General features: G+C 43.6%; 1 protein-coding gene across 1 annotated transcript; it reads right to left on the bottom strand.

The window, feature by feature from the left end:
* Positions 1–2,041: 2,041 nt before the first annotated feature.
* On the bottom strand, positions 2,042–98,365 carry LOC126278824 (odorant receptor Or2-like). The gene is made up of 7 exons (XM_049979099.1): positions 98,010–98,365; positions 86,144–86,471; positions 66,222–66,718; positions 47,265–47,364; positions 36,722–36,826; positions 15,563–15,724; positions 2,042–2,098 (listed from the first exon to the last, which is right to left on the bottom strand). The coding sequence occupies exons 1-7, from the start codon at positions 98,363–98,365 to the stop codon at positions 2,042–2,044; spliced, it is 1,605 nt and encodes a 534-aa protein (XP_049835056.1).
* Positions 98,366–121,896: the final 23,531 nt, after the last annotated feature.

Below are 121,896 nucleotides of genomic sequence, written 5' to 3'. Positions count from 1 at the left end.
AATATTGTGAGAAAACAAGGATTACGTGTGGCATACAGAACAAGCATAAATGTTACAGAAAAAACTGAAATCATCCTACTTCACCACAGATAAATGCAGCAAGCCAGGTATATAGCAGATAAACTGGAAAGGTTGTGATTCAATATATGTTGGACAGACATGTAGAAATTTCAGAATAAGATGTTCGAAACATTTAAGAGCACTGAAAAGTGAAATCACACACTCAACATTTGCAGACACTCTCAGACCTCCAGATGTTAAAACACAATAATCATCTATGGTACACATTAACAACAGGAGAAAACGCTATCACAGAAGACGAAAGAGTATAACATTATTCTGCAAAAAGCATTATACAACACTCTAAGCCAACTATCAAGCAACACACAATAAAGCGCTTCTCTCTCCCCCCCTCCTTACTGTCTCTCTCTCTCTCTCTCTTACACGCACACACACACACACACACACACACACACACAATGTAAACACACCGGAATAGGTTCGTACTGTGTGATAGATAATCGAAATCAAGACAGTTAAGAGCGCATCTGAAAACATTAATTGAGAAAGGGAACGTGTATAAGCCACAGAAACATGACAATATATCAGTATATTATATTATGTATGTTCACCAATGATCTGAAAAAAATCTTAAGCAAACGTTATTAAAATAAGCGATTACACCAAATAGTTATCCGTACCAAAGTCTCACAAAATATTTACCGATGTCCGTAAGTCATTTTGAGTACAAACGCAACAACAAAAAGACACCTAGCAGGCATATAAAAATCAAGTATAGCTCATGATAAATGAAATAGAGCTACGGTAATTGTAAAAAAGAGGTATATGCCACCATTTTAGCAAAAAAACATAGTATAAAGGGTGTGTTCTAAACAAAAATTCAATACAGACGTTGCCTTAATGTCCCTGTGTAGTAGACGATTTACGCTTGTGGCTGACTTTTGTTGGTATCCACAGGCCACGCATAGTGTACAAAAGGTAATTTAAACAACGACAAAATTTTATGTAGTATATTCCTAACCTACATAAAATATTTATGTATAGTTTGCAGCAACGATAACAGCAAAAACCTATAGAGGATGCCAAAACTGTGGTGAAGCATTTTTTGAGCATTTAAAAAATAAAAAAAATGTGTTCTGCAAAAATTCGGTTGTCTTTCATTCGTAACGTACTTTTTAGTATAGTGTTCCTCAACTGCCGTGTCGCGATTCTCTGGAGTGCCCCGAGATTTTTTAATGTCTTCTAATCTACTACAGATAAAATATCCACAACGTAAAAACTTTATCTTCATATCGTTCTTGGAGAAGCCCAGTTTGCAAGAAATCGCTCATCATTATGCGTGATTACATGCACAGTAATATTTAAAAAAATCTTTGTACTTCATGTGTTTACTTTTTTGCGTCTAGTCTGAAACGTACTTTGATGTACTGTAAAAGAAAAGTTTGTAGAAACATGGGTTTAGCGTAACAGTTCATCGTAATCACTGTCATCGCCGAGAAATGCATTACTACGTTCCATGGAGACATTTCTTGCTGGGCGCGTCACTTGCAAACCTTGCGTTTATCACAAACATGTTGTATAAGCAGAGTGAGACCGATTTATCAACGATGCTAGGATATTCTTTCTTCACACAAACTAATCTTCATTTTTACGTATTTCATCTTCTAGATCAGAATGATTCGTTTACTTCCCAGCCCGGTAGCCTTCCAGTTTCTATTCTGCAAACAGCCTATATTTTTAACAGAGTACGTACCTCCTATGTCCATCTTACTGTCCAGTCTGAATAATTTTTATTACAAAAATGTAGACGTGCAGTGAAAACCTGTATCTTTCTCCATTTTTTATTGTGTCGTTCTGTTATGGACAAGCGACACGGCAAAGTGTACGACTCATACATGCATAGTACATAGTATTGAAGCTGGCACATAATTATTCTTAGCACAATACGTTTAAACGGAACTGAGCGAAGGCTATAAAGTCCGGTGTTGTCCTGATTAAAGAAGAGCGTTGTCTGTCGTTTCTAGTCGTCCTTAAAGTTTCGAAGAATGGCGAAGTAAGAGTAAGACATATTCACAATCTGTAAAGAAAGAGAAAAAACAAGTATTTTTATTAGATATGTATTCCTCAATTGTTCTAGGCTTCACATGTTGCAATAAATGAAAATAACATCACGTAGGTCACCTATAACGGTAGAGCATATTTTATTCTCACTCTACTCATAGGGTACCGAATACTGGATTGTCTTCAACTCAATATACTTCATTACTTTACACTTCCATAGGATTATCGAACATAGACACACTAGTGATTATTTTTTATTATAATTACTATGTTTATAGAATAAGCTTGTCTTTTTTATAATTTATAGTTTGATCATTCCACACCCCTGTAAATTCTCCTTCTATAAGACAGGATGGTAGGATATATCATAAGACATCCACAGAGGGCCAAAGTTACAGGAGAAGACAGGGCTGAAATATACGAATCGAATAACTGAGGGCGTTGGATGTAATTGCTACTCCGAGGTGAAGAGAGGCATCGGAGAAGAAATCGTGGCCGACTACATCAGACAAGCCAGAAGACGCAAAGGTGAACAAACTGTATTGGACAGACGGGCGGTGAGTTGCAGACAAAATACAGGCTAAGATTTTACATTAGTTGTTATAAGTTCTGTTTATTCCTTTACATAACTGCAGTATAGTTTAGCCACTGAATGAAAATATGTTCTGCATTTCCGTTGCTGCTTAGGAGTAGCGGAAGAGTGCCAGAAAGGAGCTTCCGCTGGTCTGATTGTCACTAGCAGTAGAGGAATGTCAGGTTGGAGCTGAGCGAAGGCGCCTGCAGTAACCTTGTACACTGCTGAGTGCAGGATCACCTTCAGCCGGCTAACACAGCACGTGTACGTGATCCCATGATCAGCCTGCCGAGGTGCTGGTGTGCACCTACGGGTGACTGCTCTGTCTGTCTTCTGAATACCAACGTGAGAGCCTCTCTTTCACCGAGGATACCCTTGGACAACCAATCTCTTTTCTTCCCTACACAGTCTGTCTGTTGACGAGTGCTTTTCCCCACAGATGCCTATCATTACATCCTAAGTGATTCTAGGAACCGATATGTGGTTTTCATTGAGGCTAGCGCAAGCGATTTCCTTTGAGTTTTCCTTATTTATATGTTATGTACTTGCTGTAGGGATTTTTAATTTACCACATCAGCCATTTTACAACTTGTTAAAGGCTTTCCGGGCCACTTGTTGACAAATGGCGCTTTGGCTTCTGTCTCAGTTCTTCGTCCGACGTTTGTCTGATGATTTTTCTTTGACGTTTCGCCAGCGCAAATGGCTGGAATTATCAAAGCTTCACCCTCCATTGGTGGTAGTTGACTGGAGTCGAGCTCGCCGTAGCAGATGATATGTAGCTGACGCTCCAACGCCCAAGGGCTTTTCCGTGGTCATTACCACTGCAATTCTCCCCTTGATATCTGCACCGGTAGTTCGCTACAGTGTAGGAATCCAGGAACCATTCGCCTTAAGGCTTTCTTCTTTTCTGTTGAAGCTATTGTCATATCGGTGTATTTCTATAGCTTTTCTCAACAAGAAGGGGCGACAGCTATTCTCTGCGTCAAAACTTCCGTGTCGGTGAAATTTACTATGTGCTCCGCCACGGGCGATTTCTCCTCCCGCCCCAACGTATAATGTCGCTTATGTTCGGTTGTCCTGGTGTTCACTGATCGTCTTTCCAACACAGTCTTTTCCATATGTACATGGTATGCGGCATATTGCTGACATTGCAAGTCGGTTGCTTTTCTCCTTTGCCGATCTGAGAGACTCTGATCTTCTTTGTCGGTTTATAAATAGTCTTTACCTCGTGTTTGTGCAATATACTACCTATTCTGTCCGTTACTCTGGGAATCTATGGCAGCAATACTTGATTCTGTGATACTTCTTCTGTAACTTACGGAGCACCTATTTCTCCTCAGAACGCTCTACAGGTGTTGCATCACGCCTTCTTTCTGCATCGGGTAGTGATTTGACAGTTTATGGAGGTATCGGTCCATGTGTGCCGGTTTACGATACACGGTGTGTCCCAAGTTCTCACCATCTCAAGTGACCAGCACATCCAGAAAGGGTAGTTGTTGGTCCTTCTCTAGCCCCATGGTAAATTTTATGTAGGCATGGAGACTGTTCAGGTGTTTCGGGAAGTCGCCGAACTGTTCATTGCACCTTAGGTTTACAAGGTGTCAAAACTAGCGTCTGTGCTTCGAAGTGTTCCATGAAGAGGGTGGCAACCACTTGTCTAAGTTGACTACCCGTAACGACGCCTTCCAGCTATCCATAGAAGTTACCATTCCACATGAAACAGCTCATGGTGAGACATGCGTGAAAGCGCTTAGTGATGTCTCACGGGAAAAATGGAACCGATGTACGCCACAAAATGACTGACTGGCGCTTTCGTAAACAAAGAAACAGTATCAAACCTGACCTGAATGTCGTTGGTCCAAGTTCTACTTTCCTCAGCTTCTTAACGAAATATTCTGAGTCCTTTACGCATGAGTCAGTCTTTTCCATTTACTGCCGGAGCAGAGACGCTAAGTGTTTCAACAGTTTATACGTCACTGAGCCAAGTGCGCAGACAATCGGTCTTAAAGGGCAATATTCTTATGGACTTTTAGAAATCCATACGATCGTGGTGGAAGGGCTGCTGTATGTCCGCCGAAAGAGGAGACGTCTTAATTAACCGATTCGTGTTCCATGTGGTCCGCTGCGTCGGATCTGCGATTAGTTTTCGTTACGTCGTCGGATCTAACAGGTCCAAGATCCCTTGCTCATACTCGTTGGTCTTCATTATGACTGTTGCATTCCTGTTATTCGCAGGCAGTACCAATATACTCTTGTTGGCGTTAAGACTGTTGATACCTTGTAGCTGTTTCTTCTTAAGAATGCTAGCTGGTGGTTTTCTCGGGTGCAGTAACATGACGTTTTTACTGCATATATCCTGGAGTCTTTCACAAGGAAGGGTCCAAATGGCCGCTTCGGTATTAATATACGTATAGTTCTCGGGATGATAGCGAAATTCCCTCCTTTTTAAAGAACAAACTGTTCCTCTTTCGTCAATTTTTGTTCACTGAGGTTGACTCTACGTGACATGCAGATAATCGCTTTGTCAATTTGCTTCCCGAATCTTTTATCAGCGATGTCTAAATACTGCGCGTACAGCAATAACGGTGAAATCCTACCTACTAAACTTAAACTAAATTATTAAGAAGTAACGTAGCCTGTAAATAGTTCTCGGAGGCTCATGACATTTCCGGGTAGCTTGATGAATCGTTTATCCAGCGTCTCTTACCGATAATAATATGGTAACACAGGTATCTGTTCAAACTGACATTCGCAATTAAACATATAATGTTGAAAAATGAAAACCACTGTAACTGCGGCTGTTCTGTTACTATTTCTGTTTTGCAAACAAAGTTTCTAGCAGTCTGAAGAACTCACACTTTAGTTTATTTGGACGGACAACATGTTTCCGCTTTATAGCCAACAAGCACACAGGGGACGCTTAGTCTACGTTTGCTCTATATCGCTGAATTTTTAGGGTGTGGTGTTGGCTAAAAAACCAAATTAAAATGTGACGAAGACTGTGAGCTCTACAGTTTATTTAAATATCAAGATCACTTGCCCTAAGGAAAGGTCAAAGCTACCTCGCTTCACGACTTTCAGTTTATTTCGTTTGGTAACAACTGACTAGGATAGGCACTCAAAGGGAACACTGATGACTTTGGAGTGCTGTGACTGGCATCGAACTGGTACTCGTCTGTTGACGCTCGTGGCAGTGAAGTGATTTGTATCTGCCAGTCCGTTTTATGTAATCGGGTCAGTAAGATGCGTCGACATTAAGGCAGGGCAGTACGGCAGAATGGAGCAATCGTGCATTCACATGCTCGTGACCACACCGTAGATGAAGTTGCCTGATGTTTGCGTTATCAGCACAGACTGCCTGACGTTCCACTATGAATGATGTGCCATCAGTATTGACAGGAAACAAGTGTCAGGTGTTGGCTACGATATCGATTTCAGACAGGATTTTAGACAGTAAATGCATGTCCGCCTCATCCAGTCTGCAAGCAAATATTGAGAAGGAAGCGGCATCCAATGAGCATTTAGGGTAGGGTACCTCGCCAAAAGCCATTTCTCTTAGAGGCACGTAAATCTGCACCTCTTCAACAGGCCAGACACCAAACAACATAGAAATTGCATAGTAGCTGATTGGAGGGTGTGGTGGGGTCCGATGAAAAGCGATTTAAAGTGTTTTAGAATGACACAATCTGTGGAGGGGATCGACGGTACAACGAGGCTTTTAACCTGTAGTGTGTGGTTCCGTGAAGTATTGGGGATATTTTTCGTATTGTTATTTGTTTATTTCAACATCCCCGTCCTTGCTTCTGCATTTTCGTGGTGTGTACGCTATGGAACTTCGCGTCTTCCAAGATGACCACAGCCGTGTTTTCAGGACTGCAATATGTTTCTGCCTTGACGAACACTCAACGCCCCTTTCACACCACGACTCTCTTGCTAAATCAAACGACGTTGATCCTACACCATATGTCAGTGGCTACTTTTTCTCCTCGTTCAGTTTCGGTTGAAAAAAATGTGGAATTTGTTGTATTCCGCTTTCAGCCTATACAGTTTCGTGAAGTTACGATAGGTGTCTGAGCTGTACGAAGCCTTCAACATGGCATCTGTAACAGCGGTGTGGTGCAAGCAGAGAGCTGAAAGCTGTCACTGAATTCTTTTTGGCGGAAAACCAGAGCATCGAATATATCCATGGACGCTCGCAGAACGTATACGGAGACCTGGCAGTAAACGAAAGCACAGTCAGCCGTTGGGCGGGGCTCTGTCATCATCGCAACAAGGTCACGCAAACCCGTCCCTCTCAACTGGACGTCTCTGTTGGTAGTTTTAGTGTTCTCCCTCACGAGGCAAAGATCAGCTGTGTAGTGTATTGTGCTACCACCAGTAAATTGAACAAACAAACGTGTTCGTCGCCACAAAAATGCAAACGAACTACGCCTTGTCGATGTTAACGCAAGGCCTCACACGAGTCTTTGGACCCAAGCGAGGCTCACTGGACTGTTCTTCTTCGTCCTCGATAAAGCCTAGATCTCGCACCTTACGACTTCCTTCTCTTTGGCCCAATGAAGGATGCACTCAGCGGGAAGCAGTCCGTGGATGATGGTGACGTTACTGGTGCAGCAAGACATTGGCTACAACGTAGACCAGTAAAGTGGTATCATGCGGGCATATGCCCAGTAATGTGGCGTAAGGCAGTCGCATTGAATGGAGATTATGTTGAAAAACATGGTTTGTAACGTCTATTCAGATCCTGAATAAAAACCAAACTGCTTTCAGAAAAAAAAATGGTTTCATTACTTGTTGAATGCCCTTTGGGACGGTGGTGCAATGTAGCAGTCAACATCCCCAGCATGGTTTAACTCTACGGGATATAGTTGTCAATAAACGGCCTCAGCTGAATATGCAACTTCTGCAGAACCTTATGGGTTCTCTTCCTCGTCGAATGAAACTGTTATAAAGACAAAGGTGATATTACACGGTATTCGCATTATGCTTTTGTGTGTGTGTGTGTGTGTGTGTGTGTGTGTGTGTGTGTGTGTGTGTGTGTGTGTGTACAGGACTTGACAACGGCAAAGCGACTGCAGGGCTTGAGTACCCGGGAGTGCATAACATTAAGGAAATTGATGAAACAGAACAATGAAACAACTTTCCAAAACCTGGCTGGTGTTTAGTCCAGAGGTGTATCTCCAAAGGACACAAGCGGTGCCTATTTCCAGAGAGTGGAATGGGAAGGCACGTCTGAACGGGTCGAAAGCTGGCTACCAGGAGAGCGCCAGGTCGGTCCGGCCCTCTCTTGCCAGTCCGATCAGCGGCTCACACGTGACCATTCACAGCTCTCTGATTGGTTGTTGGAGGGTACGTTGGAAGGCTACCCCCGTTAGTGACATCTCACTTAAGCGTAACCCCGTTAGTGGTACTGGCTGTGAGACTGGTAAGCACGTAAGTGAGGGGTGTGTTGGTGGCGATATGCATTGGTAACCGGTAACGGACCAACCGAACTTAGCCAAAACTCTGCAGTGAAACGTAGTCCCTCTACACACAGGAAGAAACATGGAAAAATTTAAAAAAAGTAAATAACATTGATGGAAAATAAAGTTTTTCCCACTCAGGCTGTTGGTCCACCATGCGTACCAGAAAGTGTGCTGCACTCAAAACGTATGTCCTAAGGCAAAAAATAAGAAACGACATAGTAAGAAGGAATTATCCGGATTTGACGTGATACACATGTACAGATAAACAAATAATTTCAACTTCAGAAAACTTGGATGATTTATTCAAGAAAAAGACCTTTACAAATTGAGTAAGTCAACAACGCGTTGGTGTACCTCTGGCCCTTATGCAGGAAATTGTTCGGCTTGGCATTGGAGGGCACTGTCCACAGTGCTCCTAACGTTCTCAGCTGGAGAGAGATCCAAGGACCTTGCTGGAAAAGATAGGGTTTGGAAGCATGAAAAAAAAAGTAGTGGTAACTCTCACTGCTCCGTGTACGAGCGGGCATTATCTCGCTGAAATGTAAGCCCAGGATGGCTTGCAGTAAAGGGCAATAAAAAGGAGTAGAATATCGCAGACGTACCGCTGTGATCTAAGTGTACCGTTGATGACAACCGAAGGGGTCCTGTTGTGAAAAGAAATGGCGCCCCAGACCATCACTCCTGGTTGTCTGGTTGTCTGGCTGTATGAATCAGTTTGCTATCCCACCGCTGCCCGTGGCGTCTCCAGAAAGGTCTTCGGTCGAGAATCTCACTGAATGGAGTATAATTGACTTGAGTGGTGGGAGCTGCTTTGAACTGAGTTCCGATGAGCAGCGAAGACATGTCTGGAGACGCCCCAAACGGTGGTGGGATACCAACCTGACTGTCGCTGCCATAAGGCCCGACAGCCAGCAGTGATGGCTAGTGTGCATTTAATTTCATGACTGAACATCTCTGTTATCATCCGTGGCATTTTTACAGCACAGTGATACGTCGACGATATTCTACGCCTTGTTTTATTGCTCTTCATGGCACATCATTTGGCACTAAAATTTTAGAAAGATAATACCCATTTGCATACTCCGAGAGCTTCTGTTGTTTTTCTTCGTACTTTCCAAACATTAACTTGGCCAGAAGGATCGCCGAATCTCTCCCCAGTTGAGAGGGTTTGGAGCATTACCAGCAGGGCCGCCAACCAGCCGGATTGGACAGAATCTGACACGATAGTCTTCAGGAGGATATCGAACAACTGTGTCAACCAATGCCAGACCGAAGAACTGCTTGCATAAGGGCGAGAGGTGGACCATCACGTTATTGCCTTATTGGGAAGCTCTTTCTTATGAATAAATAATCCAGGTTTTATATCGCATTTACCAATTTCCGTCCCATTCGAGTAATTCCTTTGTGGCAGTTTTTTGAATGCGTAAAGGACAAATTGACATCAAATTTATAATAGTGTTAGCTTCCACAAGAGATTGCATTGTAAATTATGTGTAAACGTTGTGTTATGGTACTGAGACTGCATACCGAATTTGCGACAGGAAACTGGAGTTTATGTACACCATGTGCAAACACCAGCTTATTCTACACGGGAGGAATTAAAAGCTAGTTAAAACACATAGAATGCGGGTACACCTAATTACAGTAAAATGACGTAGCAGTAGCAATTCATTGGATGGGTATCACATGCACAACTGCAATACTATCACTGCTAACTTTAATTTCCAGCAAAAAATATTCAACAAGACATCACAAAGGATACATGGATATACTAATTACGAAGAATATATTCACCTATTCTCAGTTCAACGATAATAACTGGTCAGGCCTGTATTACGAGTTAAGTATCAGTTTTGCTCCGTTTTCAAGTTTGTAATGGCGTATACTTTCTTGGTTAAATACACTCCTGAAAATTGAAATAAGAACACCGTGAATTCATTGTCCAAGGAAGAGGAAACTTTATTTACACATTCCTGGGGTCAGATACATCACATGGTCACACTGACAGAACCACAGGCACATAGACACAGGCAACAGAGCATGCACAATGTCGGCACTAGTACAGTGTATATCCACCTTTCGCAGCAATGCAGGCTGCTATTCTCCCATGGAGACGATCGTAGAGATGCTGTATGTAGTCCTGTGGAACGGCTTGCCATGCCATTTCCACCTGGCGCCTCAGTTGGACCAGTGTTCGTGCTGGACGTGCAGACCGCGTGAGACGACGCTTCATCCAGTCCCAAACATGATCAATGGGGGACAGATCCGCACATATTGCTGGCCAGGGTAGTTGACTTACACCTTCTAGAGCACGTTGGGTGGCACGGGATACATGCGGACGTGCATTGTCCTGTTGGAACAGCAAGTTCCCTTGCCGGTCTAGGAATGGTAGAACGATGGGTTTGATGACGGTTTGGATGTACCGTGCACTATTCAGTGTCCCCTCGACGATCATCAGAGGTGTACGCCCAGTGTAGGAGATCGCTCCCGACACCATGATGCCGGGTGTTGGCCCTGTGTGCCTCGGTCGTATGCAGTTCTGATTGTGGCGCTCACCTGCACGGCGCCAAACACGCATACGACCATCATTGGCACCAAGGCAGAAGCGACTCTCATCGCTGAAGACGACACGTCTCCATTCGTCCCTCCATTCACGCCTGTCGCGACACCACTGGAGGCAGGCTGCACGATGTTGGGGCGTGCGCGGAAGACGGCCTAACGATGTGCGGGACCGTAGCCCAGCTTCATGGAGACGGTTGTGAATGGTCCTCGCCGATACCCCAGGAGCAACAGTGTCCCTAATTTGCTGGAAAGTGGCGGTGCGGTCCCCTACGGCATTGCGTAGGATCCTACGGTGTAGGCGTCCATCCGTGCGTCGCTGCGGTCCGGTCCCAGGTCGACGGGCACGTGCACCTTCCGCCGACCACTGGCGACAACATCGATGTACTGTGGAGACCTCACGCCCCATGTGTTGAGCAATTCGGCGGTACGTCCACCCGGCCTCCCGCATGCCCACTATACGCCCTCGCTCAAAGTCCGTCAACTGCACATACGGTTCACGTCCACGCTGTCGCGGCATGCTACCAGTGTTAAAGACTGCGATGGAGCTCCGTATGCCACGGCAAACTGGCTGACACTGACGGCGGCGGTGCACAAATGCTGCGCAGCTAGCGCCATTCGACGGCCAACACCGCGGTTCCTGGTGTGTCCGCTGTGCCGTGCGTGTGATCATTGCTTGTACAGCCCTCTCACAGTGTCCGGAGCAAGGATGGTGGGTCTGACACACCGGTGTCAATGTGTTCTTTTTTCCATTTCCAGGAGTGTAGATTCGAAACCCGTTTTCTTTTTATCCTCCTCCAGTGGTCCCCTGGATTAGTACCAACAATTATTCTTGCATCGTTCAGTTCCATTAAATCTCGTTAGGATCTTACGTTACCAGTATTACTAGCAAACTTGCTTTGTGAATAATGTCCAAATTCTGTTACTATTTGTGCGTGTTATCACCATGGTCCCACTAATTGTGCCTTTCAACACTGAGTCTGGTAACAGGATGCTGTTTAGCACATATCTCAATGCATTATTACTATTACTATTATTACACATGTTGCAAACCTTTTTTCAGACCTCGCGAAACATTCATGACTACTTGTTCTTCCTGTTCTTCCAGTACTCCGTCATCCGTTCACTAAGGACTCTCTTCCTTTCTTCATTCCACTTTGGCCTTTGGGCTTTAGGTGCTGTTTTCTCCGACATCACTTCGCGCTGGCACACCTTGAATCTATAGACGCCTTTGTCCATGACTTCCGCTGAATCTGAACTCTTTTCAGACTTTTGACTTGTGTCAACCAGATTATAGTGGTCTTGAGTCCTCTGAGGATTCTGTTGGTGGGTCTGGTCTGTGGAGTCAGCTGATGTGTCCACAAAATTTTAGTCACCTCTTTCTAATGTCCGCTGCAATGTTGGACAACTTCTCTGTGCTGTCCCTGGAATGAAATCTATATCCTTCGTCTGTGACATTTGGCCCAATAATTTTCCTAATGATTTTTCTCTCTTGTGTGAGAATTATAATTATTATTATTATTATTCTGTGAATGGGTCTGTGGAAAAATGTCTATTACCGTTAGGAAAGCAGTGTAATTCGAAACCGAACATTTAACAATTAGCGGTGTCGGGATGAATCATGCAGAGCAATATCTGTCAGAGGTAATGCACGTTAGGTGGAACAGCGCGCAGGACTGACAGCGTGTTTGTACCGTATACGCTGTCCTCCAGACAGTGACTAATAGCGAGCGGAGTAACGCGCTCGTGACGGACTCCAATGTGAATGCGTGCACGTATCGAATTTTCTCGTTGTAAACCTCTAAACCAGTGTGGCAGACATATGGCATACACAAACGATGAATATGTGGATATGCTTCTGGTTCTTGGTGCGTCTGATAACCGGGCTGGTGTTGCGGCTCGTGAATATGCTGCTAGATATCCTCGTCGACTCATCCAGATAGAAAGGTGTTTAGTCATCTGGAGCTGCGCCATCGGTTCGGGAGTCAGTTTCTCTCTTTCCACCATCATGTGGCAGAGATCGTCCACGGACTCCCCGTACTCCAGCTACTGAGGAAGCTATTCTGGAGGTCATACACGAAGAACCTCAGCGAAGTACACGTAGCATAGCAAGGCAGCTGCGTGACTCGCAGCGCACGGTCGTTAACGTGCTGCACGAGCAAGGGCTGCACCCCTGTCGTTACGCTTTCACGCAACACCTGCATCCTAAATACCGCCATTAGCGGATGCAATTCTGTGAATATTTCCAACAACAACAGGAAGCCAACAACGACTTCGTGAACACCGTAATATGGTCAGAGCGGTAGCGGAGTACGTGTGGAGTGCACATGGGAGTTTTTTAGGTTAGAGAATTCCCTCCCTAGGCTCGACAAGATGCCTCCTGAGACGCGCCAAGGTAGGAGTAGGCAAAATGCAACAGGGAATAACAATATTAATGTGCTAATAGTAAACTGCAGGAGCGTCTATAGAAAGGTCCCAGAACTGCTCTCATTAATAAACGGTCACAACGCCCATATAGTACTAGGGACAGAAAGTTGGCTGAAACCAGACGTAAACAGTAATGAAATCCTAAACTCAGAGTGGAATGTATACCGCAGAGACAGGCTGGACAGTGAAGGGTGAGGCGTGTTTATAACGATAAGAAGTGCAATAGTATCGAAGGAAATTCACGGAGATCCGAATTGTGAAATGATTTGGGTGCAGGTCACGGTTAAAGCTGGCTCAGACACAGTAATTGGATGTCTCTATAGGCCACCGGGCTCAGCAGCTGTTGTGGCTGAGCACCTGAAGAATAATTTGGAAAATATTTCTAGTAGATTTCCCCACTATGTTATAGTTCTGCGTGGAGATTTTAATTTGCCGGATATAGACTGGGAGACTCAAACGTTCATAACGGGTGGCAGGGACAAAGAATCCAGTGAAATTTTTTAAGTGCTTTATCTGAAAACTACTTTGAGCAGTTACACAGAGAACCGACTCGTGGCGACAATATATTAGACTTTCTGGTGACAAACAGACCCGAACTATTTGAAACAGTTAATGCAGAACAGGTAATCAGCGATCATAAAGCGGTTACTCCAACGATGATTTCAACCGTAAATAGAAATATTAAAAGAGGGAGGAAGATTTTTCTGTTTAGCAAACGTGATAATAAGCGGATTACATGGTACCTGACGGCTGAACACAAAAGTTTTGTCTCAAGGACAGATAGTGTTGAGGATCAGTGGACAAAGTTCAAAACCATCGTACAATATGCGTTAGAAGAGTAAGTGCCAAGCAAGACCGTAAGAGATGGAAAAGAGCCACCGTGGTACAACCAAAGAGTTAGAAAACTGCTGCGGATGCAAAGGGAACTCCACAGCAAACATAAACATAGCCAAAGCCCTGCAGACAAAAAAAATTACGCGAAGCGAAATGTAGTGTGAGCAGGGCTATGCGAGAGGCGTTCAATGAATTCGAAAGTAAAGTTCTATGTACTGACTTGGCGGAAAATCATAAGAAATTTTGGTCCTATGTCAAAGCGGTAGGTGGATCAAAACAAAATGTCCAAACACTCTGTGACCAAAATGGTACTGAAACAGAGGATGACAGACTAAAGGCCGAAATACTAAATGTCTTCTTCCAAAGCTGTTTCACAGAGGAAGACTGCACTGTAGTAACTTCTCTAGATTGTCGCACAGATGACAAAATAGTAGATATCGAAATAGGCGACAGAGGGATAGAGAAACAATTAAAATCGCTCAAACGAGGAAAGGCCGCTGGACCTGATGGGATACCAGTTCGATTTTACACAGAGTACGCGAAGGAACTTGCCCCCCTTCTTGCAGCGGTGTACCGTAGGTTTCTAGAAGAGCAAAGCGTTCCAAAGGATTGGAAACGGGCACAGGTCATCCCTGTTTCCAAGAAGGGACGTCGAACAGATGTGCAGAACTATAGACCTATATCTCTAACGTTGATCAGTTGTAGAATTTTGGAACACGTAGTATGTTCGAGTATAATTTTTCTGGAGACTAGAAATCTACTCTGTAGGAATCAGCATGGGTTTAGAAAAAGTCGGTCGTGTGAAACCCAGCTCGCGCTATTCGTCCGCGAGACTCAGAGGGCATAGACACGGGTTCACAGGTAGATGCAGTGTTTCTTGACTTCCGCAAGGCGTTTGACACATTTCCCCACAGTCGTTTAATGAACAAAGTAATAGCATACGGACTATCAGACCAATTGTGTGATTGGATTGAGGAGTTCCTAGATAACAGAACCCAGCATGTCATTCTCAATGGAGAGAAGTCTTCCGAAGTAAGAGTGATTTCAGGTTGCCGCAGGGGAGTGTCATAGGACCGTTGCTATTCATAATATACATAAAGGACCTGGTGGATGACATCGGAAGTTCACTGAGGCTTTTTGCAGATGCTGTGGTGTATCGAGAGGTTTCAACAATGAAAAATTGTACTGAAATGCAGGAGGATCTGCATCGAATTGACGCATGGTGCAGGGAATGGGAATTGAATCTCAATGTAGACAAGTGTAATGCGCTGCGAATACATAGAAAGATAGATCCCTTATCATTTAGCTACAAAATAGCAGGTCAACAACTGGAATCGCGCTGCGAAGCCCATGTGCGCGAATTTCGCGTATATATATGCTGCGAGTCTGATTTATTTTATGGTCCATTGCCTGTAACAACCAGCAAACTGTTAAAAATGTTTTGAAAACAAGCCCAGCTAAAGTTTCATATGTGCACCAAGGGAAGGCAGTTTTCACACGAGTGGTCCCTGTACTGAACCTATAACATAAAACGAACACTTTAATGTGACAGTAAAGCGACGTGCAGGGAAACGATTATGAATACACGAACTGCCGTGTGTACGTCAAGGAGAATCCTCACCGAGACGAAGGATTCCCTGCAGAAGGGAAACAGCCCACCGGCGGTGATGCGCAGGGGGAGCTGAGCGCGGGTCATGACAATCAGCAGCGACTTCCGGACAGATGCGGGGAATCCCTGTAGCGACGTCACCGCTGAGTAGGCTGCCAGAGTGACGTTCTCGCTCTGCAAGAACGTACAATCACATAAGAGCTACCGCTACCCAACAACAAGCGAAAAAAGCGATTGAGTATAAATTCTATTATACAAGATATCCGTTGTCAATTAATCGGTCGGAGGTATTGGGTGTTTATAATTAAACCGACAGCGTTCCAGGTGCTGCAGTTTGGGCTGTACACATCTCAAGATGCTGAGACATCGTACGTATGTTCATTAACGGTGAACTGTGGAGTATGCTGAAAAAATAATAGTTCAGATTTCTACAGTAGGTGAAAATATGGTATTGTAAGAAGTCATAATCTGGTGCGCGGGCAGGAAAACGGGAGTAACGATCAAACATATGATATCGAGGTTCTGGCACGTTTATTAGGATATGGTCACAAGTTATAACATGAGTTCAATAAAGTCCCCCAACACAGCAACATGCTGGATCTGTTACACAGAATGGTCGAGCATACCCGGTGTAATCAGAGCGATATGCCGTCGTTTGCTATCACGAAGAGTCTGGCCCCGACACGATCTTTCAGATATCCACGCAACTAGAAGTCAAATAGACTTGGGATCTGGAAGGCCGCACATTTGGAAATTGCCTGGAGATGATGCAGTCGTTACCAAAGATTTCTCTAAGCAAACCTTTCACCTGGCAAGGGACATGTGGTGTCGCCTCGTCTTGCCTGAAAATAGTAGTGTGGGTACATTTACGTTCTTGCATAGCTGGTTCAAATGGTTCAAATGGCTCTGAGCACTATGGGACTTAAATTCTGAGGTCATCAGTCCCATAGATCTTAGAACTACTTGAACCTAAGTAACCTAAGGACATCACACACATATATTTATTTATTTATTTATTTATTTATTTATTTGTTTAACCTGGCAAGATTAGGGCCATCAGGCCCTCTCTTACATCTAACCAGGCATTCTACTTATTTTACAGTCATATGTTTCAGTAGGCATGTTAAACTACATCTAATACAAAAAGTGAGATAAACAATTAGAAAGGTACACCTCGAAAAATACATTATTGAAGTGAAAGATTTAAGATAGGAGTGCTGGCAGCAGGGAGTATGAGGGAGACTCATGGTGAAGCGAGGAGAAGAATAGAGAGACATGATGAAACATAATTAAGGAAAATATAAAGGAAAAGGAGACTGCGTGTCTAATAGAGATAGATGAAGAGGAAGGCATCTCAGGAGCAAGATAGGAGACACTAGCTTTGCTATTTGACAGATGAGAGGATTTGCCTTGCACATTAATTTTGTGGAGAATTTTATGCGGATGATAGTAGGAAATGCTTCAACTTCTTCTTAAAAGCAACAGGAGATTGAATTTTCCTCAAGGTAAGGGGCAGTTTGTTCCAGAGGCGGACAGCGGCAACTGAGAAGGAGTTTGCAAAAGTTTTTGTTTTGTGAGTGGGCACAGTTAGGATACCAGATAAGAGTGACCTCGTGTTTCGATTATGATGGCATGACAGGATTTTAATCTCTGAAGCTAGGTACTGGGGTGCTTGCGCGATGAGGAGTCGGTGAAGTAGACATAGAGTGTGGTAGTCACGCAGTTTGTCCGGCCGCAGCCACCCTAGCTCGGAGTATGAAGCACTAACATGATCATATCGGCGAATGTTGCAGGTGTAACGCACACAGGCATTCATGGTTAGCTCTAGCCGTCTTTTGTTTTCACTACTCATGCCTTGTTGAATCACATCACAATAGTGGAGGTTCGGTAGAACGAGTGCTTGCACGAGCTGGCGTTTCAAGTCCTGTGGGAATATGTTCCGAAACTTTTTGAGAGCATAGAGACAAGCAGACGTTTTTCGGCACACTGCGACTGTATTCTCCGCCCAGTTGAGATGCTCGTCCAAAGTTACACCCAAGTTCTTCACTGTTTTCTGATATGGTATTGGAGTACCTTCGAGCAGAATAGGAGGTAGCCGTTCGCGGAAATCTGAACTTATTAATTTCTGATGGGCTATTAAGATTACTTGCGTCTTTTTTGCATTTAATTTAAGCCCCAGGTTTTTCGCCCATGTCACTACTGAAGACAGATCATCATTCATCAGAGCGATTGCAGTGTTTACGTCTTCAGGTCTGACGCTGAGGTAGAGCTGGAGGTCGTCGGCATAGAAATGATGTTTACAGGAGGACAAAACCGACGAAATATCGTTGACATATAAAGAAAACAAAAGTGGTCCTAAGACTGATCCTTGTGGCACTCCCGAAGAAACATGTTTCCAGGAAGATTTTTCATTTGCGCAGACAACACATTGCTGTCTGTCTTTTAAGTAGCTTTCAAACCATCTCATTGCACTATCAGGGAAATTAAGCTGTTGCATTTTTCTGAGTAATATGTCAAAGTTAACAGTGTCAAAAGCTTTGCTGAAGTCCAGTAGCGTCAATATTGTTGCCTTTCGATTGTCGATGGCATATTTCAGGTCATCAGTTACTTTAATTAGAGCAGTGTTTGTGCTGTGATGTTTACGGAAACCGGATTGAAATTTGTCATATAGACTGAATTCATGCAAGTGTTCAGTGATTTGGTCATGAACAATATATTCCAGTGCTTTGGAAACAGCAGGCAGTATGCTAATTGGTCGGTAATCACTAGGCAGTTGCGGGTTTTCGATCTTAGGGATGGGTCGAATTATGCTTCTTTTCCATGCAGTGGGGTATATTCCGTTCACGAGGGAAAAATTAAATATGTCAGTTAAGACAGGTACTAAGATATCGGCAACATTCTTAATCATGGTTATACCGATACTGTCGTTGCCTATTGCATCAGAAGAGATTCTCATTATTGCTTTTCTTGCCGTATTTGTTGTTACATGTTTTAGATGAAATGTATCGTTGTTAGTTATCCTGTTTGGGGATTCTTGTGGACGGAAATCATCAGCCGTGCTGGTATTCAGAGGTGCAGAGAAGAATTCATTTAATTCGTTAGCTGACACATGAAAAGTAGTTTCCGATTTTGCCTTTCCGACCCCCAGGCTACGGAGATTATTCCATAGAGTCGTGGGTGTCAGATCGCTGCATACGAGGGAGCGAGCGTGCCTGATTTTGGCATTGCGAATGCATTGTTTCACTCTGTTCCGTAGCTTTCTATATTCTTCAAAACGTTCGGGTTTCGGATCTGCCTTGAAACGCCTGTGGGCAGCATCCCTATTAGTCATCATTTGACGTAATTCAGCTGTCAGCCATGGAGCAGGAGATTTTCTTACACGGACTGTGCGCACAGGTGCATGTTTGTCATAGAGGGCAGTGAGTTTATCACCAAGTTCATTAATTTTGCCGTCGATTGTAGGTTCTCTGATTATTTGATGCCATGAGATTTCTGAGCAATCGGCTGTTAGAGCGTCAAGGTCAATACGTTTCATGTTCCTACAAGTTATGTAACGCGATTTGATCCTTGGGGGCTGCACAGAGTAGGCCAGGAATATTACATCATGTGCTGAGAGGCCAGGGGCCGATGATTGACCAACATCTCTTACTTTGTCAGTCTGTTTCGCTGCGATCACGTCTATAAGAGTATGACTGTGCGCCGTATGGTGTGTAGGTTGTAATGGAAGAATGTTCATGCTATTGCAACTAAACAATCTTCTTAGGTTTATTGCGGAGGGAGTGTCTCTTAGCAGGTCTATGTTCAAGTCACCCATTACGATGACATGTTCGTATTGACACTGAAGTGAATGTAATTCCGACTGGAAGGAACTCATTGAGCTTATTTTTGGCGGCTTGTACACGACGCCAGTCAAGAATTTCCGACTTTGTATATTTATTTCAATGAACATGAATTCAGCCTCTTTTTCTTCAGCAGGATTTGACGTACATAAGACTTTCGCTTTGAGATCTGTTCGTATATATGCGCCGACCCCGCCACCTCGCTTTTTTGATCTGTCTGCCCTAAGAAATGTGTACCCTGGGAGATGAATAGATGCAGAGGATATGTGTGGTTTCAACCACGTTTCGGATAAGAGGATTACGTGGTAGTTTAGTTGGTGGAAGAGGAGGCTAAGTTCTTCGTAATGCGCAGGTAAAGACTGAATGTTGCAGTGAGCTGCTAAAAGCTCGGACGCGTTCCGCTGAGCAGCCTGGAGTAGGGTGGCAGACTGGTTTGTCCCTTTGTTAGGCACTACCTGCCGCGAGGGGCACTGACCGGTGTTTCCGCTAAGTGACATATTCCAGGGGTGTCCGAGATTTTGCGCGCCCTGTTTGTGACTCCGCGAGAGCCGAAAGAAAAGCGACTGCAAGAGATTTCCTGAGGTTGCGGGAGTATAGAAAATGGATTAGTGGTATTCGGTGCAGGGAGAATATGACCAAAATAGTGACAGCTGTGTGTCACTGAGTATCCTATGTCGTAAGAGGAAAAGTGTAATTAGAGTATTTGAAACAGCTTAGGGTGGAAATAAGGGAAAGAGGAGTGATTTAAGAGGCCGATGCTGCCAGCAGAGAGAAGAAAGCTTAATATTTAATAGAGTATCGTAGGAAGCTAGAATTAAATTGAAATTTGCTAAAGTGATACTGATAGTAATTTTTGTTATGAACAATTTAAACCGAAGAGATGGTTGACTAATGAACTAAAGGAGAGACAAATAATTGCAATAGAACTATTACAGAATGGAAGAGAATAAACTGAGAAAATGAAAAAAGTATTAGCAGTAACTAAAACTAAGCAATGGCTACAGCTAAAGACACAAAAATAGTAAAAAGTTAATACAGTTACAAAAACAATTAGTTGAAGGTACAAATAATTGAAAAGTTAATAAGTTACAAAAACAATTAGTTGAAGGTACACATAATTAAAAAGTTAATACAATTACAAGACTATATCTGAGTACAGGACTGTTAAAATTTGAAAATGGTGTTAAGTTTGACTTTTGGCTCGAGTAGGTTCACTTAATACTATTTAGTTCTGTCATGTTTGTGACTGTCTTCTTTCCAGCTGCAGTCTTAATGATTACTCTGCCATCCTGAGTCCACACATTCTGAAGACCGAAATGGGATATGGCACTGTTTAAAATCTTTAGCCGCTCGTGTGTCAGATCTTCCCTTATTGTAATCCCTGTCCTTGCTAACTTCTTCTTCTGGGTAAAGATCTCAGCCCTTTTTCGGTACGACACAAATTTAATAATTATTGGACGAGGTTTGGTAGCACCTGGTAGTTTTCGTCCCACCCGGTGGCTCCTGTCAATGTCTGCCTTGGTCACTTCGACGCCTAATTTTTCACGCGCAACCTGTATAAGCAGGTTGTCCGTGTCTTCTTCTTTATTTTCTGCTACTCCAAACAGTCGTAGACTATTTCGCCTTTGGTACTGTTCTAGCTCGTCTGTGGCGGCAGATAGTTTCACTTCCAACTCTCGTGCCTTTTTCTCGTATTCAGACACAGACTTTTTTAGTGCTGTAATTTCGGCAGTATTGGCCTCAACAGTTTCACGCATTTTGGCCAATACTGCTGCCGTTACAGTATCTGATATGGTGCCTGCTATCAGATCGAGATTGTTTTTATCGCGAAGCGCAGCGTTTACCTCAGAGCGAACCAACTCCGCTATACCGGGAGCCGCGGCCGCACCTTGCGCCAGGAGCAGGCCCGCCGCACCTGCTGCTTCCCCGCTGCTGGACGCGCTGCTGTTGATTCTTCTGTTTACCATTTTCTCGCAGATATTGGCGGAGCACAGAAAAAAATAGCACTACTGCACAGAACACTGTTGTTTACACGATTTCCACTTGTACTAGACAACACCACCTGCGAGAACACCTTCGAATTCGACTAAATTTCGCGAGCCGAACTTAACACGTGTTACACTGCAGCCGCCATATATGCCCCAGGCAGGATTCGAACCTGCGACCGTAGCGGTCGCGCGGTTCCAGACTGTAGCGCCCAGAACCACTTGGCCATCCCCGCCGGCTGCATAGTGGAACCACGTATTGTACAAGGAGGTTCTTATAACGTGCAGATGTCACTAACATCTAACAGACACATGGTGTGTCGTCTCGCCGAAACAAAAAAATAAATAAATAAATACAAAATAAAAAAATCAAGAATGAATGAGCTTATGAAAGCACACCACAATCACATAAGCTGAGTGCAGTGTGTGTTCCTGCACAGCACGTGGTGAAGTAGAACCTCCTATGGGACAGTTCTGCGCACTCACAGCACCGCGTAAAGTAAAATGTGCCTATTTCGTCCAAACAATGTTCTCCGATCGATGTCATCCATTCTCATTTCTGCTAAAAAAAAAAAAAAAAAAAAAAAAAAAACGAAGCGCAAAATCACGGCGTTGTAGCCTATCTTGAGTCTTTATATTGCGCACATTCCGAATTTTATAGGGATACCAGTGCAAAATATGGAGCAAAATCTATCGAACTGTTGACCACGTGAGAGACAATTCCTATGACATAGCTCGAGCACTGGTTGCAGAATTAGACGCAATTGACTCAAGTGCAGCACGGTCGGCTGTAGCTACAGCAACTTCATCAACAACTGCTATGCAAATGGGCCACCTCCATCTCCCTTCTGCACTACCTAATTCACGTTTCTTCGAATTTTTTAACCTCATTCTTTAGCCCATTTCTTGACATGGGACCTCTTCTCAGCTGTTTCCGTCGCCGATATTTCTGCAATGCAGCGCCCCTATTGCTGCCGTTGTGATAAAAGCAACTTTACCAGCAGTGCACGGTCTTCCTTCTCAGTAGCCATTGCGTTTCGTATGGAAAAACTTCAACCTTCTTAACCCTTTACACCAACAGTCAACTCACAAATGAAATTAACACACGTCGCCATACTGACGTTGAAACAGGAAACATTTCACATTCTGACCGCTTACAGTACCACAATTTCACCTGGCTGCAGAAAGTGGAATTATTTCTTTTCAGCGTACTCCACGAGCGCATCAATCAATGGATGTACATAAGATGTTTCAGCATCCTGTGACGCATACAGCCTGCACTGCAACACCCGCAACACCGCCACTTTAATTGTAGCCACCAGCTACTTAAAACATGGCCAGACATCCAAAATATAATGACTTTTTCCAAGTTGAAATTACAAAAACCAACTTTCATATAACATCAGCTCAGCAAAAGTATACGAGGGTTGGAACTTAAATAATGGCAACTATTTATTCACAACCGATACCATAAGCAGAACAGACTCGGTTAACTGTATACTACGCCTTCCACATCGCTGGCAACGGGTTCTACACAACGATGGTGACTACTTTGAAGGACAGTAACAGGTGCAAACATGTAACTCTTTTGTATCGGTTGTGAATAAATAGTTACCACTATTTAAGTTCCAACCCTCGCATTTAACCTTGAGGCAAGAACCCATGGCTCATTATGCTTTTATAATCTATGAACACAGAAAACATAGTCTTCACATTTGACCACACGGTGTCCAGTCATACTTTGCGCTGATGGAGGGGCGCCCTCGTTGTTTCATGTCTGTAAGGGCAAGACATTTTCCCCATACTTGTGATTTAGAAATTCTGAGGACACTGTTCTCTGCTCATTATTTCCTCATCAGATTCGTAGAATTAGAAGAATTTTTAATAGAGATATTGAGTTTGACTCACCCTGTTGTTGTGCTATTTCATTGTATGTAGTATATTTTTCGATTGCCTCTCTTTCATTTTCGCTTTTCATTCATTTATTCAACACGAAAAAAAACGTAAGAATGTCGGTCATTTTTTCATTCTGGTGATTATGCTTTTATATCTCACAGAGCACAATATTCTAAGTAAACCATAGTTGTGCACCACTGCTCACTTACGGCTCATTGTTGTCTACGTAAAAATTGAGAGATAACATCATTCACTGCCCACAACATTATCGCGCCGTTTTGATCAGATGGTTTTCGTAAAAGAACGTTATAGGGAAGTCGTAGCAGGGCTGTGGTGAACATAGGAGATGATCGTTGAGTATCAGATTACAGCTAAGGCAACTGTGCTTGTTATCTTCAAGTTCACCCCATCTCCTCCCCTGCTCTCTACAACTCAATCAAAATTTTTTCTTAATCAATTGCACTACAAAAAAAATGACAATTTTATCATGTGTTGTCGCTCTCAGCCAACCTCATCATGCGCTGTTGTTCACGGTCAACCTCCCACCTCCACCACGCTAGTTTGCTCTCGGCCAAACAAAAGTCACCACGCGTTGTTGTTCTAGAGCAATAAAGGCCGCACCCCACTGCTCTCGGGCAATCTGTCCTCGACCAATATGCCATTTAGTGACAGGACCGTAAATAGCTTGGCCAGTTTCATGGCACTAAATAAGTTGGTAGCATAGGCCTAAAAATTCACTAATTGGCAGGAAAGACTGTAAAAGTGGTTGGAAATTGTAGGATAGTCCATAATGTTGGTAAACTGAGAGGATAGGCCATGAAATTGGCAGTAAATTGTAAGGTTACAGCGTAAAATTGGAGAATAGGTTGGATAAGCTGTAATATTTGCTGGAAATCGGTATGGCATGAAGTAAAATATGCAAATTAGCAGGATAGTCCATAACATTGGCAGGAAGGTGGTAGAATAGGCAGTACGATACGCAAACCACATATAAGTAAATTGCACACCATCTCGCTAACCGCAACACATCTCATCTACTGGACAAATGTTCATAATTCTTAAGGTATACATTTTTGTCCCCATGTTTACTAGAAAATTTTTGTTGTTTTGGTCCATGCTACCTCCTCCCAAAATATAGAAACCAAACAGCTTGCTCTAAAAGAGATTTGTTTCATAGTATTGAAGAAGAAGCGCTCATAGCTCTTTACGCGCGAATTTTAAAGCCCATGTTCACTACGCTTCCTTGCTTCGAATGACAGTTCCTGTCACATCCCTGAAAATCGAGTGTTTCTCCTGGGACAGGCTGTATATGACCGAAAGTATCCGGACATTAATATGAGATCTGCCTACTCGTCAGCGTGTGTATAAATTAATGCTGTCATTGTATATTCTGCAAAATGGCGGTATATATAAATATAAGGTACTTTCACATTACAGTGTGTATAAATTAGTAGCAGTTTCCAGTATGGCGCTAAATATCAATAGAAGATACTTTGACATTACATAGTGTGGTTGAATTACATATTCTGTGAAATGGTGGAAAATTTTGAAAAATTTGTCCACTAACGTATAAGATTCCAAAATATTCATCACAAAGTGTAACATCGTTTTTAAGTTTGGTTGTTTCGAGTTGTTACATGTTCTGCATTTCAGATTGTACAAAATGGCAGATAATGTTAATTCATCCACTCGTCTAGGGGAATTGTGGGTGGCTGGGTGCTATCGTACTTAAAATAGTAGCTAACGTTACAAAAATTAATGGTGACAAACTGCCACATGCAATTTCCACATCTTAACAGGATTAGCAGTAAAGTACTACGCATTTTTCTGCAATCATTCTATAAAAACCCGCTCTACATGCGAAACCATACAACAAATAAACTAACATGTGGAATAATCGGGTCTACTGCCGGATGTTTGTGTCGCTCTGGCACAATATTTCGGCCACGTAACTCGTTGCCTTCTTCAGGTGCTACTTGAGACTGCCGTATTTCTGCTGCTGCTGCTGCCTGACAGGGACAGATGAGCCCATGTGGGTCGGTGGAGTCTAAGCCGGAAGGCTATTCGTCCAAACTGATGGAGCGTGTGGTGTGGCCTGACTTCGTGTCTGATGTCCTGTCAGTCTGCTGGGACAGTGTTCTGGACGTCCGGCAACTCAGTGGTCGAGAAGCAGGTGGGCCATCTGGTTACGTTAAGACGCTGCACCCGGTAGCCCAGTGCTCGAAGGAGCCGATTTTCGGACCGCGTGTTCTTCTCGTAAAAGAGCCGAGCAGCCTGACGGAATCTGTCTCGAACAGTAGGGATGTTGGAGACTTGGTTAAGATCGCGCGACGGGAAGTCCCGAGGGAGGTGCAATGCCAGACGTAGAATCCGGTTCTGAAGTCGCTGGAGTCGATGAGCGGGCGTAGGAGTGTAAGATAAAGCACAACACCCAGTTCTGGCGGGAGCGCAGGTGTCGGATTGAGGAAGGGGTAGAGTTGAGTCATTCGACCCCTGACCTTTTTGACGAGGTCGTCGATATGGTGTCTCCATGTGAGCCCTCTATCCAACGTCACACCCAGGTACTTGGCGGTATTGCCCCAAGGTACAGCGGTTCCCCTGATGGTGATCTGCGGTAGGTCGGCGGGGATTTCTTGGTGATGAGGAGGGCTTGCGTCTTAGCCTCATTGAAGCTGAGGCGCCACCTGGCCCACTGACTAAGTGTGTCAGCTGCTGCCTGTATGCGTCGTTGGAGCAGAGCTGTATTCATGCTTCGCGTGTACATCGCTGTATAATCCGCGTAGAGGGCGAGGTTGACCCTGTCCACTCACGGCATGTCTGCGGTATACAGGATGGACAGTATGGAGCCAAGCACGGGACATTGGGGAACTCCAGCCCTGACCCAGAGTTGCGCCGACAGGTCCTCCATGCGTACATGAAAGCTTCTGTTGGTGAGGTAACATTTTAAGATATGGACATGCGGCAGGGGCACACCGAGATCCAGGAGCTTGAAGAGAAGCCCCCCATGCCATACAGAATTGAATGCCCATGAAACATCCAGTGCAGCCATTCAGGCAATGTCCACCGGACCACTGGCCTCCCAGCATGGCCCGTAGTCAATGAGGCGTCACAGTCTGCGTATGGAATGCCCAGGGCATCCACACCCAAGATGGCTAATTTCTACAGCTGCTGCGGAATGAGGCCATCGACGTTTGCCTGGTTTCCAGGACTTTTCTCAAGCCTGATGTACATGTCCAAGCTGCCAACTATGTGTGTTACCAGACCGACAGACCAACTCATGGCGGTGGCACAGCGGTCTACGTCCGGACTTCACTGGTGAACCATCAAGATCGATTTCATCAAGGGCATTTTCAGCCGAAGCAGTTGGTGCGTTGTTGCGTGCCCAGGGCGAAAACCACATTGCTCGTCCGGCAGGAGACGTTCTTCCCTGATGTGATACAGGAGGCGGCAGAGATACAGCCTTTCAAAGACTTTTCTGACTGCTGGTAGCAAACTGATGGGCCTGTAGCTGCTTGGGAGACGAGGGTCCTTCCCAGGCTTCCGGATGGGGACGACCTCGACGTGTTTCCACTCCTGAGGATAGCAGCCAGTGTGGAGGATGCTGTTCAAAAGGCGAGCCAGGTGTTCAGTGGCTGTCGGTGGCATCTGTTGCAGCATTTCATTCGTAAGCTGGTCAGGGCCTCCCGCCTTGCGATTGTTGAGTCGCCGAAGTTGATCGGAGACTTCAGCAGCATCCACCTCTTCGATGCTTCCCTCACCCGTAGAGGCATCAAGGAACACCGGGAGACATTGACCAACGAGTCTAACGTGATCCGGATCCATGGGGTCCATGATGGGTTGGAAATTTTGTTCAAAAACATCAGCAATGGCGTTTGCTTTATCCGCTGGGCTGCTGACGATGTTTCGACCAACTTGTAATGGCGGAATCTACTGACGCCGGCGGAGGAAGAGCTGTGTGGCTAGCCAGGCGGTACCATCGTCAACCCGAAGCGTGGCCAGGTGGTTGGACCATTCCTGATGGGGGAGGTTTGCAATGGCAACTTTTATGTCCCTCCTCATCCTGCTGAGAGCCCTCTTCGTCGCTGCGTTTTGCGTCAGCTGCCATTCACGAAAGAGGCGGTTTTTGTCAGTTATCGCCTCCAGGAGATGTGGTGGTAGTTGGCGGGATCGGTCAGGTGGGTCAGATCGCGGCCACAGTGTGGCCCGGAGCACCACTTGTAGAGCACAGTCTTGGAGGAATTGGGCACAGCCATCAACCCCTACACCCTCTGTGTCAGGTTCATCATGGAGACCCTCTTCCAACAGCTCCTGATACCAGTTCCAGTTAGTGTTCCTGGTCTGCATTCCTCTCCGCTTCACTGGCTGGGCATCGACATCGATGTCAAATATAACTGAGACGTGATCCAAAGATTAGGCATTGCAGGTGCTGGGATATATAACATAGGGCATCCCATTGGCCACCGCAATGTCGAGCATGTCCGGAGGTCCATCGTTGTTGGGAAAGTGGGTGGGTTCGTGAGGTCCGAGGATGATGGCGTTCCACCGCTGGGCTGCTCAGAGAAGTTTGTGTCCGTGGTTATTGGTGACACGGGAATGCCATTCGGTGTGCTTTGTGTTAAAGTCACCACCAGCAAAGACCTTTCCAGGTAATGCCAGCAATGCTTCAATGTCCTGGAGGGGTAACTGTTGGCCAGGCGGACGATAGACAGCAACAAACGTGAAGCGCCCATGCGAAGTGTCGACAGCTACAGCAGTGGCCTCCACTGCTTGTAGCGGTGGAAGTGGAACTTGATGGTGCGCCAGTGAAGTCTGGACGTAGACCGCTGTGCCAGCGCCATGAGTTGGTCTGTCGGTCTGACAACAAATGTAGTTGGCAGCTCGGACATGCTTGAGAAAAGTCTTGGAAACCAGGCAAACGTCGATGGCCTTATTCCACAGCAGCTGTCGAAATTCGCCATCTTGGGTGTGGATGCCCTGGGCATTCCATACGCAGACTGTGACGCGTCGTTGACTACGGGCAATGCTGGGAGGCCAGTGGTCCAGCGGAGATTGCCGGAATGGCTGCACTGACAGCGGCAATGCGATGCCGCAGAATATCTTTGAGAAGCTCCCGAAGTTCTTGCAGGAAGAGCTTCATTTCCTCCATGCTTGAATCGGCCGCCTGGGATGGTAAAGTTGCAGCTCCTGAGTGTTGAGCCAGGCTTGCCACGACGTCAGCCTGTCGTCCCTGTAGGGAGTGGTCGTGTTGGCCCTGGTCTTGACCCCGGTGCTGTTCAGAGCGCCGCTCTGGTAGTCGCGCTGGAGCTCGTGGATGGCGGTCCATCTCGGTGTTGGGAGCTGTAGCAACAGTGGCCGGCTTTGTCGCAGGTATGGAGGCCTGTGGTGAGGAGCCAGAGGTAGTAGCAGCAGCAAAACTGACGCCAGGTCTGACTGTTGAAGGTCGCTTTACGGAGCCAAGGCTGTGACCGAGGCTCCGTGCTGCAGCCCGGTGGAAGCTGGAAGAGCCGCAGTAGGAGGCCACATGTTCCCCACCACATCCAGCGCATTTGGATGGTCCATCTGTCTGCTACCGTGTGCAGTGTCGACTGGCACACTTAACACAGCGTGGGGGAGGCGTGCAGAATCGCGCTACATGCCAAACCATTTGACAGTTGTAGCATTGTGGTTCACCCCTTATCGAGCGCAGTTTTTTGGTAGTGACAGGTGTCGCCGCCATATTCGTGATCTGTCATAGCCCACGGTTGTGTGGGATATCACAGGTGACCAGGAGGACCAGCGCAGTCTCGTTTCGGGTTCGTCGCCCGCATCTCATGGTCGTGCGGTAGCGTTCTCGCTTCCCACGCCTGGGTTCCCGGGTTCGATTCCCAGCGGGGTCAGGGATTTTCTCTGCCTCGGGATGGCTCGGTGTTGTGTGCTGTCCTTAGGTTAGTTAGGTTTAAGTAGTTCTAAGTTCTAGGGGACTGATGACCGTATATGTTAAGTCCCATAGTGATCAGAGCCATTTGAACCTTTCTTTGGGTGGGTCGAGAGGGTAGGCGGGTCATCGACTTGACACCAAATCCATAGCCCAATTCCTCCAGTTGCAGTCAGACGTGATCCAGGCTGTAGTTTCGAGGGAGCCCTCGAAAGACGATCTTGAGTGTCTTGTCTGTTGCAGAGGGGTAAATGTAGAACAGCTTCTTTTGTTCCCTAAACATAGCTGTAACGTTTCTGTAATTTTCTGACGTTTTTAAGGTGACCTTATATAGGTTGGCGCCAGCTGGCTTGATACTGACGTTATCTTGGCCGACAAGGCGAAGTAGCAACCTGTAGCTACCGTAGTAGTCCACCTTGTGTTGGACCACAATGGGCGGCAGTTTTGGTTCACTCTTCTGAGCAGACATCTCCACACCTTCAGCGAGCTCCTCATAGGCTCTTGTCGTCTGAACTGGCGGCGCTGAGGAGAGTTGAGCCTTCCTGGCTGGCCATTTGACGAGTTGAAAGGCTTCGTCATCGACGACGACATCTGCCTGTTTCGCCTTTTTGCCCTTAGTAGGGGCGCGGGTGGTTCCTGTGGCAGTGGTCGCTCGCCTCCTAGCGGCGGTGGGTACGTCATTTCTTACCGTCGGGCAGCGGAACTTGCAGTGCGTCCGTAACGTATTCCATTGCCATATCCATATTCCTTGCCATGGTCATCGTAGGTGGGGGGCCAGATGGGGCCGCCGACAAAGCAGGCTTTGCCGGACAGCGATCCGCCACACCCCTCGCTGTACGGACATCCTCTCGCTCCGACATCTCAACGCTGCGTGCGTATTCCCGTATTGGAGGATCTCGTCCATTATTTACGCCCAGAGGGCACTGGGTGCTCTCATTGCCATCCGCGCCCGCCTGGCGCTGCTTGTAATGTGTTGTCTCTTCCCTGGTGCTCCCTCGGACATAAGGTGCAAAGAACACCAGAGGCACACCAGACTCGGACAGGCAAGCAAATCTGCCATAGCAGAGCACTGTCTGGAGCTGGGTCACTTAACGGACTACAACAACACCAAAATTGTGACACAGACGCCAAGATTTTGGGACAGTGTCATAAACGAGGCCATCGAGATCAAGGTCACAGACAACCTACTAAACCGAGACAGTGGTTACCAGCTCGGCTCGGCGTGGAGTCCGGATCTGGAGCTTATCAGGGCCCAACGAAAGGAACCAAGAAACTCCTCAAGAAGGAGTAAAACCGCAGGAGCAGCGTCAAGCGGGCGCGGACCAGGAACGGAATGCCAAACGCGGGTCCGGCCCCAGACAGCTGCCACGACCACAGATGGTGGACGAACCGGCCGCGGACGTCCGTGGGAGCACCAGGGAAGGGCCAATACCTCAGGAGCAGCACCAAGCGATCGCGGAACGCGAAGGAAACGCTCGACACAGGACGGCCTCAGAGAGCTGCCACAGATGGCGACCAAGTCGGGCGCGGACGTCTGAGGGAGCACCGAGGAAGAGACAACACATTACAAGCAGCGCCAGGAGGGGGCGCACGGCAAAGAGAGCACCCAGCGCCCTCTGGGCATAAATACTGGGCGAGATCCTCCAATACGGCAGTCTCAGGTAGCACCTGAAGAAGGCAACGAGTTACGTGGCTGAAATATTGTGCCAGAGCGACACAAACAACCGGCAGTAGACCCGATTATTCCACACGTCAAGATCTCGCCGGGAAAGCCTGAAGAGTTACAAGAAATAAACTCTTGCTGCGAGGCCCCTGAATTCATCTTCACGGTTGTTACACAGTGCCTCCACCAATCCTTGTATCACACTGGTGTAGTTAGCCTGTTGTACACACGCAGCCGTTCCCTTCAAATGTGGGTAGAAATGGCACAGTGCGAATCTATAAACTAAACTGCCATATTCGTCTGCTCATGAAGTATACTGCGTCAGCAGTAAGTAGACCGGAAAAAAATGGAACTGTAGATACGCCCCTGATTATACCTTCGGCAAGAACTGTGACGAATCACATTCAACCTTCAGTGTTCAGTGGTAGTTTGGATGCCTGCGAGAGGCTACTGCGATGTTACACTACATTATTAGTGGGTTTGCGTGTGTGTGTGTGTGTGTGTGTGTGTGTGTGTGTGTGTGTGTGTGTGTGTGTGTGTGTGTGAGAGAAAGTGTGTGTGGGCGGGAGGGGGGGGGGGAGAGGGGCAAGGTGAGGGTGGAGTGACTGACGCTATAGTGTGTTAAAATGGGTGTGTATTTTCCTGTCGACAGAGTTACTACAATTTAATGATGAAGAGCGTGTCTGTATGACTACCAAGCGTGATCACGGCCCAGTATTCGAAAACACACACGCAAATAAGAGACGCTTGAATGTTTAAAAAAAGCACCGCAATGAATTATTTAACAACAATTACATATCAATCCGACATTATCCACGCACTGTTAGTATTACGTCACTATAAGACTGCCCTACTATACTCGTAAACAATAAACGATGGAAAATACGAATATGTTCCCCACAACACTTCGTATTGACGTTATTTTGACGTATTAATTTCACTATATTCTTCCAAAGAAGCTTGCAAAAAACCGAGGCTAGACAAACAACACAGTGCAGTATTTATAACTATTCCTATGAATAACTTACTGTTTATTACCAATGAGTGACATCAAAGTGTTTGAAACCAAACCAATTTAGGAACTCCTTTCACCGCTTTTCACATTATTTTGCCGTACTTTCTACACAGTAATCGAAAACTACCATTCCGTAAGAAATACGTGCCGACTGAACGCCGCATGGCCGCAGCTGGGGCAATGCCATCAGTGCGTCACGGCTATATCAGTAGTCGACGCCCTACGCACACACATGACGTCAACAAGGCCTGCCTGTTAGAACTTGCAACCGCGTCATAAATGATATATGTAGGGTGAGTCACCTAACATTACCACTGGATGTATTTCGTAAACCACATCAAATACTGACGAATCGATTCCACAGACCGAACGTGAGGAGAGGGGCTAGTGTAATTGGTTAATACAAACCATAAAAAAATGCACGGAAGTATGAAAGAAGCGTCAAACGAAAAAACTACAAAGAATGAAACTTGTCTAGCTTGAAGGGGGAAACCAGACGGCGCTATGGTTGGCCCGCTATGATGTTCCACTTGTCGCAGCCATCGAGAATTATCCGTTACCCAGTAGTGCATATTACGCCGGTTTACGTTACCGTTCTTGGTGAAAGACACTTCCTCGCTAAATAGAACGCATGCTAAAAATCTGTCATCGTCCCGTAATTTATCTTGTGCACAGTGGCAGAACTGTACACGACGTTCAGAGTCGTCGCCATACAATTCCTGGTGCACATAAATATGGTACGAGTGCAATCGATGTTGATGTAGCATTCTCAACACCGACGTTTTTGAGATTCCCGATTCTCGCGCAATTTGTCTGCTACTGATGTGCGGATTAGCCGCGACAGCAGCTAAAACACTTACTTGGGAATCATCATTTGTTGCAGGTCGTGGTTGACGTTTCACATGTGGCTGGACACTTCCTGTTTCCTAAAATAACGTAACTATCCGGAGAACGGTCCGAACATTTGAATGATACCGAGCAACATACATAGCACACGCCCTTGGGCATTTTGGTCACAATAGCCATACATCAACACGATATCGACCTTTTCCGCAATTGGTAAACGGTAAAAAAAAAAAATGGTTCAAATGGCTTTGAACACTATGGGACTTAACATCTGAGGTCATCAGTCATCTAGAACTTAGAACTACTTAAACCTAACTAACATAAGAACATCACACACATCCATGCGCGAGGCAGGATTCGAACCTGCGACCGTAGCGGTCGTGCAGTTCCAAACTAAAGCGCCTAGAACCTCTCGGCCACACCGTCCGGCTAAACGGTCCAGTTTAACACGGGTAATGTATCACGAAGCAAATACCGTCCGCACTGGCGGAATGTTACGTGATACCACGTACTTATACGTTCGTGACTATTACAGCGCTGTCTATCACAAAGGGAAAAAAGTGGTCCAACTAAAACATTCATATTTCTCTACTTACTACACGAATATGCAATAAAAATTGGGGTTCCTATTTAAAAAACGCAGTTAATTTCCTTTTGAGCTATGGTAGCGAAATCTAGCGGGCCAACCATAGCGCCATCTGGTTACCCCTTCAAGCCAGACAAATTTCGAAATTTCGTTCTTTGTAGTTTCTTCGTTTGACGCTTATTTCGTGAGTTTTTTGGCCCGGTAACTATCAATGGACCACCCTATATATATATATATATGTGTGTGTGTGTGTGTGTGTGTGTGTGTGTGTGTGTGTGTGTGCCGCATCTCAGAGCAACCACCCTCCAGGAAGCACCACAGATGACGCCAGCGGGTTTCGTTTTGTCAGAGCAGTCCGCAGAGGACACAATACACAGAACATCTCAAAAATTAACTTGTCTCTAGATACCGAGAACGTTTCCAGTAATGACGTATAGCAACGATCTCCTCTGTTTCTGACGCAAGTTGCTCCAGCTATGCAGTAATCTGAAGATAACGTAGTTTCTGTACAAATTATAAATAGCCTTTCGCTCCCTGTATTTTACCCCTCCCACCTTTAGAATTTGAAAGAGACTATTCCAGTCAACATTGTCTAAAGCTTTCTCTAAGTCTACAAATGCTAGAAACGAAGGTTTGCCTTTCCTTAATCTTTCTTCTGAGATACGTCGTATGGTCACTATTGCCTCACGTGTTCCAACATTTCTACGGAATCCAAACTGATCTTCCCCGAGGTCAGCTTCTACCAGTTTTTTCCATTCGTCTGTAAAGAATTCGCGTTAGTATTTTTCAGCTGTGACTTATTAAACCGATAGTTCGGTAATTTTCATATCTGTCAACACCTACTTTCTTTGGGATTAGAATTATTATATTCTTCGCCGGCCTCGGTGGTCTAGCGGTTAAGGCGCTCAGTCCGGAGCCGCGCGACTGCTACGGTCGCAGGTTCGAATCCTGCCTCGGGCATGGATGTGTGTGATGTCTTTAGGTTAGTTAGGTTTAAGTAGTTCTAAGTTCTAGGGGACTGATGACCACAGCATTTAAGTCCCATAGTGCTCAGAGCCATTTGAACCATTTTATTATATTCTTCTTGAAGTCTGAGGGTATTTCACTTGTTTCATACATCTGGCTCACCAGATGGTAGTGTTTCGTCAGGACTGGCTCTCCCAAGGCCGTCAGTAGTTCCAATGGAATGTTGTCTACTCCGGGGGCCTTGTTTCGACTCAGGTCTGTCAGTGCTCTGTCAAACACGCAGTATCGTGTCTCCCATGTCATCTTCATCTACATGCTCTTCAATTTCCATAATATTGTCCTCAAGTACATCAAGTACATCGCCCTTGTGTAGACCCTTTATATACTCCTTCCACCTTTCTGCTTTCCCTTCTTTGCTTAGAACTGCGTTTCCATCTGAGCTCTTGATATTCAATCAAGATTTTCTCTTTCTCCAAAGGTCTCTTTAATTCTCCTGTAGGCATTATCTATCTTACCCCTCATGGGATAAGCCTCTACATCCTTACATTTGCCTTCTAGCCATCCCTGCTTAGCCATTTTGCCCTTCCTGTCGATCTCATTTTTGAGACGTTTGTATTCCTTTTTGCCTGCTTCATTTACTGCATTTTTATATTTTCTCCTTTCATCAATTAAATTCAGTAACTCTTCTGTTATCCAAGGATTTCTACTAGCCCTCGTCTTTTTACCTACTTGATCCTCTGCTGCCTTCACTATTTCATTCCTCAAAGCTACCAATTCTTCTTCTACTGTATTTCTTTCCACCATTCCTGTCAATTGTTCCCTTATGCTCTCCCTGAAACTCTATACAACCTCTGGTTCTTTCAGTTTATCCAGGTCCCATCTCCTTAAAATCCCACCTTTTTGCGGTTTCTTCAGTTTTAATCTACAGTTCATAACCAATAGATTGTGGTCAGACTCCACATCTGCCCCTGGAAATGTCTTACAATTTAAAATCTGGTTCCTAAATCTCTGCCTTACCATTATATAATCAGTGTGAAGACTTCTAGTAACTCCAGGGTTCTTCCATGTATACAACCTTCTTGAACCCATTGTTAGCTATGATTAAGTTATGCTCTGTGCAAAATCCTACCAGGCGGCTTCCTCTTTCATTTCTTTGCCTCAATCCATATTCCCTCTCTTCCTTTTCCTACTGTCGAATTCCAGTCACCCATGACTATTAAATTTTCGTCTCCCTTCTTTTATCTCATCCCCAATTTCATCAATTTCTTCATCGTCTGCAGAGCTAGTTGGCATATAAACTTATACTACTGTAGTAGGTGTCGGCTTCGACTCTATGTTGCCCACAATAATGCGTTCACTATGCTGTTTGTAGTAGCTTACCCGCACTCCTATTTTTTTATTCATTATTAAACCTACTCCTGCATTACCCCTATTTCATTTTGTATTTATAACCCTGTATTCACCTAACCAAAAGTCTTGTTCCTCCTGCCACCGAACTTCACAAATGCCCACTATATCTAACTTTAACCTATCCATTTCCCTTTTTAAATTTTCTAACCTACCTGCCCGATTAAGGGATCTGACATTCCACGCTCCGATCCGTAGAACGCCAGTTTTCTTTCTCTTGAACGTTAATTACTTAAATATGTTGTCTAGACAAACGTAATCTCGTAATTTCATTACTCTACATTAATAATCTTTTGGTATAGCGAGTTTTTGCTGAAAGTGAATATGCCAATTACATCGTAGGTGTCTACACAGTTGTAGAGCGTGCTGCTTTTCCCACGAGCGGCATATGTAGGTACATGTTAGCGAATATTCCGTGGGAAGAACTGCCCGTGCGCTGTTGACCTCTATGTTCAACAATGTTGCTGAGCAATGTGCTTCGAATCACTCTTGCCTGCACCAGCACTGTGCTCTGTTGCCTAATCTGCCACAGATCGCCGCCTATGCTGATTTACATCGTGAGCAAGTCTCCAACTTCCACGTTCTGTGGTAAGGCTAGGAATTCCAACACCTTGTCGCCTAACGTGGTTTCACTGTCCTTCCAAAGAAGCTCACGACAAAATAACGCGAAAAGCCGATCAGCTTTGCCGTTTCTGAGATGCTCGTTCCCAGGCGCCTCGTTGTAGCAATATTTTTCAAAGTTGCTTATGTTATTGTCACCACTTGCGGCTCCTGGCGTCGTAAGAATGATTACCCACACCTGTGATCGACTTACACGCTCACCTTAGCGCCTCACGTCCCCACAGCGATAGGAGGCAGCTCCATGTGGAGGCTCATCAGCGTATTTTCCATTGCTCTATTTATCTTTTATTCTGTAATTTTTCTAGTATTAGGTCACACGATCTTCTTATTGGTATTATATGACTAAAACTCTTTCCCAAAATGACATCGGTTTTTGGCACTTACAATGCTGTTTCTGACAACAGTGAGTTGTCGGATGTTTTATGGCTCTCACCTCTGTGATGAGGTCGTCCCCAAACCAGCAGTACATAAACAGCTCCACAAGAACCACGGTAAGGTAGCAGCTGAACTTCCCCGCCTGCACTAGACTCTGCGTGCTCTGAAAGAGAAAGAACGATAATATCACAAACCCAATACTGTTAAGTCGTTATCAAGAACCAAGTTCGTCATTATAGAGGAACATCTCCACACTGTTGTGAGCAAAAAGGAAAACACAAACAATGCAGCTCTCCATCTGACACCAATTGTTGACAGTACATTGAAATCTAAATTTTTCATTTATCTAATGGCGTGTTCGATCAGGAGACCTGCTGTTCGTCGTTCCATAGTTCCGAAAATTTAAGTGTGTACTTAGAGGCAGACACACCAAATGTTCACACACAGGTCGTACAATTTCACGTACAGCAAATGAATGTTGGTGAAAATGAGGGAAGCTGGCATTACCTTCGTACGCATCAACTTATTTTGCTTTCCATCCTCCAAAATGTAATAAATTGTTAGGTAGAGCTCTGTGTAGCATGAATGATTGTGATGAGTGCTTCTGCAGGTGTAGTAATGTGTCTGTGTAGTTATGGGTAACGAGCATAAGAGGATTAAGCCCAGTGGTGGAACTTATCGTAATTCTTTCTCATTACACCAAGGGAGCCCTACAGCTTATCGTCTCCATAGAACAGATCGATCACCATCAACAATATCATGCTAGTCACACGCTATGAGATGGCGTTTTTAATTTATTCGATGATGTTGGTGTAGCGTACCACTCGTTTCCCCTTACCGGACGACATATGCTGGTCGTGAGAATTTCTTACATCACCAGACTTTCAAACCGCCTTACCTCCAAGTCGAGCATCACTGCGCAAGGGTACATTATGGATGTCAGCTACAGACATGGGATGGATGAGTTCCATTCACTACAAAGAGATGTTTTACGAGCTCCAACCAGCGTTTGGTAACGTGAGATACATGATTCAAACTAAATCGTAGACGATTGCAAAGGCAGGAACACGCCACCAATAGATGTCGGGCACCCTGCTGTTTGCACTGTAGGGAAATATGTCAGACACCATCAGCTCCTGAGGAGAGGGGGGTCTAGTAAGGGGGACGCCAGAGAGGTGTAGTTGCCCATCAACTCCCAGTAATAGCTGTTCATCCTATTAATTTCGTAGGCTTCAAACAGAGGACCAGCGTGATCATTTCTGCCAAAAGTAAGAAATTTAACTGATATAGGCGGCCACAGAAGCAATGTGCGTCTAGCCCCAAGCGATAAGTGAGTATTATCCCCATCCTGCTGCCATACGAGTTGTTTTCGAACTGAGATGATTAATCCAATGAGAATCTGTCCTGTCGAACTGATATTTGATGGAAGGACATACAATTTTGAAACGGAAACGTCGACGAAGCATGGACAGCGTTTTGATGTCATTCTGGCAAATGATTTTGTGTATCAGCTCCACGGTGTAGCGGATTATCGTCCCCAAAATTGATCAGTTTCTCGTTTTGGCGGCAGATATATTTAAAAGTCACGAGGAACGTTGGGGAAGTTGTCCATTCCCCGTGATTCCAATCAAGCGCATATCCTGATATTAAAAGCCAAGACCCCTCGAAATGTAAGTGGCAATACTGGAAAAATTCTCAGGGTGGCAACCAAAACACATGATCCTCATAGAACCACATTTCTGGTTGACCTGCTCATGTAGATTGAGTGTCTCAACCAGTTGTCCACAAAAAATGAGATCTATGCAAGGTTTAGGTGGTAGATAGAAAAATACACAGTTCGGTTGAAAAATTTTTCTACAGGAGATACGATTCCCCGTGGGACTCAAAAAATGGTTCAAATGGCTCTGAGCACTATGGGACTTAACATCTTAGGTCATCAGTCTCCTAGAACTTAGAACTACTTAAACCTAATTAAGCTAAGGACATCACACACAACCATGCCCGAGGCAGGATTCGAACCTGCGTCCGTAGCAGTCCCGCGGTTCCGGACTGAGCGCCTAGAACCGCGAGACCACCGCGGCCGGCCCAGTGGTACTGTCCTTGCCAGTATGCACAAAATAATTAATGACAAATTGACTGTGATAGGAGTAAAGTATCGCCAGGAGACTAGGAAATGCAAGCCATTGCCTGTGAGAGACGTTTATACACATCGTGCCAAACATTATAAGTCGCTTAGAGGAGAAGCGGTAACAAATGTCAGGAACAAGACTAGGCCTGTTACACTCAAACGACAAAGAAACAGGTTATGCATGCGTATCCATCTACAGAGATACGTAAACAGGCAGAATACGGCGCTACGGTCGGCAGCGCCTGTATAAGACAACAAGTGTCTGGTGCAGTGGTTAGATCGGTTAATGCTGCTACAAAGGCAGGTTATCAAGATTTAAGTGAGTTTGGACATGGTGTCATAGTCGGCGCACGAGAGATGGGACACAGTGTCTCCGAGGTAGCGATGAAGTGGGGATTTTCCAGTACGACCATTTCACGAGTGTTCCGTGAATATCAGGAATCCGGTAAAACATCAAATCTCCGACATGGCTGCGGTTGGAAAAAGATACTTTAAGAACGGGACCAACAATGACTGAAGAGAATCATTTAACGTGACAAAATTGCAACCCTTCCGTAAATTGCTGCAGATTTCAATGTTGGGCCATCAACAGGTGTCAGCGTGCGAACCGTTCAACGAAACGTCAATCGATATGGGCTTTCGGAGCCGACAGTCCACTCGTGTATCCTTGATGACTGCTGTACACACAGCTTTACGCCTCACCTGGGCTCGTCAACACCGACATTGGACTGTTGATGACTGGAAATATGTTGCCCGATCGGACGAGTCTCGTTTCAAATTGCATCGAGCGAATGAACGTGTGCGTATGGAGACATCCTGATGAATTCGTGAACCGTGCATGTCAGCAGGAGAATGTTCGAGCTGGTGGAGTCTGTAATGGTGTGAGGCGTGTGCAGTTGGAATGACATGGGACCCTTGATACGTCTAGATACGACTGTGACGTGATACGTACGTAAGTATCTTGTCCGATCACCTGCATCAATTCATGTCCATAGTCCATTTCGACGTACTTCGGCAATTCCAGCAGGACACTGTGACACCTCACACGTCCAAAATTGCTATGGAGTGGCTCCAGGAACACTCTTCTGAGTTTAAACACTTCCTCTGGCCACCAAACTCCCCAGAGATGAACATTATTGAGCATATCAAGGATGCCTTGCAATATGCTGTTCAAAAGAGATCTCAACGCCCTCGTACTCTTACGGATTTATGGACAGCCCTGCAAGATTCTTGGTGTCAGTTCCCTCCAGTACTACCTCAAACGTTAGCCGAGACCACACCACATCGTGTTGCGGCACTTCTGCGTGGTCGCGGGGGCCCTACACGATATTAGACAGATATGTACCAGTTTCTTTGGCTCTTCAGTGTATATGCTGTATCAGAAGACACTGCGCAGTTGTTTGATGGAATGTACCACAAAAGTCCATCCACGAATACCAGATCTGTAGCAAGAAGAAACTGCAAGCATTTTCGTACGTTTGATATAAAATATGCAACCCTTAGATTAACATTGCAGCCGAAGATACCTTATGGGCGAGGTGAGTCTTTGAGAATATCTTTTGGTTTAAGAAAAGCGCTCTACAGATTCAGCGGTTTAAAGACTTGTTGTTAAGGTATTTGAAACCAACTATGTCCTGGTCCATTTAGATTATATTACTGTATTCTCCAGAGCAGTTTAAAACATGACGAGCAGCTATGTAGTCTATTGACAAAATTACAATGGGCACATTTGAGTTTAAAGTCGGAGAAATGCTCGTTTGCACAGTCACAGCTTCTGAACCTACATAGAAAGTTCTCCTGCGTACATAGAAATATGAAAGAATTACAGAGCCTCTTGGGGCTCATGTATTATTAGTGTTGTTTTGTCAAGGATTATACAACAGTAACTAAACCATTAAGAAAGTTGTTTAAAAAAGCTGTAACTTTTGAATGGACTACAAACCCTGAAATTCAAATACACTCCTGGAAATTGAAATAAGAACACCGTGAATTCATTGTCCCAGGAAGGGGAAACTTTATAGACACATTCCTGGGGTCAGATACATCACATGATCACACTGACAGAACCACAGGCACATAGACACAGGCAACAGAGCATGCACAATGTCGGCACTAGTACAGTGTATATCCACCTTTCGCAGCAATGCAGGCTGCTAGTTTACCATGGTGACGACCGTAGAGATGCTGGATGTAGTCCTGTGGAACGGCTTGCCATGCCATTTCCACCTGGCGCCTCAGTTGGACCAGCGTTCGTGCTGGACGTGCAGACCGCGTGAGACGACGCTTCATCCAGTCCCAAACGTGCTCAATCGGGGACAGATCCGGAGATCTTGCTGGCCAGGGTAGTTGACTTACACCTTCTAGAGCACGTTGGGTGGCACGGGATACATGCGGACGTGCATTGTCCTGTTGGAACAGCAAGTTCCCTTGCCGGTCTAGGAATGGTAGAACGATGGGTTCGATGACGGTTTGGATGTACCGTGCACTATTCAGTGTCCCCTCGACGATCACCAGAGGTGTACCGCCAGTGTAGGAGATCGCTCCCCACACCATGATGCCGGGTGTTGGCCCTGTGTGCCTCGGTCGTATGCAGTCCTGATTGTGGCGCTCACCTGCACGGCGCCAAACACGCATACGACCGTCATTGGCACCAAGGCAGAAGCGACTCTCATCGCTGAAGACGACACGTCTCCATTCGCCCCTCCATTCACGCCTGTCGCGACACCACTGGAGGCGGGCTGCACGATGTTGGGGCGTGAGCGGAAGACGGCCTAACGGTATGCGGGACCGTAGCCCAGCTTCATGGAGACGGTTGCGAATGGTCCTCGCCGATACCCCAGGAGCAACAGTGTCCCTAATTTGCTGGGAAGTGGCGGTTGCGGTCCCCTACGGCACTGCGTAGGATCCTACGGTCTTGGCGTGCATCCGTGCGTCGCTGCGGTCCGGTCCCAGGTCGACGGGCACGTGCACCTTCCGCCGACCACTGGCGACAACATCGATGTACTGTGGAAACCTCACGCCCCACGTGTTGAGCAATTCGGCGGTACGTCCACCCGGCCTCCCGCATGCCCACTATACGCCCTCGCTCAAAGTCCGTCAACTGCACATACGGTTCACGTCCACGCTGTCGCGGCATGCTACCAGTGTTAAAGACTGCGATGGAGCTCCGTATGCCACGGCAAACTGGCTGACACTGACGGCGGCGGTACACAAATGCTGCGCAGCTAGCGCCATTCGACGGCCAACACCGCGGTTCCTGGTGTGTCCGCTGTGCCGTGCGTGTGATCATTGCTTGTACAGCCCTCTCGTAGTCTCCGGAGCAAGTATGGTGGGTCTGACACACCGGTGTCAATGTGTTCTTTTTTCCATTTCCAGGAGTGTACAATAGGTCAAAGTTATTTTTGTGGATTCTCCAAATACATACGGGCCTTGAAGTTTTATAATCACACTCTTAAAAGGCGTTTGGCATCATGTTTCAGCTCTCCAATTAAGATTTTTCAACGATTCTACTACACTCTCTCACCAGCCAAACATATCTGTGGCCGTTTGCGCCACCCTTCCCCTGTAGACAGTACTGCAAACTAAATAATCGTGCCTGACTCATTGCAGAATGTAATTATTTTTTAAAAATAGTTTTTCTTCGAACAAAAACACTCAACTTTTTCAACAGGCATTGCTTTTGTTGTATACCTCAGGACAGCTGGGCATACATCAAGGTGACATTAGCTCAGTAGTGTCCTGTACACATCGGTTTTATTTCATTTGTACCTTCGACAACGTCACCATTACTATTACACGCAATAGAAATATAAGCTAAATATCATGAAAAAATCTCATTTAAAAACATGACTGCTCCATTTTCAAGGTTTTTGTTACAGACAGTAGTAATGAAAACTTGTAAGTCTATAACATACATACTCCTTAAAAAAAAGGCATTTAGTTGCCAATCACTTTTGATAGAAAAATGTTACTTCAACTCCCATCACCTACCCTTTCCCTAATATGCCAATCGTAACAGACATTATGGTGTTACCTTGGCAGAAAAACTTCATCACATCTAGTCACTTTCGTTCTACATATCCAGTTAACCGAAAATGTAAAAATTCTCATATCTTTACGTCATAATCATTTCCAAGACAATCTTTCATTATTTTAACATAGCAAAAGGCTTCTCTTACTTGATTGATTTTACTTTTTTTCCACTCGCGTTCGTCCTAGCCTAGTTACGCCACTGCTATTATCTTTGGACAGTTTTTAAAATATGTGCACTTACTTTTACCGCATAGACTCTTAGAAGTTTGAACGTGGTAAAATCTAAAAAGGGAATTGCTAAGCCTAGGTGTAGTGGCGGTTAGTGAATTGAAATGGAAAGAAGACAATTATTTCTTGTCTGATGAGTATAGGGTAATATCAACACCAGCAGGAAATGCTATAACAGGAGTAGGATCCGCTGTGTATAGGGGTAGGAAAGAGAGTGAGTTATTGTGAACAGTTCAGTGATAGGGTTGTTTTCATCAGAATCGACAGCAACCAATGCCGAAGTCTGGAGATAAGAGAAGATTTCAGTTACATTACCTCACGGTAAGACAGAGATTCCGAAATTAGTTACGGGGTTGTAAGGCATACACAGGAGCAGATATAGACCCATATCATAACTTAATACTGATGAAGAGTAGGCTGAGGTTTAAGAAATTAATCAGAAAGAATCAATGCACCAAAAAGTATGATACAAAAGTACTAAGGAATGAAGAGATATGCTTGAATTTCTGTGAGACTATACAGGATGGTCCATTGATCGTGACCGGGCCAAATACCTCACGAAATAAGCATGAAACGAAAAAACTACTTGTCGCAGCTATCGTGGATTTTCGGTTGCTCAGTAGTGCATATTATGCCGGTTTACATTAGCACTGTTGGTGAATGACGCTTCGTCGCTAAATAGAACGCGTGGAAAACATCTGTCATCGTCTCGTAATTTCTCTTGTGCCCAGTGGCAGAATTGTACATGACGTTCAAAGTCGTCGCCATGCAATTCCTGGTGCATAGAAATATGGTACGGGTGCAATCGACGTTGATGTAGCATTCTCAATACCGACGTTTTTGAGATTCCCTATTCTCACGCAATTTGTCTGCTACTGATGTGCGGATTAGCCTCGAGAGCAGCTAAAACACCTACTTGGAAATCATCATTTGTTGCATATCGTGGTTGACGTTTCGCATGTGGCTGAACACTTCCTGTTTCCTCAAATAATGTAAGGATGCCGATCAGCATACATAGCACACGATCGTTGGGCATTTTGATCACAATAGCCACACATCAACACTATATCGACCTTTTCCACAATTGGTAAACGGTCCATTTTAACACGGGTAATGTATCACGAAGCAAATACCGTCCACACTGGCGGAATGTTACGTGATACCACGTACTTATACGTTTGTGACTATTACAGCGCCATCTATCACAAAGCGAAAAAAGTGGTCCAACAAAAACATTTATATTTCTTTACGTACTACACGAATATGTAATAAAAATGGGGATTCGTATTTCTGTAAGAAACGTAGTTGATATCCGGTGACGTATGGCAGCACCATCTAACGGGCCAATCATAGTGCTATCTGTTTTCCCCCTTCAAGCTAGACAAGTTTCGTTCTCTGTAGTTTTTTCGTTTGACGCTTATTTCGTGAGATATTTGGCCCGGTCACTATCAATGGACCACCCTGTATATGCTGCTGTAAGGAATAGCTCAGTAAGCACTTCCGTTGAAGAGGAATTGACATCTCTAAAAAGAACAATCACAGAAGTTGGAAAGAAAACACAGGTACAAAGATGGTAACTGTGAAGAAACCATGGGTAACAGAAGAAATACTTCAGCTGATCTATGAAAGAAGGAAGCACGCAAATATTCAAATAAGCTCAGGAATACAGAAAAGCGAGTCACTTAGGAATACGATGAATGTCAAATGGAGGAAGCTCAAACGAAATGGCTCATGAAAACTGTAAAGGGATCGAAGAAGATATGATATTGGAAGAATTGAGTCAGTATGCACAAAAATCAAAATAACCTTCCGTTAAATTAAAAACAAGCAAGGTAACATTAAGCGTGCATTGGGAATTCCACTGTTAAATCCAGAGGAGATAGTAGATAGGTGGTACGAGTACACTGAAGGCCTCTATGAGGGGGAAGACTTGTTTGATAACGTGATAGAAGAAGACAAAGGAGTCGATGTAGAAGAGATTGGGGAGCCATTTTAGAATCAGAATTTAATACAGCTTTGGTAGACTAAAGACCGAATAAGACAGAAAGGATACATTACATTCCAACAGAATTTATAATATCATTGGGGCAAGTGGCAATAAAACGATTATTCAGGTTGGTGTGTAGAATGCATCAGTCTGGTCATATACCATACGACATTCGGAAAAATATTATCTGCACTGTTCTGAAGAGCATAAGAGCTGACAAGTGTGAGAATTAACGCGTAATAAGCTTAATAGTTCGTGCATCTAAGTTTCTGACGAGAATAATATACAGCGAAATGGAAAAGAAAACTTAGGATGTGTAAAATGCCAATCAATTTCGCTTTAGGAAAGGTAAAGGCACCAAAGAGAAAATTCTGATGTTGCGGTTGACAATGAAAGGAAGATTAAAGAAAAAGCAGGACATGTTCATAAGATTTGTCGACCTGTAAAAAGCTTGTTAGAGTAAACAACATATCGCGTAAACAACATACCGCGACGTGACGCAGTTCTCAACAATACAATGGTTTCTGCAGCAAGCCACACCCTTCCTTAGCATCATTTTGAGACGAGTCGATCAGCGAGCAACATGAATGATCCGTTTCTAGACAGCAAAATTCTAAGGAAACCGTGAAATGCAGCAAAGACAAGGCGTAAAGGTAACAGTCAGAATTTAAAACATCCGGGTTACAACAAAACGTTATCACCCAAAACACAGGAGCCAACTCGATTCCATCTGTTTGCGGATGCATAATTTGAGTTCTCACAAGTATATATCTAATGAACGTGGAAATATTCGACCAGCAGTTGTACTGAGAGTAAACTGATTTTGTAAACCAGTCCTCCATACTGTTGATGAAGGTTTGTCTGAAGTCCTTTGTGTTGGAAAAGTATGAATTTTATGAATATTGTAATTACAGGAAATTCGTAATACCACAATTTACACATGTTGCCATGAAGCTTTGCGCCAAGTCATCTGTGTATTCGCTTGTATAGGCATTGTTCAAAGACTAGAGTGTGTCGCCGTGGAGTCTTGAGATATGTTTCTTGCACGTATCGAAGTAAAAGGCTTTTATAACGATTAGAGTCGAATTTGATACATTAAGCTGTATTTTGGTCAGAAAATTTTATGTGTTTTAAATCAATTATAAACCGACTGTATTGCGATTAGAAACCGTTATTTCTGCTTACGTATAATTAAATAAAATGGTCCCTCTTTCCTTGGTGTCAGTGCAGTTTGTTTCCATAGTAGCAGTACATTGCATCCACATTTTCATATCTTATCGTCTGCCTAGAACTGAATTGGTAGACGTGACTGGAATTCGAACTGCCAGATGATTTTCCTAGCTGTCAACTTGGGCGGTCAGGTGATATTGTGTGAATGGGCCTAATACTATAGTCGTCATTGTTTAATGCTGTTTTTCATTTCGGTGATAAGTAATTTGTAGCAGTATCATTCATACAGGACCTCTTACGCCACTGCGTAACCCCTGACCTGGCACAAGTATTGATCGTTCACTCTGAGAAGACTCTCGGAGCAGTGGCTGACGGGAACAGCTGTTTCGATAAAAGCTCAAATACTGTGTATGGCTTGGGACTAATATCCGCTAGTTTTCTGTCGCTACCAATCTTAGCTTTAAGTACTGTGTGCAAAGAGAATCTTCACAGAATGTATCAATAAATTTAAGCGGTTTCTAATTCAGTGAGCTATAACATCGCCGTGATGCTTAACTCCGAGTGTTACCTGTGCTTTCGTCTATGAGTATGTAGACGTCAGCTTGCTAAAGTTGTCTAAATGATTGATATTCTTTATATCACGAAGATTTCGATAACCTTATTTCGTATTTTTTTCACTGATTGGTGTTACAATTTTTTAAAGTTCATGTTTCCTTGTTTTCTTTAACATTCCTTTCTTTCGGATGCCAGGAGCTACTAATTCTCCGGGGAATCGCCTAGTTTTCCCCAGCCTAGTTACGTCACTTGTTGGCACACACAAATTCCCAGTCGCCGATATGCTTCCATAATGCCATTCATCTGAACAGATTTTACTTATTCATACAAGAAACACGCTTCAGTAAAGGTTTAGCTAATCCATTTAATATACGGTGTACAGTACATGCAGCACAACATAAATTTTAATAGAAGGTGTTTACCTGTTGTACAAACAATCATATTGTTTATTGTTATCAGAACTCACTTAAAATTTTTTGTCACTGGATAATGGGCACTTACCACTGCGACCTGGAACAGCTGAAAGGATACTGCAGCGCCAATTGATAAGCACTGTGCCAGTAATATGCCTCCTGTGCAGTTTTCCAACAGTTCAGTGTTCCTAGGACAAAACATTGGTTTCAGTGTTACAGAAAAGATATTCTCTACCATTAGTATATGAAATTATTGATCACTAATGCTTTAAATAAATCACAATTTGAATGCATTTACCAAGTAAAATCTATGTACTGGAACCTATTCGAGTTTGTAGGCCAGGCCTTGCTATCTTAACAATAATAGCACATCCGGGCGACCTAACCAAATTTGAGTACATCAAAACGTCAGCTCCACTGAAGGGAAAAAAATACAATTTTTTAAAGTTACCTGGCCTTTTGAAAGAAGACGAGATGTAATTTCAAAAGGCACAATGTATTGTCTTCTCGACATTGTATGTCGTCTTAGTCTGTACGTAAAGGTTGTTTCAAAAAGAATTACCTGATTTCAAAATTCCATATTTATTATTAAAAACATACTACAAATATGGGATTAATTTCAAAATTCTCACTAATTCTTATAGTTTTAGTTATGCTATTAAAAAAGCTCTACGTGTCCACCAGCGGCAGCACGAAAAACTCCTAAACGTTAGATAACTTCATCATAAACTTTACAGAATGCATCTGCTTTTACTGAAGTTATTCCGGATATTACTCTGTTCTTCACTTCTTCTATGTTACGAGGTAAAGGGGAGATGAACACACTTTGCGTCACAATACCCACAAGAAAAAATCGCATGGGGTCATGTCCGGCTGTCTTGGAAGTGTCTCGGGATCCCGTCCGCCCTCTCCAGCGATGAGCCAGAGTGTCATTGGGAAACTGACGTACATTGCCAGAGTGGTGGAGCTCCCTCCTGTTGGAAAATGAAATTATCGGAGTCCTCCAGAAGTTGTAGAGAAAGCCAATTCTGCAGAATTTGAAGATAGCTTAACGCTGAATATGGCGCTCGGGACCGCGAGACACTGCCCTACATCGTTCTCCGTCAAAAGCCACACACAAGGCCCACTGCGACTTTTTCTTGTGGGAACATATGAAGGAAAGAGTCTCTATCTTCTCTTTACCTCGCGACACAGAAGAAGTAAAGAACAGAAAAACAGCCGCCATAAATTCTGTAAAGCAGACACATTCTGCAAAGTTAATGACGAATTTAAGTATCGTCTAGATGTTGTTCCTGCTGTTGCTGATGGACATATAAAGCATTTGTAATATCTCAGCCAATATTTTAAGATTTTGTGAGGATTTTTCAACCCATACCATGTTTGTAGAATGATTTTATCAATAAATATGGAGTTTAGAAATCAGATTATTCTTTTTCAAACACCACGTATTACTCAGTCAAATGAATATTTATGTTTTGAAATCTTAGGACAGAGCTTTACGTGTTCTTGCCATTCTCAACATTGTGAAAAATTTACCATACACCATTAACAAACAACATCTATTAAGAAATTTTGCTTTGTCCATCAATAATCTCTACCACTATCACTGCTACTTCTTTTTTTATTAACGTAGTCTGAATTTCAAGATCTTTTTTTTCCCACATTTAGTACTGAGATAAGTGGACTGACTTGTTGATGTATGAGCAACCCTTCATTTGAGGTTGAGATTACCTTCCATCCCAATGACGTCCAGTGCTGTCGACTGACATGAATCCACCTTTTGTGACTTCTACGTCATTAAAAATGCAAAGTAGTGTGGTTGAGCCAGTCAAACGCAGCCTAAAATATAAGCCCACCAGTTGTCCTGCTTATAATAACGTCATCAATAATCTCGTAGGGTGAGGTGGAGAAGGGAGGAGGTAGGCTAATTGGCTTATGTATAAACTGATGGGAAATTTAAAATAACCCCCTGGGAATATAGACACAACCAAAAATGTCGTATAAGTCAGCAAATTCAAGATATGGAGATGGGTGCATAGTCATCATTATGTCACAATCAAAGGTGGTGATCCAAGAAGGTCTATCTGAGAATAAAAGCGCAGTTTGTGAGCGACTACGTCAATGTTACTTAAATTCAAGGTGGCGCACCGTATTAAAGGCTGCAAATTTGCCAGATTACTTTTGGTCTAACGTTACAACCCAAGATGGGTATTGGATTTTCCCTTGACGTCACATGCCACTTTTTCTAAGTTTAAGTCCAGTTGTTAAATTTATACAATTCCACCACTCCTCTGACATCACCGTTTAAGCAATTTTCCCAATCCCCCTCACCCCAAATTTAAGCCTACTTCAGCTATGCTCATATTTAACGTTTAAACAATTACATTTACATATGTAATATGAATGGCATTGATATGTCACAGAGAGCACACAAATAGCTTGGAGATCACGAATAATCACAGTTATTAACCATGATATCGCACAAAAGTTTTATTAACCATAATTAGCTTGGCATTCTCCACAAATACACTCCTGGAAATGGAAAAAAGAACACATTGACACCGGTGTGTCAGACCCACCATACTTGCTCCGGACACTGCGAGAGGGCTGTACAAGCAATGATCACACGCACGGCACAGCGGACACACCAGGAACCGCGGTGTTGGCCGTCGAATGGCACTAGCTGCGCAGCATTTGTGCAGCGCCGCCGTCAGTGTCAGCCAGTTTGCCGTGGCATACGGAGCTCCATCGCAGTCTTTAACACTGGTAGCATGCCGCGACAGCGTGGACGTGAACCGTATGTGCAGTTGACGGACCTAGAGCGAGGGTGTATAGTGGGCATGCGGGAGGCCGGGTGGACGTACCGCCGAATTGCTCAACACGTGGGGCGTGATGTCTCCACAGTACATCGATGTTGTCGCCAGTGGTCGGCGGAAGGTGCACGTGCCCGTCGACCTGGGACCGGACCGCAGCGACGCACGGATGCACGCCAAGACCGTAGGATCCTACGCAGTGCCGTAGGGGACCACACCGCCACTTCCCAGCAAATTAGGGACACTGTTGCTCCTGGGGTATCGGCGAGGACCATTCGCAACCGTCTCTATGAAGCTGGGCTACGGTCCCGCACACCGTTAGGCCGTCTTCCGCTCACGCAACAACATCGTGCAGCCCGCCTCCAGTGGTGTCGCGACAGGCGTGAATGGAGGGACGAATGGAGACGTGTCGTCTTCAGCGATGAGAGTCGCTTCTGCCTTGGTGCCAATGATGGTTGTATGCGTGTTTGGCGCCGTGCAGGTGAGCGCCACAATCAGGACTGCATACGACCGAGGCACACAGGGCCAACATCCGGCATCATGGTGTGGGGAGCGATCTCCTACACTGGCCGTACACCTCTGGTGATCGTCGAGGGGACACTGAATAGCATCCAAACCGTCATCGAACCCATCGTTCTACCATTCCTAGACCGGCAAGGGAACTTGCTGTCCAACAGGACAATGCACGTCCGCATGTATCCCGTGCCACCCAACGTGCTCTAGAAGGTGTAAGTCAACTACCCTGGCCAGCAAGATCTCCGGATCTGTCCCCCATTGAGCATGTTTGGGACTGGATGAAGCGTCGTCTCACGCGGTCTGCACGTCCAGCACGAACGCTGGTCCAACTGAAGCGCCAGGTGGAAATGGCATGGCAAGCCGTTCCACAGGACTACATCCAGCATCTCTACGATCGTCTCCATGGGAGAATAGCAGCCTGCATTGCTGCGAAAGGTGGATATACACTGTACTAGTGCCGACATTGTGCTTGCTCTGTTGCCTGTGTCTATGTGCCTGTGGTTCTGTCAGTGTGATCATGTGATGTATCTGACCCCAGGAATGTGTCAATAAAGTTTCCCCTTCCTGGGACAATGAATTTACGGTGTTCTTATTTCAATTTCCAGGAGTGTAACAAAATTTTTCAACATGAAATTAGATAAAACAATGCCTTCTTTAAAAAAAATATCTCAAAATTTACTAAATGAATAGAACAACGTTTACTATTTCATTCGTTAGACGACATTTGTGGAATTAATAACCAATGGAGACCTTGGAATCACTCGTTCAATTAGTTACATAAGTATGATTTTAGCACAGTGAAAGAAATACGACCTCATTAACACTTGAGTAAAATAGATGGCCCTCTAAAATAATTAGATCCAAAGGTATCGACATTAGCATTAAACCAGGCAATATGAATTTGCATTGCCTCTTAACAACCCAACTGGTGCCTTCTTGAGAGGCTTCACATTAGTCTGTATAACAAAGAATACATATCCGTAACAGAGAAGAAACACAAGTAATATGAGCATTTAAATTTTTAAGAGACTAGTATAGAGAACTAGTAAGATTCGGATACAAAAAAAATCATGTGATATGCCAGTTATATTTGGTTAGACAATGCAAGGCGCAATATGCCAGATATACTCTGAGAACGCTTAGAAACTTACAGTACTTGTGGTTATACGCTGCCACAACTGTATTCAACTTTGGCACTCTGTGAATAATCACAATAACTTAAGGAGAGAAAGCAATGGTAATTAAAAGGCACCAGGTAAGGTAATCAATTAAAAAAGCTAAACACGCTGTGGCAAACAGAAAAGCAGACTTTCAGCGGTTGTTTTCGGGTTTGATCCCAAGCAACGACAGCAACAAGTTCAACATAAAGTCCTCACCAAATAGTTTTCCTCTGTGATCATCCTGGAGTAAAGGATTCATAGCCTTCGATGTCATGTGCCACACTGAATCTAGTTTGGCCAGTTTTCCTCTTGAGAGGCTTCGCCAAGCTAGCAGCCAGACCTGGACTACAGGAAACGCACCGGAAGTAGAAAGCCATCATGAAGAAATTTCTCAGCAGTAATATACTGCAAATTATTACGCAAATGTGTCACGCATATCCCATCAGTGGTGATAATTTTTCCGAACTTAGAGCATGCTGAAGTAGCTTGGGACCGCAAGTTATCTAAATCAATAGAACGAGAAACCAGTGAATTTTTTATTTTTCATTCGATGACTAGGCTCACCCCAAAACTAGTCATCGAATAAAAAATAAAATATTTGCAACTTGGACTGGGTTTTCGTTCTACTGGTCATAATGACAAAAAATCACTCTAGCACATGACTCACTCAGCGAGCTCAGCGGTTCTTCTTATGTCAATGTTTTTCCTGCTACTCCCCAAAGGGGAGGAATGTAAACATTTTCTCGCCAGTTAAGAAAAGATACCCTGATACACACTGTCAGTCCCCCACCAAGTCCCCTTTGGTGATGAATCGTAAGGGCGAGTACCATCCTACCACCACCATCCCAGGGTGGGCTTCTCCATTTGAGCAGCCAGGACCGCCACTCTATCAGCTCCATCGCTGCTCCAAATTATCTTACCAGGTGTCATGAGACGTCTGCAGAGAAGGCTACACTTTGCGCAAGGCCAAACTGACAACCACCACGGGTCACTGCCACTCATGCCACCCTCACCCCCCCCCCCCCCACCCCCTCACTGCACCACTGACTGGATGCTGTATGCTCTACAGACCAGTGACCGACTGAGCACTATGACACGGTGTTGTCTCCTTTCCAGCCATGTCTGAATGCTTTCACCTGCACGTTTAAGAGCTCGCAGAACACCTATGACGAACCGCTGGTCGGGATGCTACGTCATCTAGTATGGAATGTAGCGGGCTGCTGGCTGCAGTGCCAGTAAAACCCCATCAATACGCACTGTGCCAGACCTCCTCAGCTGCTTCTTGCCTCTAACATCGTACGTGTGATAGCAATCTGGGCCCCTTATGATATCACGTGGTGTCCATGTACCTCACATCTGCTTCTACCAACACATGTCAGAGGTATGTTTGTATCACTGTAGTATGTCATCAGTTACGAATCTAGGCAATTGTCAGCCACCTATTGTCCAATACAGGCAGTGAGCCCTCACCGCAACATCTGTAGGATTTCACAGTCAACTCTGCCCTAATTTTTAAGATGGCAATACTGTTTTTCCATACATACACACTGCTATTTGTATTCAAAGTGCACCTCCCGTTTCATCATGTACTGTGTGTCAAAACCCTGTTTTATGTTAATTGAAGTTGGAGTAAAGAGAAAGTAAAGGAAAGGGAAGGAATTATTGATGTCTGCTGGATTGGAACTTTGTGCAGAATCAGCGGCGATGAGCGAAAATGTGTGACAGACTAGGACTCTAACCCAGGATCCCCTGCTTACTAGGTAGTTGAATTAACCACTGTGCCATCTGGGCACAGTCTTTGTGCAAACTATCTCGACATGCCTCCGTGCCAACCCACAATCCCACTGAACACCACCTACTCACAGTCCCCAACCAGGTCCTCCATGCTCGCCACTTTGAGGTTCCTGTACGAGGTCAAACGTAATTGTGGCATCCGCCCTGAAGGTGAAGGATTCATGGTCTGTCGAGGCGAATCAGTTATATGAATGCATAATGTCTGTTCTTTTGGACATGTGTGAAAAAACAGACGCCATCCACTCGTATAATCTTATTTTAACTACAGCTAGAGCATTTTGTCGCAATAAATGCAATATTAACAGCTTTCACGCAGAAAATACTTAACTGCACGATTTTCATTCATCACTTTGCCCATTCTGATAATGAACTGTTAATTCCTATTACAATTGGAAGATGTATGGTTGCCGTATCTCACTCTCTGGCATTGCTGTATCTGAACTGAAGAATCATCTCGTATAAAAATGTGCCAACATCGCAATGACAGGACTATATTGTGTGTCTGTAAATGCACGAACTACTAAGACTCTCCCAAACAGATGAACTGTTAAATCTCATGGAGCATATGTGTGGTGGAATAAAACATATTGCAACTGGTACTTTTTTTAATTTTTTTTACTTATATCTTCATACAACTTTTATATGTTGTTAATACACATTTCTTGCACTACCTTAAAGAAGCTGTCACTTTTTTGTACATCAACCCTTTTCTTCACCCTACAATATCTTCCAAAATACAGTTTTATATGATTTAAATTCAGTGTGGATTGCACACAAACCAATTGGTGTGCTAACACACTTACGTACACCATCTATTAACTCCTCTTGTACAGAATTTCAGTTTATGGGAGTAGTACTTATACATTTGTCTCATTCCTTCCCCCCGTCGGGAACTTTTTCTTCCATCACGTACCTGCCAACATCACTGAAGCGTTAACCATACATTTAATAGTTTCATATTGATCCATATTGCAGCGCACAAGATGCACAGGTTCATAACATATTGACACTTTAAATATATATGCAGTGTTGGGTGTCGATATGTTAATTTCATCATATCACCTCCAAACCTGTCGACGATGCATGCACTGTTACAGCTAAGGATACAGATGTTTCGAGGAAATCGACTGCAACAGATGGTCATGAAATCCTCGACGTATTTCATCTTACTGCACAGTTGATCCCACTACATGTCACAGAACTGCGCTGAACATTCTCTGTTTCTACTATAACTACGAGGGCCTATACGGGACTCTGTGCGATGATCAAACGACGGTTCCATGACTCGCGTAATATCTCAGAGCTTTCTACTTCGGGCTTCAAACTCCTCTCAGTCCGAAGAATAATCTGAGCATGAGAACGTTCCTGGAGGATAGCAAATTCAGGAACTTTGTTACGATTACTTTCGACAATTTACTCGTGAAATTTTCATAGTTGAGCTGTCTTTATCCAGAATGTGGTCTGATTTTGCAATCTGCATATCGACTGGTGAGAGTTCATCAGAGGACCTCACACTACTGCCTTGCTTAGAAACCCCCAAGTGCACTCCACAAGCATTCTGCAACCAGAGTAGCTGTTTCCCTTCCGGAGTGCATCCGTGACCTATCAGGGAGAGTGCTACAATTCTCCACCCGAAAAAGCAGGTCCAGAAATCTCCCCCCCCCCCCCCTCCAAGACTATAACAGAGTCGATGAAGCCTTTGATTGAGACCCTCCACTCGGCTCCAAACCGAACGTCCCTGATCGACTCTGCGGTCTGTGCTGCAAATTGCAAACGCTATTAACAGCGTTCATATAGCACGACTGGTGCGCAAGTGATGCAGAGATTCTACTGCCATGTCGTGCTGAGTGTGCGGCCCATCCTCAAGATCTCATGAAACTGTATTGCTTGCAAGTATTCAGTGAATTTTGCTGCAACAATAGACTATACTGGGTAATTTGTTACAGTTTTCGCTGTATCATGGGATGTTTTGTTACAATTTCACTATACATAAGTATTTTGTTAAAATTTTGGTGTAATATGAGGAAATTTGATACAATTTTACTGTAACACGGAACAAATTCATATAATTTCTGGTAGAACATGGGCAATTGTTACAGTTTCACACTAATATGGGGCATTTTCTTACAAATTTATTGTAACATGGTACATTTTGTTGGAGTTCTGCTGTAAAAAGCTGCAATTATACAATTTCGCTGTAGCTTGGGTCACTTTGTTCCAGTTTTTGCTGTAATAGAGTTACGTTACAATTTCACTGAACATGTGGATGAATGAGGTGAGGTGTTACATAGTTTCGACTGATGAGCACATACACTGCTCAATTTCCACCAATATTTCAACTTCATGTAAAATATTTGAAGTATGAACGTCATGAAAAATATTTCAGAGGTCCCTTTATACAATTAAATCTCTCCCAGACATGAAAATAGCTCTACGTTCGGTGACTGTTGGAGATATTTCACTATAGTTAAACATATTTCAGTTTCCCATAAACTAGCAAAGTTTCTCCAAGTCTGCACATCCAGTCATTCCACCACTCCTCTCCTGATACTTGCATCCTTGACAGGTAGAAAATTTCTCACACAGGAACCCACACCAGCATTTGATTAAAAAAATTATTTAGAAATCCTGCAGAAACGTGTAAACTAGTAAACGGAAGTAGCACTATGCAACTAATCGATTACAATCATGAAAATGTTCCCCCTACTGCTCACACCTTCAGGTTCCTCAATTGTCAGCATATAAAAATACATTGAAAATGTTTGATGTTTTATTTATAATGTAAAATACTTACAGTTTATGAGAAAAATCGCTTAAAAACCACTTACAAATTAAAATTTTCCCTCAACATTACATCACTTTCTGTTTGTAGGACGGATGTTTGAAGTTTAAAGTATCATCTGCATCGATATCAAATTGCCACCATACCAACACTAGCTGCAATGAAAATTGTTAAAGAATAACACTGTCGTCTATCAAAAAGTGTGTGTCATTGAGTTACAATTAGTTCAAATCTATGATATGGATTTACTTTAACTATTACTACTGCTGCCACAGCTAGTTGGGAACATATTTGAATCTATAGTATGAATCTACCTCTATAAATTTACCACAATCGCCATGGGACCCATTGTTTGAATCTGTGGAATGCCTGTACTATTACAACAACTAGTAGTACTCTACCAACTGCACTACACAAATCTCACATCTTTATGAACTATTATAGTACATTTTCCTGCCCAAGAAATCTTTGTAACTGAATGTAACATAAGGTTCTTGAACGTGGTATAAGGTTCGAAGTGTACTATTGTAGTTTGAGGAACACTCGTGTTGATATCTTAGCAATGAAATCCGTCTGACCTGAATGTATTTGGGGTGAAATTGGATGCCAATTCTGAACCCACAGTTTATAGGTGTTGTGTAAACATGTAATGTCAGATACCTCTGGAAATCTAGATGAATCCACTGTACCATGTTTGATCCGCCAGCAATCTTAAGGCGTTACGTGGAGTGCAGTGTAAGTTGTAACATCAGACTACTGCTATCCAGATCATCAGCAACCTTGATCAGAAAAAACTTATCGCACGACACTCTTGTTGTAAAACGCACACCTGCATTCCTCAGACATGATTATCAAATCCTGTGGGAAGATTCAGTGTTTATATCATGCTTGAACATACGCTGCAGACCACTGCAACTGTCCTTTGCAGACCGAGCACTTGTCTCTCAAAGTCGGCTGGGGTGGCCAAGCTGTTAAAGGCGCTACAGACTGGAACCGCGTGACCGCTAAGGTCGCAGGTTCGAATCCTGCCTCGGGCATGGATGTGTGTGATGTCCTTAGGTTAGTTAGGCTTGAGTAGTTCTAAGTTCTAGGGGACTGATGACCTTAGAAGTTAAGTCCCATAGTGCTCAGAGCCATTTGAACCATTTTTTTTTTTTTTGTCTCTCACAGATTTTTATAAGAGCTGATTCTTACATTAAATTCGCTGATTTCGACGCAGAATTGACTGTTTTGCTCTGTGTATGCACTATACTGTCCCCCTTTCTTACTCCACTCGCAAGTTGAGCCATGAGAGAACGATTGCTCTGATTTCTCCTGCCTTCGTGACCATTACATGAGATGTACTTACATCGTGTGGAATCTCACATGTTTTCAGATTTCAATTTGAATGAATCGATTTCACTGATAATATTTCGACGATGGCACTTTACGTTATTACCTAGAAATAATTATGCCTTTGTAGTACTAAGCAAGCTTAACATTGCTGCCAAAGCATTGTGGTACCCACAAAGCCCTGAACTTCTATACTGTAGAGTCTAGTCGAATTATGCTACTTGCTCACTGTCAAACATCTCCGTCTACATTGTGAGGAACAGGTCAGATGTCTATACACTGCTTAAAGGTGTGTGTCTGCCAGACTTGTGCAGTACTGCTTGGGTGATTTTTATTTTAAAATGTGTACCTAAAGACTGTAGAATGGTCTAAAGTCACTGTCAAGTTCACACTGTGAGATCTGACATGTGTCCAGTGTGGCTATCAACAACGAAGAAACACATTCTACAGATGAGCTGTTCTGCAATTTTTTGACATCATCATGCATTCTATCCAAATGATAGAGAATCGCATCTGCTAAGCTGTAGTATGACGGAAAAACATGTGATGCCACAAACCACAGCTCTTGTCTCACACAGAATCGGATGTGAAAGGTGTGCCAACAAGAAGTTAGGTGGGTCTTTGCTTGTACTACCCATACTATCCAACTAGCACTTTCCCCAAATGCGAGCACTGAGAAATTTCTTTCGCACGAAAACACTACATGCAACAAAAAGTTGGTGGACATGGCTACCATATATCCTGAAGTCAACAGTCACTGAAATCGCTTTGCGATTAGCGTATTAGAGTCTTAGCCCTTTAAAATTTGTGACCAAAGTACATTGAGCACTCTATAGAAAAACCTTCTGAGGTGATACTACATCAGACGTTGTAAATAAAGTACCTATTTTGTAATGTGTACAGCGATGCATTCCAGATGACAAATGAGTTAAAATAGTTCTCACAAATGTTGCAGAGACTTCATTGGGAAATTACATCCCTCTAGCACAATAGGTCACACCCTATTCTAAAACTAGAACCGGGTTAAACATGAAATTGTGTATCTGGCAGTGTCCTTATTGGATAATAACCGACTGACAACTGCCCACAGTTCTAGCTGATGAGGTATTATAGCAAAATATATTGCTCTCTCCTATGGATGTGGATGGAAGGAGGATGGGTGGTATGTGGACGCCATATCAAGTCATGTGGAGCATAGAGAGCAGTAGCAGCTACAGCATGTGATGGTAAATGAATGCACCAACTCAGCAGGTCTAGTGCACCGACTTTCAGTGGGGTGCAATTAGCACTGTGGCCAGGATCATGATACATTCCATGCTGGATGACAAGATAGGCCAACGTGTGGTTCATAATAGGTATTCTGAGGGCTATGACGGGCAGGGGTGAAAGTGTCCATCCACAAACAGAGACAGGACCAAGCTTCATGACAGCCATCTTTAGTGCGCAGTTGGAAACCCAGCCTTTGGAGTGTCCAGTCACCATTGCAGTGAGGCATTGGGAGGGGGGGTCTCTTTAGCATGAGTGATGACAGCCTGCAGTGACTATTGGCCCATTCTAGTGCAAAGTGTTGCTCGCTTCACGTATGTTTCATGACATATGGCATGGTTACTTGGCAGCTGATGTAATGGAGTTCTTGCCCTTCTTGGTTGGTGCAGAAGCATAGCCCTTAGCAAGGAGCTTGAACTTATGAGTACATCATTGGGGAAGACTTGGCATGTGGATCAATGGAGGCACCCTCCTCAATTTTTTTTAAATAAATACGTAAACATCCCTTTCCTACGACACATGCAGCAGAAATTGTTTAAATACTAAATATGAGCACAGCACAAGTGAACATAAACTTAGGGTAAGGGAGATGGGGAATATTTTTAACCAGTGACGTCAGAGGGGTTGGGAAAATTGTTTAACCTTAAGACAACAGGAGTTAACACAAGTAGCATGCGATGTCAGGAATATTCAGTAGCCATTTTCTAAATTGAGAACATGATACAGTATACCTAAAGTCTGTGATGAGGTCCACCATCTAGGATTTAAGCAACATTGTCGTTGATGATCTCCAAAATTGTTTTCGTATCCTTAGAACCACCATGCTGAATCACCATCTGGGATTCTGACATCATAAAGGCTATGTTTGTATCTCCAGGTCAGCCACCTTCACTTATCAGTCTTATACAACACTTTAGGCTGTGCCAACCTCCTATGTCGGCCAGCTTGCATTTACGTGATGCTGGTTAGACAATCTCAAAACCATGCTGATATTCTCGTGTCTGCGATCTTCGTTTCGTGGAATAACATGCTGTTTGTACCGTAACTATAGGCCCAGGCTTGCCATCTTGGATTTTACACTTAGCACAACTGCACTATTTTTAGATTTCCCTCCACTATTTTGAATTTTCTACCAATTTATAGATAGGACATCTGGTATACCCACCTCCCACTCCTCTTCGTTATGATGTCATCAGTGATGTCATTACAGATAGTGTAACTGATGTACTTACATGACATTTTATAATGTGTACTCACTAGCTCAGTCACACTACTATGGACTATTCAAGAGACTGAGATTTTACATGCACTGTAGAATTTTACTGCAATCTCTTAAAAAGTAATCACATTGTTATGAGAGGAAAACACTCACTGATCAGCGACAGTTTCATAACAACCTTATATATTTTACTGTTACCAACACAATTGTTAAGCAAGTAATATCATATAAATTGAAGGTATGTTGTTGTTGTTGTTGTCTTCAGTCCTGAGACTGGTTTGATGCAGCTCTCCATGCTACTCTATCCTGTGCAAGCTGCTTCATCTCCCAGTACCTACTGCAACCTACATCCTTCTGAATCTGCTTAGTGTACTCATCTCTCGGTCTCCCTCTACGATTTTTACCCTCCACGCTGCCCTCCAATGCTAAATTTGTGATCCCTTGATGCCTCAAAACATGTCCTACCAACCGATCCCTTCTTCTAGTCAAGTTGTGCCACAAACTTCTCTTCTCCCCAATTATATTCAATACCTCCTCATTAGTTACGTGATCTATCCACCTTATCTTCAGTATTCTTCTGTAGCACCACATTTCGAAAGCTTCTATTCTCTTCTTGTCCAAACTAGTTATCGTCCATGTTTCACTTCCATACATGGCTACACTCCAAACAAATACTTTCAGAAACGACTTCCTGATACATAAATCTATATTCGATGTTAACAAATTTCTCTTCTTCAGAAACGCTTTCCTTGCCATTGCCAGTCTACATTTTATATCCTCTCTACTTCGACCATCATCAGTTATTTTACTTCCTAAATAGCAAAACTCCTTTACTACTTTAAGTGTCTCATTTCCAAATCTAATTCCCTCAGCATCACCCAATTTAATTTGACTACATTCCATTATCCTCGTTTTGCTTTTGTTAATGTTCATCTTATATCCTCCTTTCAAGACACTGTCCATTCCATTCAACTGCTCTTCCAAGTCCTTTGCTGTCTCTGACAGAATTACAATGTCATCGGCGAACCTCAAAGTTTTTACTTCGTCTCCATGAATTTTAATACCTACTCCAAATTTTTCTTTTGTTTCCTTTACTGCTTGCTCAATGTACAGATTGAATAACATCGGGGAGAGGCAACAACCCTGTCTCACTCCTTTCCCAACCACTGCTTCCCTTTCATGCCCCTCGACTCTTATGACTGCCATCTGGTTTCTGTACAAATTATAAATAGCCTTTCGCTCCCTGTATTTTACACCTGCCACCTTTAGAATTTGAAAAAGGGTATTCCAGTCAACATTGTCAAAAGCTTTCTCTAAGTCTACAAATGCTAGAAACGTAGGTTTGCCTTTTCTTAATCTTTCTTCTAAGATAAGTCGTAAGGTCAGTATTGCCTCACGTGTTCCAACATTTCGACGGAATCCAAACTGATCCTCCCCGAGGTCTGCATCTACCAGTTTCTCCATTCGTCTGTAAAGAATTCGCGTTAGTATTTTGCAGCCGTGGCTTATTAAACTGATAGTTCGGTAATTTTCACATCTGTCAGCACCTGCTTTCTTTGGGATTGGAATTATTATATTCTTCTTGAAGTCTGAGGGTATTTCGCCTGTCTCATACATCTTGCTCACCAGCTGGTAGAGTTTTGTCAGGACTGGTTGTCCCAAGGCCGTCAGTAGTTCTAATGGAATGTTGTCTACTCCGGGGGCCTTGTTTCGACTCAGGTCATTCAGTGCTCTGTCAAACTCTTCACGCAGTATCGTATCTCCCATTTCGTCTTCATCTACATCCTCTTCCATTTCCATAATATTGTCCTCAAGTTCATCGCCCTTGTATAAACCTTCTATATACTCCTTCCACCTTTCTGCCTTCCCTTCTTTGCTTAGAACTGGGCTGCCATCTGAGCTCTTGATATTCATACACGTGGTTGTCTTCTCTCCAAAGGACTCTTTAATTTTCCTGTAGGCAGTATCTATCTTACCCCTAGTGAGATAAGCTTCTACATCCTTACATTTGTCCTCTAGCCATCCCTGTTTAGCCATTTTGCACTTCCTGTCGATCTCATTTTTGAGACGTTTGTATTCCTTTTTGCCTGCTTCATTTACTGCATTTTTATATTTTCTCCTTTCATCAATTAAATTCAATATTTCTTCTGTTACCCAAGGATTTCTAGCAGCCCTCGTCTTTGTACCTAATTTATCCTCTGCTGCCTTCACTACTACATCCCTCAGAGCTACCCATTCTTCTTCTACTGTATTTCTTTCCCCTATTCCTGTCAATTGTTCCCTTATGCTCTCTCTGAACCTCTGTACAACCTCTAGTTCTTTCAGTTTATCCAGGTCCCATCTCCTTAATTTCCCACATTTTTGCAGCTTCTTCAGTTTTAATCTACAGGTCATAACCAATAGATTGTGGTCAGAGTCCACATCTGCCCCTGGAAATGTCTTACAATTTAAAACCTGGTTCCTAAATCTCTGTCTTACCATTATATAATCTACCTGATACCTTTTAGTATCTCCAGGGTTCTTCCACGTATACAACCTTCTTTCATGATTCTTAAACCAAGTGTTAGCTATGATTAAGTTGTGCTCTGTGCAAAATTCTACTAGGCGGCTTCCTCTTTCATTTCTTAGCCCCAATCCATATTCACCTACTATGTTTCCTTCTCTCCCTTTTCCTACACTCGAATTCCAGTCACCCATTACTATTAAATTTTCGTCTCCCTTCACTATCTGAATAATTTCTTTTATTTCATCGTACATTTCTTCAATTTCTTCATCATCTGCAGAGCTAGTTGGCATATAAACTTGTACTCCTGTAGTAGGTGTGGGCTTCGTATCTATCTTGGCCACAATAATGCGTTCACTATGCTGTTTGTAGTAGCTTACCCGCATTCCTATTTTCCTATTCATTATTAAACCTACTCCTGCATTACCCCTATTTGATTTTGTGTTTATAACCCTGTAGTCACCTGACCAGAAGTCTTGTTCCTCCTGCCACCGAACTTCAATAATTCCCATTATATCTAACTTCAACCTATCCATTTCTCTTTTTAAATTTTCTAACCTGACATTCCCGATCCGTAGAACGCCAGTTTTCTTTCTCCTGATAACGACATCCTCCTGAGTAGTCCCCGCCCGGAGATCCGAATGGGGGACTATTTTACCTCCGGAATATTTTACCCAAGAGGATGCCATCATCATTTAATCATACAGTAAAGCTGCATGTCCTCGGGAAAAATTACGGCTGTAGTTTCCCCTTGCTTTCAGCCATTCGCAGTACCAGCACAGCAAGGCCGTTTTGGTTAATGTTGCAAGGCCAGATCAGTCAATCATCCAGACTGTTGCCCCTGCAACTACTGAAAAGGCTGCTGCCCCTCTTCAGGAACCACACGTTTGTCTGGCCTTTCAACAGATACCCCTCCGTTGTGGTTGCACCTACGGTACGGCCATCTGTATTGCTGAGGCACGCAAGCCTCCCCACCAACGGCAAGGTCCATGGTTCATGGGGGGAGGTGAAGGTATGTATATAATGAAATAACCATATTGTCCTCCCCCCATGAGCCATTGACCTTGCCATTGGTGGGGAGGCTTGCTTGCCTCAACGATACAGATAGCCGTACCGTAGGTGCAACCACAAAGGACGGGTATCTGTTGAGAGGCCAGACAAACGTGTGGTTCCTGAAGAGGGGCAGCAGCTTTTTCAGTAGTTGCAGGGGCAACAGTCTGGATGATTGACTGATATGGCCTTATAACACTAACCAAAAAGGCCTTGCTGTTGTGGAAGTGCGAATGGCTGAAAGCAAGGGGAAACTACAGCCGTAATTTTTGCCGAGGGCATGCAGCTTTCCTGTATGGTTAAATGATGATGGCGTCCTCTTGGGTAAAATATTCCGGAGGTAAAATAGTCCCCCATTCCTGTCTCTGGGTGGGGACTACTCAGGAGGAGGACGTTATCAGGAGAAAGAAAACTGGCATTCTACGGATAGGAGCGTGGAATGTCAGATTCCTTAATCGGGCAGGTAGCTTAGAAAATTTAAAAAGGGAAATGGATAGGTTAAAGTTAGATATAGCGGGAATTAGTGACGTTCGGTGGCAGGAGGCACAAGACTTCTGGTCAGGTGAATACAGGGTTATAAATAAAAATCAAATAGGGGTAACGCAGGAGTAGGTTTAATACTGAAAAAAAATAGCAGTGCGGGTAAGCTACTACAAACAGCATAGTGGACGTATTATAGTGGCCAAGATAGACACGAAGCCCATGCCTATTACAGTAGTACAAGTTTACATGCCAACTAGATCTGCAGATGACGAAGAAATTGAAGAAACATATGATGAAATAAAAGAAATTATTCAGGTAGTGAAGGGAGACGAAAATTTAATAGTCATGGGTGACTGGAATTCGAGAGTAGGAAAAGGGAGAGAAGGAATCATAGTAGGTGAATATGGAATGGGGCTAAGAAATGAAAGAGGAAGCCGCCTGGTAAAGTTTTGCACAGAGCATAACTTAATCATAGCTAACACTTGGTTCAAGAATCACGAAAGAAGGTTGTACACATGGAAGAATCCTGGAGATACTAGAAGATATCAGATAGATTATATAGTTGTAAGACAGAGATTTAGAAACAGGTTTTAAATTGTATGACATTTCCAGGGGCAGATGTGGACTCTGACCACAATCTATGGGTTATGAACTGTAGATTAAAACTGAAGAAACTGCAAAAAGGTGGGAATTTAAGGACATGGGACCTGGATAAGCTGAAAGAACCAGAGGTTGTACAGAGTTTCAAGGAGAGCATAAGGGAACAATTGACAGGAATGGGGGAAAGAAACACTGTAGAAGAAGAATGGGTAGTTTTGAGGGATGAAGTAGTGAAGGCAGCAGAGGATCAAGTAGGTAAAAAGACGAGGGCTGCTAGAAATCCTTGGATAACAGAAGAAATATTGAATTTAATTGATGAAAGGAGAAAAAATAAAAATGTAGTAAATGAAGCAGGCAAAAAGGAATACAAATGTCTCAAAAATGAGATTGACAGGAAGTGCAAAATGGCTAAGCAGGCATGGCTATAGGACAAATGTAAGGATGTAGAGGGTCATCTCCCTAGGGGTAAGATAGATACAGCCTACAGGAAAATTAAAGAGACCTTTAAAGAAAAGAGAGCCACTTGTATGAATATCAAGAGCTCAGATGGAAATACAGTTCTAAGCAAAGAGGGGAAACCAGAAATGTGGAAGGAGTATATAGAGGGTCTATACAAGGGCGATGTACTTGAGGACAATATTATGGAAATTGAAGAGCATGTAGATGAAGATGAAATGGGAGACACGATACTGCGTGTAGAGTTTGACAGAACACTGAAAGACCTGAGTCGAAACAACGCCCTGGGATGTGACAACATTCCATTAGAACTACTGACGGCCTTGGGAGAGCCAGTCATGACAAAACTCTACCATCTGGTGAGCAAGATGTACGAGTCTGGTAAAATACCCTCAGACGTCAAAGAGAGTATAATAATTCCAATCCCAAAGAAAGCAGGTGTTGACAGATACGAAAAATTACCGAACTATGAGTTAAATAATCCAAGGCTGCAAAATACTAACGCGAATTATGTACAGACGAATGGAAAAACTAGTAGAAGCCGACCTCGGGGAAGATCAGTTTGGATTCTGTAGAAATGTTGGAACACGTGAGGCTATACTGAGCTTACGACTTATCTTAGAAGAAAGATTAAGAAAAGGCAAACCTACGTTTCTAGCATTTGTACACTTAGAGAAAGCTTTTGATAATGTTGCCTGGAATACTCTCTTTCAAATTCTAAAATAAATCTGAATAAGTTTTATATATGTTGAAGCATGTTATGAAATATTTTTGTATAATCATGATTCATAAGACACATTAAATATTTTTTATAAGATATATACACTGTTCTCAGAATACTCCGTGATCAAAACCCTGAAACAGATAAATAGCTCATACATTTGAGGAAATAACATAAATTTGTGATGTTTTTTTCTCATAGTTACATTTAAAAACTGTTATTTTTTCAGTTGTTCATTCAACACTGATCATAACAGTACTATTTTTCAGTTATATAAGTGAAGTTTGAACAGTTAATAACATAGTAAATAGATCTACGTACTGTGCTGTAAAGTTTGACCTTATTCTTACCTAATAATAACCTGATGGTGAAGAACGTTTTGTCTCAGGCGATGGTGAATGTTTGTGTGTTTCAGATGCTCATATGAACTCATAGTTGTCATGTAATCCTCTTTGATGAACGGAGACCTTGTGCTCTGAATATCTGAAGAGAGTGTTTTGAGGTTTCCATTGAGTATAACAAGCTGGGAACGCAGCTGTGCCATTAGGCTGACGTTGAAGGTGTCCGAGATAATGGTCATCATTGTGACATGCACTGTGATGAATGCGCCAAATATCCAGGTGGGGATGAAGGTGTGCATGTACGATACGTCGTAAGGCAGGGCCATGATGAATGGCAGGCCCTCAGGCCCTACACCAAAGGCCGCCACAGGAAAGAGTGTCCAAACCATGCACAACACAACGCCAAACCTCAGGTAGGAGAGGACAAAATGGCGGTGGGCTCTGCAGCGTGACTGTAGCAGAGGGAAGTCGCGCAGGCTCAAGAACTCTCTGAAGTCCCGTTCCATCTGTGAACAATTTCAGCAGTTATTGTTTTTAGTATTGTGTCATTCTACTATATGGGCAAATTTACACATTAGTTACTACTGTCCTGAGAGAATTGTAATCATACTGAAATGTTTTTTCACTATACATCTTTCTGTTCCGTCAAGCTCTCCAATTTCTGACCAGTCAGATAACAGAATATCAGAAATTTTCAGCTTATCGTTGGCTTCCCAGCAAACTACGTCCTCTATACGCTGGCGTCAAAGTTATTCTTCTAGTGACGTTGTTTTCGCGAAAAATCAACGAAAGACTGTTTCGAATATAACAATTCCTTGAATATTACGACGCACGAAAGCCAACAGCGCCAAATTAGGAAGACTAACTCTTGTCACAAGTAATGAAGTGATTTACCCTACTGTAGTTAGAACTCCCCCCCCCCCCCCTATGACGTTACAGTAACAAAAATTTAAAGCTCAGGAAGTGTTGCCACACAATCTTCCTACTCTAGTGATAATTTGGAAATAGTGATAGGGGAAGAAATCAACATTGACATGGAATAAATCGAAGAAACAGCATCCCTCAACCATAAAAAACTTGTAACTCACTTGACATTCCACTTTTATGTTTTTCTACCGTATGTTATATGGAAGAGCTTAGGGGAACATTCAGGAACAGACTGACAAAATTTAAGAACGTTTGGCAACATGTTGGAACTTCAGTTTTTTAATTTCATGGGAATAAATAATGTCCAAATAACAACCGTCATCTCGTCACAATTCCAGACCACATAAAGATGCGATTCGCGGAGCCAGTGTGTAGTAACAAAAGGTAGCCATTACCAACAGCAACAGAAAAATTCAATAATTTATCAGTCTATCTAGCAGTGAATCAAGAGGGCAAGACTTGTAAACTTGTTTCGTACGTTACAAATAGTTCTCATTGTCGGGCTGTAAAAGTCCATTACGTAAACTGAAGGAACTGAACAATAGTTACTGAATGAACAATATTTTTATTGCCTACACGACCGGTTTCAGAATATTAAAATTCCATCATTTGGTGTAAACTAGAGGGATTAAAAGAGTATGTTATAAAATTACAGAACGCAATACTTTAAAAAATATAAAAAACTGGCAACCAGTTACTGTTCAAGATTTTCCCATTTTCGAGCTCGGTCAAACAGGACGAGAACTGTTCACGGAATTTATGTAAGTGATTCCTCATAACGTGTTCCTTTTCCTTATTTTAGCGCGTGGTTCACTTGACTTTTCTTATCTCGTTGTAACGTCATTTTGCTAATTGGCTAGGTTCCACCTTTTATACTTCATATGCTGAACTTTTATTCCACGACAGCACTGGGGTGGAATACGAGACAAGTCGGCAAAATTTTTTTATGTCTCTTATTTTGTGGAATCAGTTACAAGTTCTCGAGTTTGCATAATTGCTTATGCGTTACATATTTCATTTTTTTCAGAACATATTCTTGGACAAAGAGATATGCAGGCACCAGGGTCGGAGATTTGCGGACATTTCTTTTGCAGGCATTTCTTTGAGCTTTCAGTGTTCCCAAATCTATGATTTCAACCAGTCGTGTTCGCATTTTTCCTGACACCATCAAAACAACGGTCGCCTAACGTGCAAGATTTATAAACAATACTATGTGGTCAGAATTTCAACATACCGAAGCTACCATCACACCGCCAGTAGCTATGTTAGTATTTTCATTTGGAAACGCACTGCCAAGAAGACAAGATGTCAAAGAACGATTAAGCATTTGTTGCTATTTTATTAAACACGACTGTGAGAAAAAGCAGTAACAAAAGGTAATAATGGATGCGTGAATCTTTTTAATGGACATCATATTCGCCGTTGACTGTAGAAGTTATTTATTTCACAATTGCTATTTCGGTCTATGGGCAATACTTAAGTGGTAATGCAAAAGATTTGACTTCAGCAAATTTCAGACTTTAAAACCTTCCGCCATGTAGACATGTCGTCGTCAACGGCGAATATGATATCCTTTAAAAACTTCGACATGACTGTGAATACTGATCATGAAGAGTTAATTGGATACTTGAGTGATTGAGAAAAATTACCTCACGTTAAATTTTTTTTCCTGAAATATGATGTCTCTTTCAGCTAGAAAAAATTATTAATGTTGCCATTGGACGGAACAGAGTAGGAAAAAGTGGTAATTAGAGTGGAAATTGCAGTTGAGAAAACGGTAGGAGTAACTGCAATTGCTGGCGATAGGAGAGTCATTTGAGAGCCGTATAGTGCTTTGATGTTAGCAAACGCAAGCAATATAACGTTCATGAAAATCTGCAAAGCAATTATATCTGTCATCCAATAACACTTTAGTCAATTAAAGAACATTAAATAATTTTTTGGGTTTTCTTATTATTGTGAAGAACAACACATGAAAATTTAACAAATAGGGATAAAAGTCTTAAATATGTGTAGGTTTAATTATTGATCAGCAGAGAACTAATTAATGCTGCAGCTGGATGTCCATTGATCATAATCTTCCACCTCTCTGGACGCCAACTGCTTGTTTACTAAAACATTCTGTGTCAGGATTCTCTTTTAATAGCTACTGCAACGTTAGTTTGTGGAAATTATACAGTGTTTTAGCAAAAGAAGCAAGATTAAAGCTGTCAACAAGAAAAATGTAGCCCTCACTTATAAATGATGATGCTATTTCAAATGAAGAAATGTTTACAATTCAGGCAAAAATAAATCGCCAATTCTGTTTCAATTGTGGTGGAATCCAATATCCGTCGTATTTTTAATACCGAATGACTCGAATCTAACGTTACCAAAGGAATTTCTCCCTGTTATTCATGTAAGAAATAGGAATAAAATTCGCAATAAAGAGTGTACCAAATTTTTGTTCCTACACCCATTCAGAAAAAAGTAGTTAAGTGTTAAATATATATTATACACATTTAATCTTATTGAGTAGTCTCAACTTGTTCCTGAAGCAATGTCAGTCATGTTTCCGTAACCTTGTTATCCACAGACAAACAGCCATCAAATTTGTTATTTCAGACTGAACAATGCCGAATTTTTACTGCAGAGTAGACCTAACAAAACTCATCCATAGCACTCAAGCTATAAACACACGGACGATATGGAAAACCTTGCCACCTATTCGGAAATGTCAGTATCACTGGTGAATTTAAAAATCTATACAAGCATAGAAATGGAAAGATGATACACTGTTTGCTGTCATTCACATTTCAAAGGTAACTGAAGTGCAGAAAAAAATTCTTTGGTAACTTCCAGGCCCAGCTGTTCATTATTAAAGATACATTGCGTTACAGGATTCCCATGAGATTGTAACAGTACTGACGATTAATTTTTATTTGACTTAATTTTTTTTTCTTCAGAGGAGCTTCACCAACATTGCGTATCGCATACGATACATTTTTCTAGTTGCCGTGTTAAATGTTGCTTCTTTTGGTAAACTACAACAGAAATTGAAGAAGGTTATTGATTATAGGCGTAAACGGAAAGCCGAGCGAAGTGGCCCCGCGCGGTTTCAGGCGTCCTGTCACGGACTGCGCGGTCCCTCCCGCCGTAGGTTCGAGTCCTCCTTCAGGCATGGGTGTGTGTGTTGTTTTCAGCATAAATTAGTGAAAGTAGTGTGTAAGTCTAGGGACCGATGACCTAAGCAGTTTGGTCCCTTAGGAATTCACACACACATTTCGTAAACGGGGAGATGGATTATTATCACGGTTCCCAGCAAGGATACAAATATTTTTTACCAAACTGTAGTTCTAATATGGGAAGAACAAGGTTGAGCGGTAGTTCTTATCCACGCATCTGCGTTTCGCACATTAACCCGATCGTGTATTTCCGGCAAAGTTTACGAGTTTCATCTGCGACCACAATGGGTTCACTAATTTGTTTTGATAGTCATCTCTGTGTTCAATTTGTATTGTGCTTCGGCAAAATAATCAAAATTGAACGTGGGATCTAGATAAATGTACCGTATGTATTACTCAGAACTCGTCACTGATGACACTTCTCTGAAGAAAATAAGTGTCACAAGTTGGATGAAAATAAATTGCCAATTCTATTACAGTTCCAGGAAATTGTGTAGCCCAGTATTTCTTCAATAAGGAACAGCTGGGACTAGTACTGTTTTATTGTTTGGGTCATCAGTAGTCTCACTGGTTTGATGCGGCCCGCCACAAATTCCTGTTCTCCTCCTGAGCCAATCCCTTCACCTCAGAGTAGCACTTGCACCCCATATCAATTATTTGCAGGATGTAATGCATTCTCTACTACAGTTCTTGCCATATACGCCTCCCTGTAGTACCACAGAGGTTACTCCCCGATGTCTTGACAAATGTGCTATTATACTGACCCTTCTTTTATTCACTGTATTCCACATGTTCCTTTATTCAGCGATTCTGGGGAGAACCTCCTTATTCCATATCTGACGACTCCAAGTAATTTCAACATTCTTCTGTAACACCACATTTCAAACACTTCGATTCTCTTGTGTTCCGATTTTCCCAATATCCGTGATTCATTTCCATACGATTCAATGTACATTCTCAGATATTTCTTCCTCGAATTAAGATCTATGTTTGATACTGATAGACTTCTTTTCGCCAGGAATGCAAATTTTTCCTGTATTAGTCTGTTTTTATGTCCTCTTACTTCGTACATCAAACGTCATTTCTGTTGCAAGATAGCTGAATCTACGTCTACTTCTTGATCACCAATTCTCATGTTAAATTTGTCGCTACTCTCATTTCTGCTGCTTCTAATTATTTTGATCTTTTCCCTGTTTACTCTCTTCCATATTCCATACTCATTAGATAGCTCATTCCGTTCAACAGATGTTATCATTGATATCGTTTCACCCCGAATTTTAATCCCACCATTGAATCTTTCTGCTGGGAGTTGTGACGGCCGGTTCTAGACGCTTCAGTCTGGAACCGCGCTGCTGCTACGGTCGCAGGTTCGAGTCCTGCCTCGGGCGTGGATGTGTGTGATGTCGTTAGATTAGTGACGTTTAAGTAGCTCTTAGTCTAGAGTACTGATGACCTCAAAGTCCCATAGTACTCAGAGCTATTTGAACCATTTGAATCTTTATTCTCATCTTGTACTTCTTCGATGTGTAGACTAAACATTAGGGACGAAACGCAGCATCTCTGTATTACACTCTTCTCAATCCGACCACTTCGTTGTTGGTCATCCAGTCTGATTTGTTCCTTCTTGGTTACTGAACATACTATTTATCACTCGTCTTTTTCTATAGCTTACTCTTATTTCGCTCAGAATTTCGGACATCTTGCCCCATTTTATATTGTCGAAGGCTTTTTCTAGGTCGTCGAATCATGCGAACGTGTCGATTTCTCTTGTCTTGCTTCCATTATCAAACGCAACGTCAGAACCGCCTCTCAGGTGCCTCTACCTTTCGTACAGGCTAACTGATCTTCAAGTAACAGATCTTCAATCTGCTTTTCATTCTTCTGCTATCAGTACCTTGGATTCAGTACCTATTAAGCTGGTTGTACCACAATTGCAATCCTCGCACTTCTCGGCCCTTGCAGCGTTCGGAATTGCGTGGATGATGTTTTTCCGAAAGTCTCATGGTATTTTGTGTGTATATTCTACACACTAATTGGAATGTTATCTATCGGAAACGTTACCTGTCCGTTCTGCCTTATATGAGCTCAAGTCATCGAATTCTCTTTCAAATTCTGACTCCAATACTGGATCCACTACATCTGCCATATCGACTCCACATTCTTCTTCTATCTCGTCGTCAGACAAGTCGTCTGCCGTATAGAGGCCATCAGTGTGCTCCTTTCACCTATCGCTACCTTGTCTTCATTTAACAGTGGAATTCCCATTGCAATCTATTACTGTCTTGCTTTTCAGTAAATTGCAAAAGTTGTTAAACGTTTCTGTACGTTGAATCAGTGCTTCCGACGGTCATTTATTTTTCGAGTTCGTCACATTTTTCTACAGCCATTTCGCCCTGGTTTCCGTGCACTTCCTGTTTATTTCATTCCTAAGTGATTTATGTTGCTGAATTCTTGTACTTCCCAGAGCATTTTTGTACCTCTTTCTTTCATCGATCACTTGCAGAATTTCTTCCATTAACCAAAAGTTTCTTCGAAATCACCTTCCTTCTACGTATTATCATATTTCCAATATCTGTCATTTTCGTTTTTGTAATGTCCACTCCTCTTCAACTGGTCTACTGTGGTATGTCTTATCGCAGTATCCACATGTTTCACGTCTTTCAGACGCGTTTAGACATTCGTCAGTACTCTAGTAACTGTCTTCTTTCCACATTAGTTCTTCCGGATAATTCTCTTCAACTTCAGGTTACTCTTCATCTTGTGATCTCAGTCTATATCTGCTCCTGCTTACGACTTACAATTCAATATCTGATGTCACAATCTCTGTCTGACCACTGTGAAATCCAACTCGAATCTTCCAGTGTGTCCGGGACTTTTGCGTGTATACCTCCGCTTGTGATTCTTGAATAAAGTATTACCATCTCCCAAATGTAGGGCAGAATTCAATTAGCCTTTGTACTATCTCATTCCTACTGCAAAGCCCATATTCTCCCATAACCCTTTCTTCTATTCCCTCCCCTACAACCACATTCTAATCCTCCATTATTATTAATGTTCATCTCCCACTACACGCTGAATTGCCCCTGTGAGGCAAACTGAAGAGCTATTTGATTGAGATGTAGCCGCTCCGGCCTCGTAATGCAAACGGCCGAGGGAGTGGTGTGCGGACCATATGCTCCTCCATATCCGATTCCAGTGATACCTGTGGGCTGAGGATGAAACGGCGGCCAGTCGGTAACGTTAGGTCTTCATGGCCTGTTCAGACGACGTGTTTTTTATTATATGTTGAATTACCCGTTCAATATCCTCGAATACTTCCTCTATTTCTTCATCTTCTGCTTATGACGTCGGCATACATACCTGAACTATTGTTGATATTGTTCATTAGTTGTCTAATCTGACAACAATCCTATCTCCGAAATGTTCGCAGTACTTCATCCCTTCGTTAGTTATTCCACCTTTTTCCCATCGTCACTTCCCCTTGGCAGTTCACCCTCAGAGATCCAAGTTTGGCTGGTGGAAGTACACTTAGAAGCTATTTCAGCGAGATAAACACAATAGATAGGGGCGGGGGAAGTGCTCTGCTGGTTTCCTCAGGTCCAAAATGCTCAGGTGTTTGCCATTTCCGGCGCTAGATGGGTCTATCGTGTCTATGCAGCAGCCTAAGGCCCTCATCTGGCCTACTTATTACAACTCTTGTCCACGGTTATTTCATATAGCAGATCTTTATTTTTGGCTTCATCTGCACACTTAAGTTTTAATAGTGGTCATTAGAGCAAAGTTAGAATAATAACAGAATTTGTCGTTTCTGCCTTTCCAGGCCAATACGAGAGAGGGAGGATCGGAAAGGAACCCACAATAAGCGAATGGGGTACTAGTCCAGAAACTTGCAACGGAGAAATCATGAGAGTTTTCAACTACAGGACACTTGTCCTGTGGTTACATGTTGTGTGCCCTTAATGCAGTGGTTTCTATTGCCTTCTGCATCTTCACACCATTGATCATTGCTGATTCTTCCGCCTTTTAGGGGCAGCTTCCCACACCAAAGGCAAGAGAGTAACCCTGAAACTCTGCCCGCCCTCCGCTCTCTTTGATGAGGCCGTTGGCTAAAAAAGGGTGTCACCTTGTGACGGAATTCTTCGGCCGCTATTCCTGATGATTTTTATTCAGAATGTGAGCAGTGGCTGCGTCAAACCAGAGACCGAGGACTTTTTTTCGTTACCAATCAAAGACGCTACCCCTGCGCCACGGGCGGCTAATTTTAGTAATCTTTGATATATGAAAAAAGACAGCAAACAACATAACATTTGTCCTTTCCTATCCGTGAACACAATGAGCGAGGGAATCTGCCTACTACAAATATCTTTAAATTCAGCAGTGATACTGACTTTGACCAACAGTTCACAAGGTTCTGCGGGAGAGTGTATGCACAGCTGCAGGGTTACAAAATAATTTTATTGGATCAGTTCCACGGTGCAGCAAAAATGCAGCATTGCTCTATTTGAAATAACAAATTTGATGCCTGTTTATCAGTGGGTAATAAGGTTAGGGAAACACGATCGACATTATTTAATGAACCGCTTGACACTTCTCATTAAGGTTAAAATAGATTACAAATAAACACAACCTGCCTTTAACACTTCAAAAGATAATTAAAGTGAAGAAGTTCACCACTTCTTTTTGAATGGGGATGGGAACTAGAATATGGTTCACTATTTGCTGCAAAGTGTATTCATATTTCTTAAATGAGTGACAAGGGGAATTTCTTTGGTAAGTTTCCATTCGAGTCGTTCAGTATTAAAAATACGATGGGTTATACGACCCCACCCGAATTCCAACAGAATTAGCGGTTTACTCTTGTCTGAATTGTTAACTATTTCTCATTTATCATCTCATCTCTCATTTATGAACAACGGCACATTCCTATTGTTGACAGCTTTAATTTTGCTTCTTTTGCCAAAATACAGAACAATTTGCATAGCCTCACCTTGCAGTAGCTATTACGACAGTATCCTGAAACAGAGTGTTTTATTAAACAAGCATTTGGCGACAATAGAGTTCAGTGCCTTGTGTAAAATCTCTTTGTGTCTTTCTGGAGTAATATAAGCCAATTCTATTTTCACTAGCTGTCGATAATCCTTAATAAATCACAGTACTGGATTGTAAAAAAAAATAAAGAACAGCTATAGCTTTGGGAATATCAGGGTAGATAAGAAAGTTATGTATGTTAACCATTTGCCAAAATATTCTCTTCTTTGTGTGCTTTCAGCTGCTGGAATCTCATTTCGATATCTCGACCAGTGGGGGACAAGGAAGGAGCCTCCCAGAAGATTGTACATGTACAGTCGGGTGTCCCCTAGGCACCGGTAAATACTGGCAGATCCTTCCACACACTGAGCTACGTCTAAAACGACATGTATTCAGAATCTAAAACGAAGAAAAGGCCCTTTTCAGAGCCATGTTTGACAGTCATATCTCTCAACATCGAGGGCATATCATCTGAAAAAGAAGAACTTATATCCAACACATGTAAACTTCATTCCTGCGACGTGCTGTGCCTCCAGGAGACACATAGAGGGCCATCACAACGCCGTCCAAAATATTCCTGGGATGGCCTTGGTGAAGGAGTGCCCTCACGACCAATATGGAAGAGCTCTGTTTATTCGGCCTGGAACCAAAGTATCCAACATTCAAGTTTACACCGTTAACAACACGGAAATCATTTCTGTTACTATCGAAAGCATTACGGTGTCATCAATATATAAACCACCAGGGGAAAGGTTTGCTTTCAGCCAACATGTCTGCCACCCACAGCTAATAATGGGAGACTTTAACTGTCACAATAGAGTGTGGGGCTATCAAGACACAAATGAGGATGGAGAACTACTGGAAAGCTGGGCAGAAGAACACGAGCTGAATCTCATCCATGATCAGAAACAGCCTGCGTCATTCAACAGTGCAAGATGGAAGAGAGGGTATAACCCAGACCTCATATTTGTTTCCAAAACCTTGTCCAGGTCATGCAACAAATTCGTTCTCAACCCTATCCCAAAGACCTAACACAGACCAATCATGTTAATGTTTAGACTAGTAATACTGCCACAAAAAGTACCCTTCAAAAGACGTTTTAACTTCAAAAGCGCCAACAGGAAAAAATTCGCGAACACCTTAGACATGGAAATCGTAAATTTACCATCAAACACTGAAAACTACGGAAAGTTCGTCCAAGCTGTTAAAAGACCAGCAAGACTCAGCATACCGAGAGGCTGCAGAACACTCTACATTCCTGTAGCTTCCAACGACATGAAACAAATATATAACGAATACCTGGAGCAGTACAGCATGGACCCTTTCAGTGAAGAAACCATAAAACTTGGTGATCAGCTAATTGAAACTATAATCAAAGACAGGCAAGAGTCCTGGAAACATACGTTGGAGAGTCTTGACATGGAGCACAGTAGCAGAAGAGCTTGGAACCTCATAAAGCGATTGTCCAGCGACCCAGCAGCCCCAAAGGATCAGGTTTCTGTAACAGCTAATCAAATCGCACATCAGCTCCTTTTGAATGGTAAACCAACCAGGAACAGTAAGACTGCCACCTCATATAAGAGGTCACAAGTGACTGAAATACCACCTGAGCCATACTTCACTTCAACAGAACGGGAGGCTGCTATCTGTTCCATGAAACCCAGGAAGACCGCGGGTCCCGATGACGTCATTAATGAGTTTATACAGAACCTAGGGTCCAGCGCTAAGGAATGGCTTTTAGAACTCTATAATCTCTGCTGGTCAAACAAGACGATACCTAAGCTATGGTTGAAGTCCAAGGTAGTAGGTATCCCAAAGCCAGGTAAACCAAGAGATGATGCTAAGAACTATCGTCCAATATTGCTGCTGTGCTGCCCTTTCAAGCTATATGAACGTCTTATCTTGAATAAAATAGCACCACAACTAGAAAGGCAAATCATTCCACAACAAGCAGGATTCAGACCAGGTAAATCTTGCACTGGCCAGGTCCTCTGCCTAACACAATACATAGAGGACGGTTTTGAGAAGGGAGAAAAAACTGGCGTGGTGTTTGTCGACTTATCAGCAGCTTACGACACGATAAACCACAAAATCCTCCTGGGAAAAATTTTCAAAATGACGGGAAACTACCACCTTACTGAAGTTGTGAGATCACTGATCTCCAACAGAAGATACTCTGTGGAATTTCAAGAACAAAGAAGTCGCTGGAGGAACCAGAAGAACGGGCTCCCACAAGGTAGTGTTTTGTCCCCCTACTTTTTAATCTGTATACAAATGACCAACCAGTTGGACCGACGACAAGAAGCTTTATCTATGCTGATGATGTAGCCATTGCATGCCAATCTAGATCAATCAAACAGAACGAAAGAAACCTAACAGATGCCTTAGAAGTACTAACTGAATATTACAACGGGAACCAGCTTCGACCTAATCCAGCAAAGAAGCAGACTTGTTTATTTCATCTAAACAACAAGGAATCAAACAGGGAATTACAATTGGAATGGAACTCTGTTAAACTTCAACACTGCCCAAACCCAGTTTATCTTGGAGTCACGTTAGATCGAACATTGTCTTACAAGAAACACATAGAAAAAACTAGAGCAAAAGTCAACACACGGAACGGCATAATCCGTAAACTTACCAACTCACACTGGGGAGCAAACCCTGAAATTCTACGTGCATCATCCCTGGCATTGTGCTTTGCTCCAGCTGAATATGCATGCCCCGTATGGAGAGGGTCGACACATGCTCAGAAGCTAGACGCAGCACTGAATGACTCATGTCGATTAATCACGGGATGCCTGAGGCCTACAAACCGTGATCTCCTTTATATGTGTTCTGGAATAGCCCTCCCACAGATCAGACGGCAAACGTTGGCGATGGCCGAACGAAGCAGGCAGTGCGAAGATAGAAAACACACCCTGTAAGCACATCAGCCAGTGGAGGCAAGACTTAAATCTAGGAAAGACTTCATAAAAGTTGAACATCCACTAACCGAAAGTCAGTCTACAACTAGAGAATCAATGTGGAAACAGAAATTGGATAAAGGCAGTCTGAAAAGTTGGAACATTAAAGAAAAACTTCCTGCTGGATCACAATTGGAATGGAGAGTCTGGAAGAGCCTAAATAGACTTAGATGTCAAATGGGAAGATCACAGGATAACCTGATCAAGTGGGGATACGCAGAAGAAGAGCCCTGCCAATGTGGAGGAAAACAAACCATGACACACCTGCTGACCTGTCCATCTTTGCTGGCCCCATGTACTTTCCAAGACCTGTGGTTGGCCAACGACGCTGCAATGAAGTGTGCCGAACACTGGACAAAGATATGAGCCTTGCTTTAGACAATAATGACGACTTACAATATGTGAAGATCATGAATGTATATATGAATGTATAACTATCATTTACTTGTATTTGTGATCTAGGATATATAGCTTATTAATTAATTACAGATGTAGCTCAGACACGATTAAATAAATAAAATCTCGCCCAGTTTAGGTGATATGAGGAACGTTATGAATATTTCATTCTTTCGCATTTGCGATCGGAAGTGAAGGCGCTACAGAATATCCATTTTCTCGAGACTGGAGGTAGAGACCTCCTCCCATGAAAAAAAATCCAGTATGATAGCTAAATTTCTTATGCAGAAACATATAATGTAATATGTACCCGACGAATAATCACGGGGCCCCTTTTCTTATTGCAAACTTCTCAAATTTTGCGCAATGTCTTACTGAAATGCAAACATCACAATCAGAATTACCCTTATCGAGATGTTGGGAACTTCACCAAGAAGCTGACTTTCTGTAAAATCATTTGACAAAAATTATAGGGTAAGCGACCCGCCTCTTTCAGTGCAGCACGACGTTAACGGGTGCGGCGAAAGTGGCAAAGAATGTCTCGTACATTCTGGCTCGTCAGCAGGCGAGAGGCCTGCGCCAATAGGAGATGCCAACCAGTTCCATTCTGTGATAACAAAGGGATATTTTCCACGCTGATTCAAGCTGCCTCACGCTGGTTTCCACTATAGAGGTAACCTGCATTCTTTTTGTGCGCACCCATATAATGTCACAGGTTGGTGAGCGGGTGCTAAAACAGACATTATATTTGTCCAAAGGCTTCTGATTTTGCCAATTTCTGTCGTCTGAAGACTGAACGTGACATGACGCTGGAGCAAATACGAAAAAGAAGTGAAAGGCACGTGCATTTAACTCGCCCCATCAGCCAGTCCTTTTGCAGCTCCCAAGTTTCAGTTGGTGAAATCTGACGTGTGCAGGAAAAAAGGACTCGAGAGAACCCTTTGTGACTGATTAATAATATTGGGGGAGTCGTTAGTCGTTGTGGTTATAGACAATCATGCTCTGCTCATTTATGTTGAACACTTGTTTAGCAAAAACATGTTATGCCAATGGTCATAGGCCACATTGCTCAGGCATATGATGTCGTAAGACCACTGAAAGTAGGGCTTCCTTATTCATTAGGTATTTTCTTTTATTCTGGTGCGAATGAAACTCTGACAAATGTTACAAAGCAATGAAAATCTTAAACATTCTTTGCTGATCACAGTTTAACTTATACAATTCTTGTATCAAATCTCAGTCAGTCTCGTTGCGCTTCATTTATGTTATAGCTATTTACACATTTAAAATATATTAAATATGCAGAAAAATGAAGAATGGTCCTCCTTTTGATAAGGGATGGGCCACACTTTTGGCAATTATGCCAGGCGCGCAGGTTCTCTTCAGTAATGGTCTGTCCACCATATATCCCACTATATATATATTGAACATGACTTGCTTGATGACATTTGTTTCGTTTTGTCTGGCATATTCCAGCATCTAATGCTGCAAAATTAAATTCTGTCCACTAACTGCAAGTAACCTACTGATTGTACACAAATACACCCCCTCCATTAATTATACCAACGATCCTCTATTATAATACAAGATGACTACGGAGAAAGATTTTTATTGAGAGGGATACTGCAGTGATTAAGACAGTGGACTGTCATGGGGAATAAGTGAGATTCAATACCCGTCCAGCCATCCTAATTTAGACTAACCACAATCTCCTAAAATCACGAGAGCTCTCATAGAGACTTTCAAAAATATCACAGCTGCCATCTAAAATCAAGAGAGAGCTCTGACAGAGAATTTCAAAAATATCACAGGTGCATCCCTGCTATGTTTTTGTCAAATCTGAGCACATCTTTCGTGTCAAAAAACTTCAACGTCGACATGTCTCTGTAATGTAAATATATCCCCATTTGCCTTCTGTTGCACCTATTATTAAGTTCATGTTCAGCATTTTACATATTATGTTATCTGCCAAACGAGTGCTTCTGTTCTTTGATGCACAGATATGCTAAGAAAGGGTAAAATCATCGTATGTATATCACCCATAATTCCTTCAATTAGCGTTATCATTTACACCATTACCTTTCAGTTTGACAGTCGCAAAAGCAGTTAATAACATGTAGCAAAGTTGTAACCAGAAACAAAAGTGTGATGCATGATGTAGCGCCTGTGGCCAAAATTGAAGAAGACTGTTAAATAAAATGTGATACATATTTCAGAGCTTTATAGTGGTTTCTGTAACGAGACAGCGGTGCTGAAATCGGATAACGTTTGCTATTGAAAATAATGGTGCTTAAATTTAACATATGAAGAATAGTATTGGGGGGAGGTGAAATACAAGGGAACATCAGGAAGTAGCACACATTAATTTTACTACCAAAAAGATTAATAGGTACCAAAATCACAGATGAACTTATATATTTTACCTACTTTTCTACATAGTTACCATAGTTCTCAACATATTTCTCCCATTTTGGTACCAGTTTGAAATGTTCTCTTCGATATAGTCCGTTTGGTTGGAGTATAGCCATCTGCAGACTGATTGATTTCACTTTCGCATCTGTCGCAAAGTATTGTCCAGCCAGGAAGTTCTTCATGGGAGGCAACAGGTGAAAGTCCAATTTTGCGAGAGCTGGAGCACCTCCCACCCTAATTTGGTGATTTTTCTCATTAAAAGGAGAATGTGACGATGAAGTTTGACTTCATGAGCAATATGTTGTGGCGTTTGTGACAAACATCACGAAGGACATAATGCAACGTAGCCAAATTTTTAATGTAGGCCGCAGCTCTCACAGTGGCCCATATTCACCAAAGCCCACCAAAAACAAGCCATGCACTTCCTGGAACATTGTGAAAACCACTTTCACAGCAGACCGAGTCACTTTGAATTTTTGTCATACTGAGGACCCAGCATGTTTCCGCTCCATAGAGGCCTGCTTAGTTTCGAGAGTGTAGTGATACACCCACGACTCATCACCAGTCACGATTCCATTCAGAAAGTCATACCCTTCTGCGGCGTAACATGTTAAGTGATCCAAGCTTTCATCATACGTTGACCCTTGTGATTGTCTGTCAGGTCCTTAGGCGCCCAGTGACTACTAACTTTACGAATTTCAACATGTCACTATCAGTATCATACACCGCACCATAGGAAGTGTTGAACTGTTGCAATAAAGTTAGCAGCTGGAAACTCGTTCAAAATTCCTCCCTCAATGGATCCGACATACTGCATGTTTGCAGTTGGTACCAGCCGCGTGGAGCGTGGGGCGTCATTAAGGTTCACATGACCCTCTCTGAAGAGTACACACTGCTGGAGACATCATTACTGTCCAAACACCTGTCCCCGCAAGTCCCTGTGAATTTCACTCATTTTAAGCCGTTTTAATCACAAGTATCGAACTGCACTTTGCTGCTCTTCACAAACTGACGAAAGTAACATGGGCGCCATGTTTGTTCTGTAGTTCACGCTACTCTCGCTAGAGTTTCAAAGAAAACAAAACACCCTCTTTAGCGCAAAGTTCAAACTATGTTGTCGTGAAATTTCAACATTCCAGCTACAGTACCAGGGGATGAAAAAAATTATTGTGCGTACTTTCCGATCCTCCCTGGAATGAACACTGAAACCCCAGAAAATAAAAATTCTGTAGTTATTTTAACTGGGTTCTATGGAGCAGGATTAAAACTTAATCGGGCAAATGAAGCCAAAAATAAAGATCTGCTATAAGAAATAGCCGTGGATAATATAGATGCAGCAGATCGGCCAGATAAGATACTTTGCCTGCTGCTTAGACACGTTAGCCCCATCTAGTACCAGAACTGTCAAACACCTGAGCAGTTTGGAGCTGAGGAAAGCCACAGGGCACTTCCCTCCCCACACCATGTATTGTATGTCCGAAGTGATAACGGACTGGTAATCGACCCAAACCCATATTGGCAGTGCTTTGTCCTCCAGAACATATGGGACACACCCCACATACAAAAGCGCTGAGCCGACTGCGACTCAGGAGTTGTTGTTGTTGTGGTCCTCAGTCCTGAGACTGGTTTGATTCAGCTCTCCATGCTATTCTATCCTGTGCAAGCTTCTTCATCTCCCAGTACCTACTGCAGCCTACATCCTTCTGAATCTGCTTAGTGTATTCATCCTTTGGTCTCCCTCTACGATTTGTACCCTCCACACTGCCCTCAAGTACTAAATTGGTGATCCCTTGATGCCTCAGAACATGTCCTACCAACCAATCCCTTCTTCTAGTCAAGTTGTGCCACAAGCTCCTCTTCTCCCCAATACTATTCAATACCTCCTCATTAGTTATGTGATCTACGCATCTAATCTTCAGCATTCTTCTGTAGCACCACATTTCGAAAGCTTCTATTCTCTTCTTGTCTAAACTATTTATCGTCGATGTTTCACTTCCATACATGGCTACACTCCACACAAATACTTTCAGAAATGACTTCCTGACATTTAAATCTATACTCGATGTTAACAAATTTTTCTTCTTCACAAACGCTTTCCTTGCCATTGCCAGTCTACATTTTATATCCTCTCTACTTCAACCATCGTCAGTTATTTTGCTCCCCAAATAACAAAACTCCTTTACTACTTTAAGTGTCTCATTTCCTAATCTAAATCCCTCAGCATCACCCGACTTAATTCGACTACATTCCATTATCCTCGTTTTGCTTCTGTTGATGTTCATATCCTCCTTTCAAGACACTGTCCATTCCGTTCAGCTGCTCTTCCAAGTCCTTTGCTGTCTCTGACAGGATTACAATGTCATCAGCGAACATCAAAGTTTTTATTTCTTCTCCATGGATTTTAATACCTACTCCTAACTTTTCTTTTGTTTCCTTTAGTGCTTGCTCAATATACAGATTGAATAACATCGGGGAGAGGCTACAACCCTGTCTCATTCCCTTCCCAACCACTGCTTCCCTTTCATGTCCCTCGACTCATATAACTGCCATCTGGTTTCTGTACAAATTGTAAATAGCCTTTCGCTCCCTGTATTTTACCCCTGCTGCCTTCAGAATTTGAAAGAGAGTATTCGATTCAACATTGTCCAAAGCTTTCTCTAAGTCTACAAATGCTAGAAACGTAGGTTTGCCCTTCCGTAATCTAACTTCTAAGGTAAGTCGTAGGGACAGTATTGCCTCACGTGTTCCAACATTTCTACGGAATCCAAAATGATCTTCCCCGAGGTCGGCTTCTACTAGTTTTTCCATCCGTCTGTAAAAAATTCGCGTTAGTACTTTGCAGCTGTGACTTATTAAACTGATTGTTCGGTAATTTGTACACCTGTCAACACCTGCTTTCTTTGGGATGGGAATTATTATATTCTTCTTAAAGTCTGAGGGTATTTCGCCTGTCTCATACATCTTGCTCACCAGATGGTAGAGTTTTGTCAGGACCGGCTCTCCCAAGGCCGTCCGTAGCTCCAATGGAAGGTTGTCTACTCCGGGGGCCTTGTTTCGACTCAGGTCTTTCAGTGTTCTGTCAAACTCTATACGCAGTATCGTATCTCCCATTTCATCTTCATCTACATCCTCTTCCATTTCCATAATATTGTCCTCAAGTACATCGCCCTTGTATAGACCCTCTACATACTCCTTCCACCTTTCCGCTTTCCCTTCTTTGCTTAGAACTGGGTTTCCATCAAAGCTCTTAATACTGATGCAAGTGGTTCTCTTTTCTCCAAGTCTCTTTAATTTTCCTGTAAGCAGTATCTATTTTACCCCTAGTAAGATAAGCCTCTACATCCTTACATTTGTCCTCTAGCCATCTCTGCTTAGCCACTTTGCACTTCCTGTAGATCTCATTTTTGAGACGTTTGTATTCCTTTTTGCCTTCTTCATTTACTGCATTTTTATATTTTCTCCTTTCATCAATTAAATTGAATATTTCTTCTGTTACCCAGGGGTTCCTACTAGACTTCGTCTTTTTACCTACTTGATCCTCTGCTGCCTTCACTATTTCATACGTCAATGCTACCCATTCTTCTTCTACTGTATTTCGTTCCCCCATTCCTGTCAATTGTTCCCTTATGCTCTCCCTGAAACTCTGTACAACCTCTGGTTCTTTAAGTTTATCCAGGTCCCATCTCCTTAATTTCCCACCTTTTTGCAGTTTCTTCAGTTTTAATCTACAGTTCATAACCAATAGATTGTGGTCAGAGTCAACATCTGCCCCTGGAAATGTATTACAATTTAAAACCTGGTTCCTAAATCTCTGTCTTACCATTATATAATCTATCTGATATCTTTTAGTATCTCCAGGAGTAAAATAGGTAAATTCGCATTCCAGAGACGACACACACAGTAGGAACTATGTTACGCTTCCACGTTGCCTAAACACCTCCATTCAGCTGTTACTTAAAGGACACTGCAGTTGCATAGGACCTGGTTTCAGTGAGTGTCTTATGAATAGTCTACAGTCACCGCCAAGAAGAGCTAAACGGGAATCTGTACAAGTGACAGTAGTCATCATTCATGACCTACGTCGTCAATTATTTATTGCATGCTTCTCAGTATCTGTCTTCCTCTATAGTTTTTACCCTCTGCAGCTGACTCTAGTACCATGGAAGTTATTTCTTGATGTCTCAACAGATGTCACATTAACCTGTCCCATCTTTTCAGTGTTTTTCACTTATCCTTTCCCCCTACAATCTTCGCAGAACCCATCATTTCTTCCCTAATCTTCAACATTCTTCTATAGCATCATATCTCAAATGCTTCTATTCTCTTCCGTTTTTCCCTCAGTCCATGTCTCACTTTCATAAAATGCTGTGCTGCAAACGTGCATTCTCAGAAATTTCTTCCTAGAGTTAAGACTTACGTTTGCTACTAATAGACTTCGCTTGGGCGGGAATGCCCTTTTTTCCAGTGGTAGTCTGCTTTTTATGTCCTCTTTGCTCTGTCCGTCATGGGTTCTTTTGCTGTCTAGGAAGCAGAATTCCTTAACTTCATCTACTTCGTGATCACCAGTTATGATGTTAAGTTTCTCGCTGTTCTCATCTCTGCTACTTCTCATTACTTTCGTCTTTCTTCGATTCAGACATGTAGTGTCGCTGGATAAATGGCAAACAAAAATTGGTTCAAATGGCTCTGAGCACTATGGGTCTTAACTTCTGAGGTCATCAGTCCCCTAGAACTTGGAACTACTTAAACCTAACTAACCTAAGGGCATCACACATATCCGTCCCCGACGCAGGATTCGAACCTGCGACCGTAGCGATCGCGCGGTTCCAGACTGTAGCGCCTAGAACCGCTCGGCACTCCGGCCGGCAAAGGGCAAACAACTCTGAAGTAAAAATCGAGCTCTTGCGAAAAGGCAGTGTCTAAAAATCTCTTCACTGCCAACTTGCGGGTAAGGCATGTGCGGATGCGGAGACTCTTGTCATATCCACTCGAACCACTGGCTATGTGCATTGTCTTTACAGTGAAACTGGGTACGTACTTGGAGAGAGAGGTAGTGGAATTGATGCTCGTGGACGGCTATGTGGCCGAGGCGGAAGAGCCACGTGGCGATAGTGTTGAAGGTGGAGAGCATGAGCGTGAAGCGGTCCAGGTCGCGCGTGCCCTCCCTCCAGATGGCGACCCCCTGCGAGCAGAGGAAGAGCACGATGGCCGCCGACGCGACAGCGTTCAGCAGGTAGAAGGAGCGACCCGCCCAGGGGCCGGCCCGCGGGTGCCGCATCGTGCCCGACCAGTGCAGCAGCCACTGGAGCAGCTCCAGCTCGCTGCTGCTGCTGCGCGCCTCTGCATGGCCGGCGGCCGACTCCATCCTGGCGTGGCAGCGGGCACTTCAGATGCGGCACTCAGCATGTCGACAGTGACTAAATACTTACGAAATAATACACCAAAGCACAGGGAATCACACTTCAGGGCAAGGTATTCAAAGTTATAATAATGTTGTTGTTAAAGTACACACATCAAAAAAAGTTTTGCATCACCTCGGTTCCGAGAGTTCCGGAACCTCTACAGAAAATCAACATAAACATCTTTTCCGCCCTTTTTATTGCTCATGAAAACCACACATTCCATGTTGTACCACCAAACAGAGAGACCTCCAGATGTGGTGGTCCCGACTGCTGTACACACCGATACCTCTAATACCCAGTATCACGTCCTCTTGCAGTGAAGCACGCCTGTATTCGTCGTGCCATACTATCCACAAGTTCATCAAGCCACTGTTGGTCCATATTGTCACACTCCTCAACGGCGATTCGGCGTAGATCCCTCAGAGTGGTTTGTGGGTCACGTCGTCCTTAAACAGCCCTGGCCACTCTAATCGAACGATGTCGTTATCCTGAAGGAAGTCTTTCACAAGATGTGTAGGATGAGGGCGCGAATTGTCGTCCATGATAAGTGCCTCGACAATATGCTGCCGATATGGTTGCATTATCGGTCGGACCCCAGTTCCCAGAACTTCTGAAGACAGACGTGGACTGTGGATATTGTATCACAGACACAGTCCCTTTGAGTGTTCAGAGACGTCACTAAACCCAGCGAAAGATGTAAACAACCATGCAAAAGCAGCGCCTATTAGACAAAGGGCGTCCGACAACCGATCAGTTCCAGTCATTCCACCAGGAAGGAGGTACACGGCTCGTGTTGTCGGTATTTCAACCACGCCCACACGATCAGTACCGAGATTCGATCGCGTCCGCATTGTTACTTTGTGCCAGGAAATGCTCTCAACAAAGGAAGTGTACAGGAGTCTCGGAGTGAACCAAAGCTATATTTTTCGGCCATGGTGGAGATACAGATAGAAACTGTCGATGACATCCCTCGCTCAGACCGTCCGAGCGCTACTACTGCACTGGATCACCACTGCCTACGGATTATGGCTCGGAGGAACCCTGACAGCAACAACATCATGTTGAATAATGCTTTTCGTGCAGCCACGGGACGTAGTGTAACGACTCAAACTGTGCACAATAGGCTGCAGGATGCGCAACTTCACTCCCGACATCCGTGGCGAGGTCCACCTTTGCAACCAAGACACTATGTAGCGCGGTACGGATGGGCCCAACAACATGCCGAATGGACCGCTCACGATTGGCATCACGTTCTCTTCACTGATGAGCTTCGCATGTGCCTTCAACCAGATAATGGTTCGAGACATGTTTGGACGCAACCCGGTGAGGCTGAACGCCTTAGACACACCGTCCAGAGAATGCAGCAACGTGGAGGTTCCCTGCTGTCTTGGGGTGGTGTTATGTGGGGCGGGCTTGCGCCGCTGGTGGTTATGGAAGGCTCCGTAAAGGCTGTACGATACGTGATCTTGGCCTGTCCTGGAGGGACTGGAACGAGGGAAATCCCCCCCTCCCCCCTCTCCCCCCAAGACTACAACTGAACTCGGGATATCCAATACCGGAGTCTAGTGCTCCCCCTGTCACCGTAATACGCTATAAAAGAACGTACGACGAAGGAGTTACCCGAATGGGAAAGAAATCGACAGCTCGTGGTCTTGCGGTAGCGCACGGGGTCACGGGCTCAATTCTCGGCGGGTCAGGGAGTTTTCGTGCCTCGATATGACTGGATGTTGTTGTGTCGTCTTCATCATCATCATTCATCTCCGTAATGATCGGAGAGAGGAAATGGCAAACCACCTGCGCTATGACTTCGCCTAGTACAGAGGTGTGGGTCTCCCGCATCGCCGCCTAAGCTCCTCGGAGTATGGGACCTCGCCATCCCTGTTCGTATAGTGTGCACAAGCAGCATTTATAGCGAACATTTATGAAAGAGAACGTTCTTGCAATATATTAGCTATGATTATGAAGTCTACTAGTTTTTCGATGTTTGCCCGTAAATAGAGGTGATGCAGCATTATTCTGGCCCCACATGTAGCACATATCCCAGTTACTGGAAAATCGTTGTTACGATCACTCAGACATACATAAATGTTTGTACAATAAGATGGAGAGTTATCGATGTCTCTGAAAAACAGTGGAAAAAGTCACAAGTTAAGGTGAGGGAGATGTATGGCGTAATTCACAGTTCTCCTCAAAACAAAGATGACTGGCTGATCACCATACTGCAGAAGCAATCCCTTAAGCTGCATGCAGGCGAAGCACTATTTTGCTACATAATTCGTTGATAGCTGGAGTAAAAGTTAGACAATTTACCAGCAAATGATAAAGGCTGGTATCATTCGAACTTACACATTTTACTAGCTTATGGCTCGCTGCTTCGCTCGCCTAGACTGTGTGGTCTGCAAAGTCTTTATTTTTTTTTATCGAATTTGTATGTTGTTACGCCCATCGCTCATGTGTAAATGCACATATTGTGCAAACAGCCTATCTAGTCTAGACAAACTAAGCTGCAGACAGAGTATTAAAATTTAATAAAGCAATTCTTCGTCTAAGATTAGCACCTTTTTTAAACAAATTTAATTGAATTTTTATATTCTTACATACATTGCTCATGTACAAATCAACGATCTAGAAACAGTGTACATGGCCATCTCAAACTAATTTACCTATGAATGCAAGCGCATTTAAACATGGTATGTAAGATGTCATCAGTAATGTTTGGTTTGCTTAATAATTACAACAAACATATTTTTATAAGTATATATTAGGCCTACTGAAAAATTAATATATGAAAGATCCGTTTCTTTTTCCATAGAACTGTGACAAAGCCGAATTGTCATAGTTAAATTTCTGTCTTTGACATAGTTCACAAATTCAACACTTTATAGACTCTTCACTCTCGTTAAGGCCACAGAGGCATGGTCTTTTCTGAATATGCTTCTGACCAAAAACCGGTCTCGTAACTGGAGTCGGAGGTCTTTCGTAATCCTACTTCTTCTGGTGTTACTTCCATAGACACAATCATCCCCTATTCCTAACGAAGTGAAATGCCATTTTTAAATAGACGTAGCTTTAAAAAAATTTAACATAACGAAATATTGTAATTTAAACTTTCATCCCCTATTTCACCCCTGTAGGGGTTGAATTTCCTAAAACACTGAAACACGTATTTGTTTTCTAACCAAGTTGCAAAATACAAACTTTCATAGATTCAAAACTTCCTAGCAGATTAAAACTGTGTGCCCTACCGAGACTCGAACTCGAAATCTTTGCCTTTCGGGGGCAAGTGCTCTACCGACTGAGCTAACCAAGCACGACTCACACCCCGTCCTCACAGCCTTAATTCCGCCAGTACCTCGTCTCCTACTTTCCAAACTTCACAGAAGCTCTCCTGCGAACCTTGCAGAACTAGCACTCCTAGAAGAAAGAATATTGCGGAGACGTGGCTTAGCCACAGCCTGGGGGATGTTTAGAGAGTGAGATTTTCACTCTGCAGCGGAGTGTGCGCTGATGTGAAACTCCCTGGCAGATTAAAACTGTGTGCCGGACCGCGATTCGAACTCGGGACATTTGCCTTTCGCAGGCAAGTGCCTTACCATCTGAGCTATCCACCCTTAAATATGACTTCATAGGAAATATTTTCATAAAACTTATCATCCCGTATTTTACATCCCTAGAGGGTGAATTACGAAAAAAACTCAGACACGTATACTTTTTCTTTCCAACCTAAAAGTCCAATTTCAATTTTCACATCTGTACCTTTAAAATTTCTATAATAGTTATTTAGTAACGATTTATTTTTAAAAGAAATTTCAACCATAACTTTACTTCTTAGGGGTTGAATTTCCAGAAATGCTGAAACACGTATTTTTTATTTCCGACCGAGTGACAAAATACCAATTTTCGTAGTTCTAGGTTCAAAATTGCCTTTACAACGACATATTTTCAAAAAACTTTTCATCCCGTTTTCATTCCTTTAGGGGTGGAATTTCAAAAAATCCCTTCTTAAGCGATGGCTACAGTACCAGATCGACATCTCTCCAAATTTCAGGTGTCTAGCCTTAGCGATTTGGGCTGTTCTATGATTGATCAGTCAGTCGGGACATTTTTTTATACAGACATAAAATCGAGCAGTCTTCGATATAACCACTTCATGCGCTGTGGTGCCGAAACCGGCTCTGTAACTAAATCTATTACGTAAACTTGAGTATTTGGCTTCATTAATAATCCAGATTTTTACTACGATATACGTTTATGAGGAGATCGCATGTTGTTGAACATAGTGAAAATAGATTCAAGATGAACGGATTTTCAGACCAATATTTGTAGCTGAAGATACTTTTTTCTGTAATAAAACCAAACATTTTCTACCATTTATATATTAATCCGTGAATAATTCAACATTTCCTCGTTTTTCAAGACGTAGTTTGTAAAATAGCTTGTATTTTTCTTTGTTCTGTATCATGATGGTACATCGAACTAATGATCCACACAAAAGATAATGGAAACAAAGTAACTGCTCTCGGATATTGTTGAGAATGGTTTTGGACAGGTGGCAATGTTTAAGAGCATTAAGATATAAGTACGTTTTCAAAATCATTTTTCAGTTTTAAGCAGCTAATTTCTCACCCAAATTCTTATAGCTTTCCTCGCATAGAGCAATGTATGAGCCACTTGTGTCAACGACATACGATGAAAAATTGAAAGAGCTTACCACGTTTCTTACACTTCGAGACTGTGCCCGAAAAATTTGCTAAGGCCGCAACTGTTCAACAGCGCTCATCGTCTTCAGATGCATATACTTGATGCAGCCCTTGCCCGTGAATTTTAATTTCAGTTTCTTATTTAACTGTTTCTGCATCAATATGTATTCTCTAATAGCATCCAGTGACGGCTATTATCGTTTTCCGACAGTTTTCATGATAACCCCCGACCTATGGCAACAGCGTTCTCCTTCGTTTATAATTTATGACAATACCTTACGGCATCCGGACATAATTAATGTGCCTCTGAAAGTTTAAAAGCTGCCCCCTTAGCTCACTTGTTCGTCAACGAGTGAAGGCATTACGCACTACAGAATTTACAGATCCCGATGACGAACGGTTAGTTAACAACTGCGTTACTGCAAATACGTGTTTTTAAGTTGAGAATCAAAATCTTCGCTGTGAGTACCTATTTCCTGTTCCTGTGCCTTATCTTCTTCGTATTCCGGTTGGACCTGGCTGAGACGCAGAGCTCAGTGGCTCTGCTAAATCACAAAAGTCCGCCCGCTTAAGGAATGCGAGTGGCCTTATCCAGTGTTAAGTAGTAATACTCGCACTGCGCGGGCTTTTCACACAGTCTTGTCCTTCCAACCAAAATATGAAGATTTTAATTATTTTACTGAGAGTGTGACTCAGTATTACTTTTTATAACTGGTGTAACGTCTTCCGTAAATAGATGATAAATCCTATTATGTTCATGCGCGTCTGTCTGTGTTACGGAGTAACTTATGCAATGTGATTCAAACTAAATGTAATGTTTCTTTCCGCAAATTTATTTTTTTATACGTTTCATTCCGTATTCGAAGTGACAAGATCGGCCCATCGTACAAGTTTTGGTTCATTTCGGCTAGATAATTAATTTGTTGGAACTCGAAAAAAGGGAAACAGATTTATTACACTGGTTCCGAAATTTCCTTCAATCCAACGAAAATGTCTGGAAAACCTTGGCAGGAATTGAATTATGCGGATCTATTGACTTACACTACTAGCCATTAAAATTGCTACACCAAGAAGAAATGCAGATGATAAACGGGTATTCATTGGACAAATATAGTATACTAGAACTGACATGTGTCTACATTTTCACGCAGTTTGTGTGCATAGATCCTGAGAAATCAGTACCCAGCACAACTACCTCTGGCCGCAATAACGGCCTTAATACGCCTGAGCGTTGACTCAAACAGAGCTTGGATGGCGTGTACAGGTACAGCTGCCCATGCAGCTTCAACACGATACCACAGTTCATCCAGAGTAGTGACTGGCGTATTGTGACGAGTCAGTTGCTCGGCCACCATTGCCCAGACGTTTTCAATTGGTGAGAATCTGGAGAATGTGCTAGCCAGGGCAGCAGTCGAACATTTTCTGTATCCAGAAAGGCCAGTACAAGACCTGCAACAGGCGGTCGTGCATTATCCTGCTGAAATGTAGAGTTTCGCAGGGATCGAATGAAGGGTAGAGGCATGGGTCGTAACACATCTGAAATGTAACGTCCACTGTTCAAAGTGCCATCAATGCAAACAAGAGGTGACCGAGACGTGTAACCAATGGCACCCCATACCATCACGCCGGAAAATACGCCAGTATGGCGGTGACGAATGCACGCTACCAATGTGCGTTCACCGCGATGTCGCCAAACACGTATGCGACCATCATGATGCTGTAAACAGAACCTCGATATATCCGAAAAAATGACGTTTTCCCATTCGTGCACCTAGGTTCGTCGTTGAGTACACCGTCGTTTATATAGGATGGGGCCCCTCCACGCCCGCACCAACGTGGTGACCAAACCAAAAGTTCTACTGTCACCTCCGTATAACATGTTAGTTTTTAGAATCAGGAGTCACAGGATCCAGGCTGTGATGTTATCCATGCGTCTGGGTAAGATTACTCATTTACATGGTCCATCAGGAGATAGAAGTGGTCGAAAGCGATTGAAGGGTAGCGGTTTTTAAGGGCAGAGGGAAAAAAGTGCCAAGGCAAGCGCCAAGGGAAAAAAACCTCTGCGATAGTAGGACGGGTAGTAAGGGCAGTAGCGGATTACTAGCTGCGACAGCGCATGCAAGGTGTGGTTATGTTAGTGCGAGGTATCGTGCATCGTTACCGTTGTCGTTGCTGGCGCTCGTTCCAGGATCTGCTGCTGCTGCGTCCCTGAAACATTACATTGTCATCATATATTAGTGGGCGATCGGTCATAGATCAGCTCACAGTGTGGGGTGTGTGTGTGGCTGGTTTGCGTGCTGTGTGCAGTACGGTTTCCCTGCGATTGCCGGTATTTCGGCGGGTTAAGCATCTGGGGTTGCCAGTAGTAGCTGAGTTGCAGGGGCTCGCCAGTACTGTCATGTTAGCGTGCTATGGACCATAGATGTTTAGTTTCGTGCTAATAGTGTTTTTGGTCTATTATGTTTCCATCTATGGTTGTGGTCGTAGTTACCCAGAGAAAGAATAAACGGGTTACGCGAGTGTCTCGTGTTTCTGTATAGTCGTGTGGAGAGTTTTTGGAATACCTGCAAGATGGTATCTAGCCGATATTCCCGGTGAAGGTCCGCGGTGCGCGTGTAGCGCGGAGCGTTGCTTATGATTCTGAGTACTTTGTTCTGTATGAGCTGCAGACGGCGCACACGTGTGGGCGCAGCGTATCCCCAGACGGGAGCAGCATACGTCATCAGAGGTCTGATAAGTGTGGTGTACATGGACCTGGACACCCTCTTATTCAGTGTGCTACGCCTGTTAAGCATAGGGTAGAGTTGTTTGAGCCTCGCGTTTGCTTTGTTGGTCACGTGTTGGATGTGGTCCCCCCAGAGTAGTTTCCGGTCCAGCCAGACACCGAGGTATTTGACCTTCTCTCGGAAACGTATTGGGCGTGCGTGTAGTGTTATTTGATTGCAGTGTTGATGTTTGCGCAGTAGTTTCGGTCTTCTGGTGAACAGAACGGCTTCGCACTTGTCGACGTTTACTCTAACACGCCACTTCACCAACCAGGGCTCTGCCGTTCTGAGTGCGGTCTGTAGTCGTGAGTTAATGTTAGACGGCTTCCAATCTTGCGCTAGGATGGCAGTGTCATCCGCGTAGATTGCCATCGTCGTGTTATGTGTATCTGGGAGGTCGTTAATGTAGAGGTTAAACAGTAAGGGCCCTAGGATGCTTCCTTGGGGTACCCCTGCCTGTATACCGTGTCGTGTTGATTGTTTGCCCTGCACGTCAGTGTTGAAACTCCTGTCCGTGAGATATGAGTGTATGAGACGTACGAGCCCGTCGGGGAACCCTGCGTCGTTTAGTTTGCGTATGAGGCCGTTGTGCCATAGACGATCGAAAGCCTTCTCGATGTCCAGGAACACTGCACCAGTTGCTTTGTTCATGTTGTATCCGTGTGTGATGTATTCGACGACGCGGAGGAGTTGTTGTGTTGTCGAGTGGTGATTCCTGAAGCCGAATTGCTCCGGCCTCAGGGTGTCATTTGTGATGCAGTGCCTAGTGAGTCGTTTTAGTATTACCTTCTCAACAATCTTGCTGAGCGCGCTCAGCAGGCTGATGGGTCGGTAATTTTGTGGGAGGGAGTGGTCTTTCCCCGGCTTCCTGAACATCAGGACCTTGGCCGTCTTCCAAAAGGCGGGGCAGTGTTGGTGTTTGAGTATGGCATTCGTGATGTGCGTGAGATAGTCTATTGCTTTATCCGTGAACTCCTGGAGGACACGGTTTTGAATGCCATCGTGACCAGGGGCCTTCCTAGCAGTGGTATGCATGATGGCCCATTTCACTTCAGCTGTGCTAGCCTGGCGGATGTTGTTGCGCGCTGGTTGGGGCAGGATGCGAGTGACCTCCTGGTCTGTTGCAAGTGTGAACGCTGGATCTGACGGATCCATGTTCGGTGTGAATGACGCTGCAAGTGTGAGGGCCATCAGTTCAGCTTTTTCTTCCGCAGAATATGCCGGTCCGTCGGGCCCTTGTAGTGTGGGTGTGTAGTGTTTCTCCCTGGTGAAGTGTCGGGCCATCTGCCACACGCCAGGTCGCGTGGTGTCTAGCCCTGCGAGTTTTTGGTCCCACTGTTGTGTTTTAAATGTTTGTATTTTGTCCCGGATTATTCCCTGGAGCCTGTTAATGTGCCGTTTGAAGTGCTGGCGCCTGGTACGCTGCCAATACCTCCTGAGGCGGTTCCTCATTGAGATAAGGCCCAGGATCTCCTGGGGCAGGGCAGCACTGTATTGTTGTGGTGTGCGGATTGGTATGGTGCCGGCTATTGCGTCTTGGACGGCGTTAGTGAGGGTTTCAACAGCATCATCTATTTGGGCTGTCTCATTAATTGCGTGGGTAGGTGGGATGTGACTGTCAAGCGTTTCCTTGAACAATGTCCAACTCGCGCGCTTGTAGTCGAGCATCCTGCGTTGGTCAATGTGCTGCAGTGTTTCTTCAATGTATAGCATAACAGGTTGGTGATTTGAGGGCAGATTGTTTTCAACAGCAACGTTGAGTGTCGTTGTTATGCCCTTGATGAGGGCCATGTCTAATACGTCTGGCCTGTGTCCCCTTCGGTAGGGAATGTGCGTCGGTTCGGTCGGCGCTAGTGTAATGTAGTTTCGTCCTAGCGCGTGTTCGTATAGTTTTTTGCCGTTGGAGTTTCGTATACGTGAATTCCAGTCTGGGTGTTTCGCGTTAAGATCTCCAGCGGCTATTACGCGCGGTGATATGTTGAGTATAGTGCTGATGTCGCGTGTCACAATGTTCTTAGGACTGTTGTATACTGACACCAGTGTGGTATAGGCTCCGTTGAACTTGACCCTGACGGCGGTTGCCTCTAATTTTTCAAGTTCAGGGAGCACTATGTTTGTGTGTTCAATGTCTTTGTGTATAATGATGGCCGTTCCACCGAAACCAGAGCCGTCCGGTCGGTCGGTACGATAGACGCAGTAGCTGGTAAAGTTTAGGTGGTTGTGCGGTTTGAGTTTAGTTTCGCTCAGTAGTGCGATAAGGATGCCCTTACGCTCCATGAACGCGGCAAGTTCCGCCCTTTTGTTGTTGATCCCGTCTGCATTCCAGAACAGGATCTGTGATAGTGTCTGGTTGTTTGCGAAGGGGGCCGGGTGTGGCGTATTATCCATGTAGGGATGTGGACAGTGTGGTGAGAGCTGTTTGCATGGCAGTCAAGTACTTCCCGGGTTGGGCATCCAAGAGCTGTGAGATCAGTGTGGTGACGACCGAGAGGATCCTGAGAAGGATCTCTTTGGTCGTATGCTGGGGGAATAGTGTTTTCAGTATTCCCCCTTGTGTTGTGTTTGTGTTGTGCGTGTCGGCCTGTGGCTTGTTTGTGGTGTTAGCGGCCGCTGTTGCGGGTGTTGGCGTTGTGTGTGGACTGGCGCTTGTGTTGCTGCTGTGTGCTGCAGTCTGTGGTGCCTGTGTTACAGGTGTGGCGACGGGTGGAGTAGTGTGTGTGCTGGTGTCGCTGGCTTGCTGACTGTGTGTCTGCGTTTCCGTGTTCTGTTGTTGCCGAGTGGTTTGTTGTGGCGATCTCGTGTATCCGTTCCTGTTCCCTTGAGGTCGCTTACGCCTTCTCTGGGTTTTCGGTTCTGGGGGTCCATGTGTGGGTGCGTCTTCCTGTGCGGTCTGCGTGGTTTCGCATGCCGTGGCCTCAGGGAGTGGGGCCGTGTTGTTTTGGGGAGCTGGTGTTGGAACCGATGTGGTTGATGTGTTTTTTGTTGGCTGAGACGGTTGTATTGTTGTCGCAGCGGTTGTGTTTTGTGCGTGTGATGGGCGCGGAGGTTCCGCCGCCCGCACCGCTCCTCCAGGGCTCGTAGCCATGGCGAACGTTACACCGTTCCTGACAGGGTTTGGTGCGGGCCTTGGACGTGGTATGGCGCTGAGTCCTCTAGCTTGTTGTATTTTACGCCTCTGCGCCTCTCTGTATACGTCGCAGCCCCTGTAGTTGGCCGCATGGCCTTGACCACAGTTGGCGCAACGGCGTGCGTTTCGTTGTGCTTGTGTACAAGCGTTGGATGCGTGTTTGCCAGCGCATCCGCGGCAACGGGGTGCCAGGCGACAGCGAAGGGCCGAATGACCGAATCGCTGGCAGTTGTTGCATTGTTGGGGGACGAGTGGTGGTTCATATAAATCTACCCTTACGTCCATCCGCAGAAGGCTTTTTATCTGCAGAAGGCCGCGGGAGGCGGCCGTATCGGCCATCTCGACCAGGTAGTGTGGTAGGCGGGTGTGTGTGCGGAAGCCCGTCATCCGGTTAGCACTTCGGCAGTCGTAACCAAGGAAGTTGAGCGCCGCTTGAACTGTTTTGTTTGGTGTGCTGGGGTCCACTCCCTTCACCACGTACTGCTGTGTCCGCTCTTCAGCCGTTCTGTACGTGTAGTGCTCGATCCCCTGTTCTTTGGGGAAGAACAGGAGATCTTTGTACTCTGTGTTAGTAGCCACGTACAGTGAGGCCCTATCCCCAGAGTATTTAGTGTGGAGCGTGCAAGGTGTGTGCCTCGCTTCGAATGTGGTGTTGAGGACGCTAAGGTCCCCATAGTTCTGTATTACGACTGGGGGAAAACCAGTCTTTTGTTGTGCGGGCGTAGCTGCGGCTTGTGTACTTGTGTTATTACTGACCGCAGGTCGTTTCGTGTTGATTTGGGTGTTTGTGTTCCTAGCCGGAAGTGTTTGTTTCGGTGTAGGCAGCAACGCCTTTCGGCTGCCTAGCGAGTTTGGTTGCTCGCTTGTGCCTGTTGTGTTTCTTCGTCTGTGTGGTGGGCCCTCCACCTGCCAGGGCCCGGTGTAGTGTTGTTCTGTGTCCTCGTCCGCCGCCGCTGATTCCGCCACTGGAGTCAGCAGCGACAGCGGGACGGTCGTGCAGGAGTCACCAGTAGCAGGCGAGTGCAGCGTGATGTGTAATGTGGTGCGCTTCGGCGTGTCGTTTGCGCCGCAAAGGTCGGTTATCAGCCGACGTTGGTCCAGCAGTTCCTGCGCTTGCTGCGCGATCTGCCGATCCTTGTCGGCCAATACCTCCCCCACGGCGGCAAGCGGGACGCTGGCGTCGACGGGGCCAGTCGACCCGAGCGCCTCTTTCGCTGCAGCTTTGCTGCGGGTTATAGCGGGAGAAACACCGGCGGAATCTGCCATCTTGGTGCTCTGGGAGGGACGAGAAAGGGTAACGATAATTTTGCTCTTTCTGAGAAGAAAAAGCCCTAACTGTTTTACCCTACGGAAGTGGGGGGGAGTGCCCTACGGCCTAGCGTGCGCCGTTAGTGCAGTGGCGCGGCACCTAAAGGAGGTGCGGAAGAAGAGAATCGGCCTACAGTACGCGGGGTGATCCGACGTGAACGGGCCCCTGGCACTGATTATCCCTACAAAGAGCGAGATAGCCTCGCTGGGGAGTTTGTAACAAACGTTTCGTAGGCGCTCCTGTCTGTGATGAAGCGTCAAGGGTAGCCGCAGCCATGGGCTCCGAGCTGATAGTCCATGCAGCTGCAAACGTCGTCGAACTGTTCGTGCTGATGGTTGTTGGCTTGCAAACGTCCCCATCTGTTGACTCAGGGATCGGGACGGGGCTGCACGATCCGTTACAGACATGCGGATAAGATGCCTGTCATCTCGACTGCTAGTGATACGAGGCAGTTGGGGTCCAGCACGGCGTTCCGTATTACCCTCCTGAACCCACCGATTCCATATTCTGCTAATAGTTATTGGATCTCGACCAATATCAGCAATGTCGCGACATGATAAACCGCAGTCGCGATAGGCTACAATACGACCTTTATCAAAGTCGGAAACGTGATGGTAACCATTTCTCCTCCTTACACGAGACACCGCAACAACCTTTCACCAGGCAACGCCAGTCAACTGTTATTTGTGTATAAGAAATCGGTTGGAAACTTTCCTCATGTCAGCACGTTGTAGGTGTCACCATCGGCGCCACCCTTGTGCGAATGTTCTGAAAAGCTAATCATTTGCATATCACAGCATCTCCTTCACGTCGGTCTGTAGCAGGTCATCTTCGTGGTGTAAAAATTTTAATGCCCAGTAGTGTATATTTGTTGAGACTGCACTATTCCAGTGAAGAGTGCTTGAACTATATGTAAATGTATCGAATTTCTGTATGAAACACTGGACAAGATATTACCAAACAGAAAACTGCATTCCAACATCTTTGGAGAATGAGTAAGTTGTAGTCAAGAACTAATGTCGTCTCAGTTATGAAAAAACGGTAAGAAGAAATGAATAAACACGATTAAAATTAGAAGAATATTGCTTATATATGTCTTACTAACGAAAGAAAGTAGAAAAGATTGGAAAAGCTATGGAATTTTTGAAGAGACAGTCTGGATAATATAAAGCCTGAGAAGTGCAACAGGTCAAACATCGCTGTGAAACTTCTTGCCTGTGAACTGATGATATGACGTCATAAATTCTACGTAAAACTTCGTGTGACGTTAAATGCACTGTAAGACAAACACGTGCAAGCGAGTGTCCGAACTGAATGCGAATGGGAGAAATCTTATACCTGCATTATTTTAAATAATAAATTGGCCAAGTTAGTGTGCTAATCATGTTTACAAACACAGTACCCGTATTTGAAATTAATTATGAAATAGTCCAGATCGCATGTTTACTAAAATGAGACCGCTTTCAAACATCACATGATCATCTTCAGACCTTCAGTCATATTGATTAACAGTGGCCGTGCATGGAGCAGGAACCGCTGAATGACGATAGTCAACTTCTCCATTCAGCAGTTACTGCTCCATGCACGGCCACTGTCCATCAATATGACTGAAGGTCTGAAGATGAACATGTCATGATCGCAACCGCTCACCTTTTAATAAATTTGCCTTGTTTTATAATCAATTTCAATGTTCTCCAACAATGTTTTCAAAAAAAGTATATTTATATATCACTTTTTTTTTCTTTTGTTCATTTGGGTGATCGAGAAGATCAATTCAGTAGAATCGAGAAAGCTGATATTTTAGAAGAAAAAAAAATTGCAGTAGTCAAGATTCCTTGTAAAGTTTAACTGTGTGAAGTCACGTGTCACATACAACATAAGTATTTTTTTTTCATTTCAACAACATTCATTTAACACCAAGTAGTTGGGAAAAGTGTTTTTACACTACTAAGCACCAGTCATAACCGGTATAAAATATAAACCACTCTTAAACCCAAAAACTGTTTGGACACTGCAGTGCTTCACTATGCGTAGTTCTCTTGGAGGCAATATTCTGTTTTCTTTCCCCTACATTTGAATTGGCTCACCCAGCCAGTTATAGAGGGAACACAGTATAACTGGGAGTCTGAGATATGATGTAGCTTGACATGGTGATTTAGCATCCAAGTACTAATTGAACAATGATTAGCATTCAAAGTAGAGCCAATACAGCACTACAAAGGAACTAATAAACCAGTGGCTCTAGAGGATTGCGTACAGGCTTTTGCGCTACGAAGGCTTAAATTGATGGGAAACTGAACCATGGAGAAGGAAGGAAGGAAAGAAGGAAGGAAGATTAAGGTCAACGTGCAGTCGATGAGGTGGCCATTAGAAACGAAGCTCAGACTGGGAATGGGTAATAATGGGTAAGAAAATCGGCCGTGAGCTTTCAAAGGAACCATTCCGGCATTCATCCTCCATGACTTAGGGAAATTTCGGAGAACCTGAATCTGGATGAAGGGACGGGAAACTGAACCGCTGCCCCTCTAAAACGAGTCCAATTCTTACCAATCAAGAGTGCGACTCAATGGATCGTCAGATGCAGACAAAGAGGCAGCCGGTAACAGATGACGAAATAAAAAGTAAACGTAAATAATCTACATTACTAAACGGCTACCCCAGGGAAGAGGCTCAAGTGCAGGTTGCCTATGTAATGGATTTCAGGAGCAATAAAAATTTTATTTTCAAAATTTGATACAGTTATTAACCAAATTAAAAATTTAAGTCCCTGGCATAATCTAGTAGTTGAGAGGTATATTCTCATGTTAAATATTTAACACAATAAACCAAGTATTACAGTTAGAAACTGTTTATATACGAAGGCTGACATTTTTCGTAGACGTTTCTTGCTTCGTTTCAGTGTTTTATGATCTTTTTCAAACTACTCCCCTCTAATATGAATGCACTTGTTATAGCGCCCATGTCAGTCTTTGAACACATGGTGCAGGCCATTCTTTGTCAGTCATCGAGAATCCTCTCATTTTTATTTAGCACTGTTTCAGAGTTGTCTAATCGAATGCCCCAGAGCTTTGCCTTTAGTGGTGGGAATAAAAAAATCGCAGGGTTCAGTATTGGGGCTATACGGACGATGCGGTACACAGGTAATGTTGAACTGAGCTAAAAACTGGACGACTTGATGTGTGACGTGAGCCGCACATTGTCATGATGAAGTCGCCACACAGTCCCAGAGAGTTTTGGCCTGCGGATGGAACAACTTTCGCCTTTTCCAGTGTTGGAGAACCTGACTATTTGCACACTGTGCTGATTTATTTTCCTTCAGATTTACTAAGAAATGATGGAGCCATGACTCACCACCGTATATAATCGATTCCATAATCGCATCCCTTCCATCAGCAAAGAGACGCAGCACCTCACGATTTGTCTCCATTCCTACAGCCTTATGTTCAGAAGGCAACGGACTTGGCACCCAACGGGCAGAAACACGGGTCATATGGAGATAATCACGCATAATCGTAAAGACACTGCCACATGAATTTCTCAACACTTCACTGACTTTACATCGTGTTTTGCAACGATCCTACGGCCAATCACAGCAACAGTGTCAATTTTTACTTCGGTCACAGCAGGAACTGAAACACCAGGCCCATGTTGCTTAACACAGACAATTCGATCTTCTTGTTGCACGCGGTAGTGCATCTTCACCGTACCCTTGCTGAATCTTTTCGTACGTTTCAAATAAATAATTTTATTGCACCTTTCTGCTCCTCTCGCGTCACCTCCATTGGTTTGCTTGAGAGATGCAAAGAGCGTCTACAAAATAGAGCACTACTACCAACTTATCGATATAAGAGTGCTGTTGCCTATAGATATTATAATTAAAACCCACTCATTCCATCTATTCATGGTACAGATAGGAAACTATTACGGAAGCTACAGGAAAAATAAGTCTCAGTCTTCGTTGGCCAGCCCTCGTATCTTTGGGCAGTGTAACTCACTGCGCACAAATAGCAGCACTATATTCATCCAGTGTCGCATAATGAGAGCTCATAGCGACTTGTAACGAACTTTACACATAATTTCAAACCTTAAGAAATTTATCTCGCTGGCTTCATCCACAATAATTAATTCAAATGGTTCAAATGGGTCTTAGCACTACGGGATTTAACATCTGAGGTCATCAGTCCCCTACACTTAGAACTATTTAAACCTAACTAACCCAAGAACATCACACACATCTATTTCCGAGGCAGGATTCGAATCTGCGACCGTAGCTGCAGCGCGGTTCCATACTGAAGCAGCTAGACCGCTCGGTCACTGCGGCAAGCTAAAATAACTAACGGAAAATATTTATCTCTTACTATATTTTCGTTGCCCGTGCAGTAAAACTGCATTTATTACTTCTTTATACTAACTCTGCCCGCAACACATTTTTCAGGCAGTATCCACATATATCACTCAATGCACCCTCAAAATTATTTCATTCTATGAACATAGTTTGGGAGATATCACGTTTTATTCATGGCACTTCGACTCTTCAAGGAATCAAGGGTGGTATATGCTGGTTTGCTAGATTTTCTTTATTCTGAACAACGCATTATGTTAAAAGCCTGTAATTTTCATTTTTATTTTACCTCTTGCACGTATTAGTATATTTTCTTTCATGATATGACATGACTGGAATGGCGCTGTCACTATAACATTCGAATCACTATCTACACACTCGTTACTGTTTTGTCAAAAGAAATCGGAACTGCACGAAAGACTATAGTGTAGTGATCAGTTGCAACAAAACTGCAGACCAGAGTTTAGACTCACTGTTTATCACCCTTAACCACTCTTAACCACTCATATAACAGAAAGGTTTAGTATGTTATTAACCATAATGAGCTATGTCTTGGTTCAGATAGAGTTGATGTAGCTACTGTAAATATCCCTACATAAAAGTTAACCTGCTTCACTTCCTGGGAATTTATTAGAGTTTACTGAAAAATCTGGGCGTAAAATGTCGTAAACTGAATTGAAACTGTTGTGCAAAATGCGTTATATGTTCGGAGAAGTCTTTGATCACAATAAGACACAATATCACGATTGACACAAGCTCCAAAAAAGAAAACAAACTTTGAATTACATAGAGGCAGAAAAACGAAAAGTTAATAACTGCAGAAAGTAGGGTAGACCGAAAGAAGCAATAAATTGCTTGGTCTTTGCAGACGCACTCGTAAATAATAGACGCAACCTCAGAGAATACAAAGAAAAGACTAGAACTTTGGAAGGAAATAACTCAGAAGGCAGATCTATAAATATTGTTTGAAAAGACAGAATACATGACCTATGAAAGAAAGCACTACGAATCAAGTACGAAAACATGAATAAAACATTAACTTCAAGTATCTGAGCGAAAATATAAACATGAAAAAGTGGAAAGAAGCAATTAAAATTATAACTGAAAAAATGAAAAGAGTATATATGAAAGTGAGAAATCTGCCCAACAAAAATATTTCCTACAGATATGGAACTAAGACAATATAATACGGTCCAAAAACAAGAAGTCATCTATCGTCGAGACACTACTATTACCTGCATGCAAAACTGCATTAGAAATTTTTTAAGAGATGGAAAGAACTGTCCTGCAAAAATATTAGATACTATAAAGAGCAAAGATGGCAGTTCGGCTTTAAAACAAAATAAGGAAATATTATCACTCTGATTCTGACATCAAATGAGTAAGCACAACCATACTGCCGTAAAATAACGCATCTACAGCAGAAAAAGACGTGTTACAGTGTATGAACATATAGAGGGAATAAAGGTAGACAGCTAAGAAAGAATATGCATGCATTATTCGAAACCAGGAAAACAAATAGAATGGGTGGAGAGCCATCACAAAGAAAGGATTTAGAAGGATTGCAGACTGAATAGGTGGACTTATTCAGGAGAGACATATTCAGATTAGATGTCAATGAATTCAAAAGCTTTCGAGAAACTGAAACAAACAAAAACAACTGGTGTCGACTGTCCAGATCTGGTTCTGAGAAACTGAGAGTATTTCAGCGAGAATAAAGGACAAAATAAGTAGTTAGTTACCTTGATGTGGTCCTTATTTGGCATGTAACGAAATAAAAAGCAAAATCCGACTGCGAGAAACGGTCTATATTTCACTAGAGAACAGAATATATTTACTAATATTGTTTTAATGTTGTTTTCTTTTGTCTACACCGATGTACTATCCATACCGTACTTAACAATTACTCTGTATACTCTATTACGATAATGGCTGCCTCCAAAGATGTGAAATTTGTTTTCCTCGCTCACCTGTGACTGCAGTGATGTTGCTGGTACCGAACCTGCAGCTGTTCCGGTGTCCACAGAAGCTGCAAAGTTGCGATGAACCTTTCATTCAAAATTTGAAAAGTTTGTAAGGAAATATAGGTTCTCTTCCAATAGTTGCCTCAAAGACAATTTTATGACACAAAGAAACTAAGTAACTTCAAGCGAGATGTGGAGCTAGGAATCCTCTGGATTATATTATGAACACGCAGTTTTCTGATTTCTACAACAGATGCTGGCGCAAACGTTTATTGGAATGGCATGGCGTCAATTCACTTTAAACTTCCTCTTTTACATCAACGTATGCTGTGGCCCTCAGTTCAGGCGCTCAGTCCGGAACCGCGCGACTGCTACGCTCGCAGGTTCGAATCCTGCCTCGGACATGGGTGTGTGTGATGTCCTTAGGTTAGTTAGGTTTAAGTAGTTCTAAGTTCTAGTGGACTGATGACCAGAGATGTTAAGTCCCATAGTGCTCAGAGCCATTTGAACCATTTTTGAAGCCCTCACAATAGATGATTTTTTCCATTCAAAATTTGAAAATTTTGTAAGGAAATATAGGTTCTCTTCCAATAGTTGCCTCAAAGACAATTTTATGACACAAAGAAACTAAGTAACTTCAAGCGAGATGTGGAGCTAGGAATCCTCTGGATTATATTGTGACCACGCAGTTTTCTGATTTCTACAACAGATGCTGGCGCAAACGTTTATTGGAATGGCATGGCGTCAATTCACTTTAAACTTCCTCTTTTACGTCAACGTATGCTGTGGCCCTCAGTTCAGGCGCTCAGTCCGGAACCGCGTGACTGCTACGGTCGCAGATTCGAATCCTGCCTCGGACATGGGTGTGTGTGATGTCCTTAGGTTAGTTAGGTTTAAGTAGTTCTAAGTTCTAGTGGACTGATGACCACAGATGTTAAGTCCCATAGTGCTCAGAGCCATTTGAACCATTTTTGAAGCCCTCACAATAGATGATTTTTATCAGACGCTGCATTGTTCCAAGTCTGTTTTCAATAACGTAAATATCACTTAACAGTCACTGTCTACTATACTCCGCTGCAGCTCACTGTCTCTACTTCTCTCTTGATTATGCTCTGGACACCATCGCTCTGTAGATAACCGCCAAGATTCCCGCCGTGCAAGGACAATTTGGAGACTAGTGTTCTGGCCTCCCATTTTATACCTGTGAGTGGACATGCTACCATATCTTGAGCAGGATCCGAGCAGGCGTAGGGGGAGCAGAGATTTACTAGTTATCGGGAGCTCCAACATTGTGTGTGTTGTGGAGCCACTGAGGGAGATAACGTTCAGGTCTAGAAAGAAAGCTAATGCGCTCTCGGTGTGTCTGCCAGAGGCTAAGCTCTTCCGAGATGTGGAGAAGGCCTCGCCCGCGGCTATCGAGTGTACATGGTGCAGTCGCCTGCAAAACGTGGCACATGGCGGCACCAGTGACGTCTGTCGCTCGGATTCATACAGGCGGCTGTCGGAAGTGGTGAAAACTTCTAGCCTCGTGCATGGGGTGCAAAAAGTGTTTGCAAAAAGAGTTCGCAATTTGCAGCATGTTCCCAGAATTGATCGAAGGTTCGGAGCCGAGTGTAGGGGCTGAATCAGAGGTTTCGTCGACTCTGTGATGTCTTGACTGTATATTTCTGGACCTACATTATAGGGTGGGAAACTGTAGGACTTTCCTTTATAGATAATTGGTGCATATACAAAGGAGCAGCTGCTCCGGTAGCAGAGTACTTGAGGAGTGCACATGGGGGTATTTTAGGCTAACTGGTAGTTTGAGGTACTCTCATGAACACTCGCCAGACGAATCGCAGGTAGTAAAATCAGACCAAGTTCAGAGCAAAGACACCTCTTCTGTCAAAATTTTATCAGTAAACTGTCGAACTATTCTTAAAAAATGTTCTCAAATTTACTTCTCTCGGAAAATTTAATATCGGGATAGAGAGAAGACTGAAATCCAAAGTAGAAAGCGTATATTTAGCCAGTGAACGTATATTGGAAAGACCAATTACACTCCACGCCAACGGTCTTGCCGCAGTGGTAACACCGGTTCCCGTCAGACCACCGAAGCGCTGTCGGGCTGGGCTCGCACTTGGATGGGTGACCATCCGGTCTGCCGAGCGCTGTTGGCAAGCGGGGCGCACTCAGCCCTGTGAGGCAAACTGACGAGCTACTTGATTGAGAAGTAGTGGCTCCGGTCTCGGAAACTGACATCCGGCCGGGAGAGCGGTGTGCTGACCACGTGCCCCTCCGTATCCACATCCAGTGACGCCTGTGGGCTGAGGATGACACGGCGGCCAGTCGGTACCTTTGGGCCTTCATGGCCTGTGCGGGAGGAGTTTAGAGCTTTTAATTATACTCCATAGGCAGGGGAGTGTTCATTGCCGTTGACAAAAATATTGCCTCTATTGAAGTCGAATTTCAGTGTGACAGTGAAGTTAACTGGTTGCTTATAACACTTCTAGACGAAATCTAGTTCTATTTCCGATGTTTTTACCGACCACCCGTATCTACGGTGTAAGTCTTAGAGTCATTCACAGGAAGTCTACAGCGCCGCGGATATATCCTGCTCATGCCATATGAGTTGGGGGCGACTTTAACATACCGATTGTAGAATGGGACGTCTATAGAATTGCATGGATAACAAATGGGCAGTCTAGCGAAGCGCTTTTGAACACGTCAGTATAGAACACTATAGAAACGCGAATTAGATATCACAACGTCATTATAACAGCTATAATCACGGAAGTTAATAAATCAGTTAAGAGCAGATAAGAAGTTCTTAGGATCTCACTTAGATAGTGAATTGACAACGTGTAGTTTCAGTATGGTGGACTTAGAGGAATTATTGGCAAAGTTTAAACGGACCGTAAAACGTGCTCTGGAGAACTATGTGCCGAGTAAGTGGTTTAAGAAAGGAAAAGACCCCCTGTGGTTTAACAACGAAATTCGGAAAATACTGAGGAAGCAAAGGCTGTTGCCCTCTCGGTTCAGAACGCGCAAATGCCGACGGGCAAAAGTTAGTAGAAATTCATGCATCTGTAGAAAGATCTACGTGCGAAGTGCACAACTACCGCCGTCATGCGTTAGCAAAAGATCTTGCAGAGAATCCGAGAAAATTCTGGTCCAACGTAAAATCGTTATCATGTCCAATGCTACTATCCACTCACTCTTTGACCAGACTAGTGCGCCAGCAGAAGATAGCAAAGGAAACCCGAAATTTTAAATTTCACGTTTAAGAAATGGTTCACATAGGACAATCATACAAACATACCTTCGTTTGATCGTCGTATAGACTGCTGTACGGAGAACATAGTAATAGTCATCCCCGCGTAGAGAAACAGCTGAAAGATTTGAAAACAAATGAGTCACCAGATACGGATGGAATCCCAGTTCGGCTTTACAGATTGCGGCATTCGCCCCTTACTTAACTTGCATTTATCGCGAATCTCTCGCCTATCGCAACGTCTCACGCTCCTGGATAAACGTGCAGGTGACTTTTGCATGTAATAAGGGTAAAAGAACGAACCCGCAAAGCTACACACCAGTATCCTTAACTTCACTTTTCTGCATATTTATTAAATATATTCTGGTTTCCAATATAATAAATTTCCTTGAACTAAGAAGTTCTTATACACGAATCAGCACGGTTCTAGAAAGCATCGCTCGTGCGAAACTCATCTTGACCTTTCCTCACACTAACTATGGATAAGGAGCAACAGTCAGATCAATATCCCTAGATTTCCAAAAAGCCATTCACATCGTACCCCACTGGGGACTGTTAATGGAGGTACGAGCACATGGAACAAGTTCCCATATACCTGAGTGGCTCGAAGACTTCTGAAGTGAGAGAAGCCAATACACTCAACAGAGACAAGGGTACCGTCACGGGTGGCCCAGTGAAGTGTCAAAGGCTCGCTGTTATTTTCTGCATTCATGACTGATCTGGTGGAGAGAGTGAGTGGCAAAATGTGACTGCTGATGAGTCTGTGGTGTGTGAGAAGGCGTCGTCGTTGAGTGGCTGCAGGGTGACGAATGGCAGCTAGCTCCAAGTGTAGAAAAATTTTAAGCAGGTGAATAGGGAATGCAACCGCTTAATGTTCGGATACAGCAGACACTCACTGCAGTTAAATATCTAGGCGTAACGTTGCAAAGCAATATGAAATGGATAGAGCATGCAAGGATTGTAGTAGGGAAGGTGAACAGTGGACTTCGGTTTGTTGGGAGAATTTCGGGAAAGTGTGTTTCATCTGTAAATAAGACTTATAGATTTGTCACCGGAGGTTCGAACAACACCCAAATATTATGGAGGTGCTTTGGAAACTTAAATAGGAATCACTGGAGTGGAGGCAAAGTTCTTTTCGAAGAAACTATTAAGAAGATGTAGAGAACCGGCATTTGAAATTGACTACAGAACGATTCTACAGCTACCAATGTACATAGCGTATAAGGACCACAAAGATAAGAGAAATTATGGCTCGTACGGAAGCAGACAGGCAGTCGTTTTTCCTTCGCTCTACATGCGAGTTGAACAGGAATGCAAATGACTAGTAATGGGTGATACTGGATACGCTCCACCATGTACTGTTGTGGAGTATTTAGTAGATGTAGATATAGATGTCTTCCTCCTCCTCTACTTCTTGAAACAGATCATTCTATCATGTGATCACTTGTACCAGAAGCTAGACAAAAGGGAACGCTTAGATCAGGGTAAATCAAAATTTGAGAACTGACTAAATTTTCTTATTTTGGTGAAAAGCTCATCGATTTTCAGGTGTTCATATCCAGTAGCGTTCTTCTTGCACAACTTCACCGATTTTGGTTCACAGCACAGTATTCTGGATGAAATTATGATAAACTTCCAACATTCTAACGGAGATTTCAGTTGCCTTTTGTCTTTACGAGGACAAAAAGACAAAAAAGAAAGGAATGCACTATATTCAGTAAGTTTTCTTTGGAAGAATACTTCCGTTAGAGGCGAGGCAAGGGGAAGGGGCAGCTGGAGACTCTCTGATTTGAGTAGATACCCACCACACCCCAACGAATGAAACGGATCAACTTCACATAAGTAATTCTTAGAAATAATAACTGGTATTCTACAAGATCTATGATCAGAGAGTGGATATGGAACCTATGTTTCACTACTGAAATTAGATGAAGTTTTGATGTCAGAATGAGATTTATTTAACTCAAACACGTTCATGTGAATAGTGATTATGCACCTGAATGTTAAATGAACGTTATTCTTAAACATCAAGTACAAGTAAAATCCGAGACTGTACGGTTCACAGTATTGACCATGAGTCCGCACTGTTCTCTATGAAATACCATACAACCTAGTGTGTGCCAGAGGGAGCAAGATCAAACTTGAAGTAGCATACTATGCACCAGTGATTTATCACTCCGGAAAGACTACTATAGAGGATGGAGAATTGATTTATACTACAACCAAGGTGAAATTGAATCTATTGTATTATACTGTATGTTAACTGGGGACCTAGAAACGACAGAGAGGCTCCGTCCCCGCCGCAGCCCACTATCCCACAACTACCACAGTCCACATCACCCCTCCGCCGCCCCACATCGAACCCAGGGTTATTGTGAGGTTCGGCCTCCGGTGGACAAACCCCCCCCCCCCCCACACACACACACACACAGTGAACGTCTCATACCAGACGAGAGTAAACCCTATGTTTGCGTGGTGGAGTAATGGTACGTGGAGAACTTGTTTGCGCAGCAGTCGACGACATAGTGTAGCTGATGCGGAATGAGGGGAACCAGCCTGCATTTGCCGAGGCAGATGGAAAACCCTCTAAAAACTATCCATATACTGCCCGGCTCACCAGACCTCGACACAAATCCGCCTGGCGCTCCTTCCCAATCCGGAAAGCCGTGTATTAGATGGCTTTTTTTTTCATTGTTGATCGTTGTGTTTGCTGGTTGCAGACGTCACGACATCCCTTCTAGTTCGTTTGTTGATCCTTCCATTCAGTTACCTCTTTTTTTTTTTTTTTTTTTTTTTTTTTTTTTTTTTTTTTTTTTTTTTTTTTTACACAGAGGCCAACCAGCTCTCTGACAGCACACGCTGAGCTACCGTTCCGGCTGTCAGCTCGGCTAACCGGGCAGGCTTAGTTGAATCTATTACAAGGATGTATTTGAACAGCCTTTTGACTCTCTAAATGGCGGACTTGCACATGTTACCAGTACTCTTGTCGTTGTGCTGGTGGCCAATGGTTGCGGTTGCGTCGGGTGGAGGCTGACACTGTGATTGAGCACCATGTCCATCACAGGAAACATGAGCAAAGTGTACGGTAGCAGTGCGTCCACAAAATTTTAGAGTTTTGCACCCAACGGTACAGATGACGCCGAACTAATCTCTCTGACTGTCCAGAACAAAACTGCTTCGTCCCGTGCAGCAATCGTCAAAACCCTGGCAGGGCACCAAAACCCACACCAGTTACGGCTCCAAAACAAGTGCGCTGAACTGCCACCACACCTGTAGATAAACAACTCCCACCAATTACCGATTGCGCAGATTGCACATGTCTAAAGCCATAGGCATGGGAGCACACCAGCACAGATGTAAAGAAGGCTGCCTACGTTTGGCGCCAGAAGGTCGCATATCCTACGTGACTGGACACACATTTATACGAAAGCCAGCAAAAAAAAACCTCCTGACTCTGAAGTCGGTCCCTTGTCATTTCACACACAAATACTGTGTCTCCATCAGAACATGCCAACTTAGCTGTAAGACTGTTAGCGAAGGCGCTATTGTCCATTCCTCCCGTCCTTCCAAGAACTGGCGCTCTTGATACGACGACACTACCCTTGGCTGCATGCCTCAGCTGTACCATTGTAAGACGTCGTGGTCTCCTGACCTTCATTGCTTACATATTCCACCCTCACAATCATATTCCGCACATCAAGACGCTTCATTCGAACCCAAACTCGATAAGATAAAGTCAATGTTGTATGAATTCCTGTAAACAATATGCAAATAACAAGTAAATCGCAAGTGCGCACCGAGGTTGAAATACTCGAGGCTGGCGTACACACACACACATTCAAGACACGACAGTCACAAAAGCTTTTAGTTCAGGAGAGGCTAACCGCAAACCAGGAGGCTGGTCCCTTCAGAGGACAAGTCAACCTGTCTCTGTCGGCCGGCGACCGCCCGCAGAGCAGACAGCATTTGCCCGAGTGAAAGGGAGAATAACCCCGTGTTCGGCTTAAAAGCAAATTCCACTACATTGTGTGGGAGCGCCCAGCCTACGCATTCTTTACAAACATAGCACGCAGTTTCAGAGGTTTCCACAGGGAGACAGCAAACGCCAAACGCTGATGCTACAGATTTCCAGATTGGTCGCCTTAAACGAAACGTCATTCTCCCGTATTAGAAGAGCAATGCTGATTGGCAGACGATATTTCTGACGCCTTGAGCTTAAGGAGTAATGGAAGGGACCAAATGATATACCCCTTCACGTCTGGCGTGAAGAGGGGCCGTTCCGTTGTTGCTCTTGGAGCGAGAACAGGTAACGAAACCGTGCGCGCTTGTAAGTGTACTCAAAGAGCGAGGAACAAGTCTCTCCTCAGTACTTCACTGGGAGAGCACCGCTGTCGAGAGTGAATCGGAGTGCAACTCTATATTGAGTCCTTGCGATTAAGTGTTGTTCACTCTGTTGGCCACTACACTTATTATGCGGTGTGAACAGAGTTATAGTTAAATGCCTGCAAGCGAATTTTTGAGTGGCATCGCGGTGGACTGGTTATCTGACTGGTGTACCATGCCAATAGTTAGACTAGGGGCGAATAGAAGTCCTTGACTTCATCAAGGCGCAGGGAGAGTTTGATTGGCGAAGGTCAATCCAGATAGAACGAGAGTTATTTTATTTGTCAGCAGCACTCATCACAGCGCCGACAGCACTCATCACAGCTTGCAGTATTGTGCGCTACACCTCTTGCGAGCCCCATATTTCCTCCACAACAGTATACTTCACTGCATTTCACATGCGACAGCCTCAACCATACCTAGCAACATTCTAATGGATAATTATTCAAGTTGAGTATGCGCAGCTCTCAGCCATTCTGCCAAGTCAATAACAAACTCTGTATAGGAATTTCATTATCGAATCCTATCCTTAAGAGGTAAATTCACATTCCGAAAAGAGTCCAGAAATAACTTGTTCAGTTCATAACTAAAAGTGCCTTTGTGCTTTCTCATAATTTTTGCAAAAAAATAATAATTTTCATTAGTTTCATGTTTTTATTACACTAACTAGCACTACTCCAGTACCCAAGTATCCCACTAGTTACGTAAGAAGTTTTGTGAATTTTTGTGTCATTTCCTTACAGCGGACGACTCCAGAAGATATTTATTGCTGAAAGTTTTCAGGCATTTCTCTTTAGAACGTTAGGAGCGTCTGTCTGACTTCTTTAGTAGTGTGGGGGTGGAAATTGCATCTTGCAGGAGCCACAGGGTAAAGGGCACATCTCAGATTAATCCGTTGCACAGAATGACAGAATAGCACCCACACACTCACAGACCATGTGGCAGAAAAAAGCAGTGGAAAGAAAAGAGTTCATTAACCCAAAATAATTGGAATTGCGGTACGTAGTACTCCATCACTCCGTCTGCATAAGAAAGATCGGCTCACCACAATATAAAATTTTGCATAATCGATCAAATGAAAGAGGTATGGGCCTAAAGGGCCTTTCATGTGGTAGATGGATGGACCAGAAGGGCCTAGCGTGTTTCACCTCCAGTGACACCTATGATTTAGACAATGACTACTTGAGTATGTCCAATCCTGAAAACCGGAATTCCGGTGTATATGAGACAGAAACCTATTGCGTTATCTAAGAAATCTCTCAGCCCCTACGTCAGGCCTTGGGTCTCCCAGAACCTCAGTCGTGTCCCTGAAGCTCCAAACAGGCCCTTCTGCATACCTCGTTGGGTTGTAGTGGGGTCTTAACCCACTTCTAACTAGACAAGGAATAACCTCATCAAAACTAACATTATTTTACAAGCATACGGCGGTACCCTTCGTAATAATAAACGCTCTGGACTAAGTTACCACCAGAAGACTGACAACCATTATCGCAGTATGACTTTGCTATGAGAGCTCAGGGTAGCCACTGAGGACAGCGGACAACATCGACAATGAGCACGCGTCCTTTGTCCCTTAGACTCAACGCAAGGGAATAAGTCAAAATATACGTCCCGGCGTACAATAAACAGAACTAACCGGAGTACAGAAGGTTCACATAACACAAGTCGCATCGACGTCGTTACTTGGAACCAGCCAACACATCGAGATAAAACGCAATTTAAATTGATCAACGCACGGACCGTGTGTCCCATGCACAGTTTATACCAAACACCACTAAAATACAGAAGGCAAATACAGACCAGCACATGGCGACAATGTAACTAAATGAACACACATACTTTTGCCCAGACACCTTTTCAGATCTCAAAAATTTATGGTGTACTTATTCAGGCTGAAGCAACGAATGAAAATTTGTACCAAGGCCTGGATTCCAGACACCTTTTCAGATCTCAAAAATCTATGGTGTACATATTCAGGCTGAAGCGACGAATGAAAATTTGTACCAAGGCCTGGATTCAAACTCGGGGCTACTGCTCACTAGGGCGATGCGCTAACCACTACGCCACCCTGGCACAGTGGCTATGCGCAACCGCACAGACTACCCTAACATGTCACCCTCGTTGTTGTTGTTGTTTTTGCCTTGAGTCCTGAGACTGGTTTGATGCAGCTCTCCATGCTACTCTATCCTGTGCAAGTTTCTTCATCTCCCAGTACCTACTGCAGCCTACATCCTTCTGAATCTGCTTAGTGTATCCATCTCTTGGTCTCCCTCTACGATTTTTACCCTCCACGCTCCCCTCCAGTACTAAACTGGTGATCCCTTGATGCCTCAGAACATGTCCTATCAACCGATCCCTTCTTGTAGTCAAGTTGTGGCACAAACTCCTCTTCTCCCCAATTCTATTCAATACCTCCTCATTAGTTATGTGATCTACCCATCTAATCTTCACCCTCTTCAGTCAAAATTCTCATTCACGCCTCAGCTCTCTTGGTATTTTCCATAATATCGAAAGCATTGCAGAGGCCCTCCAACTGTGTTTGAATAGTACCTCAGCATCAAACGAAACGAGGAATCCTCCCTGAAATCCAGACATAATACTGTTGGATAGCCTCTGCAATGCTGTTCGAGTTTAGGGGAAATACGAAGTGAGCTGTGGCGTGAATGGGAATTTGCACTGAGGAGAGAGACGTGTTAGGATAGTTGGTGCAGTTGTGCAAAGCTAACGTGCCAAGGTGACGTAATGATTGGCGCACGTGCTGTGACGTCTCGTGGAAAGAAATTTATAAAACCGGTGTAATATATGTAAAAAAAAATTATCTGTGTTATTATATTTCATTCCTGTATGAACAGTTATCGATTAAGTGGATACTGTAAAGAAGGAAAAAATAATTTTTCATTCTTATGTTTGTGTAATATTATGCATGACCATTTTTCAAACAACGTCTGTGGTCAGCGAGTGTGGAAACCGAAGCGGACAATGATAATTAAAAATATAACAGAGATATATATTAACATATTAAATTGCTTATAAATAGTGGAGGTTTAGACATCACTCTCTCTGTCTTCTTGTAGCCGTGACTGTTGTAAGAGCCTGTGACGCTATCTAGAACGCTTAGTTATCTTTCTTTTGTTCTTTTATCGAGAAAGGCGCCATTGGGTACTGCTGTATAAAAAGTTGTGTACTTTGAATTTTTGAATATGGAAATTGTTAAAAGTGCTTGTAATAATTTTTAGCTAGCTTGCCCAGTATCCCATTCCACATTTTTTAGCCGTTTTCAGCGAATTTAGAGTTTTCCGGGACGTAGTGCTGCGCCACGATCGCGGTAGCCGCTGCCGCGGCAAATTCAAACTATAAATGAATGTAAGCAGTTTTCCCGTAACTAAGCGGACAGGTAATGGTATATTAAAATTATTTCTTTCAGACCCCAGACGAGAATTGTAGATTTTATTATGTTTTTTCAGATGAACATGGGCAACTGCTAGTACAATATCAATGACGTAAAAAATTTACGTAAATCAGAGTGTTAACACTTTACTTCTGTGATATCAAAGACTGCTGTGTTGAAATCTGGTCTGGCTAGTAATATTAAACACAACTTTCATTTTTTATTTTCATGCTCTCGTGTTATCTGTGGCAATTAATAGTATTCGAATATTAAAAAATCCACTGCAGCTTTTATGTTTGGCAAAAAAGGCATACTATAACTTCTGTGCGCATAATAAGAGTAATTTTTAGTGCATTTAAGAGACGAAAGTAGAGAAAGACATGTTTAATTTCGTAATCAGTTACAGTAATGATACAGTGTTCCATTATTAACAAGCCAGATCAGAATTATGAGAACATAGTTTTGCAAATTAAAGGTCATACATTCACAGCAGGAAATCTTTAGTTTTGTGCTTATCCCCCCACATAATAGATGAGAATGCACAAAGTTAAAATATTCAACCCAAGGAAACTGCAACAATAATCAACATATAGTTTACCTAAAGTGCTATGCAACATAAACTGTATATAAAATCAAAGCGCACGGGGATAAGCGACACCGCCTAGTGAGCAAGAGACCCAGGTTCAAACTCTAGTCTTGGAACAATTTTTTCACAGCTTCAGTCTGCATTTACACATTAAATATTAAAATAAAGTAATAAAACACTACTGCCTGAACTGATTCTCATTCGAATACGGCTCTCGCCAAGCACCTGTACGTCCGATACAAAGTCCATATGATAGCTGAGGGAGCAATTCTACAGCACTTCAACGTCCAGGCGTATACTGCATAATTTGTACCACTGTGCATGTTTCGTTGCACATGTCTAACTCACTACATGGATGGGCTCAATCAGTGCTATGGAAAACCGATGTGAGATTTCTATCACATTGCAGAAATCAGACCACAATATACAACTCAAAGTAACAACAATCGGCAAATAAGCTATTGAGGGTTAAGCCTTCAGACGACTGCACGCACAGCGAACGTAAATGTCCCCTCAGGAAGTGAATGCCCCCTCGCAATGGAATCCAAAAACGTTTTCCGTAGACATAGTGCTCAAAACCCAGCCAGAACACACACGCCCACTAGTGCACATCGAACAGAGAAATATTAGTGAGCAATCGTGAACTCGATTCGTATCCGAAACAAACATTCCGTATCACTAAGCACACATCACTGCGGAACACTCAGGACAGAGTAAAAACTCATCGATCCGTGGTGCGCCTTTTCTGGCATGCCAGCTCTTTGGTGCGACTATCGATTACCCTGTTGTTCTACGATCGTTACCCCTGTTGTGATATGCTGGGTGGTATTTGCCTGTAGGGAGTTGGTCGTCGGACTCACTACGAGGCGCTAGGACGTGCTTGAGAGAACGACGGAACAAACAAGCGGGCTCGACCAGCGATGACGCGGCCGGTCTACCTTGCAAGGCGGTCGCGTGTTTGTGGTGGACCCATCTGACGTCAGCTTCGGGCGCTGCTCGTCGCTTTGCCTTGAGGCCTGTTTTCTCGGAGAGACCCAATCCTCGAGACCATCTCGAACAACGCTCTCCATCGTACGTGTAAGTGGTTTTGGTGCCTTCGTTTCGTCAAACGATTTGCGTTGCAGCGAGTGTATTTGTCCATCGGTTGGTTCTAATGTACGTGTTGTCGAAGAAAGAGCAGCCGGCAGAGTTTGTGTGACTGCTTGCAGACCAGCAGTTACTATTTACTTTAAAATCCGATGGTTGGATGACTGTTAAAAGGCAGATTAACACGAAGGTGTGCGTGTGATTTAGGGTTATTCCCACCACGCGACGTCACTGGTATAAGTAAAAAAAAAATCTTGCAAGCATTTATTCTGTTATAGTAAAACTTGTATTTTGTAAAGCTAGTCATTTATAGGTACTTCCTTATACAGGGTGAGTCACCTAACGTTACCGCTGGATATATTTCGTAAACCACATCAAATACGAACCGATTCCACAGACCGAACGTGACGAGAGGGGCTAGTGCAATTGTTTAATACAAACCATACAAAAATGCACGGAAGTATGTTTTTAACACAAACCTATGTTTTTTTTTTTAAATGAATCACGTTAGTTTTGTTAGCACATCTGAACATATAAACAAATACGTAATCAGTGTCTTTTGTTGGATTGTAAAATGTTAATTACATCGGAGATATTGCAACATAAAGTTGACGCTTGAAACCTCCGACGTTCAGTAGCGTGTTGTAACAAACACGGGCCACGGTCGGCGAGCAGCATCTGCAGGGACATGTTTACGATGACGACCGTGTTTCTCCTGTTCTTACACCTCTGAACTTCTATCTGTGGGGTACGTTAAAGGAGAATGTGTACCGTGATGTGCCATCAACCCCAGAGGATATGAAACAACGTATTGTGACAGCCTGCGGCGACATTACATCAGATGTACTGCGGCGTGTACGACATTCATTACGCCAGAGATTGCAATTGTCTGCAGCAATTGATGGCCACCACATTGAACATCTATTGGCCTGACATGTCGGGACACACTCTATTCCACTCCGTAGTTGAAAACGGAAACCACGTGTGTACGTGTACCTCACCCCTCAAGGTAATCTACATGTGCGTCAGTGAAAAAGACCAATAAAAATGTATTAGCATGTGGACGTAATGTGCTGTTCCAGTCTCTTCTGTACCTAAGATCCACCACCGTTCCCTTTGGGTCCCTACGTAATTCGGTGCTCTGCGATACACACGATCGAATAGCGGAGGAGTGGTACTCAAGCGTCAACTTTAGGCTACAATATCTCCGAATGTAATTCACATTTTACAATGCAACACATGGCACTGATTACGTATTTGTTTATATTTTCAGATGTGCTAACAAAACTAACATGGTTCCATTTTAAAAAACCTAGGTTTGTGTTAAAAAACATACTTCCGTGCATTTTTTTATGGTTTGTATTAACAAATTACACTAGCCCCTCTCCTCACGTTCGGTCTGTGGAATCGCTTCGTCAGTATTTGATGTGGTTTACGATATATATACAGCGGTAATGTTAGGTGACTGACCCTGTATATGTGTACTTATTGAATGCACTCACTCAACGGTAATTGCTTTGTGTATTTTATTGTTTATCGATTTCTTAAAGTATATTGATTGATGTTTGGTTGGTGCTTGCCGTGTCTGGGGTCTATTTGTGTCGCAGTGCCTGCGAGTTGGGGTGCGTGGGTACGGCGCCACGTCCCGCTTCGGTACGCAGAAGCTGTGACGTGCCGTCTAACGGGAAGTGACCCCCGGTTGGGCCATGGCGTTTAGGTGTTGTTTGGACGGCTGGTCTGCTGCTTCCGGCATTTAAGTTAAGTCACCTTTGCCGAGGGCAGCCTGGGGTCACTGCCCGTTTGATAAATGTAACCTATTTCATGTAATGTTTTTTCTTAAAAGTTTTAAATTTATTGAGTATTAATTGTAATTTTACTCATGTTTTGTGCTGGTTGGGTTTTTGAGGGCTCTAAACGAACTGCTGTTCTTCGTAAACCAGCTTCATATTGTAAATTATTTTTTTAAAAGAAACAATTCGTGCCATTTCTTTAAATCAGTTTCAGACTGTAATTTATTTGAAATCTCTGTGAGTCATCTCTTTAAGTCTGTTGGTAATTGTTATCTGCTGTCTGCCTTGAGAAGCAAGATATCTGTAATATTTTATAAGAGATGCCCACGTTGATTCTCTTACCTGTTTTGAATAAACAATAAATTTGGTAATTGTTGTTTAAGGAGTGACATTACAGGGGCCTTGGCATTCCATCCTAAGTGTACCCCTCGTCCCCACTTCCTAAGTTTCACTCATTTCCGATCACGTGCACCTGGATGACTAGGAACAGAAAAACACACTAAATTCAATTTGATACCATACAGGCGTCAAGATACCAGTACCCACAACAAGAAACAACTTGCGATAGAATGTATAACTCTAGCCGATGCCAGTCAGTTCGCCAGCTACTAAGCAAAAGATCGAAGAACAGAGGAAACTGCAGCAAGCACTTCCGAGAGAACACTAAACAGAATGTTCTCGGTTCCCACGACAGTGCGACGGAACCTGCCGCAACAACTTCTACACATGCGATCACACACCTTAGCGGTACAATAAATAAAACCCTACAACACTACCGCTAGAGGCGGTCCAAACTGTTGATTACTTTCATACTGCTCGCTGTCGCCAGAGAGAAGCCCACGTCTCTGGCTACCGCTCGCCTCAGATTGCGAAAACAGTCGTCAGACAGCATCACTTCGATAGCAGCCCAGTACACGGCAGGTGGTCGGATTTCTAAATCGTCGGAGGACGGGACCACACGGCAGAGTCTGCTTACACCTTCCAAAGCTTCCTGTTTTGCTTAATATATTAAAAAGAGGACAGGGGATGACAATTGATCCATAATATTTGGGATCTGTTTGACAGCAAAGAGGGTGGTTCAAGTGACAGCGTTCATGAACAGATCCACGCTAGAAGTAACGTTTTCACAGTCCTACTTGGCAGACGTGTGTATAAGAGCCGCAATATTACGGTGGAATTGTAGTTATTGTGGGATCATGAAAAATTGCTAACCACCTTTCACACATGTTCAGAGGGCTAAATATCAGGTTAATGTGTTGGCCAGGAAAGCAGTTGTAACCTTCGAATGAGACTTCGATATGTATCGTCATATGTTACCGAACGTTATACAACCGAAATACGACTTCCAGTGTCTCCAAGGATAGAGACAGTACCTAAGATCCTAAGACATATATGATGTAGTTGTTAATTTTCAGAATTCTCACAGTGTATAGCTGTCGTTAAAGCATTTTTCATGCAATGGTAACCCAAATCATTACTCCTGGCGTTTACCAGTATGCTGCTAAATTATGTAGACAGTCAGGTTTCAGGTACCATGTTTGCGTGTGGTAGCTATGGATCCTTTACTACTGGGCAGTTTTTAGAGGGACATACCACATCAGATGCGTTCACATGATCATTGTTTTCTGGGGCGTCTGTGGTTTCTGGTCATTGAAGACGACGAAATGGTATCCACCTCAAAAGACTAGCCTGTAACAAAAGGCGTCGAACTGCCGAAATAGACACTTTCGCCCTCGTTACAATACTCTACGAGGTAGAATCCAAAATTTTAGGGACTGGTGCTGCCACCTGGAACGAGTAGTGGATCTTTGCACCGCTAGGTGGCGAGAGCTGCACATCGAGTCAGTGTGCAGAGTGGCATTGAGCTGGGAGGACATGTTGCGAGTCCACAATGATTTCTGTAATACTCATTGTTTGGTGTGTGGCGATTTTACGACGAATCCGCGAACGGTACAGACCACACCTGATGATCCAACCTTCTTGTCACGGGTTATCACCGGCGACGAGAGCTGTATTTACGATTATGACCCAGAGACAAATCAACAATCGTCCCAGTGGAAGGGCTCGGGCTCTCCAAGACCCAAGAAAGCGAGACAGGTGGATAGCAAAGTGAAGAGCATGATCATCGTTTTCTTTGATACCAAGGGAATTCTGCACAAAGAATTCGTCCCACCCAACCAAACTGTGAATTCCGCGTACTACTGTGACGTTTTGCGACGGCTCCGTGAAAACGTGCGGCGACGACGGCCCGAACTTTGGCGTGAACGGAACTGGCTTTTGCATCAGGACAAAGCACCCAGTCACACGTCCTTGCACACCAGTACCTTTTTGGCAAAAACAAAATGGCTGTTGTACCCCACCCACCGTACTCGCCAGATTTGGCACCTTGCGACTTCGCGCTATTCCCAAAACTGAATCTCAGGTTGAGAGGCCGTCGGTTCGACACTCCAAAGAGGATTCAAGAAGCATCGCTGGCGGTGATAAACATCCTCTTAGAACAGGACTTCCAGAAAACGTTTGTCCACTGGCGGAAGCGCTTTGTACGTGAGGAGGGGAACTACTTCTTGGGTGATGGTGACCAGTAGTCCAAAGGTTTCATGAGATGGCAGCACCAGCCCTGAAATTTTGGATAGCACCTCGTATAGTCGACTAAATACGGCGGATGAAGTTGTACGATCGTAGATGTAATATTATCT

This window comes from Schistocerca gregaria, chromosome 6, assembly GCF_023897955.1.
Source record: "Schistocerca gregaria isolate iqSchGreg1 chromosome 6, iqSchGreg1.2, whole genome shotgun sequence".
NCBI lineage: Eukaryota > Metazoa > Arthropoda > Insecta > Orthoptera > Acrididae > Schistocerca > Schistocerca gregaria.
The sequence above is the reverse complement of the archived record's forward strand: the minus strand, read 5'-3'. Positions and strand labels throughout refer to the sequence as shown.

Excerpts from the sequence above, each read along its gene's own strand:
- LOC126278824 (XM_049979099.1), bottom strand. The coding sequence starts at position 98,365 with ATGGCAGATTCCGCCGGTGTTTCTCCCGCTATAACCCGCAGCAAAGCT. Across the intron at positions 36,827-47,264 it reads AGCTGTTCCAGGTCGCAGTG|AGCACGCAGAGTCTAGTGCA; the intron begins GTAAGTGCCCAT and ends TTTCTCTTTCAG. Across the intron at positions 2,099-15,562 it reads GCAGGGAATCCTTCGTCTCG|ATTGTGAATATGTCTTACTC; the intron begins GTGAGGATTCTC and ends CTTTCTTTACAG.